Source organism: Aquarana catesbeiana, linkage group LG03 (genome assembly GCF_042186555.1).
Source record: "Aquarana catesbeiana isolate 2022-GZ linkage group LG03, ASM4218655v1, whole genome shotgun sequence".
Taxonomy (NCBI): domain Eukaryota; kingdom Metazoa; phylum Chordata; class Amphibia; order Anura; family Ranidae; genus Aquarana; species Aquarana catesbeiana.
In genome coordinates, this window is record NC_133326.1 from 380,825,032 (window position 1) to 380,969,210 (window position 144,179).

Consider the following 144,179-nt stretch of genomic DNA (forward strand, 5'->3'; position numbering starts at 1 on the left):
CCTGTGGCATTTCCCATGCATCAGAGGGGGGCAGGGTCACCGGGTGGCCCCCCCGTTATTTAAGAACCGTCAGAAAAGGAGAAGCGTCAAACAGCGGGAGCCTCCCTCCATGCCATCATGGATGCGGAGCGGCCCGAAAAGAAGATGAAGAGAAGAAGATGAAGATGAAGATGAGAAGAAGATGAAGATGAAGATGAAGATGAGAAGAAGATGAAGAAGATGAAGATGATGAAGAGAAGAAGATGAAGAGAAGAAGATGAAGAGAAGAAGATGAAGATGATGAAGAGAAGAAGATGAAGATGAAGAGAAGAAGATGAAGAGAAGAAGATGAAGAGAAGAAGATGAAGAGAAGAAGATGAAGAGAGAAGCGTCACACAGCGGGAGCCTCCCTCCATGCCATCATGGATGCGGATCGGCCCTAGGAGAAGAAGCTAAGAAGACGCTGTGGAGGAAGATGCTGAACGAGAACACCGGAGGAAGAACCAGAAGAAGAAGAAGATGGAGGAAGAAACCGAAGGAAGATAGAAGAAAGAAGATAGAAGAAAGAAGAAGCATTTAAATAAAGGAATTGTCAAAAACTGTCTCTTGTCATTTTTAACAGTTTTTGTGTGAAATGGTAGGGGTACTTATGTACCCCCTTACCATTTCACACAGGGGGGAGGGCCGGGATCTGGGGGTCCCCTTGTTAAAGGGGGCTTCCAGATTCCGATAAGCCCCCTGCCCGCAGACCCCCACAACCACCAGGCAAGGGTTGAGGGGATGAGGCCCTTGTCCCCATCAACATGGGGACAGGTGTTTTGGGGGGCTACCCCAAAGCACTCTCCCAATGTTGAGGGCATGTGGCCTGGTAAGGTTCAGGACGGGGGGGCGCTCTCTCGTCCCCCCCTCTTTTCCTGTGGCCTGCCAGGTTGCGTGCTCGGATAAGGGTATGGTATGGATTTTTGGGGGGACCCATTCTGTTTTTTTAAATTTTGGCACAGGGTTCCCCTTAAAATCCATACCAGACCTGTAGGGTCTGGTATAGATTTTGAGGGGGACCCCACACCATTTTTTTTTTTTCCCCTGTGGGGAATTCCCATGCCGTTTTTATTAATGAACTTTTATGTGTATTGTCGGACCGACAATTCATTAATAGCCGTGAGTAGTTTTAAATGACTTTTTTTCCTTTTGAAATGTCATTTTGCTGTCAGACTGTTCTAAACACGGGAAACATGCCTCCCTTTACATGCATACTATAGACACCCCCCAGGTACGAAATTTAAAGGGATATTACATGTTTATTGTTTCACTTTAAGCATTATTAAAATCACTGCTCCTGAAAAAACGGCCATTTAAAAAAAATTTTTTTGCATTGATCCATGTCCCCTGGGGCAGGACCCAGGTCACCAAACACTTTTTATGACAATACCATGCATATAAGCCTTTAAAATTAGCACTTTTGATTTCTCCCATAGACTTTTAAAGGGTGTTCCACGGCATTCGAATTTGCCACGAACATCCCAAATTGTTCGCTGTTCGGCATGAGTTCGACTCGAACTCGAAGCTCATCCCTACTCTGCAGCACGGAGGCATCACATGTTCTCCAGGCGGCCTACAGTTATTGCTGTAGCCTGAGCAATAGCTGGTCTACTTGTGAGTGTTTGTAGAAACTCTTCAAGGGAGTCCTTGACTATGGTATTAAATATGTATGTCTTACTAACTGCTGTACCAAAAACCCCACCTTTTCAATAGTAACCATACCACACAAGATTGGAGTTAAAGTTATTGTAAAAGATCTTTTTTTTTTTATTTAAATAACAAACATCTCATACTTACCTCCACTGTGCAGCTCGTTTTGCACAGAGTGGCCCCCGAACATCCTCTTCTGGGGTCCCCCGGCGGCTCTCGCGGCTCCCCCCCGCATCAGATAACCTATTAGGAGAAGCACTCTCCCGGGGAGGTTACCTTGAGGGTGTGCTCCCGAGTCCAGCATTTGCGTCCATAGACATGAATGCCGGACTCGGCCCCGCCCCCAGCACCCACCTCATTGGATTTGATTGACAGCAGCGGGAGCCAATGGCTGCTATCAATCTAGGCAATCAGGACACGAGACACCGGCTAGAGCTGGTGTGGTCGTCCCCGGCACAAGAAAAAGAGGGTTAAGTAAGGTAAGTAAAACAGGGGCACTGAGGGGCTGCTGCACTGCAAGAGGTTATTCACCTCAATGCATAGAATGCATTGAGGTGAAAAACCACAAATGTTTACAACTCCTTTAAATTGGCCATAGCAGCCTTTTTATTGTATTAATCAAAATATAAATAACCAATAATTAACAGATCAGTAACATAAAACCAGACCAGTTTATTAAAGAAGGAGCCACAAGGTCCTAATAGGCATAAAAACAGGACAGTACCTGCTTGTCACTTCACAGACCTCCAGCCACAAAAACCACCAACTCAGAGACAACTCGCAGGTACACATCCACCAACTGGGAGCCGCACCTTAGAGGGGTCCCTACACCATACCTTTTTTTTGCCTATGTGAACCTAAAAAAGGACCTTGCACCCTGCCACCACCACACAAACCTGACAACTTAGGTTTGTGCGGACCTCCACACCCTCAGGGCCCTCTGGATACCCTCTTCCAGACCAAAACACCACAGGTCAATGCCAACGGCATTCAAATGAATGCCGCCCCCACGTAAGTATCTCCAGGGTTTTAACTCCAGGTCCCGATGCTGCACCGACAAACCCCCACTCTGCATCAGAAATCGAGCCACCTCCTGATTAACCTTCACCCCAGCCTTATGAATAGCAGAAACTGACCTAGCCACCCGCCAATGTGTACGAGCCACCATATCAGACCAGACGATCAACAAATCTGGATAATCCGAGTACAGCCGTAACAAGTCATACTTAACATCCCTTATAAGCTCCCTCATACTCCTAAGACCCAAATTGTTACCCCCAGCATGTATGGCAAGCACGTCTGGGGCTCTATCAAGTCGAGCATAACGCTCCACTTCCAGAACCACCCTACTCCACAAGAGGCCTGGCACCCCTATCCAATGAATCACTGCCTCATCTCTAGGAATGGCCAATTTACATCTGTCAAGCCGGACATCAGCTCTTCTTGCACCCCAGTGGACGTATGAGTGGCACAAGATCCAAATCAAGCCAGAGTCCCCTCCTGTGAAGAAAAAAATGACAAAAAAACACCACACACCTAGAGGCTAGAACTAGAATGCATCCCCCCTTCCCCCCAAAAGGGAGAACAAACAATACAGTAAACAGACACCACACACCCCACATGAAGCAGCCCAGACAGCTACAACAAGTGAGGATGGACATACAGTACAGGCCATAACGCCGAGATTTCCACTGACCAATGCGTTGCAAGACCCCTTCACTCAACCCCCAACACGCAGCCTCTGTGGCAGCCCCAATATGGAAAGAATGAGATGCAAAGTCGGACGGACAAAGACCCAATGAAGACCCAGATTGTCTCCTGTATCCTGCCTGCACCCTCTTATCGTCTCCTGTATCCTGTCCACAGCCTCTGATCATCTCCTGTATCCTGTCCGCAGCCTCTGATTATCTCCTGTGTGACAGACTCACCCAGGACAGAGGCTTTTGGAGGGGACTGAATGCTAGCCTCTTGCCTACCGACTATGGGCCCTGGCATTTGAGGGAGCTACAAGCATTTAGGAAGATATTCTTTTATGCAATGCAAAAGGACATTATCAAGGAGGCCACGATTGTCTCTGCCAGTGTGGGACTCCTATAGCAGATGTATGTGAAAGGAATGCTGATTAATGAGCTCTGGAAAGCCATGGGTCTCCTGCTGTCTACTAGTGTGGCTTCTAAGAGTCTTTCACCCATTGTTGTTTGTGCTAATTAACCCTACTATTGTATGAAGGAGTTCTGTGTTGATATTTATGATAATGTGTATTGTATAGTCGGTGAGCTAGGAGACGTCAAGGCTGCCCTAAAAAGTCACATCCTTGAGTCACCTGGTCTGGGTAAATGATTATTAAACTATCTCATATTAATTAGGTTTCAGGTTACAGTTTGTAATGTTATCCTGCTGTATATATTTGTGTGTCATCTCAAATAAAACAGTCCATGTTCAGAAACCAAATAAGTATTGCCTTGTTTGTTGTTGTTAGCGGTTGGAATATCTGATATCTATATTCAGACTGGGAGGAAGCGGTATATGACGAAAGCAATATAAGAAAAAAAGTTGCGCTACATACTAATGGTCAAAAAGTGTGACCTAAAGAATATTCATCTAACAAAATAGATATGAGCAACTCCTTGTGTCGCACTAATAGATGAATATTTAAATGCAATCACAAGTGAAATGTGCAAAATAAACATAAAAATGAATATAATGAATACAAAAAAAAGTATATATATATATATATATATATATATATATATATATATATATATATTTTTGTATTCATTATATTCATTTTTATGTTTATTTTGCACATTTCACTTGTGATTGCATTTAAATATTTATCTATTAGTGCGACACAAGGAGTTGCTCATATCTATTTTGTTAGATGAATATTCTTTAGGTCACACTTTTTGATCATTAGTATGTAGCGCAGCTTTTTTTCTTATATTGTATTTAATGTGTGTGTCTCACATCATAGTTGCTGCTTTTTTTCATTATTTATGATTTATTTGGATAGCGCAGTAAAATTACCCTTTTCTTTCTTTTCTTTTTTTTTCAATATGACGAAAGCACTCAAGCGGAGTGTGGGACGTTTTCTTACATTCTGTATCCTGTCCGCAGCCTTTGATCTTCTCCTGTATCCTGTCCGCAGCCTCTGATCATCTACTGTATCCTGTCCGCAGCCTCTGATCATCTCCTGTATCCTGTCCGCAGTCTCTGAACATTTCCTCTAGGATAGAACCCAGAGCCGCAAAGCTGGAGCCATCTGACTGAGCCCTGCACATTGCACCTGAGAGGAGCTCAGTGACGGCGCTGCCAGGCCAGTCTGAGGGGAGGTCACTGATGTAAGGGAGGAGTGAATACAATAATGTAATGGGGCACTGATATAAAGGTTCCCCCCACCTATATTAGTAACCCTGCCTTACCTTAGTGTATTCACTCTACGGAGGGTGGTTTCTGGTCACCAGAGTGACCCCCAAATCAGAGTTCCTGGCCTTCCTCTTTACATCAGAGTCTGCAGAATTCCCCCTTACAGTGCAAGGGAAAACTCAGTCTTCGGACCCTGATGTAAAGGGAACACTGTGGACTCGGATATAAGGTGGTCTCTGGTCACCAGAGCCCCCCTCTACATCAGAGTTCCACCTTAGATCATGCTTTGCAGCGTTCCCCTTTACATAAGAGTTCCCTTTCACTGTAAGGGGGAATCCTGCAGACTCTGATGTAAGGGGGAACTTTGTGCTGGCTGGGTTATAGTAACCTGACCTTTATGTCAACTCAGAAATATGTTTTTTTACTTTTGTTTAACTTAAACTTATTGATGATTGCACTGTTTAGCACTGAAAACGGTAATTTTAGGTACTTTTTTGCAGTGGCAGTAAAAAATGAGGCGCTGTCAGTAAATGTCATGATTTTCGCCAGTAAAAAAAAAAAAAAAAAAAAAAATGGTGCCGTTTGTAAAATTTTGCATCCTGCCAGTAAATTTTGTTTCGGAGGGTTGGCAACTCTGATAGCAAGTCCCAGGAGGCTTCATCACGCCAGGCATCCCTCTCAATTTCCTCCATGATCTTCTTTTTTGCATATGGATAATCAAATCCATACTCCATGGCCACCTTCTTCTGAATGAGTTGTTGAAAATGGGAGAACCTGGGGAGTTTCTGCCTGTCTGCTCTCCCAGGTAGGGCATACGCGGTCTCCACTTTGGTGATCAGCTTCTTGTATGAGTCATACTGTGCCCGGGCTTGAGCATAGGTGTGGAGTGGAGATAGGTCTGGGACCCTTGTGGCGTAGGCCTCACAGAACCCCAAATTCCTCGCACACCCCATTTGAATGGCTGCTGCCTCTGTCTCTTTACTGAGTGAACTGGGACTTGGGGAGCTTCTTCCCTCAGTCTCCCAATCCCACTCAGTCTCTGCCTCTGATCCCCATTCACGATTCCCTCTTCCAGGGGCCCAAATCAGTACTCAAACCGAGGTGACCCCACATCAATGATCCCTGCCTCCTCCTCGCTGGACGAATTGGAGGACTTCAGCTTCTGGATCTATTAAAGCCTCTCTAACTCTTTAAGAGCTGGACTTTTGGTTGCTGCAACTGTCACTGATGCATCCATGTCCCCATTGCTGCACATCGCCAGACTTCCTTTTGGCATCAATCAGACTCCTGTATCCCACAGGGTCGGATTCTGCATCTCAGTCCGCTCTGCAGGTTCTCCGCCAACACATGCGATAGCATCCGCGCTCGGCTCACTCCAGTATCCGTCATCTTGCTACTCCTGGCACGTGTCTCCTCTGCAGCTACACCCAAAGGGACGTCACAGCTCTCTTCCTCCACTCGGATTGGTGGCCCACAAGCAGCAACTCCACCCACGGCCCTAGACTAGCTGACTCTCTGGCAGTGGCTCCTCCTGCTGGTGTCAGAAACCATGAATCAGACTTAGACAGGAGTACAGTTAAATCACACTTGTTTAATAATAATAAAAAAGGTAAGACTCAAAACATAGCCAGAGTTCAGGAACCGGAACGGATAGTCAGACAAGCCAAAACGTCAGGGAGCCAGAGAACAGTGTAGTAAAACAGCAAGCAGGATCTGGAGCCAGAAGGAATGTCAGCCAAGCAAGTCTTTAACAGGAACACAGGAGAGCGTCTCTAGAGATGTGACCAAGGCGAAGGCAGAGATCATCTGGACTGGACGGCTTAAGTAGGCAGGACTGACGAGCAGGATAATCAACAGATGAGTTACTGCGGAGAGATAGGAGCTGGCAATTAGCCGACAGCTGAGCAGCCAGCTGGGCACACACACACACACACATATATATATATATATATATATATATATATATATATATATATATATATATATATATATATATATATATATATATATACTGTGTATATATATATATATATATATATATATATATACTGTGTATATATATATATATATATATATATATAAAACCATTTTCCGAAATTCGAATTTCGTATACAATTGGAATGGAATAGAACAGATTAGAAAAACAATGGAACAGAATAGAATAAAATATGATATATATTATATTTTATTCTATTCTGTTCTATTGTTTTTCTATTTTATTCTTTTCTATTCTTTTCTACTCTAATTCGAATTTATTCTATACAAAAATAGAATTTCAGAATTTCTGATATTTCTAAAAGTTGAATAGAAAAGATTAAAATAGAATAGGAAATAGTAGAAAAGAATAGCATAGAAAAACAATAGAACGAAATAGAAAAAATATAATATGTATTATATTTTATTATATGCTGTTCTATTGTTTTTCTATGCTTTTACGATTGTTCTACTCTATCATTTTCTATTCTAATTCAAAATAATTCTATATGAAATCTGAATTTCGGAAGCCATCTTCCGAAATTCGAATTTCGTATAGAATGAATTTGCATTCGACTAGAAAACAGAATAAAATAGAAAATAATAGAACAGCATAGAAAAAATATTATATATATATATATATATATATATATATATATATATATATATATATATACAGTCAGGTCCATAAATATTGGGACATCGACACAATTCTAATGTTTTTGGCTCTATACACCACCATCACAATGGATTTGAAATAAAAAGATCAAGATGTGCTTTAACTGTAGACTTTCAGCTTTATTTTGAGGGTATTTACATCCAAATCAGGTGAACGGTGTAGGAATTACAACAGTTTGTATATGTGCCTCCCACTTTTTGAGGGACCAAAATTAATTGGATAGATTAACAATCATCCATTAAACTTTCACTTTTTAATACTTGGTTGCAAATCCTTTGCAGTCAATTACAGCCTGAAGTCTGGAATGCATAGATATCACCAGACGCTGGGTTTCATCCCTGGTGATGCTCTGCCAGGCCTCTACTGCAACTATCTTCAGTTCCTGCTTGTTCTTGGGGAATTTTCCCTTCAGTTTTGTCTTCAGCAAGTGAAATGCATGCTCAATCGGAGTCAGGTCAGGTGATTGACTTGGCCATTGCATAACATTCCACTTCTTTCCCTTAAAAAACTCTTTGGTTGCTTTCGCAGTATGCTTCGGGTCATTGTCCATCTGCACTGTGAAGCACCCTCCAATGAGTTCTGAAGCATTTTGCTGAATATGAGCAGATAATATTGCCCGAAACACTGCAGAATTCATCCTGCTGCTTTTGTCAGCAGTCACATCATCAATAAATACAAGAGAACCAGTTCCATTGGCAGCCATACATGCCCATGCCATGACACTACCACCACCATGCTTCACTGATGAGGTGGTAAGCTTTGGATCATGAGCAGTTCTTTTCCTTCTCCATACTCTTCTCTTCCCATCACTCTGGTACAAGTTGATCTTGGTCTCATCTGTCCATAGGATGTTGTTCCAGAACTGTGAAGTCTTTTTTAGATGTTGTTTGGCAAACTATAATCTGGCATTCCTGTTTTTGCAATGGTTTACATCTTGTGGTCAACCCTCTGTATTCACTCTGGTGAAGTCTTCTCTCTAATGTGGACTTTGACACACATACACCTACCTCCTGGAGAGTGTTCTTGATCTGGCCAACTGTTGTGAAGGGTGTTTTCTTCACCAGGGAAAGAATTCTGTGGTCATCCACCACAGTTGTTTTCCGTGGTCTTCCGGGTCTTTTGGTGTTGCTGAGCTCACCGGTGCGTTCTTTTTAAGGATGTTCCAAACAGTTGATTTGGCCACACCTAATGTTTTTGCTATCTCTCCGATGGGTTTGTTTTGTTTTTTCAGCCTAATGATGGCTTGCCTCACTGATAGTGACAGCTCATTTGATCTCATATTGAGAGTTCACGGCAACAGATTCCAAATGCAAATAGCACACTTGAAATTAACTCTGGACCTTTTACCTGCTCCTTGTAAATGGGATAATGAGGGAATAACACACACCTGGCCATGGAACAGCTGAGCAGCCAATTGTCCCACTACTTTTGGTCCCTTAAAAAGTGGGAGGCACATTTACAAACTGTTGTAATTCCTACACCGTTCACCTGATTTGGATGTAAACACCATCAAATTAAAGCTGAAAGTCTGCAGTTAAAGCACATCTTGTTCGTTTCATTTCAAATCCATTGTGGTGGTGTATAGCGCCAAAAAGATTAGAATTGTGTCAATGTTCCAATATTTATGGACCTGACTGTATATAACCATCTTCTGAAATTGGAATTTTGTATAGAATGAATTTGAATAGAAAATATTAGAAAAGAATGGAAAATAATAGCATAGAAAAATAATTGAGCAGAACGGAAAAAATATATATATATATATATATATATATATATATATATATATATATATATATATATATATATATATATATATATATATATATATAAACAGTATCTCACAAAAGTGGGTACACCCCTCACATTTTTGTAAATATGTTATTATAGCTTTTCATGTGACAACACTGAAGAAATTACACTTTGCTACAATATAAAGTAGTGAGTGTACAGCTTGTATAACAGTGTAAATTTGCTGTCCCCTCAAAATAACTCAACACACAGCCATTAATATCTAAACCTCTGGCAACAAAAGTGAGTACACCCCTAAGTGAAAATGTCCAAATTGGGTCCCATTAGCCATTTTCCCTCCCCGGTGTCATGTAACTTGTTAGTGTTACAAGGTCTCAGGTGTGAATGGGGAGCAAGTGTGTTAAATTTGGTGTTATCGCTCTCACTCTCTCATACTGGTCACTAGAAGTTCAACATGCCACCTCATGACAAGAAACTCTCTGAAGATCTAAAAAAAAAGAATTGATGCTCTACATAAAGATGGCCTAGGCTATAAGAAGATTGCCAAGACCCTGAAACTGAGCTACAGCATGGTGGCCAAGACCATACTGCGGTTTAACAGGACATTTTCCACTCAGAACAGGTCTAGCCATAGTCCACCAAAGAAGTTGTGTGCATGTGCTCAGTGTCATATCCAGAGGTTGTCTTTGGGAAATAGATGAACGAGTGCTGCCAGCTTTGCTACAGAGGTTGAAGGGGTAGGGGGGTCAGCCTGTCAGTTCTCAGACCATACGCCACACACTGCCTCAAATTGGTCTGCATGACTGTCGTCCCAGAAGGAAGCCTCTTCTAGAGATGATGCACAAGAAAGCCTGCAAAGAGTTTGCTGAAGACAAGCAGACTAAGGACATAGCTTACTGGAACCATGTCCTGTGGTCTAATGAAACCAAGATAAACTTATTTGGTTCAGATGGTGTCATGCGTGTGTGGCGGCAACCAGGTGAGGAGTACAAAGACAAGTGTGTCTTGCCTACAGTCAAGCATGATGGTGGGAGTGTCATGGTCTGGGGCTGCATGAATGCTTTTGGCACTGGGGAGCTACAGTTTATTGAGGGAACCATGAACGCCAACATGTACTGTGACATACTGAAGAAGAACATAATCCCCTCCCTTCGGAGACTGGGCCGCAGGGCAGTATTCCAACATGGTAACGACCCCAAACACACCTCCAAGACGACCACTGCCTTGCTAAAAAAGTTGAGGGTAAAGGTGATAGACTGGCCAAGCGTGTCTCCAGACCTAAACCCTATTGAGCATCTGTGGGGTATCCTCAAATGGTAGGTGGAGGAGCACAAGGTCTCTTACATCCACTAGCTCTGTGATGTCATCATGGAGGAGTGGAAGAGGACTCCAGTGGCAACCTGTGAATCTCTGGTGAACTCCATGCCCAAGAGGGTTAAGGCAGTCCTGAAAAATAATGATGACCACACAAAATATTGACACTTTGGGCCCAATTTGGACATTTTCACTTAGGGGTGTACTCACTTTTGTTGCTAGCAGTTTAGACATTAATGGCTGTGTGTTGAGTTATTTTGAGGGGATAGCAAATTTACACTGTTATACAAGCTGTACATTCACTACTTTACATTGTAGCAAAGTGTAATTTCTTTACACTTTGCTACAACTTCTTTAGTCGACCATGGTGAGGCCTGTTCTGAGTGGAACCTGTCCTGTTAAACCGCTGTATGGTCTTGGCCACCATGCTGTAGCTCAGTTTCAGGGTCTTGGCAATCTTCTTATAGCCTAAGCCATCTTTATAAAGAGCAACAATACTTTTTTTCAGATCCTCAGAGAGTTCTTTGCCATGAGGTGGCATGTTGAACTTCCTGTGACCAGTATGAGAGAGTGAGAGCGATAACACCAAATTTAATACACTTGCTCCCCATTCACCTGAGATCTTGTAACACTAATTAGTTACATGACACCGGGGAGGGAAAATGGCTAATGGGGCCCAATTTGGACATTTTCACTTAGAGGTGTAGTCACTTTTGTTGCCAGCGGTTTAGACATTAACGGCTGTGTGTTGAGTTATTTTGAGGGGACAGCAAATTTACACTGTTATACAAGCTGTACACTCACTACTTTATATTGTAGCAAAGTGTAATTTCTTCAGTGTTGTCACATGAAAAGATATAATAAAATATTTACAAAAATGTGAGAGGTGTACTCACTTTTGTGAGATACTATATATATATATATATATATATATATATATATATATATATATATATATATATATATATATATATATATATATAAAATAAATTATTATTATTATTATATTATTATATATTATAGATTTTTCTATTCTGTTCTATTGTTTTTCTAGTCTATTCTTTTCTATTCAAATCTTTTCTACTCGAATTCAAATTCACTCTATACGAAATTCGAACTTCAGAAGGCATCTTCCGAAATTAAATTTTTGTATAGAATGAATTCGAATTTGAATAGAAAAGATTAGAATAGAAAATAGAAAAGAATAGCATAGAAAAACAATAGAACAGAATAAAAAAAAATTTATATATAATATTTTTTTTTTTAGTCTGTTCTATTGTTTTCTTTTCTATTCTACTGTAATCTTTTCTATTCAAATTCATTCTATATGAAATTCGAATTTCGGAAGATGGCTTCAGAAGTTTGACTTTCGTATAGAATGAATTTGAATGCGAATAGAAAAGATTTGAATAGAAAATAATAGAAAAGAATAGACTAGAACAACAACAGAACAAAATAGAATAAAATATAATATATATTATATTTTATTCTATTCTGTTCTATTGTTTTTCTAGTTTATTCTTTTCTATTATTTTCTATTCTATTCTAATCTTTTCTATTCTAATTCGATTTCATTCTATACGAAATTTGAATATTGGAAAATGGTTATATATAGTTTACTTTTTCGAATTCGGTCAAAATATTTTCGAATTCGAAACTAATCTATTCTAATCTAATCTAATCATATCCAAAAAAAAATATAAAGAAACTAATTTATTCATCAGTTTAGGCCAATATGTATTCTTCTACATATTTATGGTAAAAATCGTAATAGGGGTATATTGATTGGTTTGCGCAAAAGTTATCGCATCTACAAACTCTGGGATAGATCTAGGAACTTTAATTTATTTTTTTTATTGTTTTTACTGGTAATGGCGGCGATCTGTGATTTTTAGCAGGACTGCAACATTGAGGCGGACACATCTGACGTCAAATGACACTTTTTGGGGACCAGTGACATTATTACATTGATCAGTGCTATAAAAATGCACTGATCAATGTATAAATGACACTGGCAGGGAAGGGGTTAACACTAAGGGGCGATCAAGGGGTTAAATGTGTTCCCTCAGCGTGTTCTAACTCTAGGGGGATGGGCTGCCTGGGACATGACAGAGATAGCTGTTCCCAATCACTGGGAACAGCTATCTCTGAGATATCCCCTGTCAGTACTGGGATCTGCCTTGTTTACAACAACAGATCCCCATTCTACCTCTGTATACAGCGATCGCGGGTGGTTGGCGGACAGGTACGTTGGTTCGCGCAGGAGAGCCGACCTGCCATGGTATAAGTACGATGGCTGGTCGGCAAGTGGTTAACCAAACATTCATTGCATATGTTTCAAAATGGCAGTGATTGATTTACCACCAGTATATGTTTGGTGAAAGTCCTGTTCACTGTTAAACAAAGATGTTCCTGTTCTTTAGTACATATAATGTGAGTATTGTACCTTACAAAAATGTATTTCTTTTCATTGTAGCTATAGCAACACTAATCCATTCTAATCAAGAGTTTCACAGATCTTTACTTCTGTAATAGGCTCACTAGCTGTATTTGATATCTACAGAGAGCTTCAGATCAAATTGTAGGAAGCCTTTTGCATAGAATATGATAACCTTAGCAAATCCATTATAGTATAACTAATGGATTTTTTCCCATTTTTGATACAGTGGAGAGGGATTACAACCCCTATCAGGTTTGTATTGGTGTCTGTCCCCTGCCTGTGGTAAATGAAAATCCCATATTTTGGGTTGTCCTCAGAACAGTAATAGAGGGGAAATCTTCCAATGGGGACACTAGTTCTGGTGATCCTAGTAACAACCAGAGATCCCCTCATTTTTTTGGAAGGATTTCTCCTCATTTTCTGTTTTTGGCTATGGGAAAGGAAGTTAGGGAACATCTCTCCAATGGGACACAGATGGCAAAAAACTAAATGAAAAAGAAAAGCTTTGACTTTAGTTCTAAATTTCTGTATGTTTACTGCACTTGAAGTTCATCTGTGGCCTATAATCTGCACACCTAAAGGAATGCAGGAATCTAATGTTTTTTTTCTGATTACGTTTTGGGAATTAATAAATTAATACATTTAGATCATGACATGATTGTAACAACAATTTCATATATGAGAATTTACCAGTAGATCTACTTGTACATCCCATATCATTCCAAGGTTTGGAACATTGAAAATCAACACGTAAAGATTCTTATGTTTTATTTATTTGCATCTGTTATAAGACAGTTATTTTGCATAAAATATAAATAAAGATAAATATTATAAATAATAAATATATGTATATAATAAAACTTAATTAATAAATGTGCAATATGACAAAACTGTTTTGTTCAGCTGTAAACAGATAACATTAATGGTTACGGTCATGATGCTCCTCACAAGACCAATGGTCATAAAGAGACCAAATAGCGACTTGCACTGTGTTGAACGAATCCGTACCATTTTTACATGGCTCCTGTTGGTAATTAAAATAACAGATTAGGTCTCATACTTGAAACTAGGCTGTAAAAGTTATAAGTATATAATAGTTTAGCTAATTATTTCTATCCAGTTATAATGAAAAAAATTTGTTGCCTGAAAACCTATCTGTAATACTTATTTTACATGCATTTTGCTACAATTGGATATAGCTGATTGTACATTTTCCAAAAATTAAGTGTTAACACTGGAAATAAGTCATGCAAGCACAATGTGGCACCCAAAATGAGGATGTGAAAGTGTGCTTTCCCAGCCCCCAAGCTCTTTGATTTGGTACTACAAAAAAAGAAAATTGAATGGTAAATAAAAAAGATAAGACAAGCAAATTCAACCTCAACCACCGCAACATCTCCAAGATACGCTCTTCCTGACCAATGCCACCACAAAGCTCCTAATCCACTCCCAGGTCATCTCTCGCCTCGACTACTGCAACTCCCTCCTCATTGGCTATCCCCACTTCAGTCCTTTATGAATGCTGCTGCCAGGCTCATCCACCTTACAAACTGCTCAGTGTCTGTTATACCCCTCTGCCAATCCCTTCGTTGGCTGCCACTCAAACAACGAATTAGATTCAAGATAGTGACAATAACTTACAAAGCCATCCACAACCTGGCCCCCAGCTATACTGTTGGCGCTATATAAATCCTGTATAATAATAATACATAATTATTGTAAAATCCATAGCTTTTATTAAAATAATACCTGACTATCTTATACTGAAGGTTTTTGTTCAGCCACTTTTTATCCCTGTTTCCCAATCGCTCTTTTTTGCATTGTCATTCTGTCACATGTACAGTCCTGCTGGGGCTATGCAGGAGATCAGCAGCACTGAGATGCATATATTTTAATCAATAAGTGTTTTATTTTTTTTCAACATGGTACAGGAAACATACTCACGATAAAATATCAACCGGTATTCATACCTGCCAAGCCACCTATCACACTTTCTAAATTTAAAACTATTTTTGGGCCCAACCCTTAACAGGAGCATTACAAAATAGAAGGAATTGTGATCATATTGGTCTACAGACTGGATTCATGATATGACCATATTCTCTGCTGCAATGGCCAGGAAAAGATATGAGAAAATAATGCACTTTATGCATTTCAGTGGCAATAACCTCTGTCATTCCTAGGGTGACCCTTTCTATGATCATCTTCACAAAATTCAGCCCCTCATAAATTACCTGTCCCAGAAATTTTCAGATGTGTATATGCCCCAACAGAACATCTGCATAGTAGCCTTCCAAAGGTGCTTGCCAACCCCTAATTGGCTTCCCTCATATTCAGCAGCACCTGTTATCCCCCTATTCACAGCCCAGCCTGGGGTTCAGGTGGAGACAGCACACTTAACAACGCACCTTGCCTTTTTTTTTTTTTTTAAGCTGTTTTTCACCGAAGACCTCTATAATTTGATTGTGGACCAATGTAATGTTTATGCCTAACAGTACATTGCCACCAATCCAAATATTGGTCCACAGACCTGATTCGTCTTATTAACAATAATGTGGTTTTATCCAGTGACAATACCGTCTGTCGTCCTTGAGGTGAGCCTGACTATGAAAAATTCCTCCCCTCATAAATTATCTGTTCCAGAAATTTGCAGACATGTATATACTCCAAGGAAACCTCTGCATAGACAAGTCCCTTGTACATTTTTCTGGCAGGCTGGCAATCAAGCAATATCTCCCCTGCAAGCATGCCAGATATGAGGTCAAAATGTATAAGCTTTGGGAGAGGGCCAAGGCTATATATAGCGCTTTAGAATTTATGAGGGAAAAGACAGTCAAGTGGAGCCCCTTGGATACCCAGACTACATGGGGAGAAGTGGTAAGGTAGTGTGTGGGACTTGTTATCCTTGTTCCATAAGGGGTACCATTTGTACGTGGAAAACGTTTATGTAAGTGTGCCACTTTTTAGATATTTGTTCCTTTAAAAAAATGGCTGCTGTGCCACCATGAAGCCTAATCGCAGCAGCTTCTCCCAAGTGCTCCTTAACACCCCACTTAGAAACTGGGAGAAAGCTGACTTGCGAATGAAGAACTACCAACAGTAAAATGGAAGGACAAACGTAATGTATTTTTACTGTCTTCCATTCACCCAGACACAACGATCCAAATTCATGCAGAGTCTGGTGTAGTTGAAAAGCCTCTCTGCGTCCACAACTATAATCTAAATATGGGAGGTGTAGACTCCAAGGACCAAATGATGAAGTCATATTTAGCCTCCCGCAGAGCTAGACACTGGTGCAAAAAATTGTCTATATATTTATTTCAATTGGCTCTATGCAATTTGTTAGTTATTTACAAAGCTACTGGAAGAACTGATTCCTTCCTAAAATTTCAAAAAAATGATCATCTCAGCCCTTGTATTCAGAAGTTGCTGTGGCCCAAAGCCCAAATTCAGATGCAGTTAGCTGGCTACATGAGAGGCATTTTCCAGGTGTCCTCCAACCTACCCCAACACAAAGGTCACCCCAAAAAAGTTGTGTCTGTGGTAAATGCGGAATAAAGCATGACACTTGTGGTTTTTTTTGTTCCTCCTGTCCTGACTAACCTGGCCTCTGCATCAAAATCTGCTTCCATTGCTACCACACCGTACTTGTGAACTATTAGTGCAGGGTACTCATGGCACAGTATAGAGGTCCCACACAATTCTGCACAAGAAGGGTCTCTAAAAATGTTAGGTAGTTGGGAAACTGTCCATCACGTTGTGAGAGACTCTAAAATCAAAGGCTGGAAAGGTTATGGTTCTGAAAAGTTAAGTTACAAAAAAAGTAAAAAAAGGGGAAAGGTTGTTGTTTTGAGTTAGTGTTATCTTGTTACTGCGTGCTATTGTTAATTGTTGTTTGCTTTGCAGGAACACCAATCAGCTGCAGCACTGATCTGTGTATTCTGAGAGTAGTAGGGTGCTGCTCTCAGAATACATACGTCAGTGCCTGTAGTGTTGCAGTTAAGAAAAAAAAAAAAAGAACGTGTATGCCCAGTTTTAGGAGTGTGCTCCTATGCTCGGCATATACTTTTTTCTAGCAGAGATTTCTTCATCCAAATTGATCAAAGTGAATGGAGGAATCTGAATCACAGGCTGAACAAAAAAGAACATTACATGTATGCCCAACATTAGAGGTGCAGGGTGGATGTGTAGCAGAACCTTCTAACGTTGGGCAAATTATTTTTCTTTGGCAGATATTTCTTCATCCATATTGATTGAATGATTGAATGAATGCTGTAAATGAAGCAATCTGTTAGGTTCTTTTTTTTTCAGACCACAGTCTGAACAAAAAAAACATTACATGTATGCCCAACCTTAGGAGTGTGGTAGAAATGCCTAGTGCTGGCCATACATGTTTTTTGAGGGCCTAAAATGCCAGGACAGTTCAAGCACCTTTTTTGGAAAGAGGACACCCAAGGTATTTGCTGAGAGGCACACTGAGTCCATGGAAGATTTTATTTTTTGCCACAAGTTTTTAGAAAATGACAAAATATTTTAATTTTTTTTCTACAATGTTGTCACTTTAATGAGACATTTCTTACATATGCCATGGGTATATGTAGAATTACACCCCAAAACACATTGAGCTACTTCTCCCGAGTATGGGGATATCACATGTGTGAGACTTTTTGGCAGTCTAGCCACATACTGGGCTCACAATCCAATGAGCACCTTCAGGCTTTTAAAGGGAATAACTTGTATATTTGGTTTCCTGAATACCTATTACAGTTACATAGTAGGTGAGATTGAAAAAAGAAACAAGTCCATCAAGTCCAACCTATGTGTGTGATTATATGTCAGTATTACCTTGTATATCCCTGTATGTTGTGGTCGTTCATGTGCGTATCTAATAGTTTCTTGAAACTATCGATGCTCCCCGCTGAGACCACCGCCTGTGGAAGGGAATTCCACATCCTTGCCGCTCTTACAGTAAAGTACCCTCTACGTAGTTTAAGGTTAAACCTCTTTTCTTCTAATTTTAATAAGTGGCCATGAGTCTTGTTAAACTCCCTTCCGCAAAAAAGTTTTATCTCTATTATGGGGTCACCAGTACGGTATTTGTAAATTGAAATCATATCCCCTCTCAAGCGTTTCTTCTCCAGAGAGAATAAGTTCAGTGCTCGCAACCTTTCCTTATAACTAATATCCTCCAGACCCTTTATTAGCTTTGTTGCCCTTCTTTGTACTCGCTCCATTTCCAGTACATCCTTCCTGAGTCTTGTAGAGCGGGAGAATTATCGTTTTATCTCTGGAATTAATCCCCTTTTTAATGCATGCCAATATTCTTTTTGCTTTGTTAGCAGCAGCTTGGCATTGCATGCTATTGCTGAGCCTATCATCTACTAGGACCCCCAGGTCCTTTTCCGTCCTAGATTACCCCAGAGGTTCTCCCTCCAGTGTATAGATTGCATTCATATTTTTGCCACCCAAATGCATTATTTTACATTTTTCTACATTGAACCTCATTTGCCATGTAGTTGCCCACCCCATTAATTTGTTCAGATCTTTTTTGCAAGGTTTAACCCATCTCCCAGGTTGTTTATAAACAAATTAAACAGGATTGGTCCCAGCAAAGAACCTTGGGGGACCCCACTACCCACCCCTGACCATTCCGAGTACTCCCCATTTATCACCACCCTCTGAACTCGCCCTTGTAGCCAGTTTTCAATCCATGTACTCACCCTATGGTCCATGCCAACGGACCTTATTTTGTACAGTAAACATTTATGGGGAACTGTGTCAAATGCTTTTGCAAAATCCAGATACACCACGTCTACGGGCCTTCCTTTATCTAGATGGCAACTCACCTCCTCATAGAAGGTTAATAGATTGGTTTGGCAAGAACGATTCTTCATGAATCCATGCTGATTACTGCTAATGATACAGTTCTCATTACTAAAACCTTGTATATAGTCCCTTATCATCCCCTCCAAGAGTTTACATACTATTGATGTTAGGCTAACTGGTCTGTAATTCACAGGGATGTATTTTGGGCCCTTTTTAAATATTGGTGCTACATTGGCTTTTCCCCAATCAGCTGGTACCATTCCAGTCAGTAGACTGTCAGTAAAAATTAGAAACAATGGTCTGGAAATTACTTGACTGAGTTCCCTAAGTACTCTCGTGTGCAAGCCATCTGGTCCCGGTGATTTATTAATGTTAAGTTTCCCAAGTCTAATTTTAATTTTGTCCTCTGTTAACCATGGAGGTGCTTCCTGTGATGTGTCATAAGGATAAACACTGCAGTTTTGGTTACTGAAGCCCCCCCGATTCCCTCGTGAAGACCGAGGAGAAGAATAAATTTAATACCTTCGCCATCTCCCCATCCTTTGTAACCAGATGTCCTTCCTCATTCTTTATGGGGCCAATATGGTCTGTCCTCCCTTTTTTACTGTTTACATACTTAAAGAATTTCTTGGGATTTTTTTTGCTCTCCTCCGCTATGTGTCTTTCATGTTCTATCTTAGACGTCCTTATTGCACTCTTACATTTCTTGTTACATTCTTTATAAAATCTGCATGCTAAGGATGACCCCTCAATCTTGTATTTTTTGAAGGCCTTCTCCTTTGCTTTTATATGCATTTTTACGTTGGAGTTAACCCATCCAGGACTTTTGTTCGCTCTATTAAATTTATTACGCAATGGGATGCATTGGCTAATGCCCTTATTTAATATGCTCTTAAAGCAAACCCATCTCTCCTCCGTGTTCTTTGTTCCTAAGATTTTATCCCAATTTATGCCTTCCAGCAAGGTTCGTAGTTTAGGGAAGTTGGCTCTTTTGAAATTCAGTGTCTTTGTATTCTATGTAGTTCTGGAGGTCCTAAAATGTCAGGGTAGTACAAACAACCCCCAAATGATCCCTTTTTGGAAAGTAGACACTACAAAGTATTTGCTAAGAGACATGGTGAGTATTTTGCAGATCTCATTTGTTGCCACACGGTTTTGGAAAATCAAGAAGAGAAACAAAAATGTATATTTTATATTCTTTTTTCATTTTTTCAAAACCTTGTAATAAAAAAATGAGATCTGCAAAATGCTCACCATGCCTCTTATCAAATACCTTGGTGTGTCTACTTTTCAAAAAAGGGGCCCTTGAGGGGGAGGGGTGTTTGTACGATCCTGGATTTTAACACAAGCAAAAAATTGAAAAACTGGCTCCGGCAACAAAAGGGTAAAACAAATTTCCATTAGTGTGTTTAATGTTTTCCTATCTGTGGGGTCCTCAAAGAAAATATGGGAGACAGATGAACTGATCTGTTTTAACCCCACCATTTTCTTCATGTAATTACTACAAAATTCAACATCCCCAAAGAAAATGGCATTGGATGTTTTGAGCTTGTTTATTTATACCTACCATATTTTGGAGCAGGTAGAGTGAACATTGCAGTTTTTTTAGGTTTTCCATTGTAGATTTAGAAAGTTGTGCAAGATTGGATTCAGTTAAAATGGGAGAGAGAAACTTTAAGGCTTGGCAGGCATCTTCTTTTTTTGACTGTAGAGATGAATAGATACATTATATTTATTATTATTAATAATAATATTATATACAGTGGGTATAGAAAATAATCACCCCCCCTCCTTAAAACAATCACATTTTGTTGCTTTGCAGTCTGAAATGAAGAAAGACATCTTTTTTTTATCCATCTTTGTTTACTAGTGCAACTTATAACATCCAACTACAAGATATAACACCAACATGTCAGAAAAAAGTTAATAAATTCAAAAACAGAATCACAACATGGTCGGAAAAAGGACCATCCCCCTTATGTAAGTATTTTGTTGGACCACATTTTTGCTTTAATTACAGCCTTTAGTCTCTACTAACTTTGCACATCTAAACTTTGCAATATCTGCCCACTCTTCTTTGCAGAACTGCTCATCTTCAGTTAAATTTGATGGTGACGGCTTGTGGACTGCAATCTTCAAGTCATTCCACAGATTTTCAATGGGGTTTAAGTCTGGGCTCTGACTAAGCCATGCAAGGACATTCACCTTTTTCTCCTTCAACCACTGTATGGCCTTTTTGCTCTGTGATATGGGTCATTGTCAAGTTGGAAGGTAAACCTTCTTCCCATTGACAACTTTCTGGCAGAGGGCAGCAGATTTTCCTCAAGAATTTGATGGTATTTTTCCCCGTCCATTTTTCTTCTATCCTGAGAAATTCTCCAGTCCCTGCTGCAGAGAAACACACCCCCATTACAGAATATTACCACCTTCATGCTTTACTGTAGGAATGATGTTATTTGGATGGTGAGCTGTATTGAATTTTCACCAGACATTACAGAATATTACCACATCCATGCTTTACTGTAAGAATGATGTTATTTGGATGGTGAGCTGTACTGAATTTCCGCCAGACATATCGTTTGATGTTGAGGCTAAATAATTCAATTTTAGTCTCATCTGACCACCTTAAACGCATCTTGAAGATTCTGAGGCCACATTGCAAAAGGTGTTATGGATGATGAGAATAAAATAGAATTATTTGGTCTCAACACCAAACGATATGTCTGACGGAAATCCAATGCAACTCACCATCCAAATTATAACCTAATAATCTAATTTTTTTCCAAACACTTTCATTTCTATCCCTAATCTTTTAGACACCTTGTCAAAATTTGCTAACGTATCTGGCTTAAGATTTAATGTCTCCAAGTCATTAGCACTACCAATTCATTTCTCTACTTCAGAACTAGAATACCTTAAAAATAACTTTTCTTTTACTTGGTCCCACACCACAATTCCATACTTAGGTATTTTTCTCTCTGACAAATACCACACTTTATTTTTATATACCTATTCCCCTTTGGAGAACAAAATCTGTCAAACATTTAAAATCTGGTCCTCATTTCATTTATCCTTTTTAGGCAGAATCACAGCCATTAAAATGAACATTTTACCCAAATTATTATCCCTTTAGAGCCCTTTCAATTTCATTATCCAAATCATACATCAGTAAACTCCATACGGTTATTAACAAATTAATCTGGAATAATAAACCCCCTAGATACAAACCCTACAATCCCTTGGATAACATTTGAAACTATATCTATCTTGCCCTACTACCTCCCAAGACTTCTTCCCAGTTCCAATGCAATTTTTGCGCTCTATCTCATCCTGTATTACAATTGTATTTCATTCCTTAAAATTATGGAATAAATGTAAAAAAGACAGGGCAAATGGAAATTTGTTCCTCTTACGGGACTTTAAAGGGAAAAAGCTACTCTGGGGTAATAACGAGTGTAAGTATTGTAATGAGTATGAATTTTATTTGTCAAAGGGGTGTAGATAGAACAAGTCTACAGTGCAAAAAAGTGGATGTACAAAGGAATACAGGATGCGTAACACAACAAACATGCAATACAATATATGGAATTCACAATTCACAATCATAGGACTCCGGTACATATGGAACACACATGAAGGGAGTACCCAAAAAAGTACACAAAAAATGTAAAACCAAACCAAAAAATGTAAACCAAAAAATGTAAAAAAGACTGGACTCTATGGTCTCTCATATCTAACCCTTCACCAGGTACATCATTCTTAGAAGACCCTAGACTTAAATCGGCCTTCTCTTCCCTTAAAAACTTTTAAAAGTGGATAGACAATAATATGACCAAATTATCAGACTGATAAAAAAGACTCTATTATCTAATTTAATTCAATTCAAGACATCAAAGCAGCTCCCATCTCAGAACAGAACTACATACAAATACAAGTTTTTTTATAACACCCACTACCCCAAACCTTTAAGCTCATTGTTAACTATATATATGAACACATATGTCTTTACAAACCCAAGGGGGAAGGGTCTTATTTCTTTTTTTTTGCTACTTCAACGAGTACATTTGAGAGGTTTAAATCACCATAATAGCTCATTTTTATCCCATCTCATTATCGTCACATCATGGTAGCATAGCCTTTACTTTTAGTAATTAACAATTTTAAAATTCTTTATTTAACCTTTACAAAAATACAAGCCGAACATCCTATGACTAACCCATTATATGTTACTTGAAATCCCACCCCCAATACCCCCCCCTTCCTGCAGTGACGCCGCCAATGAGGGCCAACGTTCTCACAAAAGCAACTCAGCAAATCTCCCTGTTTTTTTAAATAGTATCCACTTCGCCCACTTATCTCCGTCATAATCAGCTTAATCCCCTGGCCCGATATCTTCTACCTCGCCCACCTCTAAGATATAAGTTTAATTGACCCTTATTAGCCAATCGCGGATGTTTGGGCCCACGACCTCTTGCCATTTTTTTGGGATTAGACTTTTTGCCGAGTTTAATAATACCGGAGTTAAAGATGCATTATACTTTCTATTTAGACCTTCTGTCCCATGGAACATACACACCCAGGGGTCCACCCTAATCGCGTTTCCCCTTATCTCTTCTATAATTTTTAGCACTTCCTGCCAGAATGTTTTAATAATTGGGCATTCCCACCAGAGGTGAGCCATCGTTCCTCTGTCGGCACACCCCCTCCAGCAATTTGTAGGTTTCTCCGGTTGGAACTTATTTATTTTATCTGGCGTCACATACCATCTAGATAGGCATTTATAATTTGTTTCTATCATTCTCATGTCCACAGCTGATTTGTGTGTTGCATTGAAGATGGCCTCCCAAGTCACTCCGTTAGTTACAGGTCCCAGTTCGGGTTCCCATTTTTTGATAAATATCGGCTTCACTCCCTCTCCCTCATCCATCAATATTTTATATAATTCTGTTGTTTTCCTAATTACTTTATCCCTCGCGAACAGTTTCTCCAAGGGCCTAAGATTTTTCTTATCTCTGATAGGACCTGGGAGACTATTGATGAAGTGCGCAAGCTGATTATATCGCCACACATCAATTTTCATTAAGTCCTTGAGCAGGGCTAATTCCTGAAAAGTGACAATTTTACCATTCTTTGTGATATCCTTCAATTGTGCATCATTTTTTATAATCAAATTCCCTCCCACCTCCCCCATCCCTGGCTGAAAAAACTCATTGTCTTTTAAATAAATGAATGGCGAATTAAACTCCCATGCATATTGTTTGTGTAGCTGATCCCATATCTTAAAAGTGTAACGTGTTATAGTGTGTGCATTGGGACCTAACTTCCTAAAGTGAGGGGGATTCCATATTAATTGATTTAGTTTTGCATTGCTCAAATCGTTTTTAAGTTTACCCATCTTTTATCTGTCAAATCCTTTCCCCAATCTATCACCCGTGATAATACTATCGCCCTGTGATATTTTTTAAAGTCTGGCAGTGCCAGACCGGCCTGTGCCTTACCCCTGCTCAGGACCTTGTAAGCGATTCGTGATTTCTTATTTTTCCATATAAATCTAGTGATAATGTTGATTAATGCCCTAAAATAGGTCTGTGGAAGAGGAATTGGGAGCAGCTGCATTTTATACAGGATCTTCGGGGCCAGAGTCATTTTAACAGTGTTTATTCGTCCGATCCACGAGATCGGAAGGTGCATGCTTTTTTTAATTTGCTGCTTCTCATCTAGAAGTGGGATAAAGTTTAAGAGATACATTTTCCTTAAAGTGTTTGCTAATGTAACTCCGAGGTAGCTGATTTTTTTGCACCACGGGAAATGGAATGTTTCCTTGAGTTTGGTTACTTCTTGTCTATTGATGTTAATATTTAAAACTTCTGACTTACTAAGGTTGACCTTATAGTTGGATAACTCTCCGTATCTCCGCAGCGTATCGAGTAGGTTAGGGATCGAGATTCTCGGTTTAACAATGTAAAACAGTACATCATCGGCAAAGGCTGATAATTTGTGTTCTTTTCTCCCCACCACACAACCGCTTATATCCGGATTTTTTTGGATCTAGGCCAGTAAGGGCTCCAAAGTCAAAACAAACAAAAGGGGGGACAGGGGGCAACCCTGCCTGGTCCCGTTTTCCATTTTGAACTCTGCCGATGGTGTACCGTTCACTCTAACAAAAGCCGAAGGAGATTTGTATAATGCTCGAATCCAGTTCAGCATAGTACTGCCCAGGCCGATTGCTTTCATCATCCTAATCATGAATCCCCAGTCTACTCTGTCGAAAGCTTTCTCTGCATCAATCGACAGAAGTAGTCCTGGGGTCCTGTTCGCTTTCAGAGCCTCTACGACAAGGAGCGACCTAACGCCATTGTCCCTCCCCTCTCTCCCAGGTATAAAACCTGTCTGATCTGGGTGAATCCAATATGTCATTTTATCTTTTAGTCTTCTGGCTAGGACTTTGGCGAATAATTTGATATCTGTATTTAGCAGTGCTATCGGCCTGTAGCTTGAACACAGCGAGCTATCTTTGCCTTCCTTCCAAATAAGTGTCACTGACGCTGTCAGTGCCCCCTCACATAACTCCTCCTGACCCCCCAACCCGTTCCAAATCTGACAAAGCTTTGGGATCAGGGACTCTTTAAATTTTTTGTAGAAATAGGTTGTAAAGCCATCTGGTCCTGGGCTCTTTCCTGAGGGAGATGACTTCAAGGCCCTCCCCATCTCTTCTGCTGTGATCGGTCCGTCTAATTCCTTTATATCACTTTCCGGGAGGCTTGGTAATCCTGCCCTCCTTAGAAACTCTTCCATCCTTTGCTCTCTTTGCTGGAAAGCCATCCCGCTTTGCCTGACTGAATAAAGGGTTGTATAATAACTCCGAAATTCTTCAGCTATGTCTCTGGATGTATATTTTAGTTCCCCCTTTTTATTTTGAATCTTATCTATAAAGTTGACCCCTCTTTTCTTCTTCAGAACTGTTGCCAGATGCCTTACTCCTTCTAAATCTCTCTTTTTGATGTTTATTTAGAATACGGTTAGATTCTATCGCCATTAAATCTTTTAGTTCTTCTCTTTTTATTATTAATTGTTGTGGGATAGTGTTAGGGCTCCCCCTATCGGCCTTGTGGGATTGTTTGAGGTGATGGATCTCTTTTATAAGGTCTGCTTTTCTTTTTAAGCTTTCTTTTTTCTCATTAGCCCCTATTGAGATCAAAATTCCCCTCATATAGGCTTTTAGTGCCTCCCACAGAACTGAACCAAAAATCTCTCCAGTGTTATTTGTTAAGAAAAACCCCTCAATTTCCTCCTGTAGTTTACTACTGATATTAGGGTTTTCAATGAGTTTTTTGTCCAAGTGCCATGAGAATGGAGGCCTCCGGAATCCCGGGATCTCCATCCTCATCAGAATAGGGGCGTGGTCTGACAACGTGGTTATTTCAATCTTCGTATCCTTTACGTATTCTAATAACCTATGGTCTACCATAAAATAGTCCAACCTAGAGTAGGACCCATGGACCGAGGAAAAAAGGTATAGTCCCTGGCCTTCGCATGCTGTACTCTCCATACATCAATCATTTGGCAGTTGTGGAATTTATACCCTATGTTTTTTAGAAGTTTCCTACTTACTCCCTGAACTTTAGTTGTACTGTCCAGCGCTGGATCTAAACAAAAATTACAATCTCCTGCCAGTATCACCTCTCCTGCCCCGAAATCCATTAACTTGTTCAGGACTTGCAACAAAAACTCAATTGCGTTTTTATTTGGGCAATATACGTTTGCTAAAGTGAAAATCCTTTCGCCGATCCTCACCTTCAAGAAGAGATAACGGCCATCCAAATCTGCGCTCCTCTCTAGGAGAACGAACTTGGTCCATTTTGAGAGCCCTATTGCCACCCCTTTGGCCCTCTTTATAGGGGAATCACTATAAAACCAGTTTGGGAAGCAATTGGAAAACAACTTAATATGTGTTTCCTGTGAAAGGTGAGTTTACTGAAGAAACACAACATCTGCCTTGTAATGCTCTATCTCTCTTAACACCTTGTGTCTCTTAGAAGGGGAATTCAACCCTTTGACATTGTATGTTAAGCAAGTGATCTCTGACATCTCGCTTTGATTTTATGATAGGGCCACACCGCAATGCCGCGTGCTTCCTTTAGACCCCCTTTGCGGAGCCCCTGCAGGACCAAATCCCATCCCCCTCCCCCCACATCCCAGACCCCCCTCCCCCCTCCCTCCCCCACCATCCACCTCCCACCCCACCCACCCTCAACCCTCCCCCCTGCCAGCCAACACCTGGCTCCAGGTCCGCAGCAGAGGGATACCATTGTTCACTGCCTGCGTCCAGCCACAGCATTGGGGTGTGACTCCGACAGCGGGTCACCGCGGTCACCCTGCTCCCCCCCATTACAAGGGGGGGCAGGGTGAGCGGGCAGCCAGATGACCATCCACTCCTCCTTCTAAGGCCAACACCCCTCCCCCCCGCCCCTCCCTCACCCTGACCCCCCCATTCCTCAACCTCCGTTTCAAGAATATTGATCTAGAACGTCCAAGCTACACCATTAGTGACTCAACTATGTTCACGATCTGTTTCAGCCTAATTGGGCATAACTGGGATAGGAATGTCCAACTCTCTACAGAAGTCCTGCAGGTTCTCTATATATTTCAATCTGACTGTTCTACCTGCTTTCACTACATTCAGCGATGTAGGAAACCCCCAGCTATATTTTAGGTTAGCCTTCCTCAGTACTTCCAGCAGGGGTCTTAACTGTCGCCTCCTGGCTAGGGTCCCCGCTGAAATATCGGCAAAGATCTGGATCACTGCCCCATCAAATTTTACAGGCTGAACTCTTTTGAGATTGCTCCAGATCCTTGCTTTATCTTCATAATAGTGGAATCTGATAATGACATCTCTTGGTGTATCTTTACTGACGCTTGGAGGTTTCCTTATCCTATGAACCCAATCTATCTTCAGTTCTTCATCTGGACCTCTGTCTAGGATTGGGTTGAAGATAGCTTTTATTTTGGTGGGCAGGTCTTCACCATGTTGTTCCGGTATTGCACGCACTCTTAAGCTTTTTGACTTGGTTTTCTTGCTCTTCAATTTTATAGAGTGTGTCCCTTTGGGTCAATTGTAGGTTCCTTATTTGGTGTTTCAATTCAATTATTTCTTGATTCTGTTTCTCTGTAACTTCCTCCACTACTTCCACTCGCTTCAGCAGGTGGCCCATATCAGTTCTGACATTGAGAATCTCTGATTTGATTACAATTTCCAACTTCGCAAACATTTCTAGCATTTCAGTTTTTGCTGGTAATGGTTCTATGGTGCTTTCTTCCACCAGGCTACTATCTTTCCCTACCTCGCCGTGTGTTCCGCTGTAAGCGCCTTTATTCTTTCTGGATCTTTCTTCTCTCCCTGCTGTTTGCTTTCTTGAGCTGGGCTCTTTGGGCTTCCCGGGTTTGCCTCCTTCAGATATTTTTGGATGGAGCTTGAGTTAAGACTTTCTCTTGGCTTCTTTGCTTCTGCCCCTCTTTGAGGGCGCCCTCGCATGATCACCACCACTCGCCAACCTTTCCTCTCTCTCCGGTACTACTGAGCTTATTCTCTACTTTTCCTCCTATCCCCCCACGCTCCGCGCACCGCACTCCGTACCTCCCTCCTCTCCTTGGTGCGCACGTGTCGCAGCACCGTGGGATTCTCAGCGATCGATATTTCACTCTTGGTACCTTGGTAAAAATAAGTACTAAATAGTTCAGGTCTAGCCGCTTTTACATACTCCTTGTTGGATAACAATAACTCCAGAGAAGTCCAGGCAATCCGGCAACTATAATATTTTGTAGCTCTTTTTTTTTTCTTTTCTCCTTACAGAAGAAATCTTATCGCATACTTTAGGGCAGCAACCCCCATGAGCCCATTTAACGTTAAGACGCAATGAAATCACCAGGCAATTCACATATATTTATACAGCCCTCTACATCCAGTACATGTCATATTATAGTCCTGCTTGAGGCTGCTACAGAACTCTACATGTTACCTTGAGATGCAGGTCTTCTCTCCCATTGGGGCCTTCCAGGGATTCACTTACTGTTGCAGTGCCGGCCGGCTTCTCGGGATAGACTTCACTGGAAATCTCCAGCCACCCTCTGCCCCTAGCACAGCCTGGCTGTATTAGGAGGGCAGGGGAAGTGGCTTCCAGCAGACCACTGCCACTCGCTGTTTTTTAGGGATACAGTGAGGCTGATGATATGGTTATGGTGACAGCACCACCGGCCGGAAAAATGAGACTAGGGGAGGGCGGAGGTACGTCCGGGCGGCCCGGGGACGGTTCCGGGAGGTGCTCACCATCAGAACAGGTCCAGGATGACAGAGGAGGGGGTGGGAGGGAGAGCGCACTCTCCCCGCACGAGAGTCTCGGGGCTGCCCGAGATCCTCCACTGAGCCGGCCACCTTACTTACAGCTCCGGCACGGCTCCCCACTTCTCGTGCAGCTGATGTTTTTCCCATCGCGAGCGGATCCGCCGCTCACTTCCACAGCGCCGCCGTCAGGCCCCTCCCCCACCTCTTGTGCGTCACATTCCGCACACCATGCCACTCTCGGAAGGGTCTTATTTCAACACTGTACAATGACCTCAACACATTTGCACTCACGGATAAACTACCTTATATGCTTAAATGGGAATTCGAAATAAGGTTCACAACTTTCCACTAAAGAATGGAACCCTATGTGGATTAACCTACATAAATGTATAAAATCAATAACAACAAGAGAAATTGCAGTAAAACTGTTCACCAGATGGTATTGCACACCCTCCCATTTAAACATCATCTACTCAGATGTGTATCCCTGTCTAGACATTTTTTGGGAATATGAATGACTATTACCTACATGTAAAGAAGTCTTTGCCTTAATTAATTTATTAGTTGATAAAGAAAATATTCTAACTTACTACAACTGTTTACTATTCCAAAATATCCTTGATATATCCCCTCCTCTAACACTTTTGATTCACACTATTTGTGTTGCAACACACTGGGCAATAACCCTCCATTGGAAAACTACAGTAGTTCCCTTTCCTCAAATTGGGGCAAGTGTAGATGAGATTAGGATTTATGTAAAATATATTCCACACACTTAATAATACCAAGAACATTTTTTATCTCAAATGGGACCCCTGGTTTCTTTATAAAACTATAAATAATGTTTAGATTACATAGATGAATAATGTACCATTGCATTTTAGGTATTCTTCATTATTTCCCCTTTTTTATTCCTCCTTTTCCTGTACAGAATTATGAGGGGAAAGAAAATAATTAATGAGAAGAATACTACTGTATGTGAAGTATTTACTCAATGTATAATATATTGTACCTTTTATTTGTGTACCCAATTTTTGCATTTTTATTTTTTCACAATCGAGAAGTAGCAAATATATATGTGTACATATAATTCACATATTTTGCACAATCGTAATTGTTATATATAAACATATACAGTGCCTTGAAAAAGTATTCATACCCCTTGAAATTTTCCACATTTTGTCGTGTTACAACCAAAAATTTTAAATGTATTTCACTGGGATTTTATGTGATAGACCAACACAAAGTGGCACATAATTGTGAAGTGCAAGGAAAATGATAAATGGTTTTCAATGTTTTTTTACAAGTATTGGTAGGTTTGCAATGCCATACTCTTTCCATTTTCGGAAAGTGGATTGAACAGTGCTCCATGAGATGTTCAAAGCTTGGGATTTTTTTAATAAATTAACCCTGTTTTAAACTTCTCTGCGACTTTGTCCCTGACCTGTCTGGTGTGTTCCTTGGCCTTCATGATGCTGTTTCTTCACTAAGGTTCTCTAACAAGGTTCTTTGAGGGCTAAAAAGAACAACTATATTTTATACTGATATTAAATTACACACAGGTGGACTTTATTTACTAATTAGTTGACATTTGAAGTCAATTGGTTCCACAAGATTGTAGTTAGGGGTATCAGAGTAAAGGGGGCTGAATACAAATGCACCCCACACTTTTCAGATATTTATTTGTTAAAAAAAGTCTTTAACCACTTAAGGATCGCCTCACGCCGATTTACGTCGGCAAGGTGGCACGGACAGGCAGAATCACGTACATATACGTGATCTGCCTTCCGCTGGTGGGGGGTCTGATCGGACCCCCCCCCGGTGCCCGAGGCGGTTCGCTTCTGACCAGCGGCGATCAGAGATGAGGGGGAGACCATCCGTTCGTGGCCCCCCCCTCGCGATCGCCGCCGGCTAATCAAATCATTCCTTTGCTGCTGTATGCTAAACAGCAGCAAAGGAAATGATGTCATCTCTCCTCGGCTCGGTATTTTCCGTTCCGGCGCCGAGGAGAGAGGACTGCAATGTGAGTGTAAAACACACAGTAGAACATGCCAGACACACAAAACATCCCCCTTTACCCCCCGATCACCCCCTAATCCCCCCCCCCCGTCACACTGACACCAAGCAGTTTTTTATTTTTATTTTATTTTTTTTCTGATTACTGCATGGTGTCAGTTTGTGACAGTTACTGTGTTAGGGCAGTTAGTGTTAGCCCCCTTTAGGTTTAGGGTACCCCCCTAGCCCCCCCTAATAAAGTTTTAACCCCTTGATCACCCCCCGTCGCCAGTGTCGCTAAGCGATCATTTTTCTGATCGCTGTATTAGTGTCGCTGGTGACGCTAGTTAGGGAGGTAAATATTTAGGTTCACCGTCAGCGTTTTATAGCGACAGGGACCCCCATATACTACCTAATAAATGTTTTAACCCCTTGATTGCCCCCTAGTTAACCCTTTCACCACTGATCACCGTATAACTGTTACGGGTGACGCTGGTTAGTTCGTTTATTTTTTATAGTGTCAGGGCACCCGCCGTTTATTACCGAATAAAGGTTTAGCCCCCTGATCGCCCGGCGGTGAAATGCGTCGCCCCAGACAGCGTCAGATTAGCGCCACTACCGCTAACACCCACGCAGGCAGCATACGCCTCCCTTAGTGGTATAGTATCTGAACGGATCAATATCTGATCCGATCAGATCTATACTAGCGTCCCCAGCAGTTTAGGGTTCCCAAAAAAGCAGTGTTAGCGGGATCAGCCCAGATACCTGCTAGCACCTGCGTTTTGCCCCTCCGCCCAGCCCAGCCCACCCAAGTGTAGTATCGATCGATCACTGTCACTTACAAAACACTAAACGCATAACTGCAGCGTTCGCAGAGTCAGGCCTGATCCCTGCGATCGCTAACAGTGTTTTTGGTAGCATTTTGGTGAACTGGCAAGCACCAGCCTAAGGCGGCGTCAGGTTAGCACCAGTACCGCTAACACCCACGCACACACCGTACACCTCCCTTAGTGGTATAGTATCTGAACGGATCAATATATGATCCGATCAGATCTATACTAGCGTCCCCAGCAGTTTAGGGTTCCCAAAAACGCAGTGTTAGTGGGATCAGCCCAGATACCTGCTAGCACCTGTGTTTTGCCCCTCCGCCCAGCCCACCCAAGTGCAGTATCGATCGATCACTCTCACTTACAAAACACTAAACACATAACTGCAGCGTTCGCAGAGTCAGGTCTGATCCCTGCGATCGCTAACAGTTTTTTTGGTAGCGTTTTGGTGAACTGGCAAGCACCAGCCCCATGCAGCGTCAGGTTAGCGCCAGTACCGCTAACACCCACACACGCAGCATACGCCTCCCTTAGTGGTATAGTATCTGAACGGATCAATATCTGATCCAATCAGATCTATACTAGCGTCCCCAGCAGTTTAGGGTTCCCAAAAACGCAGTGTTAGCGGGATCAGCCCAGATACCTGCTAGCACCTGCGTTTTGCCCCTCCGCCCAACCCAGCCCAGCCCACCCAAGTGCAGTATCGATCGATCATTGTCACTTACAAAACACTAAACGCATAACTGCAGCCTGATCCCTGCGATCGCTAACAGTTTTTTTGGTATCGTTTTGGTGAACTGGCAAGCACCAGTGGCCTAGTACACCCCGGTCATAGTCAAACCAGCACTGCAGTAACACTTGGTGACGTGGCGAGTCCCATAAGTGCAGTTCAAGCTGGTGAGGTGGCAAGCACAAGTAGTGTCCCGCTGCCACCAAGAAGAAGACAAACACAGGCCCGTCGTGCCCATAGTGCCCTACGTGCTGCATTCGCCAATCCTAATTGGGAACCCACCGCTTCTGCAGCGCCGGTACTTCCCCCATTCACATCCCCAACCAAATGCAGTCAGCTGCATGAGAGGCATTTTCTTTATGTCCTCCCGAGTACCCCTACCCAGCGAACCCCCCCCAAAAAAGATGTCGTGTCTGCAGCAAGCGCGGATATAGACGTGACACCCGCTATTATTGTCCCTCCTGTCCTGACAATCCTGGTCTTTGCATTGGTGAATGTTTTGAATGCTACCATTCACTAGTTGAGTATTAGCGTAGGGTACAGCATTGCACAGACTAGGCACACTTTCACAGGGTCTCCCAAGATGCCATCGCATTTTGAGAGACCCGAACCTGGAACCGGTTACAGTTATAAAAGTTAGTTACAAAAAAAAGTGTAAAAAAAAATAAATATATAAAATAAAAAAAAATAGTTGTTTTATTGTTCTCTCTCTCTCTCTATTCTCTCTCTATTGTTCTGCTCTTTTTTTACTGTATTCTATTCTGCAATTTTTTATTGTTATTATGTTTTATCATGTTTGCTTTTCAGGTATGCAATTTTTTATACTTTACCGTTTACTGTGTTTTATTGTTAACCATTTTTTTGTCTTCAGGTACGCCATTCACGACTTTGAGTGGTTATACCAGAATGATGCCTGCAGGTTTAGGTATCATCTTGGTATCATTCTTTTCAGCCTGCGGTCAGCTTTCATGTAAAAGCAATCCTAGCGGCTAATTAGCCTCTAGACTGCTTTTACAAGCAGTTGGAGGGAATGCCCCCCCACCGTCTTCCGTGATTTTCTCTGGCTCTCCTGTCTCAACAGGGAACCTGAGAATGCAGCCGGTGATTCAGCTGAGAGCCAGAGTGGCTCCAAACAGCTCTATGGCCTAAGAAACCGGAAGCTACGAGCATTTCATGACCTCGCCGGATGTAAACAGCGCCATTGGGAAATTGGGAAAGCATTTTATCACACCGATCTTGGTGTGGTCAGATGCTTTGAGGGCAGAGGAGAGATCTAGGGTCTAATAGAAACCAATTTTTTCAAAAAAGAGTACCTGTCACTACCTATTGCTATCATAGGGGATATTTACATTCCCTGAGATAACAATAAAAATGATTAAAAAAAAAATATGAAAGGAACAGTTTAAAAATAAGATAAAAAAGCAAAAAAATAAAAAAAAAATTTAAAAAAAAGCAGCCCAGCCCCCACCCCCACCCCCCCCTGCTCTCGCGCTAAGGCGAGCGCAAGCGTCGGTCTGGCGTCAAATGTAAACAGCAATTGCACCATGCATGTGAGGTGTCACCGCGAACGTCAGATCGAGGGCAGTAATTTTAGCAGTAGATCTCCTCTGTAAATCTAAAGTGGTAACCTGTAAAGGCTTTTAAAGGCTTTTAAAAATGTATTTAGTTTGTTGCCACTGCACGTTTGTGCGCAATTTTAAAGCATGTCATGTTTGGTATCCATGTACTCGGCCTAAGATCATCTTTTTTATTTCATCAAACATTTGGGCAATATAGTGTGTTTTAGTGCATTAAAATTTTAAAAAGTGTGTTTTTTCCCCAAAAAATGCGTTTGAAAAATCGCTGCGCAAATACTGTGTGAAAAAAAAAATGAAACACCCACCATTTTAATCTGTAGGGCATTTGCTTTAAAAAAATATATAATGTTTGGGGATTCAAAGTTATTTTCTTGCAAAAAAAAAATAATTTTTTTCATGTAAACAAAAAGTGTCAGAAAGGGCTTTGTCTTCAAGTGGTTAGAAGAGTGGGTGATGTGTGACATAAGCTTCTAAATGTTGTGCATAAAATGCCAGGACAGTTCAACCCCCCCCCCCCCAAATGACCCCAATTTGGAAAGTAGACACCCCAAGCTATTTTCTGAAAGTCATGTCGAGTCCATGGAATATTTTATATGTGACACAAGTTGCGGGAAAGAGACAATTTTTTTTTTTTTTTGCACAAAGTTGTCACTAAATGATATATTGCTCAAACATGCCATGGGAATATGTGAAATTACACCCCAAAATACATTCTTTTGCTTCTCCTGAGTACGGGGATACCACATGTGTGAGACTTTTTGGGAGCCTAGCCGCGTACGGGATCCCGAAAACCAAGCACCGCCTTCAGGCTTTCTAAGGGCGTAAATTTTTGATTTCACTCTTCACTGCCTATCACAGTTTCGGAGGCCATGGAATGCCCAGGTGGCACAAAACCCCCCCCAAATGACCCCATTTTGGAAAGTAGACACCCCAAGCTATTTGCTGAGAGGTATAGTGAGTATTTTGCAGACCTCACTTTTTGTCACAAAGTTTTGAAAATTGAAAAAATAAAAATAAAACGTTTTTTCTTGTCTTTCTTCATTTTCAAAAACAAATGAGAGCTGCAAAATACTCACCATGCCTCTCAGCAAATAGCTTGGGGTGTCTACTTTCCAAAATGGGGTCATTTGGGGGGGGGGGGTTGTGCTACCTGGGCATTCCATGGCCTCCGAAACTGTGATAGGCAGTGAAGAGTGAAATCAAAAATTTACACCCTTAGAAATCCTGAAGGCGGTGATTGGTTTTCGGGGCCCCGTACGCGGCTAGGCTCCCAAAAAGTCCCACACATGTGGTATCCCCATACTCAGGAGAACCAGCTAAATGTATTTTGGGGTGCAATTCCACATATGCCCATGAAAAATATTCAATGGGTTCAACATGCCTCTCAGCAATTTCCTTGAGGTGTCTACTTTCCAAAATGGGGTCATTTGGGGGGGTTTTGTACTGCCCTGCCATTTTAGCACCTCAAGAAATGATATAGGCAGTCATAAACTATAAGCTGTGTAAATTCCAGAAAATATACCCTAGTTTGTAGACGTATAACTTTTGCGCAAACCAATAAATATACGCTTATTGACATTTTTTTTACCAAAGACATGTGGCCGAATACATGTTGGCCTAAATGTGTGACTAAAATTGAGTTTATTGGATTTTTTTTATAACAAAAATTAGAAAATATCATTTTTTTTCAAAATTTTCATTTTTTTTCCGTTTATAGCGCAAAAAATAAAAAGGGCAGAGGTGATCAAATACCATCAAAAGAAAGCTCTATTTGTGGGAAGAAAAGGACGCAAATTTCGTTTGGGTACAGCATTGCATGACCGCGCAATTAGCAGTTAAAGTGACGCAGTGCCAAATTGGAAAAAGTCCTCTGGTCCTTAGGCAGCATAATGGTCCGGGGCTAAAGTGGTTAAACCATTTATCATCTTCCTTCCACTTCACAATTATGTGCCACTTTGTGTTGGTCTATCACATAAAATCCCAATAAAATACATTTTCGGTTTTGGTTGTAACATGGCAAAGTGTGGAAAATTTGATAATGTGTTACAAGAGTGTGAATAAAATTATATCTGGATTTCATACTTTATACTTTTGGTGCTTTCCTCCTTGCACATCCAGTCCTTGTGTTTTGTCTTAGACGTTACATTTATCGCTTAAACGGATACTGTATATTTGGAGTGAATAAAGTATACATAGATATGCAGAAAACAAATACATCTCAAATTAGTAAAATTTACTTTACCCCATCATATAGTTGTGTTTGTACCAGGGGTAGGCTTTCCAACTACAAAAGAAAAAAAAAATTACATTAGATCTTAGAAACCCTGTAGAAATATTTAACTTAGGAAATATTTTTATGTATGCAAGAAAAACAACAAATATAAAAAATTTAAAATAAAAGTTACTTAAATTTGATAATGAAAATTCCTATTTTAGCTTACTTCAGGGTTGTTCTTCAAATTGAACAGTGTTTCGCAAATGTAACCCAGATTGAATTTGTATGGCATTGTTGTATATGCAGAAATGATACAGAACAGGCTGAGAATCTTCAAAAAATTGCACATGATGCTGGAGATGCTTGGGGTCTAGTTGAGTAAAGTTTACATACTTTGTCTCTTCAATTTAGTCTGTGTTTTATACTTGAGCTATAAATGACAACGGGAAGTGGCAGTTTCTACAGAAATATTCTTTGCATTTCTCTGTGGTACTTATCAAATGGTAATCTCTGAAAAAAAAATCCCTACGTGTGTATCATGCCCAGATTGAAGAAAACACCCAATGTATGTCTATAGATGCATGATGTATACCATATAAGGTCAAGAAGGACTGGGGATATTTTTCCATGTTTCACAGGAAAATTTAAGTTTTTTGACTCAATTCATCTTCCAGTAAATCATATACCTTCATACCTTGAGATACCTGTAAGCGTTTACAGTGGAAAATCTAAAAATGGATTAAATGCTTATCTTATGACTTACAGTATGTGTATCAGTGGCATAGCATCATGGGTCACAATTGCGACTTGGTGGGTCTGTGTGGCCTCCCTGTCACATTAGGTTTTGCTGGCGGGGGGGCAATTATAGGATCCTGCAGCAACTAAAAGACAGCTTCTCCTCCTCTCCCTCCTGCTGCTTTCAGCTACTGCCTACAGGAGATCGGTTCCTCTAATTGCCCAGCCCCCCACACAGATCACCCTCTCTGTGCTCTCTGAACTGATTGTGTGTCTGTGTCATGTACCCCCCCCCCCCCCGCACTTCTGCTGGCTTCCTCCCTCCCCTCTCCCACCAGCTGCTTCTTAATGAGCGCAGTGAGTGATCGGTACTGTTCACTCACTGTATTTATAAACACTCTTTACTATGCTGCAGTTTATGCATGTAAAAATTCTTTTTTTAATAATAAAAATGTTTAAATTAATAAAGAATTAAGGACTCATTCACACAGGTTCTCTGGCCCGATTGAGCACTTTGTGCATCAGAAGACCTGTTAGTCTATGGAGACACATACATGTCCGAATTTGACAGGTGTGAAAGTGCGGGTGAGCGGCCCTGAATGCACACTCTCTGTGCTTAGGGCTGGACACATCACCCACAAGCCTGTCAAATTAGGACCTGCAGCAGTGGTGGAACTACCAGGGTCAGAAAGGTCACACTGCGCAAAGCCCGGAACAAATAGAGTACAGACAAGTAGACCAAGATGATAATGTCGATATGAACTCTATGAATGTTGTTAATCTGTCTGATGTCCTACTTACACCTCCAGAAGTGTCTCTTTTGTCCAAAGGTCTTTCTTATGCTCCAACAGCACATTTTGACGTTTTTTTTCTACACTTTTAGATGTAAACAAATTTGTCCATCTTGCTGACATTTTTCAACACTTACTAGTGCAGATATGCCCTCTCCCCACCCCCGATGGAACAAGGCAACATGGACTCTTTTGATACATTGATTTTCAAGATCTTTTTGCTCTTTAGAGAGTCTACAGTCTGAATTCATGGGGGGGGGGATGTATGTAGTGGAAAGTTATTTAACATATACTAGTAGCAGGTTCTTTTACCCTGTCCAATCCAGAAGCAGTATAATTGATACTTTCCAAAATCTGAGAGAAAAAGCTTTTATCTTTAAAAGAAAATATTGGTTCCACTCCAGCTTCCGCTCATAGCAACTTTAGCAAAGCAGAGAATCAAGCTGTGATTAAACTTAAAGCCGGAAAGACATTATAATATGGGGAGTGGATAAAGGGGGGGTGGTAATATTGCTCAATGAAAGAGATTATAAATCTGAAGCTCGGAGGCAGCTCAGGGATCCTCTTACCGCACACTTGGTTTCCGACCCTGCTCCAGCTTTCAAGAAAAAGCTAAAAAATCTGCTGGATACGGTACGAGAACTGGGAGTCTTAACAAATAAAGTAGCTGAACATCTTTTGGTGGATAGCCAAATCATTCTGGCATTCCACCACCTACCCAAAATTCATAAGGGGGATATTCCACCTAAGGAGCACCCCATAGTGGCAGTTATAGGGTCCCTTTTTGAGAGACTGGGGGAGTGGGTGGATCAATTTCTACAACCGTTATGCCGCGTACACACGAGCGGACTTTACGGCTGACTTTGCTTGGCGGACTTTTCGCCGGACTTAAAAACGGACGGACTTGGCCACACACGATCACTGCAAAAGTCCGCTGGTTTTGAACGCGGTGACGTATAGCACGTAAGACGGGACTATAAAAAGGAAGTTCAAGCCCCACTACGGCACCCTTTGGGCTCCTTCTGCTAATCTCGTGTTTATCTCGTGTTAGTAGAAGTTTGGTTAGAGACGATTCGCACTTTTCACACTTCAGCTTATTTCGATTGTTTTCTGCGGTTCAGTTTGCTTGTGATGTTTGTATCTGCTTTTCAGTGCGTGTTGGTCAGTTCGTAACCTGCCTTCTGGTCCGCTCGTTCCTGATTTTCAGGTTGTTCTTCATAGGCCTTGTTGTTCTTCAGTGCGTTTGTTATAAGTTTGTTTGTTTGACCAGCCGACCGTTTTGAAGCCATGTCGCGTGGACGTACTCGTTCTCGAGTTCGTGCTGCGTGGGGACTTGGTGTTGGGGTTAATACTTTGACCAGAGTCCAGTCCATGAACAAGGCGAGGAGGAGTTCATGGATGAAGAATTGGTTGCGCCAGCGTGACCAATTCTCTCATATGCCTTTGCTCTGTGAGCTCCGTGAGAATAATCCTGAGAATTTCAGGAATTATCTCCGGATGACGGACCCCGTCTTTGAGCGTCTGCTGGCTATGCTGACCCCCTATATCAGCGGGCAGGATACCTGCATGAGGCAAGCCATCAGTGCGGAGCAGAGGCTAGTTGCCACGTTACGTTACTTGGCGACAGGGAGAAGTCTTCAGGACTTGAAGTTCTCGACAGGCATCTCCCCCCAGGCTCTGGGGATAATAATCCCAGAGACTTGTTTTGCCATCATTCAGGTCCTGCAGAAGGACTATATGAAGGTAAGTTTTATCCTTTAACATTACATGATATGTATTAAATGTTTTTTAATGTATTGTATAAATGTCCTCCTTACCTAATTGCCATGCTTTCAATATGCTGTGAATGTCCCCTTTATCTTCTGTTGTGGAAAATTTTATATTAATGTGTTGTCATAAGTCTCCCAGTGTGTGTTCAACCACAGCCCGCTCTAAAGAGCTGACTGGGGCAGATTGACGCTGGCTGAGACCTGTTAGGTAGTGGGAAACTTCCTGGTGTTTGGAGAGAGGTGTTTGCGGAGAGAAGACATGTCCGCCAGCAAAAGGGCCCCTGTGCAATGCACAGAACGATCGTCTGGTGGGGATGCGTTCACTCTGCAAAGACATTATCGGTTTAGAGGTGTTTTGCTCTTGTCGCCCCTGGTATGCCTGATCCACATGTTTGGGGTGCCATGACGTGCACCTGCAGATAATCTCCCATGCACAAGGAACTTTAGTCATCGTCATTTAGTATATTGTATCATGTCCTGTAGTCATTGTTCATTGGTTGTTTTGTGTTCTGTTGTTAAATCCTTATATGGTCACTTACATCCTGTGAGGTCATATCCTGTGAGGTCACAAGCTTTGTAAGAGGTGTGTTTGGCTGTTGGAGGCGGAACCCTCGAGCTTTTGAGACCTCCTATTGATATGCTAATAAAGTGGCTCACGCAGACAGCTGGGGCTGGCTGCAGTGTGTTTTTGGAACCGGAAGCAGGAGGATGTGATTCTATTTGTGAGCATGAGACACACACACACACACACCAGAGGATGAGCTACACCAGAGGAGAGACATATGATCAAAAGGTGAGATGGTATTATATCATTAGACGAAATTGTTATTATGATTAGAAACAGGAGATTTGGCTGTGTGCTTTGCGTACAACCAAATTTCGCTGACAGCATGGCAAGCCAGAACGTAGGAGTGAACAGAACCTCCTTCAGAATCGGATCATTAAGATGTGCTGGGGAGGGTCTGCTTCGCAAAAAGAACAAATTTTTCGTCTTTTGAAATAATGCTGGAAGTTTGATCGTATGCCTGTGTGTGTGTGTGTGCCTGCGTGTGTGTGTGTGTGTGATTTGTATCTCGAATCTTTGTGTAAGGAGACTGTGTGTGCGTGTAAGTGACTGATGCTGTGAAACAAGTTTGTAATGCATGTGAGAAATGGATGAATTGTAATTATTACTTATGTATGGGACAAGTATATTACATGAGTTTTGTAAAGTGTTTGATTGACTCAAGACACAGATGGTTAGTGGACTTTGATGGTTATGAAAAGAACATGAAGGCATCACTGTCTGTACCTCTCAATGTTTTGTTCCTGTGAAAGCTGATGCGAACTGAGTTTGAGGGTATGTTACAGCTGTGTAATTATGGGTTATGTGGCTTGGTTGTTTCATTGGATAGCATGTGTTCCTAAGTTGTGTTTTTTGTAACTTTAACACTTTTAAATGTTTGTCTAAGGGTTCATTTAGTATCTCAAATGTGTAAGTTTTTGGGGAGACATTTTTGGCTTTGGCAGGAAAATGGTTTTTGTCTGCTACTTCCTTTTGTTCTCTTGTTGTTGTTGTTGTCTACCATGTGACTACGGTCGGCCATTTTCTTTTCCTTTGTGTGTGAACTTTAAAATGTTTATCTATCTTGGTCAGTTTTGGTGGGAAAATGTGCCATTTTGTTGGGGTCTGGCCTTTGTTGTGGTCACCATGTGCATCGGCGGCCATTTTGAAGACCTGTGAGTCTGCTGCATTGTGTATTCCTTTGTGTGTGCAAAGCCATGTGCTTTAAGCTACAATCTGGCTTCTAGGCACCATTTTGTGAATTCTATTTTTGTACTGTTTACATACTTTTTAAGGAAACTATTGCTTTTTCTATATTGAATATTGGTTTAAAGTTGAAATGCCTGTCGCATATCCAAGTGCCCATGCATTGTTGGGACATCACAATAGGAGCTGTTTACACCCTGTGGGGGTCTCAGGTTTATAGGTAATAGCATGGGGGAGTTCTAACTCTCAAAGTCAAATAGAGTGTATTGTTTAAGAAATCCTGGTTTGTCTTGTCATTTGTTAATGTCGGCCATTTTTCTGTAGTCCGGGTTTCATTCACCATTTTGCCGTGGACTGATTTTCGATTGCTGCAACTGCCTTTTTGTTTATGCTGATTTTAGTCTCCAGCGAAATATCTCTGGTTTTGTACTGAATTCCATTTCCAGTAGAATCATTTAGGGTTTTATTCCAGTTGTTTTAAAAAAAGTTTGTTTCTAGTGAAGATTTCTAATGTCTTGATAGACAAAATATAAAGCTATTTGAGGCTTCCCCTCCCCCTCCCTCTTCCTAATCAGGTGTGCAACAGGAAGTTGGTGGGAGGGGCTTGGGGTCTTTTGACTTGTGTTTCGAAGGACAAAATCATTTTTATTTTTAAATTATATTAAGGTTTATACTGTAATACAGTTTTGGGTAGAGAGCAAACAGGAGGCATCCAAGTTATTGTTGTAATATCTAGGTACAGAGAGAAGCCATAAGATTGTTTTGAATAGCGGAGGATTTCATGGTGCTTTGTAGTTTGTCTGACAACACATTTATAGGGCTGCCGATAACCGGTTGTAGAGCATGTAAATGTGAGGATTAGTACGCTAGCACACCGGGAGGCCATGTAAAATAATCGGAGAACGCCGGGTGCCAGTACTGTAAAAATAGTCACTAAGCAGTACTGATCCGAAAACTAGTGCAAGGGTGCCCTGGACGCAGGGACCGTCATAAGCGATTCGAGTCGTCATGGGTAATGTGCCATCCATGCGTTGGAGGAAAAAAATGAGGCTCCACACCAGTCAGACAGCTGCACTTCACATGAGATCTGTGTCTGGGGCTCCGGACATGAGACCCCTTAAAGATTGACATAGGTGGTCCAAGGATACTATTTTGGGTATCCCTCTGGAGTTGATGTTGCGCGACTGAGGTTTCAGAAATCTGTAATGTTGAGTGAATTGAGGGATGCGTAGTACACATTTGTGTGATTAAAAATACACAGGCCTGTTTTTGAACTTTGTGTGGCTGGTCCATGCAAAGATTTCGAAATGCTCTCGTGCCTTTCAAATTGTATTCTTTTCTATCGCTAAAAGAGTGAAGGCAGCATTCCATCTGGTCGTTTTTATTTTTCATTTTCGTTTTTGGGAACTATGAAATATCTCCCCCACATTTGTATCTAAATGTTTTTCTTTGTTTCAATGTTTGTATGTGGTAACAAGATGTTTGAACCTCCCGCGACAGCCCTCTTGCGTGTCGCGGCTGTTGTATTTTAGAAAAAAAAAAACAAAAACAAAAAAAAACGTGAAAGTAAGATTTACAGAGGGTTTAGTTATTATCGGTTCTGTGGAATGTCAGTGACAATTTACCAATGTACATGAATATTGTATTGTTTACCATTCTTTGAAGGATAGAGTAATAACTTTTGTTTATAAGTATCTTTTCATGTCCAAAGAGTTTCTGGAAGTGTGTGTATAGGTGTATAAGAAGGTAAAAGTATCATAGACTATTTCACTGTTTTATTCTGCACCATTCTAAACCCTGCATGTCTTCCTCCAGTTTGTAATGAGGAGGGAAGAAAAGGGGGGATGATAGTGGTGAGAATGACACATTTTCAAACCAATAATACTAACCGCTCTAATTCTAACCAAGTTTGTGCCAAGACTGTCTTTCTTTGATGGAATTTGAATCTGCAAGCAGCAGTCTGGTGAAAGAGGCTCCCATCCCAGATGCTAAGAACCTTTTTGTCACTGGTTCCAGATATTACACCCCGGATGGTAAGCCACGTACAGGTTATGCAGTGACCACAGTCCCGATGTCTGGGTTATTGTCATATGAGGTTTGTTTGAAGGTCAACCAAAAACAGAATTGTACTTTCCTCATTAGCTGTCACCTACATTCTCAGCTGATGGGGCGGGTGCAATCACTGTAACATGAACTTCAAAAGGTCCACCACAGGGTTCACAAGTCCCTCCTGGACCCTGACACAATAACCAGTTTACATTCTTTCCAACCAAGTGACTGGGTCATTGTAAAGAAGCTTGAGGGATGAGACCACGCCAGCCACTGCAAGAAGCGGATCAACCACAAAGAGTAGAGGAGTATCTTTGTTCATTTATATTTTTTGTTTAATACATTTTGGCAAGGGTAACGATGAAAAGCATCCCAACTAGCCAAGAAAGAGAACAGGACACATGGTCGGGTATTAGTGCCCCAGCGATGACGGCGGTACATGCTATATGTGACGTTCATATTGGTGTGAGGAGTTTTGATAGACTAGTAAAATCCAAACAGACACCTGTCAAAAGAACTTAACAAAACATTTATAGAGAGTAAAATTAATTATAATTTTAACAATAGCTCTGGATCTTGCCAGCTTTGGTATCGGGATAACTAGGTAGTCCACAAGTGTGCTTCAACTGTAGTTTGGTATTAATGCGGATCTACAGCTTATAAGGTAATTTCCCGTAAGGCAAGAGGTTCATGTGTGCTGGTGAAACTCGTCCCAGCATCATATGTCGCGGACGATCGTGAGGATCTGATGGCGCGAGAAAAGGTAAGAATGGCAGGGACAGCTGGAAGGGAATTGCTTGTACACGGTGGGGGCTTGAGCTTATGAAACGCTTGAACAATTTCTCATCCATTGAGGATGGGATGTTTCATGTAACTGTTGAAGCTACAAGGAAGTTCCCACAGTCCAAGGGTTTCTGGGAATTCATAAGTAAAGATTGTTATATCTGGATCGGGGATAGTAATGACAAAGTTCAGGCCCATATGGATAAGGTTTAGATCCCTGCAAGGCAAAGCCAGAGCTATAGATAGTGAAGGTTGGAATCCTTTTTAAGGGTTTGGGAATCGTTGGAGATTTAATTTTTATCTTGCAGCGGATCATAGTGAAGGAAGTAGGGGTATATATACTCATGTTGTTTTTGTTTCTATTCCTTCTATATGCCATGATGAGGTGCTCCTGTTGCCTGATTGGACGCGTGACCAGAGCCTGAGCAGATGACCACATCTTTCCTGATGAGATGCCCCGAAGCCCGACCCACGTACAAGACACAGAGGATCCCAGACTGACCGGCGACTACTACAGCTCACCACGTCATCTCCAACAGAGTCTACATGTCAAGCCGTGTTTTACTTTTTATGGACTAAGAAGAAGATCAGGATTCATCGAGGGACACATGGGATCATATGACAAGAGGAGGGACTGTTGTGGAAAATTTTATATTAATGTGTTATCATAAGTCTCCCAGTGTGTGTTCAACCACAGCCCGCTCTAAAGAGCTGACTGGGGCAGATCGACGCTGGCTGAGACCTGTTAGGTAGTGGGAAACTTCCTGGTGTTTGGAGAGAGGTGTTTGCGGAGAGAAGACATGTCCGCCAGCAAAAGGGCCCCTGTGCAATGCACAGAACGATCGTCTGGTGGGGATGCGTTCACTCTGCAAAGACATTATCGGTTTAGAGGTGTTTTGCTCTTGTCGCCCCTGGTATGCCTGATCAACATGTTTGGGGTGCCATGACGTGCACCTGCAGATAATCTCCCATGCACAAGGAACTTTAGTCATCATCATTTAGTATATTGTATCATGTCCTGTAGCCATTGTTCATTGGTTGTTTTGTGTTCTGTTGTTAAATCCTTATATGGTCACTTACATCCTGTGAGGTCATATCCTGTGAGGTCACAAGCTTTGTAAGAGGTGTGTTTGGCTGTTGGAGGCGGAACCCTCGAGCTTTTGAGACCTCCTATTGATATGCTAATAAAGTGGCTCACGCAGACAGCTGGGGCTGGCTGCAGTGTGTTTTTGGAACCGGAAGCAGGAGGATGTGATTCTATTTGTGAGCATGAGACACACACACACACCAGAGGATGAGCTACACCAGAGGAGAGACATATGATCAAAAGGTGCGATGGTATTATATCATTAGACGAAATTGTTATTATGATTAGAAACAGGAGATTTGGCTGTGTGCTTTGCGTACAACCAAATTTCGCTGACACTTCATGCATGCCTGTTTTTGGACATTAATCATTTATTGCCCTACATGCATATTTACCTTCAATAACCTCCCCACCATGCAATCCTGGGTCCATTTATATCTCTAGCCTATAGTCCCTTGAACAATGTATATTGTCTGCTCCATTGTCTTATTTGACCCTCCCCCACCCCACAAATGTTTAAAACAGTCAGGTGTGTTTGTTAACCTAATTAGAACCCCTCCCCCACCCCACAAATGTTTTAAACAGTCAGGTGTGTTTTGTGCCCTAATTAGAACCCCTCCCCCACCCCACAAATGTTTAAAACAGTCAGGTGTGTTTTGGGCTCTAATTAGAACACCTCCCCCCACATTCAAATGGATCAATGGGCCATCAGAGGGGATGATTAATCTTATAAGTGGGCCTTTTGTTTTTTACCATTTCAATTACAAATACACATATTAATAATGTTTGACTGCTGTTGTTCACTAATGTTTTTGTGTAATCTGATATACAAGTTAGGTTTCAAAGTCCTTATCTTAATTTTTTTTTTCTTTTCACTCCACAGTTTCCTTCAAGTACACAGGAATGGCAGACTGTGGCCTCCCAGTTCACTGACCGTTGGGACCTTCCCAACTGTGTCGGGGCGATTGACGGGAAGCATGTCCGGATTGTGCCACTACCGCATTCGTGGTCTTATTTCTATAACTACAAGGGGTTCCATAGCGTAGTTTTGATGGCAATGGTCTCGGCACATTTGGACTTTCTGTTTGTGGATGTGGGGAAGAACGGCCGGATGTCTGATGGAGGAGTCTTTGCACAGACCGAGCTGTGCCAGCATCTCCAGACCGGTGGCCTGGGATTGCCACCTGATGACCAGAATGTTGATGGACTCCCCTCAGTTTTTATCGCTGATGAAGCGTTTGCTCTCGGTGAGCACTTGATGAGGCCGTTCCCCCAAAGGACACTCACCCCTGAGAGGAGGGTATTTAATTACCGGCTGGCCAGAGCAAGAAGAGTTGTGGAGAATGCCTTTGGGATTCTGGACAGCCGGTTCCGTTTATTCCTTTCTGCAATTAATCTGGCGGACTATAAACTAAATTACATCATACTTGCTTGCTGCATCTTGCATAACTTTTTAAGGAGACATTCAGCAACATATATATCTTCTGTTGGGCCTGAGGCCGGACTGGAACAGGATACCACAATGACAGGCCTAGAAATTGGTCGTATTGGCTTGGCCCTCCGAACCGCACGTCAAGTGCGTGACCGCTATGTTAATTATTTTAATGGTCGGGGGGCCATTGCTATTCAGCAACAGCTGTAATTTTACCAAAAAATAAAAATAATTGATCAAAAATATCTTGTTTTTATTCTTGTTTGCATTTAGTTATGTCTGTCTCCTAGTGCACATGTAGTAGTGGCAAGTGTATTTACCTTTATTTAATCAGGCCCCAAAAAAAAAAAAAAATATTTGTCTGAAATAATCAGCTACACACATTGTATTATTATAAAATTTTTACTTTGTGCACATTGAAAGGTGCATTTTTGAATATTTTTTTGGTTTTTATTTTTTTTAAAGATTTTTATTGGTGTAAAAATATATCTTTTTTAAACATTATTAAAGGCATAAAATGTGAAAAGGTGTATTTACAGGCCCAAAAATACACCACTCAGCGCCAGGGACCCTAGCAGTTCCAAAGCAGTAATAAATAAATGAAAAAAAGAGAACATATATAAATATATATAAATAAATAAAGATGACACCGATTTGTTAAAAAAAGGGACAAAAGTCTCAAATAAGACTAAACAGAAAAGCAGCCATTTAAAATTGCAGAGAAATCATCATAAATAGTGGCATAACATAATCAGCAAAATGATCATTATAACACACTAAAAACAGTGCTAGTGTTGAGCTAAACGGATAATGTGGCCAACTTCACATGCAAAAAAAGTCCTTAGAGAGAGAAGAGCAGTAAGCACAATGGTTCAGACAGTGTTCATAGGTGATCAGAGTATAGAAGTTCAGCGTGCACCTTCCACCGATCCGTCCACTTCCACCCTGTGAGAACACACTCCCCTCAGGGGGTTAAACTCACCAAAGCCTAATAATCATAAGCATCCAAGAAAGGAGAAATCCAAGCCACCAGCCTTTTTTTTTTCTAATCTGCTTAGCACTTCCTGGTTTTCCTCCCATGGGAGTAGGCGTGTTTCTAGCTTCTCCAGGAGGAGAAGGGGGGTGACCTTTCAGTGTGACTTCTCGTAAGCCACATCGGTGGACTACTGCCCCCTCCTCCTGGTTACGGTGTCGGTGGAGTTGTGTTGGGACCCTCTGAGGGATTACGCTATGTGCGCTTTTCTTTTGTTGTCTGGTGATTTATGAGCCCTGACCGTCTTGGATTCCTCCGGAGGGTTGCTGACAGTGGCTGGTGGCTTGGATTTCTCCTTTCTTGGATGCTTATGATTATTAGGCTTTGGTGAGTTTAACCCCCTGAGGGGAGTGTGTTCTCACAGGGTGGAAGTGGACGGATCGGTGGAAGGTGCACGCTGAACTTCTATACTCTGATCACCTATGAACACTGTCTGAACCATTGTGCTTACTGCTCTTCTCTCTCTAGGGACTTTTTTTGCATGTGAAGTTGGCCACATTATCCGTTTAGCTCAACACTAGCGCTGTTTTTAGTGTGTTATAATGATCATTTTGCTGATTATGTTATGCCACTATTTATGATGATTATTAAAGGCATATTTTCGCAAAAATAGACCTTTTGAAAAATATTTACATTCACAGCAGTGTTTTTATAAACATAACAAAATATTAAAGAACTTACAAAGTTCAACATTTAAAGAATGGTGCATGTGATGTCACCCTTGGAAATCGTTCCTTTTGAATATGCACAAAATTGAGATTTACAAAAGGGTCAAGTCAACATGTGCTATCTCCCATCATGGGTGAGCAATGTACGTGTTTTGTGTGTGCAATCCCTTTTTTGGTTCCTATCACCACAAAATAATTTTGAGGATGAAGGGGTTGCAAACACAAAACAAGTACATTGATAACCCATGATGGAAGATAGCACATGATGACACACCGTGTGCATCATAATGTAAATTGGGGTATCACAAATAAATTCTAAAAACACTTAGTAGAAAAAACAAACTTCACAAGGAAATGAAGAACATGATTGATGTTTTTAGGCCAAACGTTATTATATTCTGCCCAAAACATCAATCATGTTCTTCATTTCCTGTTGCATGAAGTCCAGGCGAAGTTGCATGCTGTGAATTTGGTCACGCATTTTATCTAGTTGGCCATTCCACAGCATTATCTGGCCAATCAGTCTTTGGGCACTGTCTGTGGTGAATGGCTCTGCCGCTTGGCCTTCCACAACCAGAAACTCACCTAAAATGAGTGAATAAAAACAAGGGTTACAATATGCACGCCAAAATACATTACCTTAAGCTGGGGTATCAGTCACTCACTTGGTGGGCTTGAAACCTCGCACACTTCCTCCACCTCTCCTTCCTCCAGGTCGTCGGGTGGGCGTGGTCTTGGGCTGGGGCTTGGGGTATCTTCTGCCTCAGGCTGGTGACTTGGGGGGGTCCTGGGATCCTTGGACTGTTGTCTGAGTCTTTTCTCCCCTATGAGAATTGAACAAAAGGTATAGTTAAAACACATGGATATTTTAGATTCTAGTAAATAATCTTAAACGTTGGTTAGGAGTTGTGGCCAATTGCCTTTTTTGATCATCAAAAATTTAGAAGACAGGATGAACATTCCCTCTGAACAACAATTATAAACAATGCACATTTTCAGGCAAGTTTCACAAATGCAGACACCTCAATTATCTCCTATGTGTATTACCCCTCTAAAATTTATTTATGGTCACATAGTACACTATAGTGCTCGTGAGTCCAGATGTGGAAACAGATGCTGTGTCCTGTCCTTACATTACACTGAATCATTTTTGAAGAAGCATTATATTTTCCAACACATCTACACCACATCAACAAATTGTGGGAATTTGACAAATTATCAAGACATAAATGTATGTCCAACCCTGTACAATCGTATTTGGCGAAAAAATAACGTCATTTTCTAAAGTATCATATGTATTTTACAAAGAACGGTCTTTACGAACGATGCTGTATAAAGTCCAAAAATAAGGATCAGCATGCAAGTTAAGTATCTCAATAGGAAAACACAACAAGTACTTACATTTTTAAGCAGCTTCTTTATTCGCCAATATTGTTCTGGCTCCCGACTTTTGATGTCAGACCACCGCTTCCTCAATTGTTCTTTCGACCGTTTTGTGCCAAATTTTGCTTCTAGAGCGGTGACAACTGAGGACATTATTTTGTCCTTACGCATATTCGGTCGTGTGTACAGGCCTTTTTTGCCATCGTAGTCCTCCCTTCTCAATATGGACACCATCTCCACCATCTCTTCAAAAGCCATGTTGGTGGCCTTATATCTCCTCCGGGATGTGGATGTTTGGAGCTCCGGTCTTTCCTCCGCGCTACTTCCACTGATTCTCTCCGCCATCTTTAGCTATCTACTCCCACTGCGCAACGAAGAGTGAAGGGGCGGGGACAAATCGTACTAAAGAATGTCAGGGGCGGGCGACGCAGGCGGAGCATGACACATGCGCAGTGTATATAAAGCTATTACGATGGCCTACTTATGTCCGTGCGGACGTAGCGAGAGTCAGAAACGAAGGTAAGATTAAAGTGGGGGTGTGTGTGTGTGTGTGTGTGTGTGTATGTATGTATGTGTCCCCTAGATTACAAACAAAAATAATCCTGTGATTTGTGACTGACATTAGTTTGGATCTTGTGTCTTGTCTTTCAGAAAAAATGAATCCCTTTAAAGAGGAAGAATTTTTGTGCCAATTTATTGAGCTCTATCAGGAAAAGAAAAACCTGTGGGAGGTCAAACACCCACTATATTATAATAGGGATGTAAGGAAGGCAACACTGGGCACACTTTTAGAGTTTGTGAAGACTCGAGTCCCCCAGGCAGACCTCAAGTTTGTGGACAAGAAAATTGGTATCTTGCGAAACATGTATAAGCGGGAACACAATAAAATCCAGGAGTCGCTCAGATCCGGTGCAGCAGCTAGTATATGTACCCTAGTTGTGCTACTACAACAAAATGCGATTCCTGGATGACCAGACCGAAGCCAGGCAATCACTTTCCACCCTTCCCCCCCACCCTTCCCTCCAGCCTTCCCTCCACTCTTCCCTCCAGCCTTCCATCCACCTCCACCCCAGCTGAGGAGTCCCAGGATGAACTGGGCCTTTTCATCATTGATGAAGTTGATGCGCCCAGCTTCAGCCAGGTATCCTTTTTTGTGTAATTTGTGATTGTGTAAATGTTATTAATGATGTTAACGTGTTAATTTTTAAAGTGCTTCATAAAAAATGACTTCTGCACAAATATTAATATGTAGACATATCACTAGACAGTAGTGGCCAAAAATATACTCCTGCATAGGTGTGTGCAGCCTCTTGCATTAGGGTGTGCACCTCAAAGCTCAAATACATATGCATGTTTATATGTACTGATGGTGTCAGTAGGGCAGTGGGCAGTGTAATTTAGTTAATTTTCTTTTCCCCAAATTTTTGGCCTTGTGTAACATTTTTTTGGGGGGATGAAATATCAGTGGTCAAAACAGGGAGGAATATGCAGCACACAAGGCAATTAGGGTGTGCCCAGGCACAACTGGCATGCCTATGTACTTCAGATATTGTTGATCAGCTGAAATAATGATGGTGTCAAATAGATAGCCTTTACTATTTTGTGTAAATTATATTTGAAAGTCATGAGCTGAAAATTGTGTGTGATTGCATAACACAAAATTACAACTATGTCCCTTTTTTTGACACAGGATGACCTCAGCCAGGAGGAGGCCTTGCCCAGTGGGAGAGAGGAGGAGGCCTTGCCCAGTGGGAGAGAGGAGGAGGCTGTGGCTGGGCCAAGTCGAAGCCGCACGGAGTGTCAGGTGCCTCCCCTCCGCATTCTCCACAAAAGGCCCAGGAGAATGACACAAACTGAGCAGGAATCCCTAGACCTCATACGGGAAGCAAGCCAGATCCTGAGCAAACCACCCAATGCAGAGGAGGAGTATGGCACCTATATAGCCAGCAGATTGCTGGAGTTGGAAAAGGGCCAACGCCTCCTCTGTGAGGGTCTAATTTTTAAGGCATTTGAGAAGGGCTTGAGAGGGGAGCTTACTGCTACCACATATCTGGCAGATGAAGCCACTCCTCCTCCTCCTCCTCCTGCCCCAAGTACACCACCAGAGGCACAACCTCCGAAGAAGGCTGCAGAGAAGCGTGGAGGGAAGGCTGCAGAGAAGCGTGCAGGGAAGGCTCCACAGAAGAGTCGAAAGTGATTGCCTGGTTTCTGTCTGGTCTAACTGTGCTCCCTGTGCTCCCTAGTCGCAAGATACCAATTTTCTTGTCCTCAAACTTGATGTGTGTCCTGGGGGATGAAAGGCTTCCCAGATTCGAAAAGCGTCTCCAGTGTTGCCTTCCTAATTTTTTTTTAACAAAAATAAAATTATTTTTTGGTTACCTTACATTATTGCCTATGTGTTTTGATTCAAAAACGCCATTTTGTTTGGGAGTAGGCAGGTACAGGTCAAAAAGACTATGGGGTTGATTTAAGAAAAGCAAATAGACTGTGCACTTTGCAGAGGGCAGTTGCCCTCTGCAAGTGCAATTGCTCCAGAGCATCAGAAATGAGTTAAGAGCTTGACTTTGCAAAGAGTACCCAATCCTGTGCAAGGAAAATTCTAAAAACAGCATTTTTGCTTGCACATGATTGGATGATGGAAGTCAGCAGAGCTTCTGCTCATTTACTAAGCTCTGGAGCAACTGCTCTTGCAGAGGGCAACTGCACTTTACAAAGTGCACAGTCTTTTTCCCTTTAGTAAATCAACCCCTATGTGTGTTTTTGACAAAAGGCTAAATCATTTCGAATATCAAGTGAAAAGTACTAGTGAAAAGTTCATTTTAGAAATTGCACAGCAAGTGCACTTGTTGGAAGTGCAGTCGCTGTAAATCTGAGGAGAAGAGCTGAAATTAGGGGAAGCTCTGCTGATTTTAACATAAAATCATGTGCAATAAAAAGTTTTTGTTTTTTTGGGGGGTTCCTTGCATGTGCCCCTCGGATCCACAGCAAAGGCACTTCAAAATGCTCTTTCTGTGCAATTCCAAGTAGAATTAGCACTTGTAGTGAAAAATGAATTTGCCTTTGTTAAATACACCCCCCTATGTCTAATGAACAAGGGACAACAACCTCATTAAGGTTCATTAAAACAACACAAAATATTAAGGTTATTGTGGTAACTTGAAAATCCACACAAAAAACAACAAAAAAATGTTGGTATAATTTAGCACACATTGTAAAATAGATAAGTGTTGAAATCAATAAAAAAAATAAAGATGAGTCCAAAATCTAATTTAATTTTTTTTATTTATGGAGATCTGGCTTTTTACAAATATCATATTAGTCATGGCATGAGGATAAATCATGAAGAAAGTAGTTTGTGAGAACTCTGTGTGAGTATAAAGCAGAAAAACAACTTCATTCCTCTCGCATTATCAATCCTACAAAAAGCGCTGTATTAAAAGATCACAGAAGAGGAATGTGCTAGCTTCAAGACGAAGGCTAGTTTTACCAGACCGTGCGCTTCCGTCTTGTAATTGCTTCAGAGCATGCGTCAGTTTGAGTTCGTCGGACTAGCACACAGACGACCGGTTTGTCTGCTAGAAAGAAGAGTCCGTCGGATAGATTTAAAACATGTTTCAAATCTAAGTCCGTCCAACTTTTGAGCAAACAAAGTCCACTGGAGCCCACACACGATCGAATTGTCTGACGAAATCCAGTCCGCCGGGCAAAGTCTGCCGTAAAGTCCGCTCGTGTGTACGCGGCATTAGTGATTAGATCACCAGGATATATTAAAGATACAACTGCAGTCCTGAAACACATTAGTATCATTCACTGGCAGGACTCCTTTCCCTGGGTCATTCTGGATGTCAGGGCATTATATTACAGCATCCCACACTCCCTGGCATTTAAGGCACTCGATTTTCATTTATCAAAATATAGTACATATGACCCTCCATTAAGAGAGTTCATTTCTTTATCGGTGGCATTTTTGCTGGAACAAAATTACTTCATTTTCGATGGGATATACTATCTGCAGTGCTGTGGGGCTTTGATGGGTGCTAAGTTTTCCCCATTGTTGGCCAACCTACATAGTAGGTGAGGTTGAAAAAAGACACAAGTCCATCAAGTCCAACCTATGTGTGTGATTATGTGTCAGTATTACATTACATATCCCTGTATATTGCGGTCATTCAGGTGATTATCTAATAGTTTCTTGAAGCTATCAATGCTCCCCGCTGAGACCACCGCCTGTGGAAGGGAATTCCACATCCTTGCCGCTCTTACAGTAAAGAACCCTCTACGTAGTTTAAGGTTAAACCTCTTTTCTTCTAATTGTAATGAGTGGCCACGAGTCTTATTAAACTCTCTTCTGCGAAAAAGTTTTATCCCTATTGTGGGGTCATCAGTACAGTATTTGTAAATTGAAATCATATTCCCTCTCAAGCGTCTCTTCTCCAGAGAGAATAAGTTCAGTGCTCGCAACCTTTCCTCATAACTAAGATCCTCCAGACCCTTTATTAGCTTTGTTGCCCTTCTTTGTACTCGCTCCATTTCCAGTACGTCCCTCCTGAGGACTGGTGCCCAGAACTGGACAGCATACTCCAGGTGCGGCCGGACCAGAGTCTTGTAGAGCGGGAGAATTATTGTTTTATCTCTGCAGTTGATCCCCCTTTTAATGCATGCCAATATTCTGTTTGCTTTATTAGCAGCAGCTTGGCATTGCATGCCATTGCTGAGCCTATCATCTACTAGGACCCCCAAGTCCTTTTCCATCCTAGATTCCCCCAGAGGTTCTCCCCCCAGTGTATAGATTGCATTCATATTTTTGCCACCCAAATGCATTATTTTACATTTTTCTACATTGAACCTCATTTGCCATGTAGTCGCCCACCCCATTAATTTGTTCAGGTCTTTTTGCAAGATTTCCACATCCTGCGGAGAAGTTATTGCCCTGCTTAGCTTAGTATCGTCTGCAAATACAGAGATGGAACTGTTTATCCCATCCTCCAGGTCGTTTATGAACAAATTAAATAGGATTGGTCCCAGCACAGAACCCTGGGGGACCCCACTACCCACCCCTGACCATTCTGAGTACTCCCCATTTATCACCACCCTCTGAACACGCCCTTGTAGCCAGTTTTCAATCCATGTACTCACCCTATGGTCCATGCCAACGCACCTTATTTTGTACAGTAAACGTTTATGGGGAACTGTGTCAAATGCTTTTGCAAAATCCAGATACACCACGTCTACGGGCCTTCCTTTATCTAGATGGCAACTCACCTCCTCATAGAAGGTTAATAGATTGGTTTGGCAAGAACGATTCTTCATGAATCCATGCTGATTACTGCTAATGATATCATTCTTATTACTAAAATTTTGTATATAGTCCCTTATCATCCCCTCCAAGAGTTTACATACTATTGATGTTAGGCTAACTGGTCTGTAATTTCCAGGGATGTTTTTTGGGCCCTTTTTAAATATTGGTGCTACATTGGCTTTTCTCCAATCAGCTGGTACCATTCCAGTCAATAGACTGTCTGTAAAAATTAGGAACAACGGTCTGGCAATCACCTGACTGAGTTCCCTAAGTACCCTCGGATGCAAGCCATCTGGTCCCGGTGATTTATTAATGTTAAGTTTCTCAAGTCTAATTTTAATTCCGTCCTCTGTTAACCATGTAGGTGCTTCCTGTGTTGTGTCATGAGGATAAACACTGCAGTTTTGGTTACTGAAGCCCCCCGATTCACTCGTGAAGACTGAGGAGAAGAATAAATTCAATACCTCTGCCATCTCCCCATCCTTTGTAACCAGATGTCCTTCCTCATTCTTTATGGGGCCAATATGGTCTGTCCTCCCTTTTTTACTGTTTACATACTTAAAGAATTTCTTGGGATTTTTTTTGCTCTCCTCCGCTATGTGTCTTTCATGTTCTATCTTAGCCATCCTAATTGCACCCTTACATTTCTTATTGCATTCTTTATAAATTCTGAATGCTGTGGATGATCCCTCAACCTTGTACTTTTTGAAGGCCTTCTCCTTTGCCTTTATATGCATTTTTACATTGGAGTTAAGCCATCCATGATGTTTGTTCGCTCTTTTAAATTTATTACCCAATGGGATACATTGGCTAATGCCCTTATTTAATATGCTCTTAAAGCAAACCCATCTCTCCTCTGTATTCTTTGTTCCTAATATTTTATCCCAATTTATGCCTTTTAGCAAGGTTTGTAGTTTAGGGAAGTTGGCTCTTTTGAAATTCAGTGTCTTTGTGTTCCCTTCATGTCTCCTATTTGTGTGATTTATACTGAAACTAATTGACCTGTGATCGCTGTTACCTAAATTGCCCCGTATTTCCACATCTGTTATCAGGTCTGTATTGTTGGTAATCAGTAGATCTAGTAATGTTTTATTTCTAGTTGGTGCGTCTACCATCTGACCCATAAAATTGTCCTGCAAGACATTAAGGAACTGGCGAGCCTTAAATGAATGCGCGGTTCCCTCCGCCCAGTCTATGTCTGGATAATTAAAATCCCCCATTATGATAACACTTCCCATCCTTGCTGCTAATCCAATTTGTGATAGGAGATCCGTCTCCACTTCCTCCCTCAGGTTAGGGGGCCTATAGCATACTCCCAGTATTATTTTCCCCTTAGCTTCATCCCTTTGGAGCTCTACCCATAAAGATTCCACCTCCTCCCTAGCCCCCTCAGTGATGTCATCTCTCACATTCACTTGTACATTATTCTTGATATATAGGCATACCCCTCCCCCTTTTTTACCCTCTCTATCCTTGCGGTATAGGGTATACCCTTGAATGTTTGCCAGCCAATCATGAGGGCTGTTGAACCAGGTCTCTGAAATTCCCACAAAATCCAAATCCTCCTTGTACAACAGTATCTCTAGTTCACCCATCTTGTCCGCCAGGCTCCTGGCATTGGTGAACATGCCACATAGTTTAGACCGGTCGCATATTGTCCTCGTATTGGGTGTTTCAAGATTGCAACTTGGACTTGCTACTATACTCACCTTGTGTTTTTGTGCTTTGGTTAACCTACCACTAATGCCCCCAATACTACCCTCTGGAATATCTTCCGCGCTGGCTATCGCTGTCTCTGGACCCTCCCCCCCATCGCCTAGTTTAAAAACCCCTCTAACTTTTTGGCCAACCTCTATATGGTCTGGTGGGAGGAGTGCATTCTTTTTTCATGTCGCAATCTATATGTCTCCCATATCTTTTGGTATTGGAGGCATATACAGTAGATGACCTGATCATGATCTGGAACCATACAGATGCTGCTCTATGTTAATTTGTGGCGTATTTGAACGACAACACTCTAAATCATGAATTCACATATGAGCATCGTAAGGACACCATAAACATTTTGGCCATTAAAATTCTAGGCAAACGGGGAGTATTGATACCATAACTTTCCGCAAGCCTAGTGCAGGAAATTCCAGGCTCCTGGCTGTCAGCTGTCACCCCACCCACACTATTCGCTCCATCCCATTTGGGGAATTTATTAGGGCCAAGAGAAACTGCTCCACCTTGGATAGCTTCTATGACGAGTGTCAAAATATTTCTAAACGTCTTAGAATTCGTGGCTACCAACAGTGATATCTAGATCTAGAGTCATTGCATTTGCCTCCAATAGAAATAGAGACGATTTGATCTCCAAGACAATTAAATCCAAGATTAAATATATGGGAGGCAATGGCGATCGCCCTGTAACATTTGTAACTACCTTCTCCAAAGAATATAATAAAATTAAACAAATAATTAATAAATATCTCCCTGTTCCAAATGGAGATGGTGATTTGGAGAAGGTTTTGATCAATGGCTGTAGTTTTTCCTGCCGCCAGGCATGCACCCTGGGCAATTTACTGTCCCCCAGTTTATACAGGTCAGCCTTATCTCCCAAAACCTGGCTCAGTACCACAGGCTCCTACAACTGTGACCAGAACACCTGCAGATACTGCAGTAAACATAATAATCATTAATAACATAATAAGTCCATTACTTCAGATCACAACAGCAAAACATTTCCCAATAAGAATTTTATTAAATGCAGTTCAAAATATGTGATACGGTATATGTAATTGATTGCAGCCTCTGCAGGTTACAGTATGTAGGATGCACTGCAAGGTCTCTGCACACTAGGATAAGTGAGCATTATAATGTTACTGCCTCAAGCAATATAAAAAAGATGTCTAACATATCAAAACATTTTAAAACAATGCATGATGGCAATATGACTGAATTTTCCTTCTGTGCAGTGCAGAAAATGAAACAAGCAGCATGTGGAGGGGAGTCACATAGAAGACTTCTAGATCAGGAAGTTCTTGCCCGTGTGTGTAGGGTGATCATGTATAGTATCCCACTGTGCTTTTAAATCTTTAGAAACATGTCAGGTGATGTATATCTTTTGTCTCAGTCCTTTTTCTGTATTTTGGCATCTTGATATTAACCTCTTAATTGTCCAGTTAATTGCTTCAAGTTACCATGCAAATTGATTTTGGGGTGGAGCTTATATGAATATAAATATCTTGCCATTTTTATGTTTTATTGCTAAAAAGCATCAGCTGTTTTGCTTGTCACTTCATGCAACCAACCATTAAAATTGTTATATGGATTACAGAGTTGCCGGCTCAATCCTTTTACTTGTCAGAAAGGTCACACTTACGACCCAGCCGCGGCATTCCGCCACCTTGGGGAGCCCCCCAAGACAGCAATAGGGGGACTGCTGCCAAACTTGTGAATGGGTGCCACTGCAGGTATCTTAAAAACTGGCCGTCCGACGGTAGTGATGGCTCTGAGATCAGTGGAAGTGCTCCGGGCCCTGGGGGAAGGACCCTGGGCTCAAAGGGGAGTGATCTGGCTGAGAGTTAGGGAGGCCATTTATGGTTTCTTGCACTGAGGCCCTGAAGGTTCTAGTTACGTCTCTGATATGTATAAATTTATGATTATACCGATCAAATCAGTGGACGTATGTGACTGATCTAGAAAACAAAATGCATACCCATACAATGAATGTAGTCTAGAGATTTTATTTTGTGATGGCTGTAATCTACTGTTCACTAGAGATTGTGGTTTATATCATCCGCCCCACAGAAGGTTGATCTTGGTCCCTTTTCAGTTGTTAGGTGGGAGCAGGATAGGCTTCTCTGAAGAGTAGGGTTTTTAGGGATAACCTAATAGTGCACAGAGTAGGAGATAGTCGGACAGATTGGGTTAGGGAGTTCCATAGGATGGGAGAAGTCCTGGAGGTGACCATGGGAGAAGGTGACAAGGGATCTAGAGAAAAATAGGTCTTGGGAGGAAAGCAGAGAAAGATTTGGTTGGTATTTTGAGACTAGGTAGTAAAGTAGCTGGGGGTTGAGTTGTGGATAGCTTTGTAAGTTGTTAGTATTTTGAATTTTATTCATTGGATGAAGCCAGTGGAGGGATTGGCAGAGAGGGGTAGCATTTGGTAAGGTGGATAAGTCTGGCAGATGCATTCACGATGGACTGAAGGGGGGTAGCCTATGTAAAGGTAATCCAACAAGGAGGGAGTTGCAGTAGTTGAGGTGAGAGATAACAAGGGAGTGAATTAGAAGCTTTGTGGTGTCATTGGTTAGGAAGGGACGTATTTTGGAGATGTTGTGTGGGTTGAGGCAGCAAGCTTTGGACAGGGATTGGATGTGGGGGCCAAAAAAAGCTTGGTTTTGGATAGATTAAGTTTGAGGAAGTGGTGTGACATCCAGACTAATGTCTTTTAGGAAATTAGTGATGCATGAGGAGACTAATGGAGTGAACTGAGGGGTAGAGAGATAGATTTGGGTGTCATCAGCTTAGAAATGGTAGTGGAAGCCATAGAAGGCAATCAGCTGACCCAGGGAGGAGGTGTATATCGAGAATAAGAGAGGTCCAAGAACAGAACCTTAGGGGACCCCAACAGAAAAAGGAAAGAGGTGAAGAGGTGAAGGTGCAGTGGGATAGGTAGGATGAGAACCAGCGAAGAGTACAGTCACAGAGACTTATAATTAACATATGTATCTAAAAGTAATTTTTATTATTTTTAAATCAACACCTTTTATTAAAATATTACTTGATGATCCTGTCATGAAGGTTCATGTTAAGCACTTCCTGTTTTAGGGTCATTACTATCAGTATCCTGCATTGTCATTTGGTCACATGTACAGTACTAGGGATGAGCCCGCAGTTCGACTCGAACGTAAGTACAACTCGAACATCGGGTGTTCGCCCGTTCGCGGAATTCCGAACATTATGGGGCGTTCGCTTTAAATTCGAGCGCCGCCGAATCGCCCCATAATGCACTGCGGGATCGCAGTGCATTGACGGCTGCTGATTAACCAAAGCATGCGCCTGACCTGCATGCTTTGGCCAATCATAGCGTGCTCTGCTGTGAGAGCCATGACTGGCCAAAGGCAGGGTGCCTTTGGCCAATCATGGCTCAGGAGGCTAAGTCCACGCCCCACACTATGTAAGGCTGCTTACATAGGGGCTGTACATAGTGTAATGAGAGCAGTAAAATTACATTTCTAATGGAAAAAATTTAATTTAAAACTGCTCGTGGCTGTAATGTATTGGCGGATCGATCCTGGCAATATAGATAAAAATCATTGAAAAAAATGGCGCAAGTTCCCCCCCAGTCCATTACCAGGCCCTTCAGGTCTGGTATTAATATTAAGGGGAACACCACGCCAGAATTGAAAACAAAATGGTGTGGGGGTCCCCCCCAAAATCCATACCAGGCCCTTCAGGTTTGGTATGGATATTAATGGGAACCCCGCGCCAAAATAAAAAAAATGGTGTGGGGCCTGCTGCACTGCGGGGGTACCAATGCTCGTGACCAGCGGTCGCGATGACTGCTGGCCATGCGCGATCATGGGCATGAGAGGCAGGACAGGGTCATGTGTGTGTGTGTAAACACACAAATCCCTGTTCTGTGAGGAGAGGAGATGCAGATTGTGAGTTCCTAATAGCTAGGAATCCCCTCCCCTACAGTTAGCGGACACAGTTAACCCCTTGATCGCCCCCTAGTGTTAACCCCTTCCCTGCTAGTGACATTTATACAGTAATCAGTGCATTTTTTTAGCACTGATCGCTGTATAATTGTCAATCTTCCCAAAAATGTGTCAAAAATGTCCGATGTGTCCGCCATAATGTCGTAGTCTCGATAAAAATTGCAGATCGCCGCCATTACTAGTAAAAAAAAAAATAATAATAATAAAAATGCCATAAATCTATCCCCTATTTTGTAGACGCTATAACTTTTGCGCAAACCAATCAATATACGCTTATTGCGATTTTTATTACCAAAAATATGTAGAAGAATACATATCGGCCTAAACTTTTTTTTTTTTTAAATTGGGATATTTATTATGGCAAAAAGTAAAAAATATTGTGTTTTTATTCAAAATTGTTGCTCTTTTTTTGTTTATAGTGCAAAAAATAAAAACCACAGAGATGATCAAATACCATCAAAAGAAAGCTCTATTTGTAGGAAAAAAAGGACATCAATTTTGTTTGGTTACAGTGTCGCACAATTGTCAGTTAAAGTGACGCAGTGCCAAATTGCAAAGAATGGCCTGGTCATTGAGCAGACAAATCTTCCGGTGCTGAAGTGTTTAAGGGGAACCCCGTGCCAAAATAAAAACAATGGTGTGGGGGTCCCCCCCAAAAGCCATACCAGACCCTTATCTGAGCACGCAACCTGGCAGGCCGCAGGAAAAGGGGGGACAAGAGCGTCCCCCTCATGAACCGTATCAGGCCACATGCCCTCAACATGGGGAGGGTGCTTTGGGTTACCCCCCAAACACCTTGTTCCCATGATGGGGACAAGGGCCTCAGCCCCACAACCCTTGCCCTGTGGTTGTGGAGATCTGCGGATCGGGGGCTTATCAGAATCTGGAAGCCCCCTTTAACAAGGGGGCCCCCCATGTGAATGGGTATCAGGTACATTGTACCTCTACTCATTCACCAAAAAAAGTGTCAAAGTAAAAATGACAGACAGTTTTGGACAATTCCTTTATTAAAAAAAAAAGTGTCCCGCGATTATAAATCCATCTTAAATCACAGTGCTGATGGTCCAGAGAAAAAAAAACAGAAGAACTCTGCCTCTATGGGAGGCGTCCCGCAGACTGCAGCCTTTTTCGCGATGACAGCTCTTAAATAACCAAGGGCGGGGAAGCACAAATTTTTTGCCTGTTCGCATGTTCTGCGAAACGAACCGGGGCGTGTTCTGCTCATCCCTATACAGTACAATCCATTCGGTGAAGATCCTAGATGGCCATATGACACTTATGATGCAGGCATGTTTTGGTATTGTCACCATTAGGAAGCTGGTCCTAAGCAATAATAAATTGTACAATTAGAAAAAATGGAACCGCACTAATGAAACAAACTATACAAATGACATCTGTCCATCATTTAGTGAAAAACCAGGTAAAAGGTATATGAAACATATATATAGTACACATCACCAAACATATGCATTAAATGAACATACAAAAGTGCATATTCCGAGCCCTGGAAGACAGACCTGCCCACAGAATTCAGAGTATTGCAGGGCACCAAACAGCTACAGGGGAGATATTTGACAGCTCTCTCTTCCATTTATGGTTAACCACGTTGCTGAGAGTTTGACGTCCCGCCATTGTGCCATTAATCCATCTGATATCGAGGCCCCTGATGTCCCATCGTAGTGATACTATTTGGTTCCTTGATGGTGGTCTGGAGCAACCAGTTTTAACAGCTTACCCAGACCCTCTGTAGTGGGGGGTCATGGGTCTCTGGTAAGCGGCCAGTATCTTCATTGGTGGTGGTGGATCAAACACTTTATCCTTAGTCATCAGGATTTTAACCACATTTCAATCAACACCTGGGTGATTTAAATAAAATACGGGGATTTCCGCGCTCACAGACTTAGGTGTGCAGCCTCCCCTTACACAACCCTACTAGAGGGTGGCTAATACTGGAGAGTCTTTACAAAAAATAGGGGTAAGTGCCTTTTTTTGGGGTATCTGGTGTGAAAAATAGTGCTAAGTGTGTAATTAAGAGCAAACCGCTCTAAAGAATAGATCCATAAATCAAATGAAATAAAATTATAGATATAATAAAATATACTATTGCATGAATGTGTCCCCACCTATTTGTGAAAAAGGGGAATCTAATCTACAGAAGTCCCCTTTAAGGATATGTGTATCAAACCAGTTGGTTGATCATACGTGAACTAATATAAAACATGTATTTAATACCCTCCATCCATCCAAGGACCTAATAGGTAATCGATGAGAGGAGTATTAAATAATAAGTCAACAAACCAAATATTAAAAGTAATTAGTGATACCATAAAGCATAAAAAGTCCTTATGAACTTAAGAGTCCAATCCCACATGTGAGGGAAAAAAGTGTAGATTGTATGTAAATATTCCAGTGAAAAAAAAAAAAAAAAAAAAAAAAAAAACTTTAACAGTCCCAACGTGACATTATATTAAGAAAATGTTCCAACAGAGAAGTGTATCTATAATGTGTTCCAGCAGTGTTCCAACAGTATTCTTTATAATTTGTGACTTTTGTGCAAATATTCAGCTATCATCCAGTGACTTTCGGTGCTCCCCCTCAAGGGTCCCCACTCACCAGCTCCCTATACCCCTGCAGGGGTAATAGGCATGTAGTGTTACACTCTGGTATGGTATCCTAGACTCCAATGAGGTTGTTCCTGGGTCCTCCCGCTTCAGCCACAGGCCCGTCCGTAGCAAGGTAATCCACATAGGAAAGGAAACAGGGCTCCCGTAGTGTAATACGTTTAAAAAATGTACTTTATTAAAAGTTAAACATAACGGGATAAATAAAATAAAATAAACTAAAACAAAAACCAAGCCAAGCTCTCACACTGCGTTTAGTGGTGTCCACAAAGAGAGCTAGTGGATTCCAGGCCGTCAGCTGAGCGGCGTGCGCCTCAGCTGCGTTCCACACTCTCTTCCACTTCCGCGTGTGACGTAATCGCGTAGCTCCGCCTTACGCGTTTCGTCATCGACGTTGTCAAAGGCGTAGCTAGCGTCCATCATACTAGGCTATATGTAGGCAAGCGGGGATATCCGGTTCCACCAATGCTCTGAATATCTCAAGGAAACCCCTATATAGAATGAAGCAGCCCGGTAGGATAGGATTCGTGGGTCACCTAATTAATTTCCGCCTATGGGAGGAGCATTGGTGGAACTGGATATCCCCGCTTGCCTACATATAGCCTAGTATGATGGACGCTAGCTACGCCTTTGACAACGTCGATGACGAAATGCGTAAGGCGGAGCTACGCGATTACGTCACACGCGGAAGTGGAAGAGAGTGTGGAACGCAGCTGAGGCGCACGCCGCTCAGCTGACGGCCTGGAATCCACTAGCTCTCTTTGTGGACACCACTAAACGCAGTGTGAGAGCTTGGCTTGGTTTTTGTTTTAGTTTATTTTATTTTATTTATCCCGTTATGTTTAACTTTTAATAAAGTACATTTTTTAAACGTATTACACTACGGGAGCCCTGTTTCCTTTCCTATGTGGATTACCTTGCTACGGACGAGCCTGTGGCTGAAGCGGGAGGACCCAGGAACAACCTCATTGGAGTCTAGGATACCATACCAGAGTGTAACACTACATGCCTATTACCCCTGCAGGGGTATAGGGAGCTGGTGAGTGGGGACCCTTGAGGGGGAGCACCGCAAGTCACTGGATGATAGCTGAATATTTGCACAAAAGTCACAAATTATGAAGAATACTGTTGGAACACTGCTGGAACACATTATAGATACACTTCTCTGTTGGAACATTTTTTTAATATAATGTCACGTTGGGACTGTTAAAGTTTTTTTTTTTTTTTTTTTTTTTTTTTTTTTCACTGGAATATTTACATACAATCTACACTTTTTTCCCTCACATGTGGGATTGGACTCTTAAGTTCATAAGGACTTTTTATGCTTTATGGTATCACTAATTACTTTTAATATTTGGTTTGTTGACTTATTATTTAATACTCCTCTCATCGATTACCTATTAGGTCCTTGGATGGATGGAGGGTATTAAATACATGTTTTATATTAGTTCACGTATGATCAACCAACTGGTTTGATACACATATCCTTAAAGGGGACTTCTGTAGATTAGATTCCCCTTTTTCACAAATAGGTGGGGACACATTCATGCAATAGTATATTTTATTATATCTATAATTTTATTTCATTTGATTTATGGATCTATTCTTTAGAGCGGTTTGCTCTTAATTACACACTTAGCACTATTTTTCACACCAGATACCCCAAAAAAGGTAGCGCCACTTACACCTGGGTGATTTATCCCATTTACTTATATGGACTTTATTCAATTAATTTGCAATTTTCACTATTGCACATGGAATATGCACTTTTGTATGTTCATTTAATGCATATGTTTGGTGATGTGTACTATATATATGTTTCATATACCTTTTACCTGGTTTTTCACTAAATGATGGACAGATGTCATTTGTATAGTTTGTTTCATTAGAGCGGTTCCATTTTTTCTAATTGTTCACTTTATGTCTGTGTTATACATAGGAACTTGCAGCTTTGTTTTATTTTTTGTTTACACATTTTTCACCTATGCGCAGTTTCAACCTACTTTTTTTCTGAATAATAAATTGTAGCCACTGTTGGATCACACGCAGGATGTCAGCAGCAGTGAGATGCAGCAGTGAGATGCAAAAAAAAGGAACTTTAAAAGCGTTAAAATAGTTTTTTCTTTTAGAAAATACTAACTTGCCAATTATTTAATGATATATAATGATACAAAGCATCCAGTCATTCATTTAAGTTTACATCTACGTTAAGCATACAGCAGTATAGGATAATATAATTTTTTTATTTTTTGCTTTAAGTGTTAACTAGCATTGAATGCAATATGCGCTCATATTAAAGTGGCCCCGTCACTACAGGGCCCAAAGTAAAACAGCCCCAGCCTGCACCAATGTAAGAACCTTTGTCCATGTTATAAAGACTTCTCCTCTATTTCCGACTTTTTGGAGGGAAGTGAGAGATACCACTGACACTGGAAATAGATCCATTAATTATGATATTGAGTGTTACAGATAACATAGAGGGTGGCCACCACCTATTATTATTTTTTTTCTACAAGGCTGTCTATGCTAGACAAAAGGTTTAGGTGAAATGAAAAATCTCCACTCCACCTATAGTACAGACATGGCAGGCCGCAATTAACAGTTTTGCCATTATACAAACTCCAGATAAAATTGTCCACAAAATTTGACAAAATATGGGCTAATTGAATTGACACAGGGGCGGGTCATAGTCTGGCTGTCAGAAACGTGCTGGCCATAGCTCAGCTGAAGTTCCAAGGTGAATACAAATAAGCAGGTGCGGTCCTGCTGGTGTCCATCTTGCTGGGCACAGGCACACGAAGATGCACAAGTGCACAAAGATGCTCATGCGTGATCGCATTTGCCATTGACATTGGCGCCAAATGGCCTATATAAGTGCAGCAGCTGCACTAGTCCATTGCTTTCTGATCTGCAGCTGCACCCATGTTCCTGTATCTGATCCTGCTGACTTATGTGCTTGACCCAGTTTGTGCCTGACTTCGATTGAATGCTACCTGCCCTGACCTTGGCTTGTCTCTGAACTTCGCTCTGCCTTCTGCCCATCTGCCTGATCTCATATTACCAACCTCTGCCTGTACCCTGACTATTCTTTGCCTGCCGTCTATGCCTGTATCTGAGAGTCTGTTGTTGACCTGGCTTGTCTGACCACACATCCAGTTGTGCATCTGCCCTACTTGCACCTGCATAGCTCCCGCTGGAGCTTCCTCTACTGTGAGCCACTAGTCTTCCTGCACCTGCTGTCTACCAGCCTGCTGTTCCAGTTATCCGGTCCTGGTGACGCACATGCTACGCATCACTACTTCCAGCGGAAGACTACACCGACACTCATACCTCAGCGCGCTCTCACGGCCACTGTCGCAACCTCAGTGGTCTCTGAGACCACTGAGCAACCAACTAAAAGCAAACAAACCCCCCCAAAAAAGGGGATAGCTCTCAAAATACACCAACAACCACCCAAGTGCAAACAAAACACCATTATCCAGATATGCACATCTTTCTCATAAAGCAAATGTATGCAACAATAGTAAAACTATACAAGATGAAGAGAAGACAAACAGTCTTCTACCCTTGCTGCATATCATGTGAGTGTGCTAATTTTTTTAGTAAACGTATCTGAGCTTTCAACCAGCAGAGAGCACTTAGCTTGTGTTTGTTCTCACATATTCTTTTGGGCTGCGTGAAACTACTGGATTGCTGGCGATCCATCCATTTCCCTCCTGTGGAGACAAGCGTGATTCACTTCCTGGTCATTCAGGGGTCCACTTATTTTGGTAAGCGAGCATTTCATTTGTTGGTGGAGGGACTGTCACTCAGTGGCTAGTGGATTGGATTCATTTCTCATGCAGTCTTCTGTTTCCCTTTTCTGGGATTTGTGATTCAACAGTGGACTTTTTATTTACAGGATTTTTTTATTGGACTTTAAGAATATTGCGTGGCACTTTTTCTATTTACATGTATCTGAGGCGATGTGATTAACCTTTAGTGTTGTCAGGGCTGGGCTCAGCCCTTCCTTCTCAGAGCTGGCCGCTCAGCTGTCGGCTAATTGCCAGCTCCTATTTCTCTATAGTTACTCAGCTGTTGATGATATCCTGCTCGTCAGTCCTGCCTACTTAAGCCGTCCAGTCCAGAGGTTCTCTGCCTTCGCCTTGGTCAACATCACAGAGACTATTTCCTGTGTTCCTGGTTAAAGATTTGCTTTGCTGACATGCCTTCTGGCTCCAGATCCTGCTTGCTGTTCCACTACATCGATCCCTGACTTCTGCCTTGGCTGTTCATCTGTTCCAGTTACTGAACTTTGGCTGTGTTTTGACTACGTTTGTTGTTTTTACTTTTATTATTAAACAAGTGTGATTTAACTGTACTTCTCTCTCTGCCTGATTTCATGGTTTCTGACAGTAGGCGAAGGCCATGAATTCAGAAAATGCAGTCACTCCACTTGTTGGTAATATTTTTTCCAGATTGGATGAACTGGATCACCGCATGGATCAGTTTGCCATGACGTTACAAACGTCCCTGAGTCACATGGCTCACCTGGAATCTCCCACTGTTACTGCTCCAGTCTCTGTGCAGGTACAAGCCTCGAGTATTATCTCTATAAGAGGAATGTCTGGTTCCGCTCTGCTTCCCAAGCGATTTGGGGGTGATCCAGTCCAATGCAGAGGGTTTCTCAACCTGGTTGAGATATACTTTGAGATGCTGCCCTAGGTGTTTTCCACTGACAGAAGCAAAAGTAGGTTTTGTGATATCTTTGCTTTCTGAGAGAGCCTTGGCCTGGCAAACCCTATGGGAGACACAAAAACCTGTTGTCTTGAGCTACCCTGAGTTTGTGGCTTCGTTTAAAAGGGTATTTGACGTTCCCACACACTCCGCTTCTGCTGCCAAGTGCCAAGTGCCTCATGTCCATCGAACAGAGTATGAGAACTGTTGCCGACTATGCCATTGAATTCCATACTCTGGCAGCAGAGGTTGCTTTGAACAATGAGGTCCTCGTGGCTGCTGTTTCTTATGGTCTCTTGGTTACCATTATGGATGAGAAAGCAGCCAGAGATATACCCACTGAGCTGGAGAAGTTGCCATGCTCATTGACTCCAGACTCAGAGAAAGACTCTTTTAAGGAGCGCTTGTGGAAGCCTCCTGTACCTTTGTCTCCGAGCTTTGCAGTCCCACCCATGCCTCCCTCACCTCCCATGCCTCCTGGTACCGAGTCGGTCAGTGAAGGTGAACCCATGCACTTGGGTTTCACGCGTCTCTGTGGATGAGAGAACCTTTAGGAGGAGGGAGAGATTGTGCCTTTATTGTGGCCAGGCAGGTCACTTTTTGAAGTGTTGTCCAGGGAACAATCTTGAGGTCCTGTCACGGACAGACCTTAGTTGGCATTGTTTCATCCCCAGTTATCCAGAAGGTTAGGCCCCTGGTCTCAGTCACCCTTTCTTGGGCTGAGTCATCCTTCGAGATACAGGCTCTAATTGACCCTGGGGCTGTAGGCCTGTTAATTGATGCTGCCTTTGTATCGAAGCACTCGATTCCTCTGCAGCTGCGCCCGGCAGTTTTCCAGGTATTTATAAACGATGTCCTCCGAGATTTGTTGTAGTTATGTGTGGTGGTTTATCTCGATGATATCCTCATATTTTCCAAGTCCCTGAAGAGCCACTACACATGTCTGTCGTCTGCTTTAGAAACTAAGAGAGAACCATCTCTATTGTAAACTGGAGAAGTGCGAGTTTCATGATGAACAGGTTAAATTCCTGGGTTATGTCATTTCCACTGCTGGTTTTTCGATGGACCCAGAGAAACTTTCGGCAGTTCTACAGTGGCCCTGACCCGTGGGTTTACGTTCTCTGCAGCGTTTCCTGGGCTTTGCCAACTATTATCGGAAGTTTATTAGTAACTTCTCGTCTCGTTATCACCTCGGTGCCACGTCCTCACCCTGTACAGGTTGAGACCCATGAGGAGTATGAAGTACAGTCCATTGTTGACTCCCGTAGGTGTATAGAGTACCTGGTGCATTGGAAAGGGTACGATCCAGAGGAACCCTCTTGGGTCTCATCCTCAGATGTACATTCCCCTGTCCTCCTCCATGGTTTTGATAAACGTTTTCCCCTCAAGCCTGGTGGTCCTCTGAAGGGAAGGGGTCGTGGAGGAGGGGGTACTGTCAGGGTTGGCCTCAGCCCTTCCTTCTCAGAGCCGGCCGCTCAGCTGTCGGCTAATTGCCAGCTCCTATCTCTCCACAGTTACTCAGCTGTTGATGATATCCTACTCGTCAGTCCTGCCTACTTAAGCCGTCCAGTCCAGATGTTCTCTGCCTTCGCCTTGTCAACATCACAAAAACTACTTCCTGCGTTCCTGTTTAAAGACTTGTTTTGCTGACATCCCTTCTGGCTCAAGATGCTGCTTGCTGTTCCACTACATTGATCCCTGACTTCTGCCTTGTCTGTTCATCTGTTCCGGTTACTGAACTTTGGCTAGGTTTTGACTATGTTTGTTGTTTTTACTTTTATTATTAAACAAGTGTGATTTAACTGTACATCTGTCTTGGCCTGATTTTATAGTTTCTGACAAGTGTTCAGCTTGCAATTCAGTATTTAACATTTTTGTACAGTTTCGCTGATTGTTCTAATTTTTACAAGTCTTCTACCCAAGACAATCATACAGATCCTAGAACAAAAGATAAAATCAAAGTGTATTAAAAGTGAAGCCAATTTATAACAAACACAAGACCAACACCGCATCCCAAAAACAAAAGGTTAGATGTCTCCCATAAAGCCCAGATTATATATTCTAACCTATATTCTCAAGGGGTCCTGCCGACATGAAAATTCCTAATATTAACAGGCTGGAAATGGCATGTTGCACACCACGCAGCATGCCAACCCACTCGCTCTTTCCCCACAATCTGCCTACATCCCAGGCAAGCGTGTGCAGGTGACCTGGTGACATGCTGATGCCACACTTTCGGTACAAAAAAACTAAAGTAATGCCGCCCACACCACAGCAAACCCTGCCCCCTCTGCCCATCCTCAGGCCACTTTGGAGATGGATTCTAAGTGCCCATTAACAACCTTATAGAAAGGGGGCAAAACCTAATTGTTCATTTAAATCAGGTTTACAAATATTAAATTCCTTTTCGTCCATTACGGGGTTGAAAGTTAACTGGACTAAATCATTGTTATTTTCAATCGATATTGAAGCTCGAAATACAGCCCCTTCTGGCATTCCATTACAGTGGGTAGAGAATTTTAAGTACCTAGGAGTAACGATATCTTGGCAGGCCTCAGAATTTATCGCTTTGAATTTGACCCCGGTCTTGAGGGACATGTGGCCGAAGTTGAAGGCATGGGAATCTTTACCGTTATCCTTATTGGGAAGAGGGATGAGCTTTATGTTCGGGTCGAAGAAGAGTTCGAGTCGAGCATTGGCTGTTCGAACGTTCATCAAAACACGAAAATTATGGGGCGTTCGCGCCAAATTCGAGCAGCGCGTCACACCCCATAATGCACTGCCTCACCGCAGTGCATTGCTATCTGATGATTGTCCAAGCATGCACTATGACCCGCATGCTTTGGCCAATCACAGCGCCGTCAGCAAAGAGAGCCATAATTGGCCAAAGGCAGGGTGTCTTTGGCCAATTATGGCTCAGGGGGTTAAGTCCACGACCTACACTATATAAGGCCGCCTGCACGTCGGCCCTGTGTAGTGTGTTGCTGGCGTTGACAGAGAGAGTGTCATTTCAGTTAGATTGAGCAGGCAGGCGATTCAGGTAGATGCAGTGTATTTAGTATATATATACATCCAGGCTTGTACAATATATATATATATATATATATATATATATATATACACACACACACACTGTATCCAGTTTAGCTAGCTCTGACTGCAGTCCGTTCCTGGTGTACTGTTTCTAATATACTTCAGGCAGGCAGGTGATTCAGTTAGCTGCTGTGTAATATATATATATATATATATATATATATATATATATATATATATATATATCCACTGTATCCAGTTTAGCTATATCTCACTGCAGGCCGTTCCTGTTGTATATACACTCTAATATAAGCAGGCTCTGTGTCTACAGCCAACAGTGCTGGTCGTGGACACGGTGCATCCTCAGCACGTGGCCGTGGGGCACGCTGGTCCTTTTTTTCGGCAGCTGGCTGTGTTGATCCACAACATGGTCCCCAAACACTTTTTAGGACAATAACTTGCATATCAGCAAAATTCGCACTTTTGATTTTTCACGTTCGGGTCCCATAGACTTTAACGGTGTTCGAATGTTCGCGCAAACTTTCGGTCAGTTCGCAAACCGGGGGGATGTTCGGCTCATCCCTAATTGGGACGCATTATTCTTTTGAAAATGAAAATTTTTACAAAATTTACATACTTCTTTAGACATTCTCCTTAGTGGATCCCTAGATCTTTTTTTGTAAGGCTTAGGCCAGGTTCACACTGAGGTGCGGGAATGAAGCCGTGCAAGTTCAGCCGAACTCGGACGATTTCACTCTCGTATGTCAGTTCCAATTTCGGCCGCAATTTCAGAGACATCGGTGCAGGTTTCTGCACCGATGTCAATGTAAATCACAGCCTGAAATTGCAAAAAGTAGTACAGAAACTACTTTTTCTAATCGGTGTGGCCGCGAAAGCAGCATCGCACCAATTAAGATGGTGCCATTGCAATTGCCACCAATTTGACATGTCAAGTCGTACCAATGTGAGCAAGGGCACAATCAATTATTTTCCTCTTTTTTTATAGGGCCCAAAAAATCCTAGATATAAGTTGACCACCCTGATGCGTCCCTGTAATCAGGACTGTCTAGCAGATGTCCAGATCTATCTAACCCTTCCATTCGGTTGGAAGCTGCGGTGACATAATCTACAGTAGCTTTTACGTTTATTTTATTCAGAGGCCCTCATGCCCCCTATCATCTGACCCTTTCAATGCTTACTACTATTCAAGCTTGGTGGGCTGGCCTTAGATGTGAGCACTACCCTAGAGCAGCAATTTCTCCAAATGCCCCTCTCTGGTTGAATCCTACTTTACTCCAGTTTTATAAATCAGAACCCATTGTATGGACTAAATATAATGTCAAGTTGGTTTCTCTGGTTGTTATTAATCAGAAGTTATCCCCCTTCTCTTTACTTACCTTAAACTTTAATCTGCCCAGTTCCCATCTGTTTAGATATTATCAGCTTTCCCATGCCTTCAATGCCCAGTTCCCACAAGCTAGTCCAATAATTGAACAATCTATTTTGGAAACGGTACTTCGGTCCGACTGTTTGGAGAAACCTACTTCCAGACTGTATTCTCACTTTATTACAGTGTCTCTCCCAGTGTTAGAGGGCCTTATGGCTAGATGGCTGCGGGACATTCCTGATTTAGGCAATGACGATTGGGATGATGTGTGGGATTCTCCTTTTCGATCTTTGGTCTCATTGAGAGACCGTTTGATTCAATTCAAATTGGTGCATGGAGCTTATTTTACGCCATACTGACTTTATAAGGTAAATCCTATGCGCTCTTCCGACTGTTGGCCGTATGATGTGGCTCTGGGAGATTTCTCACACATCTTCTGGACTAGTCCATATATTGTAGGTTTTTGGGTGGAGGTGGTGGCTTTGTTAACCACTTACGGAACGCCCACCGTCGTTATACATTGGTACTTTGAAGAGGAGTATCGTTGTTATGTTGGCAGCTAGCTGCAATAACCTTGGTATCCTCTTCTTCAGCGGGCAGTCCACTTTCAGATAAAAGTCGTCTCTGCAGCGGATTCGCCACGATATCACTTTTATCAGCGGTGGGAGAGGGCCCCCCCATACCGCCACGCTCTGGTGCCCTCTGCCGCTTACCGGAGCCACCGGCAGCATTTATTGCATTTTTTTATTGGTCTTTTTGACCCCAGATCTCATATTTAAGAGGTCCTGAGGTCCAAGAGGTCCATGCTTTTTTTCTATTACAAGGGATGTTTACATTCCTTGTAATAGGAATAAAAGTGACAGAACTTTTTTTTTAAGAACAGTGTAAAAATAAAAAAATAAAAAGGTAAAATAAAAAAAAATTAAAAAGTAAACGCTCCCCTTCCCACCAAGCTTGTGTGCAGAAGCTAACACATACGTGAGTAGCGCCCCCAAAACGGTGGTCAAACCCCACAGTGAGATATCACCGTGAGAGCAATAATGCAAGCCCTATATCTCCTCTGTAACTTAAAACATGCAACCTGTAGAATCTTTTAAACATCGCATATGGAGATTTTTAAGTGTAAAAGTTTGTCGCCATTAAACGAGCAGGAGCAATTTTGAAGCGTGACATGTTGGGTATCAATTTACTTGGCGTAACATCATCTATCACAATACTTTTAAAAAATGGGCTTTACTGTTGTATTATTTTTTAATTAAAAAAGGGTATTTTTTCCCCCCAAAAATTGTGCAAATACGGTGTGACAGAAAGTATTGCAACAACGGCCTTTTTATTCTCTAGGGTGTTAGAACCCCCAAATAAATTTTCTAAGTAATTTTCTAGCAAAAAAAAAAGATTTTTACTTGTAAACAACAAGTTTGAAAAATATGCCGGTCTTAAAGTGGTTAAATTCCATTTTATACGCCCCTATGCCAGTCATTCGCTAATATTACTTTGTTTTATGCTAGAAAAGCTATTGCCCTGTATAGGAGGAAACATTTCTGGACCACCCTTTTATACTGGAAACAACTGGTTAATAACAGTTTACCACTACATACAGATACTTATGTGAACAGAGGTTGTCCACACAAATACGAAAAAATTGGGCTAAGTGGTTGGAGGAGCCTTGCACGGCATCCGCCAACAATATTAAATTTTTAATCTCTAATATAAATTTTTGATATGATACTGATACATATATTGTCATATACTGTAGATTATATTGCTATTTAGACTATAAGGATTATTGATGATGTGATTTATTAAAGATATATATGAGTTGGCGGATATTGTGGTGACTGAAAGATCCTATGCTTTAGTGACTATTTTTTTTTCTTTAAATCACTAATCTATCTACTTGATTGGAAATTAGTAATGCGATCCTATGGGGATATGAAAAATGAATACATACTTTGATCAACGTGTATTGTGTTTTATAATGTGTACTGTATCTGTCTTAATTCTGTTGATTTAAAAAAAAAATACAACAAAGAGATTTCTAAAAAAAAAAAAAAAAAATCGGGTTTGCTGCATGCTTTTAAATTATAGATCCACCAGCGCTCTTTTCTCAAAATCAACACATTCAAATCTAATGTTGCAGCTCAATCTATTGAGAAAGCCCCAACAGAGGGCGATATGCATGTAGCGGGGAGGAGCTGAGCTTGTGAGGTCATGCAGCAACAGTGGTGAGCACTGAGCAGGACTATACAGAGCTGGTTTTAACTGAATATATTGTAGGTGTTTTTTAATTGACCAGAGCACTTTTTACAATTTGCAACTGCGCTGCTTTAACTGGTAATTGCGCGGTCATGCAATGCTGTACCCAAACAAAATTTGTGTCCCTTTTGTCCCACAAATAGAGATTTCTTTTGATGGTATTTGATTGCCTCTGCAATTTTTATTTTTTGCGATATAAACGGAAAAAGACTGAAAATGTAAAAGAAAATTATATTTTCTAATTTTTGTTATAAAAAAAATTCAATAAACTCAATTTTAGTCATACATTTAGGCCAAAATGTATTTAGCCACATGTCTTTGCTAAAACAAATGTCAATAAGCGTATATTTATTGCTTTGCGCAAAAGTTATAGCGTCTACAAACTAGGGTACATTTTCTAAAATTTACGCAGCCTTTAGTTTATGACTACCTATCTCATTTCTTGAGGTGCTAAAATGGCAGGGCAGTACAAGAAAATGACCCCATTATGGAAAGTAGACACCCCAAGGAAATTGCTGAGAGGCATGTTGAGCCCATTGAATATTTAATTTTTTTGTCACAAGTGATTGAAAAATGACAAAAAAATTACACAAAGTTGTCACCAAATGGTATATTGCTCACACTTGCCATGGTTATATGTGGAATTACACCCCAAAATACATTTTGCTGCTTCTCCTGAGTATGGGGATACCTCATGTGTGAGACTTTTTGGGAGCCTAGCCGCGTACAGGACCCTGAAAACCTTCAGGATTTCTAAGGGTGTACATTTTTTATTTCACTCCTCACTACCTATAACAGTTTCGAAAGCCATAAAATAAGCTAGATAGCACAAAACCCCCCCAAATGACCCCATTTTGGAAAGTAGACATCCCAATCTATTTGATGAGAGGCATGTTGAGTCCATGGAATATTTTATATTTTGCCACAAGTTGCGGGAAATTTTTATTTATTTTTTTGCACAAAGTTGTCACTAAATGATATTTTGCGATATAATTGTGAAATTACACCCCAAAATTCATTCTGCTGCTTCTCCTGAGTACGAGGATACCACATATGTGAGACTTTTTGGGAGCCTATCCGTGTACAGGACCCCGAAAACCAATCACCGCCTTCAGGCTTTCTAATGCCGCGTACACACGGTCGGATTTTCCAATGGGAGCTTGTTGTCGGAAATTCTGACTGTGTGTAGGCTCCATCGGACATTTTCCATCAGAATTTCCGACACACAAAATTTGAGATCTGGATCTTAAATTTTCCGACGAAAAAATTTGTTCTCGTAAATTCCGATTGTGTGTACACAATTCCAACGCACAAAGTTCCATGCATGCTCAGAATCAAGTGCGAGACGGAAGCGCTCGCTCTGGTAAAACTAGCGTTCGTAATGGAGATAGCACATTCGTCACACTGGAATTTTTAAAATCTTTTAATGCATTCTCTTCTTCTTTAGAATGCTAGAATAATAAAGTTGTTTTGCTGATGATATTCACACAGAGTTCTGACAAACTGATTTCTTTAGTATTTTTTGTGATCTCATGAATATTTTTTTTTTTTTTTCGTCAGATCTCCATAATAATGTTTAGAATTTTTGTTTATATATATATATATATATATATATATATATATATATATATATTTTTTTTTTTGTGTAGATCTCCTATTTTTATTTAGTTTTTTTTATAGTGATCTCCATCATTTTTTCTTTCGTTTTGTGTCAAGTTACCACAACACCATTATTATCTTGTATTTTTTAACCTCAAGGAGGTTTGTGTTGGTGTCCCTTGTTAATCTGACATTGTATTTTTGAAATGTACCTGCCTAATCACAAACAAATTGTCCTTTTTGAAGTAAAACATAGGCAAGTATTTGTGAAAAATAAATAGCCATTTATTATGGATCATAACAAAATAAAGAGGAAGGCAACGCTGGAGAAACTGGTGAAATTTGCGAAGCCTTTGTACCCCAGGGCACACATCAATTATTTTACCGTCAAAATTGGTGGCCCGAGGAGTCCTTATAATAGTGATCAAAATCTGGTCTGGGACTACAAGAGATCAGGAACAGCAGCAGATGACATATCTGTCCCCAGGCTGTGGTCTTACCACAGCTTGTGTCTTTTGTCAGATCAGACTGAACCCAGGCCATCACTCTCTTGTCTTCCTTCCACGCTTGCGTCCAGGCTGTGGCTCTGATGTTGTAGTTGTGGCAGGAGGTGGAGGATGAGGAGGAGGACCAACTCACAAACCTGGCTTTGGCTTGTGAGTTCGCCCCTCAACCCCTTAATTAGGGCTTGTAAGAAAACTTCCTCACATAAGAGGCGTAGGCCCTCCTCCATTTCCTGCATTTTGCAGGCTGCCATGTAGGCACAGTCCTCTTGAATATTGGGGGGGTTCTGAGGGCCACAGTAGCCTTTCAAAATAGGCCAAGTGCTGCCTCCTCCAGGTTTCTCCTCTTCCTGGGACTTTTTTTTGGAAGGCAGAAGGGAGGAACCTGGGATTCGGGCAGGTTACTGGGCACGGCCACCTCCTGGCTGCCACTTACCCCCGCCACCTCCTGGTTGCCACTTTCCACAGCCTCCCACTGGCTGAGACTTTCCTGTGTATGAAAAAGGGACATAGTTTTAGTTTTTGGTTCATCAATCACACACAATTTTCAGCTCATGACTGTTGCAAATTGAATGTTAATAAATAGAAAAGACCCAGCATTTTTCATTCTTGTCCCAATCATTTGTGGCCACTACTGTCTATTGATATGTAAAACACTATGTAAAATCAGAAATTGATCAGAAACAGATCAATAATAACATCTAGTTAACATCATTAATTATTTGACTAGAAATATGTTGAACAATGCTATACCTGGCTCAAGCTGGGCTCCTCCACTTCTTCCTGGCTGGAAGGCCCAGGTTGGACGTTGGAAGCCTCAGCTGAGGTGGAAGGAAGCCTTGAAGGAAGACTGGAGAGTGCTGGCCTGGGTTCAGTCTGGCCTGCCAGAAAATGCAGTCTGTCATAGTACCATAGCCTGGGTACATAAATGTCATCTGCTGCAGCTCCTGATCTCAGGGAATCCTGGACCTTCTTGCGCTCCCTATTATAAGTGCTCCTTATGCCACCAATTAGGGCCATCAAATAGGGGATGACTGCCGTGGGGATCACCGGCTTCACAAATTACAGCAATTGATCCAGCACTGCCTTCCTCTTTATTTGATTGTTAGAAAAGGGGTGGTTTACCTGCCACAGACAGCTCCCCATACATATCAATGAATATGGGGATAAAGTCCTGATCATTCAATAGATTCATTTTCTCTGCAAGACACAACACAAGACAAACCCTAATGTCAGGCTAAACTCTCCTAATCTTGTCCCAATATAGGCCTCAATCTATAAGCAGTATAGGCCACTGATGCACCAAGTTAAATTGTACCTTCATTCAAACGATCGGCGCTTCCAATACACCTTCTTCCTCCCACAGATCGTATGTACGACTCACACGTGTTACGCTTTATATACACTGCGCATGCGTGAAACTCCGCCCGCCCCTGACGTTCTTTCTAGTCTATTCCCCACCCCTTCTCTTTAGGCGCAGTGGGAAAGCACATGGCGGAGAAAGAACAAGTGCATGCAGAGGAGAGCAGCAACAACGAAAGCCCGGAGCCACGAACGTCCCAATCCCGGAGGAGATTTCAGGCCTCAAATATGTCCTTTATAGAGATGGTGGACATCTTGAAGAGGGCCGACTATGATGGGAAGCATGGACCTTACCCAAACCCAAATGTCCGAAAGGCCAAGATCATGACTAAAGTTATGAAAAGTCTGCACAGGAATTTTGGGGTATGACGATCCAAGGATCAATTGAGGAAACGCTGGTCAGACCTGTAATTGAGGGAGCAGGATCAGTACAGAAAGATCAAGAGAGTTCTTCAAAAAAGTAAGTAGTTGTTGTGTGTAGGGATGAGCCGAACACCACCCGGTTCGGTTCGAGGCCAGAACATGCGAACAGACCAAAAATTTGTGCGAACACGCGAACCCCGTTAAAGTCTATGGGACTCGAACGTGAAGAATCAAAAGTGCTAATTTTAAAGGCTAATATGCAAGTTAGTGTCATAAAAAGTGTTTGGAGTCCTGCCCCGGGGGACATGTATCAATGCAAAAAAAAGTTTTCAAAACTGACATTTTTTCGGGAGCAGTGATTTTAATAATGCTTAAAGTAAAACGATAAAAGTGTAATATTCCTTTAAATATCATGCCTGGGGGGTGTCTATAGTGTGCCTGTAAAGTGGCGCATTTTTCCCATGTTTAGAACAGTCCCTGCACAAAATGACATTTCTAAAGGAAAAAAGTCATTTAAAACTGTTTGCGGCTGTAATGTAATGTTACCCCCCCCAGCCCATTACCAGGCCCTTTGGGTCTGGTAAGGATATTAAGGTGAACCCCACACCCAAATTAAAGGAAAAAAAAAGACGTGGGGCCCCCAGGCCCTATATACTCTGAACAGCAGCAGTATAAAGGCGGTCCCAAGGTTACAAACAAGATAGGGACTGTAGGTTTGTCCTTAAGTTGAATCTGTTTGTAATTTGGAACAGGTAGATTTTGTAAGTGTAGCTCCAGCCAAAAAAAATCTATTTTTAAGCTTTTTGGATAACATAGGGAAGGGTTATCATCACCCCTGTAATATTTGTTTTGCTGTCTGTGCCCCTGTTCAGAAGATTTCACCTCACTTTCTGTCCCAATGACAATTGGATTTAGAAAATTTTGGGTTATTAGGGAAACTAGGATTGGTGATAAAGCATCAGTGGGGAGACACCTTTTTCCCATATTAACTCTTACAGGAGAGAATTTCCCTTCCTAGGGGTAGATTTCCTCTCACTTCCTGTTGTCTCCCTCCGTTGCTAAGTAGGAGTCGTTTGTAAGTCAGATGTTTGAAAATAGGGGACCGCCTGTATATACTATACAGCCTGCCCATACATTCTGTGGAAAATTGGGCCTTAGGTGTTGGTGGTACCAGAACACTGTAAGTCCTTAAAATGTTACTCTTGGTGGGCGCTGGAAAGGGCCCTGCTGTGAAATAATATATCAAGAATTGTAATTATATGCCCCTGTTAAACAGGGGCAGAAAAATTGGGCCTTAGGCGGTGGTGGTGGCACAACACTGTAAAGCCTCACAGATACTTTTGTTGAGTGCAGGAACAGGCCCTGCTGTGAAATATTAGATCAAAAATTGTAATTACGTGCCCCTGTTAAACAGGAGCAGAAAAATTGGGCCTTAGGAGGTGGTGGTGGCACAACACTGTAAAGCCTCACAGATACTTTTGTTGAGCACAGGAACAGGCCTTGCTGTGAAATATTTGATCAAAAATTGTAATTCCACGCCCCTGTTACACAGGGGCAGAAAAATTGGGCCTTAGGCGGTGGTGGTGGTGGTGGCACAACACTGTAAAGCCTCACAGATACTTTTGCTGAGTGCAGGAACAGGCCCTGCTGTGAAATATTAGATCAAAAATTGTAATTACGCACCCCTCTTAAACAGGGGCAGAAAAATTGGGCCTTAGGCAGTGGTGGTGGTGCCACAACACTGCAACCCCTCACAGATACTCTTGTTGAGCGCAGGAACGAGCCCTGCTGTGAAATATTAGATCAAAAATTGTACTTACACGCCCTGTTAAACAGGGGAAGAAAAATTGGGCCTTAGGTAGTGGTGGTGCCCTGAACCAAAAATATTCTTAGAAGCTATCATCATGAAAATTGAGGAGGAATAGGATAGTCACTCAGCATAATAGGATAGGCACTCAGTATATGCAGTCTTCAAGGGATCCCACATCCATAGAAAAATCATTTAGTTTCATCAGCATCAGGTGCTTAGTAGCTAGTGATCCAAGACTGATTCATTTTTATGAATGTGAGCCAATCAACAAAGTCTGTGGACAGATGCACTCTGTGTTTGGTTACAAAGCCTCCAGCAGCACTGAATGTGCATTCAGAAAGAACGCTGGATGCAGGACAGGCCAGTAGCTCAATTGCATATCGAGCAAGCTCTGGCCAGTAGTCCATCCTCAAGACCCAGTAACCCAGTGGATGTTCTGGTGGAAAGGTCTCCAAGTCTGATCTTGCCCCTAGATATTCCTGCACCATGTAATTCAGATGCTGGCGATGGTTGCTGGAACCGATCAGACCTGGGTGCTGAGGACTGAAGAATTGCCTGAAGGCATCGGTCAGCCGGCCACCTTCTCCACCGCTCTTTCTGTGACTGAACGAAGCCTCAGCAACACGTTGTCCAGCACTAGGAAATTGTAACCTCCCAGGCTCTGGAAACGCATTGCACAAACCTTTCTGCAAGGCCTCCCGAAGATGTTTCATCCTCTGCTCCCTCTGCGAAGGCTGGATAAGTTCTGCAACCTTACCTTTGTAACGTGGATCAAGAAGGGTTGCCAGCCAGTAATGATCCCTCTCCTTAATACCACGAATCCTAGGGTCCTTTCGCAGGCTTTGCAGGATCAGGGAGGCCATGCAGCGTAGGTTTGCAGAGGCATTCGATCCTGAGTCCTCTGGGTCACTAAGGATCACATTATCCTCAACCACCTCCTCCCAACCACGTACAACTCCATGGGTTTCTGGGGACTTCAAACGATCCCTTAAAGACTGCTGCTGATGCTGAGTGTTATCCTCCACCTCCAAGCTGACACAATCCTCCTCCTCTTCTTCCTGTGTGAACGGCGGGCCTGCAGGAATACTAGTATCTGGATAAAGGGGGCCTTGAGAGGTAAGGAAGTCCTCCTCTTCCTCCTGTTCTGCCTCAAGTGCCCTGTCCATTATTCCACGAAGCATGTGCTCCAACAGGAAGACAAGAGGGACAGTATTACTGATGCATGCACTGCCACTGCTCACCATCCTTGTGGCCTCCTCAAATGGTGACAGGACAGTGCATGCATCCTTGATCAGTAGCCACTTGCGTGGCGAAAAAAAGCCAAGCTCCCCTGACCCTGCCCTGGTGCCATACTCACACAGGTACTCATTGATGGCCCTCTGCTGCATGTGCAGCCACTGCAGCATTGCCAACGTTGAGTTCCACCTGGTGGGCATGTCACAAATGAGGCGGTTCTTGGGCAGGTTGCATTCTCTTTGAATGTCAGCCAGCCGAGCACTGGTATTATATGACCGGCGGAAATTACCACAGACTTCCCTGGCCTGCCTCAGGAGATACTGTAAGCCTGGGTTCCTGCTCAAAAACTACTGCACCACCAAATTCAGGACGTGAGCCAAACAGGGAACATGAGTGTCCCTGTCGGAGGGCGGAGAGGAGGTTGGTGTCATTGTCGCATACAACCATTCCTGGCTGAAGCTGGCATGGCGCCAACCGCCTCTGAGCCTGCCCCTGCAGAGCTGACAGAATCTATGCCCCAGTGTGGCTCCTGTCCCCTAAGCAGACCAACTCAAGCACTGCATGACATCTTTTTGCCTGAGTGCTTGCCTAGCCCCTTGAACGCCTATGGAGCACCGCTGGTTCAGAGGAGAAATCTGCAGAGCAAGAGGCCATAGAGGAAGAAGAAGAGGAAGGGGTGGAGAAAAGAACTGTGGCAGAAACACTACTAGCATTTTGAAGGCGTTACATATATAGTTACATAGTAGGTGAGGTTGAAAAAAGACACAAGTCCATCAAGTCCAACCTATGTGTGTGATTATGTGTCAGTATTACATTACATATCCCTATATATTGCGGTCATTCAGGTGATTATCTAATAGTTTCTTGAAGCTATCAATGCTCCCCGCTGAGACCACCGCCTGTGGAAGGGAATTCCACATCCTTGCCGCTCTTACAGTAAAGAACCCTCTACGTAGTTTAAGGTTAAACCTCTTTTCTTCTAATTGTAATGAGTGGCCACGAGTCTTATTAAACTCTCTTCTGCGAAAAAGTTTTATCCCTATTGTGGGGTCACCAGTACAGTATTTGTAAATTGAAATCATATCCCCTCTCAAGCGTCTCTTCTCCAGAGAGAATAAGTTCAGTGCTCGCAACCTTTCCTCATAACTAAGATCCTCCAGACCCTTTATTAGCTTTGTTGCCCTTCTTTGTACTCGCTCCATTTCCAGTACGTCCCTCCTGAGGACTGGTGCCCAGAACTGGACAGCATACTCCAGGTGCGGGCGGACCAGAGTCTTGCAGAGCGGGAGAATTAAAGGCGTGTTGGCGGAACAAGCTCCAACAATACTAAACCCTGTCCTGCATCCTTCCCAGCTGCCAGCAGAGTTACCCAGTGCGCCTAGAAGAAAGGTAATGTCCCTGTCCATGCCTGCTGGACCACGAGTCAGCAGTAATATGCACCTTACTGCTGACTGCCCTGTCCAACAAGGCCAAGACATTGCACCTTCCACATGCTGGTAGAGAGCCGGAATGGCCTTCTGTAAAAAGAAATGATATTTGGGAAGCTGCCACTGAGGTACCGCACATTCAACAAATTCACGAAAGAGGGCAGAGTCTACCAGCTGAAAAGGCAGCAGTTGCAGTGCTAACAATTTGGCCAAGCTAGCATTCAGACACTGAGCATGTGGATAGCTGGGACCGAATTACTTTTTTTTTTAAATCAAAAAGGTTTTTATTTTGCATAAGAAATAAAATTATACAGCATACAGGTTAGAGTACTGAATGCATACACATCTTAGAGTTCTAACACAATCTGTTATAGATACAGTTATCAACATTTTAAGATTGCCAAAAGGAGGTTCTATTTACATTCTAACAGGGGTATAGACTATTGCACTATTATCCTTTAACAATAAATTTAGCGTGTAATATGACTCGTAGAGAGTATGTATCTAGATGTCAGATAATATAATCAGATTCCGACTGCAATAGTGTCTCCCTTATACAGAAAGAACTCCAATGTTATATTATATCCTTAGGCTATAAAAAGGGGAGACAAAATGATCTTCTAGCAGAATCAGTGGGATCAATCTCAGTGCATTATAACTCTATTATCCTTGCCTATATTCATTATATTTAGTGCAATATAATATTCTCTGGTAAAGAGAAAAAGAAGAAAACATTAATCAATAAAAAGAAAGAAGAAAGAAAAGAGAAAAAGAGAGAAACCGTAGCAAAACAAAGCAAATTCCTGCCATACATTGCAACATTACACACTCTGCCTTATACCTCACAGGGAATGTATTGCCCTATATATCCCTTTCCTTTACATACGATTATTTTCCGTATAATAGTCATGTCTACATCAACCCAGAAGTAGCCTATCTTTAATTAATTGGTGTGGGGCTAGACCGGGAACATCCAACCACGCTTGCCATATCGATAGGAACTTTTGTGGGACTTTTCTATGTTGGTAAGCAATGTTTTCTCTTATTAAAAGCCTTTTAACACTGTCTATCCATTGCTTCTTGGTGGGTACTCGCGGAGTAATCCACCACTGAGCAATTAATTTCCTTGCCATGTATAATAGGCGAAAAGGCGCTATACGAGTGGGTGGGGGTATCGACTCATCATCTATTCCTCCCAATATACATGTTACTGGTGTTCTCTCAAGAGGTATCATATATATTTCTGTTATTGTGTCTAGTACATCCTTCCAGTATCTAAATAATTTGGGGCACTTCCAAACCATATGGAGCAAGTCCCCATGATCACGTTCACATTTTGGGCACAGGGGAGAGTCTCTAATTCCCCACTTATATAGTTGAAGGGGAGTTCTGTATGCTCTATGTAGTAAGTATAGGTGTGAGATTTTCTGGGATGCAGATAATGAAACCAAGGGGGCATTCACCAGGCATATATCCCAACTATCTCCGTCTATTGCCCCTATGTCCTCCTCCCAGCGCTGTCTACATGGTAGTCTAGAGGAATCTTGTATTCGCGTAAGAAGAGTGTTATAGCAGCGAGATATCATCCCCTTTTTAGTTTCTTCCATAAAAACTTCCTGAACAATCGGATGTTCTGTGTGGTGGATCCTGACAGTTCTGCTCTGGGTTTGTATAGCATGTCTCAATTGGAGATACTTATAAAAATTGTTATGTGGGATCTCAAACTCTATTTGAATCTGCTGGAATGATTTGAGGGTATTATCTTGGTATAGTTGTGAAATATATTTGATGCCTGCATCCTCCCAGTTCTTAAAACCTTTTAATTTTTGTATTTCCTTAAGTTGTCTGTTTTTCCAAAGAGGTGTGCAGGACAAAAAACCTGCAACGCCCAATAATTTCTTAACAAAAGACCATAGCATAATCAACAATTTAACCGTAGGGGCCTCAGGGTCCAAATGTAAGAACCCCGCCTCCAAGCTTGCCAGTGCTGAATAATTATTTTCATCACATGTTGTAAGCATCCGGATCGGGTCTTTGGGATCCAATAGGCCCCATCCTCCTAGCTGTTGTAGTTGGGATGCTAAGTAGTACATTCTGGGATGAGGAACAGCAAGTCCCCCCTCCTCCTTACCATGTTGTAACGTGGATAATTTTATCCTTGCTATTTTTTTCCTCCAAATAAGCTCCCTAAATTGGGTTTCTATCCTATCGAACCATCTCTTAGGTATCCATACTGGGGAATTATTAAAAATATATAGCAGTTGCGGCGCCCAAACCATTTTAATAAGGTTAACTCTACCAGCCACAGACAAGGGTAACTTACACCAAGCTCTGCATTTTTCTCGGAATTTAATTAAGAGGGGTGCCAGGTTCTGATCAATATAGGTGGCCGGGTTCGATGTCACCTGAATCCCCAGGTAGCGGAATGAGCTCACCTGTTGTATCATTTCTGCACCCAGGGGCAGTGGAGTAGTCAGGGGGTCAAGTGGCATCAACACCGACTTGTCCCAATTAATGGAAAAGCCTGATAGTTCTCCAAAATCCTTAATGAGGGACATGACCATTTGTAATGTATCTTTTGTGTCTCCTAAATACAGCAAGGTATCGTCTGCATACATGGATACCACATCTATTCCTTCCTCTCTGAAAACCTACTATTCTTGTGTCCCCTCTAATTTTTGCCCCCAAGGGCTCTAAGGCCAGGGCAAACAGCAGGGGCGACAATGGGCACCCCTGTCTGGTGCCCCTAAATAAAGGAAAAGGTTCCGAAATCTCCCCATTAATCCGTATCCTGGCAGTGGGCGTGGCATACAGAAGCTTTATCCAGCGGATAAAGGTGTCCCCTAGTCCCATGTTCCGTAGTGTCTTCCACAGATAAGGCCATTCGACACTGTCGAAGGCCTTAGCTGCATCTAGTGAGAAAATTGCCCTATTGCCTGTGTTGTCCACTGGGAGTTGTAAGTTCAGGAATAGCCATCTTATATTTTGGGCCGTGGATCTCGTGGGGATGAACCCAGATTGGTCTCTATGCACTATTTTATGAATTACTTTGGCTAACCTGTTTGCTAACATCCGAGCCAGCAACCTAATATCGGATGTAAGCAATGATATGGGCCTATAAGAGCCAGGGGAGTTCGCATCTTTACCCGGTTTTAATAGGACAACAATGATCGCCTCGTTCATCGAGTTTGGTAGGGAGCCCTCTTCTAGTGCCTCATTATAAACTTTCAGTAATGTGGGAAGCATAGAGTCAGCATAGCGTTTATATATCTCTGACGGGAGGCCATCCAAGCCTGGTGATTTGTTATTTTTAGTTTGGGATAAGGCAAGGTCTAGTTCTTCTGCCGTTAAAGGGGCATTAAGCATGGTCCTATCTTCTATTGGGAGATTGGGGAGCTCGCAACTTCCTAAAAAATCTTCTATTGCACTGTCAGTGGGTGCCACTTTGGAGGTATAAAGATCAGCATAAAAATCGCTAAAGACTTTTAGGATATCAGAGGTAGAGGTTTTCAGAGACCCCTGCCCATCGCAAATGGCGGGAATAAGAGAGGATGATTGCTGAGACCTTGCCATTACTGCGAGCATATGTCCAGTTGTCTCCCCCTCCTCAAAGTGTGACTGTTGCAGGAAAAAGCGTTTATTTTCCGCTAACTGCAGTGCTAGTTGGCCAGACATTGTCTGCGCGCTTAACCGTGCTCTTCTAGTATCTTCTGTGGGGTCATTAGTATAAGTGTTCTCTGTCTCGGTGACCATATTCCGTACCAACAATTCCCAAGCCTTGGTGTCAGTCTTGATCTGTGAGATTGTTTTAATAAGCTGTCCTCTCAAAAAGGCCTTCGCTGCATCCCAGACCACTCTTAATTTAGCAGTGCCAATATTGTCCTGTAAAAACAGCCTAAGTGCTGTATGTATAAGGTCAGGTTCAGTAAACAGCGAAAGCCAGAAAGGATTAAGCTTCCAGATTGGGCGCCTGATCCTATCTGGCAATTAAATGGTCACCCAGAAGGCAGAATGATCAGAAATATTCCTATCTGCATATCCTGATTCCAAAACTAGTTGTAGCATCTTATCATTCCCCAAACCCAAAACTATTCTAGACAATCCGACATGAGAGGCAGAGTAACAGGAGTATTTTTTGTCACCAGGATGTTTACACCTTCACACATCTATCAGTCCTATTTCTTCAAGCATTTTAGCAAAAGAGGTATTACCCTGTATTTGACATGTACTAGCAGCAGGTACAGGTAACTTATCCTTAATAGTGTTTAAAAAATTGTTATAGTCTCCCATTGCCAGCAAGGGTACTTCTGGGTATTGGGCCATGAAACTTGCCAGGTGTTTAACAATCTCGGAGGTATACGGTGGGGGAATGTAAATACTAGCGAGAATACATCTTAGGTTTGAGATTGTGCAGAGAAGAAATATATATCTGCCATCTGCGTCTTTGCGTTTTTGTATACAGTTGAATTGAACATCCCTCCTGATCAAGATACTTGCTCCTCTAGAATAGGTGGAGTGGGTTGCATGAAACTGGGCCACATACAATCGTGGGCTGAAGCTGGGGGTAGGATCCGCAGAGAAGTGAGTCTCCTGCAGGCAGACCACCCCCGCATTCAACGACTTGAGATGCCTGAGGACCGCCATCCATTTTATTGGACTACCCAGCCCTCTGACATTCCAAGTCACAACTGTCAGTTTAGTCATCCCCATCCCACTCCAGAGACATTAGTCAGTCTAGTATATCCCTTATTAGCCCCCACAAGTTGTATATCAGCATGACACCAATGTAATAAAAGAAAAACCATATTATTCTTAATTTCTACCTTCTGGAGACAATTAGGTATCTGTAGACATGGAATCAGAATGCAAAGCAAAGAAAAATACTTTAGTATGTTAGGGTACAAGCACAGAAAAAAATAAATTTTAAGCTTAATGTATATTGCTCTGTATGGCATAACTCTAAAGGTTGGTAGTTCACACAACCGCAACAGTTGCATTGTTAACTTTTCCTCCACACAACAGGTGTGGGGGGGGGGGTAAGAGCCTTGAAAACTCCCGGTTAACCAACAGGTTAGTTTTTGCAGGGGTTTTACAGTAACGGCAGGCACGTAATCCTTCTTTACTTGTATTCCAAAAGGGATAAAAAATGAAAAAATGGGGAGGGGGGGGGAAAGAGCAAGAAGGGGGGGTTGAAATAAACAGAGCTCCTCGTCCGCCTAAGCAACGGATATGGGTGCAGGGACTGTCCACATCTATCAGCAAATTCAGGTCTTGAGGCCCGCGCCCGGCTCAGGCGCCCGCCCCAAAAATGAAAGAGGAGGCTGGATCCCATCAGTCCAACACCAACACAAGGCACATCACTTAAGGGGGGACATCTCTTTACGGTCTAGCAGCTTTAAGGGCTCTGTCTTCCCGATCTAGCCACTGAGCCGCCATGTCCGGCCGATCAAAAAAGCGGGTTTACCCGAGTGCGACCACCCATAGGCGGGCAGGATACAACATTGCATAGGGTAAATTCAGATCTCTCAATCTTCGTTTAACATCCATGAACTTTGCTCGCTGTTTATGGAGTTCAGCCAAGAAATCCGGGAATAGGGATATCTTGGAGTTCTCCACAACTAGTTTACCTCCCATGGTTCTGGCCTTGGCAAGGATGGCATCTCTATCTTTGTAGTTAAGAAGTTTAAAGAGAAAGGCGCGAGGATGATTGCCAGGTGGTAGTGGGCGAGATGGCACTCTGTGCGCTCTCTCAACCGCAAATAGTGGAGAGAAAGCTTCCTTTCCAAATGTGTTGAGAAGCCATTGCTCAATGAAGGTGACCGGGTCTTTACCCTCTATTCTTTCCGGGAATCCCAGAGCGCGTACATTGTTGCGACGCATGCGATTTTCTAAATCATCCAAACGAGCTGCGTGCTGGTCTGTTAAATGGCAGTTATACTTTAAATCTCTCTGCATGGGTACAAGATCGTCTTCAATCACACTGACCCTGCTCTCTATTGCAGCTGTGCGCTCTCTCAGTTTTTGCATGTCCTGTCTCACATAGGATATCTCAGCTTTGACTCCTTTAACTTCATCTGTCAGATTTGATATGGATTTGTTACATGTAGTCACTGCTGAGAGTATGTCTCTGAGAGTGGGTTCAGTATTATCCACGGGCATGCTTGGTATCTGGGTGCCCTGATATGAGTGTGATGCTGTACTTACTGCGGCCCAGTCTGCAGGAGATCCAGTGCCATCCTCCAGCGGAATAGTGTTGTCCAACTCCAGCTGGCCTCCCTCCTCTTCACTAAGATCGGATGTGGGTGAGGGTGGCTCTTTGGAGGTTTTATTGCCAAACAGGAGTCTCTGAGCGGCATCCTTGTATTTCTCCTTCTGTGATCTCTGTGGCAAAGCGCCATCTTGGGCCTGTGTCACGGGCGGGCCGGCGCCTTCCTTGCCCCGTTTTGGCATGTTAATCAGCCGCAGATCAAACGGCGATATGGACCGGGCGAGTCACCAACAGTGTGCGGTTCCGATCGGGGGTGTTATCGGGTCGGATGGGTAATCCGCAGGATTAATTACAGGATTCTCAGCGGAGCGGAGGAGAGGTGAGTCCTGCTACATGCGCTGCCTGGCCACGCCCCCGGACCGAATTCCCTTTGACGGTTTAGCAACTGGGGTAGAGAAATTTGCCTGCTAAATTCCGATGTTGGTGTACCGCTAGCAGATTGGCTGCAAGTACTTGGGACACCTATTTCTATACCTTCATTCCTCTAAGTGCAGGTTTCTGAAAGGACTGGAGGTATAGTGGGGTTGAAGAACCCAGCTGATGAGGAGCAAGGAGAGGTCCGCCTTGTTCTTTTGATTTGGGTCTTTTAAGTACTGTTGACAATGGACTGCATGGGAGGTCATCATATGTCTGGTCAAGCATGTGGTGCCCAAGCGACTGCTGTTTTGGCCACGCTTGATACACTTCAGACATATGTTGCAAACAGCAACGGTGCGATCTGTTGTCAAAAAAGGCCCACACCAAAGAACTTTTCAAAATATGCGGGGAGTCAGCAGCGCCCTGCAACTGCTTAGCTCTGCGGTGTGAGGCAATAGGGTGGCTGCCCTTAAACTGCCCCCTGGAGGGCATCCTGCCTCGTTGGTGATGTGCCTCCCCCTCTCTTCTATCAGGCACCCAAGTTGAGTCAGTGACCTCATCATCCCCTCCCTCCTCGTCACTGGAGCAAACTTGGCAGTATGCTGCAGCTGGGGGAACATGACTGCCAGTTTCTTGACCTTCTTGGGCACCCCCTCTCTCTAGGCTGATGTTTCTCCCTTCCTCAACCTCGGTACCATCATCGGAGCCCTCAAATTGCTGCGCATCCTCCTGCAGCATGTACCCGACACAGTGGTCGAATAGTTCTGGGGACTCCTCCATGCATGATGGTGGGGCTAGGGAAGGAGTGACTGTTGACATGGAGCCGATGGAGTAGGCTGCTTTGGTAGCTGCATTGGCAGGCAAACTACTCTGAGCCTGGGTGACAAAGAATGAGGAGGATGAGGAGGATGAGAATGGCTTTGTTATCCATTCCACCAACCCTTCTGCATGTTGTGGCTCAATAACACGGCCAGCTGGAGGAAAAAAGGACGTGCCCCACGGTCACATGCTGAGGATGCACTGTGTCCACGACCAGCACTGTCGACTGTAGACACAGAGCCTGCTTGCCCTCTTTTAGTGGCCTGTTAGCGTCTGCCTCTCCTTGGTGGCCTTCCGGACACGCTGTAAATTTTGTTTAGAAAAAAAAAACACTACACTGTATTGTGTACTGTGCACACCACCAGGAAAGTAGTAGCAACTGCACTAGGGGTGCATGGTACTGTGTACACCAACAGGAGTGTAATAACAACTATGGGTGCACTGTATGTATTGTGGACACCACCAGGAAAGTAGTAGCAACTGCACTATGGGTGCACAGTACTGTGTACACCAACAGAAGTTTAATAACTATGGGTGCATTGTATGTATTGTGTACACCACCAGGAAAGTAGTAGCAACTGCACTAGGGGTGCATGGTACTGTGTACATCAACAGAAGTGTAATAACAACTATGGGTGCACTGTATGTATTGTGTACACCACCAGGAAAGTAGTAGCAACTGCACTAGGGGTGCACGGTACTGCGTACACCAACAGAAGTGTAATAACAACTATGGGTGCACTGTATGTATTGTGTACACCACCAGGAAAGTAGTAGCAACTGCACTATGGGTGCATGGTACTGTGTACACCAACAGAAGTAGAATAACAACTATGGGTACACTGTATGTATTGTGTACACCACCAGGAAAGTAGTAGCAACTGCACTAGGGGTGCACAGTACTGTGTACACCAAGATGTTTAATAACAACTATGGGAGTACTGTATTGACCACCAGAAAAGTATGAGCAACTGCACTATGGGTGCACAGCACTGTATTTTGTGTACACCATCTGAAGTATATTAGAAACAGTACACCAGGAATGGCCTGCAGTCAGATATAGCTAAACTGGATACAGTGGATATATATATATATATATATATATATATATATATATATATATATATATATATATATATATATATATATATATATATATATATACACATATATACACAAGAGTTGTATATATATATATATATATATATATATATATATATATATATACAGTATATATTAAATACACTGCAGCTAACTGAATCACCTGCCTGCCTGAAGAATATTAGAAACAGTACACCAGGAACGGCCTGCAGTGAGATATAGGAAACTGGATAGAGTGGATATATATATATATATATATATATATATACGAAACTGACTGTATATTTATATATTAGATACACTGCAGCTAACTGAATCACCTGCCTGCCTATTAGAAACAGTACACAAGGAATGGACTACAGTCAGATCTAGCTAAACTAGATACAGTAGATATATATATATTTATATATCCACTATATCCAGTTTCCTATATCTCACTGCAGGCCGTTCCTGGTGTACTGTTTCTAATATTCTTCAGGCAGACAGATGATTCAGTTAGCTGCAGTGTATTTAATATCTATCTATCTATCTATATATATATAGATATATATATATATATATATATATATATATATATATATATATATCTATATATATATAGATATATATATATATATATATATATATATATATCCACTGTATCCAGTTTAGCTATATCTGACTGCAGGCCATTCCTGGTGTACTGTTTCTAATATACTTCAGATGGTGTACACAATATACAGTGCTGTGCACCCATAGTGCAGTTGCTCATACTTTTCTGGTGGTCAATACAGTACTCCCATAGTTGTTATTAAACTTCTTGGTGTACACAGTACTGTGCACCCCTAGTGCAGTTGCTACTACTTTCCTGGTGGTGTACACAATACATACAGTGTACCAAGAGTTGTTATTCTACTTCTGTTGGTGTACACAGTACCTGCACCCCTAGTGCAGTTGCTACTACTTTCCTGGTGGTGTACAAAATACATACAGTGTTTCAGTGTTATATATATATTAAATACACTGCAGCTAATTGAATAATCTGCCTGCTCAATCTAAATGACACTTTCTCTCCGTCCATGCCAATGACACACTACACGAGGCCGACGTGCAGGTGGCCTTATATAGCGTGGGGCGTGGACTTAGTCCCCCTGAGCCATGATTGACAAAAGGCACCCTGCCTTTGGCCAATTATGGCTCTCTTAGCTGAGGGCGCTGTGATTGGCCAAAGCATGCAGGTCATGGTGCATGCTTTGGCCAATAATCATACAGCAATGCACTGCAATGCACTGCACTCCCGCAGTGCATTATGGGCCGTTACGCGCCACGTCGCGAACGGCCCATAATGTTCAGTTTTCGACGAACGGGCGAACAGCCAATGTTCGAGTCAAACTCATGAGTTCGACCCAAACAGAAAGCTCATCCCTAGTCGTGTGTTCCTATTATTACTTGCATGCTGCTCCATGTGCTTTTTCTTTACTGTTGTACAGTTTAAAATGGCAACTTTCAGGTTCCTAGGCACAGTAATCGTTCGTAGTAAACATCGTTCGTTCGCCCACTAATACGATGTTTTTGGCAGATACAGGTTACCTTCATTTGTTCAGGCCTATTTGTAGTAAAATAATTTTAGTACATTGTTGTCTTGATGGGTTTGTACTTGAATGAAATGCAAACTTGATTCAGTGTAAGGAGAGGACATTCAGCAGCTGTTTACACATCTGGACGCAGGAGCACTAGTGTGGGACACCAGAACAAACTTTTTAGGGTGTCCCACACAAGTGCTCCAGTGGATACTAGGGGTGTCTCCATGTGTGACACACAAAAAAGGTAAGTATTGTACAAAAAAGGTAAGTATTCCAGCTTTATAAAGGGAAAAAAATAATGTCTTCAGCTTGGAACTCTGCCTAAGAAGACAATTGTACGACACTTCCAAGCAATGTTTAATATTACTAGTTCTGGCCTCAAATATCTGTGTGCTAAGTATACCTTTTTTTTATTCACATAGGGGAGAAAAGACTCCGGACATCTGAGGACACCAGGGACCCCCCACCTCCGAAAGAAAAGCAAATCCCCACACTACAACCTGAGGATGTGGAGGAAGGAGAGTTTTATGAAGTGGGTGAAATAGTGACCACAACAGGTGAGTGTCTGAGACCACAGCTTCAGGTAATAGATGGATGCCTGCATATTTATAACACATGGTGTGTTTTTTTATTTTAGTTAATGTGGATGTTGTGGAAGAAGATTCACATTTAACAAGTGCAAGTACACACGTCCTCATCGGGGAGATCATGGTATGCAATCGTGATTTACAAAAGATCTAGGAAGACATCAATGATATTGAAAAAAGACTCAAAAACATCATTGATGTTTTAGGCCAAATCTAAAAAACACCTAAAGTGTTCATTTTTTGCTATTTTTCACCAATTTTTTAAGTATCTTGAAAGCCAAATTTTGAAGATGCATACAGTGTGTCAACATGTGCTATCTGCCATCATGGGATATCAATGCACCCGTTTGGTGGATGCAACCCCTTCCTCGCAACTAAAGTAGCTGAGAGGAAGGGGTTGCACCCCCGAAACACGTTCATTGAGCCCCCATAATGGGAGCTAGCACATGTTGACATTAGACATACGATCAGGAGGGAAATCCCCATTTTGACTCTCAATTTGTGTGCATCTTCAAAATTTGGCTTTCACAGGGGTGACATCACCCCATCTGATGAATACAAGATCAACACAGTTTGGACATACTAATGTCTGATCTTGCCTTCATTTTTTCAAAGTTGAACTTTGTAAGTTCCTGAGTTGGGTATAGTTTTATGGTTTTAAACATGCCTATTTAACACAAAAAAGGCTATTTGTAGTGTCTAAACCAAAAATGTTATTCCTAAAATATGTTGGTTTGTTCAAAAACCCTTTCCTAATGCACATGTGAATGTGCACAGAGTAAAAATGTTAAGACTCAACAATGTGTGGCTTCTTCTTTCAATGCTCAATAGCAGTTTTTGGAGTAAGTTGTTGTTTACAGTGACATTGGGGGTTATTTCCTAAAGGCAAATTCACTTTGCAGTTTCAAGTGCACTTTTGCAGTGCACTTGTAGTGCAAAGTGGATTTTCCTTTATTAAATAACTCCCACAGTGCTTTAGAATTTGCCACAATCATGCCATTTTTGTGACTCTGCAAAATTCAATCATGGTGCTGAAAATTATTTTTAACTGTAATGCATTACATACATTAACAACAAAAACAAGGTGTGTGTGTGTAGCAGACTCACAACATAATAATAGTTCACTGAAGAAGAGATTGTCACCTCATGTATCAAATAAATTACGTTTGCACTGTTGAAGAAAGTGTCAAAAAATAAAAGCCCATTGGAGAACCTAGGAGACAGTTAAAAGAAACACAAGCAGTAAATCAAAGGAAATATTATTTCAGTTTAAATAAAATAAATATTTTTAAAAATGTTTATTAAACATTTTCTGGCATATCAATGGCCCTCCTACCCGAAAAGTACTCCATATATTTTATACGGACCTCGCGTGCACTTTGGGGGGGCAAGCACTGAAAACCAAATACGAACCCACAAGCACAAACTGAAGAGCAGTAACGATCGGAAAAGCACATGCCATGTTTGAACAATATATCATCTAGTGACAACTTTGTGTAAAAAAAAAAAAAATGTAATATTCCCGAAACATGTGGCAAAATATCAAATATTCCATGGACACAACATACCTCTCAGCAAAAAGCTTGAAGTGTCTTCATTCCAAAATGCGGTCATTTTTGGGGGTTTTGTGCTATCTTCACATTTCAAAGCCTCCGAAACTGTGATAGGTAGTGAGGAAGTGAAATGACCATTTTACGCCCTGAGAAAGCCTGAAGGCAGTGATTGGTTTTCAGGGTCCTGTACACGGCTAGGCTCCCAAAAAGTCTCACACATGTGGTATCCCCACAAAAAGTTTAATTTTCCCGAAACTTGTGGCAAAATATAAAATATTCCATGAACTCAACATGCCTATCAGCAAATAGCTCGGGGTGTCTACTTTCCAAAAAGGGGTCATGGGGGGGGGGTTGAACTGTCCTGGTATTTTATGCACAACATTTAGAAGCTTATGTCACACATCACCCACTCTTCTAACCACTTGAAGACAAAGCCCTTTCTGACACTTTTTGTTTACATGAAAAAATATTTTTTTTTGCAAGAAATTTGCTTTGAATCCCCAAACATTATATTTTTTTTAAAGCAAAGACCCTACAGATTAAAATGGTGGGTGTTGCAATTTTTTTTCCCGCAGTATTTGCTCGGCGATTTTTTTCAAACGCATTTTCTTGGGAAAAAACACACTTTTTCAAAGTTTTAATGCACTAAAACACACTCTATTGTCCAAATGTTTGATGAGATAAAAAAGATGATCATATGCAGAGTACATGGATGTACAAACATTTTATTGGATCTGCTTGTTAATGTCAGCAATTTACAATCTGATCACTAGATGGCGTCCCCTTTACCTAATTATATCATTACTAAGTACTGGTTATTCCCCTTATCACCACTAGATGGTAGCCTATAAAAGGCCATTATGTTCCTGCATTCTTTAGCTTGACAAAGGAGTGCGCCTGTCCCTTCCATCAACTGTGCGCAGGCTCAGAAACGTTGCATCACCTCCGGTGACGTCAGACGCCGCTGTGGGCCACAGGTGTTCCAGCCCTCTTCCCTGGATTCATCTCCATGCACAAAGCCAGTGGACAGCTCCTACAGGGACCACGAGTGGCTTAGTCTGCTGAAACCAGATTGCACAGTGACACACCGCTGCAGGACTTATCTTCCTCATGCTGACACGTTTTTACCTCAATGTGACACCCCAAGGTATTTGTTGAGAGTCATGTTGAGTTCATGGAAGATTTTATTTTTTGCCATAAGTTTTTTTTTTACACAAAGTTGTTAATATAATGAGATACTGTATGTCTCACACATGCCATGGGTATACATGGAATTACATTCCAAAACACATTCTGCTACTCTTCCTGAGTATGGGGATACCACATGTGTGAGACTTTTTGGCAGGCTAGCCATGTACAGGGGCCCAGAATCCAATGATCACCTTTAGGCTTTTAAGGGGCATAAAGTACGCATTAGATTTCCTGACTACCTATCCCATTTTTGGAGGTGCTAAAATACCAGGACAGTATAAACACCCCCAAATGACCCCTTTTTGGAAAGTGGACACAACAAGGTATTTGCTGAGAGGCATGTTGAGTCTTTGGAAGATTTTATTTTTTGCCACAAGTTTTTTGGAAAATACCCAAAACTTTTATTGAGATATTTCTCACACACGTCATGGGTATACATAGCATTACACCCTAACCACATTCTGCTACTTCTCCTGAGTATGGGGAACCCTATGTGTGAAGCGTTTTGGGAGCCTAGCTGCATATGGGGACCTTCAGGCTTTCAAAGGGTGTACCTTTCGCATTTCCTGACTAATATCATAAAGTACTCGGACAATATAGTGCTCAAATCACTAGCAGCCCTGTGAAAAACATATAAGTAATTAAACAAAAAAATGTGAAAAAAAAAGTCCACTTTCCTCTGGGTCAGGGTACTAGACAGGGGTGTCCCCTCTCCCGCTTTCTATTCGCTTTGGCGATTGAACCGTTAGCCCGTTCCATTTCCTCCAACCCAAATATTAAAGCATACGTTAAAAATGGTCAAAAATTTAAATTAAGCTTGTATGCGAACGATGTCCTCTTCTTTATTACGGACCCCCTAATTATCCTCCCCAACCTTCTCACTACCTTAGGCACCTTAGACACCTTTTACCATCTACCTTAATCTAGATTAGGAATGAATCTGTCAAAATATATAGCTACCTATCAACCTCCTTCAGCCCTTGTTGAATACCGTCAAAATAAAATTTGAATTCACTTGGAGCTCGGGCACCCTACATTACTTGGGGATCCGACTAGCCCCCTCCCACAAACTGATAAACTATTATTTTACTTTAGATCTTTACCAATTTATGTCCCCCGCTCCACGATAATGGCAATGCAATCCGAACTGTTTAAATTTGTCTGGCAAAATAAGAAGCCTCACATGAGCTGCCTGTTGATGTATAGAGCGCAGTCTAGAGGCGGTCTAGGCTGCCCAGACCTATGGAAATATTTCTTAGCCTCACGCCTAATACAATTAGCATAATGGCATACCTTCCCATCCTCTGTTCCATGGTTGCAGTTTGAAAGGCTCCCCGTGGTCCCGTTTTACCTCCCGGGTCTCCTCTGGTCAGGCTCCGTTTCTCCTAAAGATGTTGCACCACTAAATAGTATTGTGGGTCGGTCACTTTATCTCTGGTCTCTCTATAAGGTGAAATTCAAATTGCTCTCCAATCCTCCACGCCTTGCCTCTTTCTTAGATGACCCTCAATTCCCCCCAGCTTTCAATACAGGCCAAGAGTTTGCCAGTTGGACCTCACAAGGCCTAGTAACTCTAGACTCTCTGCTGCAGGGTTCCTCCTAATGCACATTTGAGCATCTACAACACAATTATGCCCTTCACCGCTCTGAATTCTACAAATACTTACAAATACGACATTTTTTTCTCTAGTGTAGTTACCCAGAATGCTAATTCAGTCAAATCAGCATTCGAGAACCTCTGCGGTGAGGCATCCAGAGACAGGGAGACTATCTTGATCCTATATAAATACCTCAATGATCAAGAGACTACAGCCAAATCTATAGCTATGTTGGGATGGGAGGTGGACCAGGAGATCTTGGTGGAGGACTGGTATGACATGGTCTCAAATATGCACAAATGCACACGCTCTATCACTATTAAAGAGACCGTAGACAAATTACATACCCGTTGGTATTACACCCCCTCCAGGCTGCACAGAATTTACCCACTTGTTCCCGACACATGTTTCAGGGGATGTCGGGACAGGGGCACTTTCCTACATATGTTCTGGAGCTATACGGTTCAGAAATCTTTACGGCAACGAACCTCCTCACTTGTGCTCCAAATAACAGGGGTACCTGTGACCTTGACCTATCAGATGTGCATCTTATTTGCCAAGCTCCCGGCGGTCTCTCCCCCCCATCAAAAGTTGGCACATACACTTTTTAGTGCCATGCAATGGGCAATTGTCCTAAATTGGAAATGTCCTTCTGTTCAGGTGCTCCTTTGCATGGAATCCATTAGACTAATGGAAAGAGTACATTACACTCTCATGGGCTCCATGCACATATTCGAGCACAAATGGGTGAACTGGTCAGCCTGCCAGGCATAATCGATTAATGGGGGTTTCCCCTCCCCAATCTATAATGATTGAATTGGATTGATGGTTTTAGCAATAACCTAACCAGCACAGCTGTTTCTACTACATAATTTTTCTTAAATTAAACATACCTCATATGCAATCATTTATTTGTCATCTCACAGAAGCAAGAATGTTTCTTCTATTATATTTTCTTTATTTTGTATTCCGTTATTTTATAATTTTCCTATGCTATAACCTCAACGAGAGCTGTATACCGGTACAATCACACTTTGATTCATGAATGTACTTTTTGTTCTCACTGTGCATTTCGATTGTATACAAAATGACATTAATAAAAACGTTTGTAAACAAAAAAAATTAGGTCCAATGTACTCAAAGTGAAAAACATGTTTTTAAACAAAGCATAAGTATCAGGTCGCCTGCGGAAGCAAGTCACTAGGAGCGCACTGCAGAGGTTGTGGACCCAACAGCTGACTGCTGAGGGTTGATGATTCTGAGAAGTAGCTACACGGGGTCACAGCCATGGTCCTGGACAGGGAGTTAGAGCATAAGATTCTCCACGGAATGGAGTCTAATGCCCCATACACACGGTCGGATTTTCCCACGGAAAATGTTTGATGGGAGCTTGTTGTCGGAAATTCTGACCGTGTGTAGGCTCCATCGGACATTTTCCATTGGAATTTCCGTCACATAAAATTTGAGATCTGGATCTCAAATTTTCCGACAACAAAATCCGTTGTCGTAAATTCCGATCGTGTGTACACAATTCCAACGCACAAAGTTCCACGCATGCTCGGAATCAAGTAGAAGAGCCGCACTGGCTATTGAACTTCCTTTTTCTAGTCCCGTCGTACGTGTTGTACGTCACCGTGCTCTTGACATTCGAACAAGATTTGTGTGACCGTGTGTATGCAAGATTTTGTTGTCAGAATGTCCAATCGTGTATACGGGGTATAAGGGCCAGCAGGTTTTCACCAGGGCCTTTGATGGTGAGGATGGATTTGGCTTCAACTGACTCAGGGTCATGGCCCCCAGGGTCTACCAGCTCAAGCTCACGGCTGGCTCTGGTGGATGGAGAAGAAGCAGCAGTGCAGGGCAACAAGGAATAGTCAGGAGGACAAGCCAAAGGTCGGGACAACAAGCAGACAGGGATGGTCAGAAGACGAGCCGAAGGTCAGGGCCACAAGCAGACAGGGATGGTCAGGAAACCAAGCCAAAGTTGGTACACTGGAACCAAACGTAGAGCACACATCAAGAAACACACAGGGAAGCCTTTACACAATTGTTGCTCAGGCAAGGCCGGCTTGCAGTGCGCGGGGTTAAATAGTGTTTCCTGTTAGAGACTGGGGTGGAGCCATGCCGAGAGAAGATTACTTAAACACACAGGTGTGAGAGCATGGCCCCTAAAGTTGATACACAGACCAGAGAGGTAAGCAGACAGTCAGGGCACGAAACATTACTGCAGATTCATGACAATAAGAGTCCAGTGCATTCAGTCACAAGAAACTTTGAAGTAATTTTATAAATACAAAGTCCACTTCTGTGTCTTCTTTCTACTTTAAACATATATCAACAATGGTGCCTTCAGTGACCATCACCAATAACCCCAGTCCAGTGTAACTCACCAGATCATAAACCTTCTCATATTTCAGACAGGCAAAAGTGCTTTAGAACAGCATCAAGACCAGTTTTGCTTCTCCTCAACAAAAACCTCTCATTCTGTACTCCACTTTCAGTGTGATAATAGACTCATAACATGTAAGGAAAAAAAATGCTTACAATAGTTTAATATGATCCAAAACTCTATATTTTATCCCATATAAAATGATGCTCACCAGATAAATTCTTGAAACTTAGCACATCTCATATGACATAATTCACATGACTGCTCTATGTACAGTAAATCAGTAAACTCCCTGTTCACGCCCATCCACATTCCGACATCACACATTGGGGGGGGGGGGGGGGGGAGACCCTTTTATGGTAATGGGTGGGGTAGAGCAGGTTTTAATTTCCCTATTCAGAATAGATTTGAACATTTGAAATTTAGGGGAGCTGATGGAATGGTGTATGATGATCAGTGCCCCTCTATTTCTACTGCCCCTTCATCTTCCTCTTTTTATGGACCTCGAGGGAAAGTTGTTCCATGGGGGTAAATCCCAGGGAGGGAGAAATGAATTATCAGGGAATTTGGGGAAATGGATGAAATCAAGACGGTGCAGGGCAAAGAAGAGAATTCAACAACAAAAAAGGAGGGAATGGTAAATCAGGGTATGTTTATTTATCTTCTGTACAACAAACTAAGAAAGAAGAAAATATTTTACATTTGGGTTTGAAATGTGTGCCTAAGACCCCTTTCACACTGGAGCATTTTGCAGGCACTATAGCGTTAAAAATAGCACCTGCAAACAGCCCTAAAACAGCTGCTCCATTCACTCCAGTGTGAAAGCCCGAGGGCTTTCACACTGGAGCGGTGCCCTTTGCGGGGCGTCAGAAAAAGTCCTGCCAGCAGCTTCTTTGGAGCCGTGAAAGAGCAGTGAACTCACCACTCCTCCACCGCTGCTCCCCATTGAAATCAATGGGGCAGCGCTGTGATACCGCCGGCAAAACGCCGCTCCGACAATGTTTTGCGGGCGGATTTAACACCTTTTTCGTCCGCTAGCGGGGGGGTTAAAACCAACCGGCTCAAACATATTAGAACCTTGAACTTGAAATAATATTTTTTAGGTAATCCGCTTGACTGGAGTGTAGAAGTCACTGTGAAGGAAGGTGTGAATAATGGTTTGAAAAATAGATAATTGTTTAATCCCCTTTTGAGTAACAGCCACTATACTGAGGTGTTAAAGAAATTGGTTCTTAAAGATGTGGACCAAATACAACGTAAATGTAATGTGAAACCTAAGAATATTAATAATGGCATAGACGCAGGAATCCTCAAACTACGGCCCTCCAGCTGTTGCGGAACTACACATCCCATGAGGCCTTGTAAAACTCTGACATTCACTGACATGGCTAGGCATGATGGGAATTGTAGTTCTTGAACAACTGGAGGGCCATAGTTTGAAGACCCTTGGCATACAGGATTTGGAGAGGAGGAATTATGTTGTAGTATGCCCTGCTGACAAAGGGGGGAGGGGGTTGGACATGGTCTTGCTGGATAAGGCGGATAAGGAGAAGTATAGGGCAGAGGTGTACAGATTATTTTCAGATACACAAATTTACCCTAAACTTAAAGTGGATGTAAACCCACTCTCATCAATTATAAACTAATGACATAGTGCTGAACTATATGGATATACATGCCTCCTGTATCCTTACCTTTCAAATATCTCCCTCTTCTCTATTTGGAGTCCCGAAAAAAAGATTCAGTGGGCGGGTCTGTTGTGTGGTGCTCAGTGGGCGGAGTCGTGACATCAGCAGACTCCCCACCCACATCTACATTCCCCTTGGCCAGAGCGCGCACAGGAGAGGCAGAGAGTGTTCTGGGCAAAAGCAGAGCGCGCTCACAGCTCGCTGCCAGTCCTGCTCACATACATGGCTGTCCAGTGACTGTCGGGATGATCGGTGTAGCGGGAGACAGCTGTGAACACCGATCCCCCTGCATGGCTTTTCAGCTGACAGCCGTGGGAGGGAGAGAAGGAGAAGCAGCTGATGAAAAGCAGGGGGATCGTTGCTCACAGCTGTCCCCCGCTGCACGGAGCATCCCCAACTGTCCTCTGTGTCTTCCTCCTCCTCCAGCGCTTGTGTTCTCCTCCAACAGCCCCCCTTCATCTCTGGCCCCCCCAATGTCCTCCTCATCCGCCTGCCTTGTCTCTGTGTCCTCTTCCTCCACCCCCCCTCGTCCAACGCAGCTGGCTTCCCTTCTCTCCTCTCCCACTGGCTGGGGGGGGGGGGATCTGTCAGGATGGAGAGCGGAGGAAGGTCCCCTCCTTTTATGAATGGGACATAGAGAGCGTTCTGGGATAACTGAGCAGAGTAAAGTGTGTATTACTTTGCTTCAGTTTATGAATGGAGAGGAGCCACTGTCTCCTCTCCATTCATCTTCAGTGGTGAGAAAAGAACTGGGGAATCTGTGTCCTCTGTCCCTTTCTCTGTCTCAATGGGGAGATGTCAGGGGACTGTTTAGACCCCTGACATCTCACCAAAGCCCCCCAACAGGGCTGATAAAAAAAAAATATTACAAAATAAAATTGTAAAAAAAAAAAAAAAAAGATAAAAAAAATTGTAAAAATAAAATATAAAACTACTGACACCACAACCGCCATACCCCCCACCGACATGGTCCAGAGTCACAATCCCCCAGTCCGCTGTACCCGTCCCCAAAAAAGATTGTGAAAAACAATTAAGAACAAATTAAAATGTTAAAAAAATACATAGAAATAAAAAAAAATACTGACACTGCCCACTGCCCCACCGACACCGTCCTCTGCCCCACTGACACCGTCCACTACACCACTGACACTGTCTACTGCCCCACTGACACCGGCCACTGCCATACTGACACTGACGACTGACACCGACACCAACCACTGCCCCTAACACCATCCCCCCACCCCCTTCCCAAAAGCACTGTGAAAAAATATATTTAAAAAATAAAACCCCAACCCCTATCATTGTGAAAAAAATAGTTGTAAAAAATAATTACAAAATAAAATTGTAAAAAATAATAAAAATAAAAAAATTCTGACACTGTGCATTGCTCTACTGACACCATCCACTGGTCCCCAAAAAACAAAATAAAAAAAATAATTCTAAAAAAATAAAGAACTACTGACACTGTCCACTGTCCTACTGACCCCATCCTGCACATACTACCCACCTCCATACACTCTCCCCCTTCATATACTACCCACCACTGTACACTCTGCACTCCTCTCCTGCACATAATACCCACCTCCATACATTCCATACGCTTGTGAAGGGCATTTGCTTTAGGCCTGGCTGAGTCAGTGTCAGGACCACAGTGCTAGCTAGTCTAGAGAACGAAAGAGAGGAAGCGATGTACAAGAAGAGTATGGAGCGATACTCAGAAGATAGGAAGCGATATGCAGGAGGAGTATGGAGCGATACTCAGAAGAGAGGAAGCAATGTGCAGGAGGAGTATGGAGCGATACTCAGAAAAGAGGAAGCGATGTACAGGAGGAGTATGGAGGGATACTCAGAACATAGGAAGCAATGTGCAGGAGGAGTATGGAGCGATACTCAGAAAAGAGGAAGCGATGTACAGGAGGAGTATGGAGGGATACTCAGAACATAGGAAGCAATGTGCAGGAGGAGTATGGAGCGATACTCAGAAGTTAGGAAGCGATGTGCAGGAGGAGTATGGAGCGATATTCAGAAGATAGGAAGCGATGTGCAGGAGGAGTATGGAGGGATACTCAGAAGAGAGGAAGCGATGTACAGGAGGAGAAATGGAGTATATACAGGATGTACATAGAATCCCATGTTCCAATGTTTGACCACCTGGACATCTCATGAGTCCCAATCCCTATCCAAGTTTAATATCACCTCAATAAAGCAAGATGCAAGAACTGCTTTTTTGTCTGAAGAGTGAAAAAGTGTGTGCCTGGCAGGGCAGGGTGACAGACGGACCATTGTACTCAGCAGCCTTTACAGGGGTAACACTAACACAATTTAAGCCACGCCCACATTTTGCAGATGCTGTATCATTTCCGCACACTCTCTGACCAACTCCTGTATAATATCTGCATACTCGCTGATCAACTCCTGCATCATGTCAGCGCACTCTCTGATCAACTCCCAATACATGTTCGCACACTCTCTGACCAACTCCTGTATAATGTCTGCAAACTCTCTGATCAACTCCTGTATAATGTCTGCACACTCTCTGATCAACTCCTATATAATGTCTGCACACTCTCTGATCAACTCCTATATAATGTCTGCACACTCTCTGATCAACTCCTGCATCATGTCCGCACATTCTCTGACCAACTCCCGCATCATGTCCGCACACTCTCTGACCAACTCCTGTATAATGTCTGCACACTCTCTGACCAACTCCTGTATAATGTCTGCACACTCTCTGATCAACTTCCACATCATGTCCGCACACTCTCTGACCAACTCCTGTATAATGTCTGTACACTCTCTGATCAACTTCCACATCAGGTCCGCACACTCTCTGACCAACTCCTGTATCATGTCCACACACTCAGAAAAACTCCTGCATCATGTCCACACATTCTCTGACCAACTCCCGCATCATATCCGCACACTCTCTGATCAACTCCTGTATAATGTCTGCACACTCTCTGATCAACTCCCACATCATGTCCGCACACTCTCTGACCAACTCCTGTATAATGTCTGTACACTCTCTGATCAACTTCCACGTCAGGTCCGCACACTCTCTGACCAACTCCTGTATAATGTCTGCACACTCTCTGATCAACTTCCACATCATGTCCGCACACTCTCTGACCAACTCCTGTATAATGTCTGTACACTCTCTGATCAACTTCCACATCAGGTCCGCACACTCTCTGACCAACTCCTGTATCATGTCCACACACTCAGAAAAACTCCTGCATCATGTCCACACATTCTCTGACCAACTCCCGCATCATATCCGCACACTCTCTGATCAACTCCTGTATAATGTCTGCACACTCTCTGATCAACTCCCACATCATGTCCGCACACTCTCTGACCAACTCCTGTATCATGTCCACACACTCTGATCAACTCCTGCATCATGTCCGCACACTCTCTGACCAATTCTTGTATCATGTCCATACACTCTCTGCTCAACTCCCGTATCATGTCTGCACACTCTCTGACCAACTCCCTTATCATGTCTGCACACTCTGACCAACTCCTGTATCATGTCCATACACTCTCTGACTAACTCCTGTATAATGTCTGTTCACTCTCTGATCAACTCCCTTATCATGTCCGCACACTCTCTGACCAACTCCTGTATCATGTCCGCTCACTCTCTGATCAACTCCTGCATCAGGTCCGCACACTCTCTGACCAACTCCTGTATCATGTCCGCTCACTCTCTGATCAACTCCTGCATCAGGTCCGCACACTCTCTGACCAACTCCTGCATCATGTCCACACACTCTCTGACCAACTCCTGTATAATGTCCACACACTCTCTGATCAATTCCGTATCATGTCCGCACAGTTTCTGATCAACTCCTGTATAATGTCCGTACAGTCTCTGATCAACCCCTGTATCATGTCCACACACTCTCTGACCAACTCCTGTGTCATGTGGATGGATATGGGATATGACAGGATGGATGGATATGACAGGATGGAGATGTTTGGGTCATGATTAGACAGCTATGATTTGGGTAAAAGGTGGGGATGGGAAAAGACATTGTAGTGCAGGCTGGAGAGGATGACTTCTTTATTCAGCGTGATGTTTGTACAAGAAGATATAGCAGTCAGGTGACATGAGTAGGGACTTGGTATGAGCAGTCAGGTCACACGAGTAGGGATTTGGTGGGAGCAGTCAGGTGTCACGGGTAGGGATTTGGTCAGAGCAGTCAGGTTACACGAGTAGGGGTTTGGTGGGAGCAGTCAGGTGACTCGTGTAGGGACTTGGTTGGAGCAGTTAGGTGACTCATGTAGAGACTTGGTGGGAGCAGTCAGGTGACTCGTGTAGGGACTTGGTGGGAGCAGTCAGGTGACTCGTGTAGGGACTTGGTGGGAACAGTCAGGTCAGTCGTGTAGGGATTTGGGGAGAGCAGTCAGGGGACATGAGTAGGGACTTGGTGGGAGCAGTCAGGTGACACGAGCAGGGACTTGGTGGGAGCAGTCAGGAGACACAAGCAGGGACTTGCTGGGAGCAGTCACGTGACACGAGCAGGGGCTTTGTGGGAGCAGTCAGGTGACATGAGCAGGGACTTGATGGGAGCAGTCAGCTGACTCATGTAGGGACTTGGTGGGGGCAGTCAGGTGACACAGCTAGGGACTTGGTAGGAGCAGTCAAGTGACATGGGTAGGGACTTGGTGGGAGCAGTCAGGCGACACGAGTAGGGACTTGGTGGGGGCAGTCAGGCGACACGAGTAGGGACTTGGTGGGAACAGTCAGGTGACTCGTGTAGGGACTTGGTGGGAGCAGTCAGGTCACATGAGTAGGGACTTGGTGGGAGCAGTCAGGTGACACGGATGGGGACTTGGTGGGAGCAGTCAGGTGACACGGGTAGGGACTTGGTGGGAGCAGTCAGGTGACACGGGTAGGAACTTGATGGGAGCAGTCAGGTGACTCATGTAGGGACTTTGTGGGAGCAGTCAGGTGACTTGTGTAGGAACTTGGTGGGAGCAGTCAGGTGACATGAGTATGGACTTCGTGGGAGCAGTCAGGTTACACGTGTGGGGAATTGGTGGGAGCAGTCAGGTGACACGAGTAGGGGACTTGGTGGGAGCAGTCAGGTGACACGTGTAGGGAATTGGTGGGAGCAGTCAGGTGACTCATGTAGGGACTTGGCAGGAGCAGTCAGGTGACTCATGTAGGGACTTGGTGGGAGCAGTCAGGTGACATAGGTAGGCTGTAATATTTGAGCTCATTCAGCCTACCTGGGTGTAATTATGAAAAGTGAGACATCTACCCCTCCCCCATATAACACATCCTGGTGATCAAAAGGAATGTTGCAACTGTGATCAGGTGACCTCAGACACACACACACACACACACACTGCACCATAACAATCATCAGATCACTGGAGCTTCTCCTCTGCCCAGCTCTGACTACAGTAGATACATCTTCCCTAAATCAAATCACTTGTCTGTGTATCTTCTGTTGGCCTTCCTGTGAGTTCACTGGACTTCCTCCTCTCACACTGATCTGTGGACCACACCCCATGTTGAGAAACATCCCATCAAAACCAAGGAAAGGCAGCCAAATCTGGGAGATCTGGAGAAGAAAGAGGGGAGGGGAGGGAGAGGGGGATGTGAATTGTGAAGTACACAGAATGTCTCTCTCAGGCTCCTGCATGAGATATGTAAATCACCTGTCACTCATAGCAAGGGGGACAAATGGACTGGTATTTCTCTGTCTGTCCATTTTTATCTCACTGAAAAAAGATAAGAAGATTGCTCAGAGCTGGATTAACTCTTCGTGGCAAGACTGGGCACAGATGACATGAAATCCTATAATGTAAAAGTTACAAGCCTTAATTAAAATTTTTTTTTTTCGGGTTTACATCCACTTTAACCACTTGCCGACCAGCTGCCGCAGTTGAATGGCATGGGCAGGCAAATCGCCGTTATGTTACGTCGCTCCTTCTGGTTCGCCACTAGGGGCCCGCAGCTGGTGCCGGAGCCATTGTGAGTGCCGGGCTCCCGCGATCGCTCGTAACACGGCGAGAACCGGGATCTCTGTGTGTAAACACAGAGATCCCAGTTCTCTGAGGGGAGAAGTGACAGATCGTCTGTTCATACAAAGTATGAACAGCGATCTGTCATCTCCTCTAGTCAGTCCCCCCCCTCCTTCATTTATAACACACATTAGGGAACACAATTAACCCCTTGATTGCCCCCTATTGTTAACCCCTTCACTGCCAGTGACATTTTTACAGTAATCAATGCATTTTTATAGTACTGATCGCTGTATTCATGCCAATGGTCCCAAAAAATGTGTCAAAATTGTCCGATGTGTCCGCCATAATGTCACAGTCAAGATAAAAATTGCAGATCGCCGCCATTACTAGTAAAAAAAAAAAAATTATAATAAAAATGCTATATATCTATCCCCCATTTTGAAGACGCTATAACTTTTGCGCAAACCAATCAACGTACGCTTATTGCGATTTTTATTACCAAAAGTGGTTAAAAAAATGTTTTTTTCATATTTTTTCTTACATCCAGTGCAGTACTGCATCATCATATAACTGGTGTGGCAGTGATCAGGGACACTGACAGGTCCCTTCATAAAATAGCTTGTGCGAATTATAGAAGTGTTTTTAAATATATTGCAAAAAATGTTTTTTTAAAATGCTAAGAGGTATCTTAAAGAGTTAGATACCGCTTTGTGAATGGGGCAAATAGTTTTTTTTTTCAAAATGTTCGTTTTTTTCTTTTATATAACAAAAAAATAAAAAAATCCAGTGGTGATCAAAAACCACCAAAAGAAAGCTCTACTTCTGTGAAAAAAATTATATAAATTTCATTTGTGTACAGTGTTGCATGACTAAGCAATTGTGAGGTTAATGTAGCATTCACACCTATGCATGTTGCTTTTGAGCGTTTTTGGAGTTTTTTTTTTCATGCTTGCCACGTTTTTGAGCAGCGTTTTTGTAGCATTTTTGCAGCGTTTTTGCGGCGTTTTTGCCGCGTTTTGCGTTTTTTTTTTTTGTTTTTTTTTTTTACAGTTTTTTTTACAGTCTAAAAAAAAATTAAAAAAAAAAAAAAAAACCGCAAAAACGCATCAAAAACGCATCAAAAACGCTGCAAAAACGCTGCAAAAAACGGTGCACTTGCGTTTTTGATGCTTGTCCATTGAATTCTATTACATGCAAAATGCTGCATTTTGCATGAAAAAAAGTCCTTGACCCTTTCCAAAAACGCAGAGATACAAAAAGGCATTGATGTGAACATGTTCCATAGGAACCCATGTTAAACAATTTGCATGCATTTCTGCAAAATGCAAAATGCATCAAAAAACGCGCTAGTGTGAATGGAGCCTAAGACCAAAGTTCAGTGGCATATCATAAACATTACACATGTGATAAACACATAAGTACAATTACAAATTGGCACAATAGATCAATGCGTTTCACAAATCTAGTGTCATTCTCAGGATCCACACCAGTATTCAAAAGGTGATATGGCTATACAGAAACAACAATCCATATTAAATAACAAACAATTACTAACAAAAACAAACTAATCACATTTCCCATGGTATACAGCATAACCCCCACTCTTATGCCCCATACACACGGTCGGACTTTGTTCGGACATTCCGACAACAAAATCCATGGATTTTTTCAGACGGATGTTGGCTCAAACTTGTCTTGCATACACACGGTCACACAAAGTTGTCGGAAAATCCGATCGTTCTGAATGCGGTGACGTAAAACACGTACGTCGGGACTATAAACAGGGCAGTGGCCAATAGCTTTCATCTCTTTATTTATTCTGAGCATGCGTGGCACTTTGTCTGTCGGATTTGTGTACACACGATCATCCCATTCATCCAACAACCAACCACCCTCCCCCCTGTCTAAACCCCCCCCCCATAATCACCCACTCAACCCAAGGGAATACCAGGTAGAGCTATGGGAAGACAAAAATAAAGTGGATCTGTGTATTACAGAACCCACCCAGTGCATAAACAGGTACACCTCCATATCACTTACCACAAATTGAAAAATGTTAACCACTTCAGCCCCGGAAGATTCTGTGTTCAATGACCAAGCCATTTTTTGCTATACTGCGTCACTTTAACTGACAATTGCGTGGTCGTGTGAAGCTGTACCCAAACAAAATGAACATCCTTTTTTCCCACAAATAGAGCTTTCTTTTGGTGGTATTTGATCACCTCTGCGGTTTTTATTTTTTGCGCTATAAATAAAAGAAGAGCGACAATTTTGAAAAAAACACAATATCTTTTACTTTTTGCTATAATAAGTATCTCAAATATTAAAAAACAAAAACAAATCTTTTCCTCAGTTTAGGCCGATATGTATTCTTCTACATATTTTTGGTAAAAAAAAAATCGCAATATGCGTATATTGATTGGTTTGCGCAAAAGTTATAGCGTCTACAAAATAGGGGATAGATTTATGGCATTTTTATTATTATTTTTTTTTACTAGTAATGGCGGCGATCTGCGATTTTTATCAGGCCTGCGATATTGCGGCGGACACATCGGACACTTTTGACACATTTTTGGGACCAGTGACAATTATACAGTGATCAGTGCTATAAAAATGCACTGATTACTGTATAAATGTCACTGGCAGGGAAGGGGTTAACACTAGGGGGCGATCAAGGGGTTAACTGTGTTCCCTAGTGTGTGTTTCAACTGTGGGGGGGATGGGACTGACTAGGAGGAGAGAGAGATCGGTGTTCATACTTAGTATGACCACACGATCTGTCTCCTCTCCCCTGAGAGAACCGGGATCTGTGTGTATACCCACACAGATCCTGGTTCTCGTTCTGTCACGAGCGATCACGGGTGCCCGGCGGTCATCACACCCGCTGGGCACTCGCATCGGCTCCGGCGGTGAGGCGCGCACGTGCCTCCTAGTGGTCAAAAGACGAAGCAAAGTAAGGTAATGTCGTTTCGCCCAGGGGAGCCAACCTGCCGCAGTACAACTGCGGCGGCTGGTTGGGAAGGGGGTAAACAGCAGTTGAAATATATGGGTAAGTATGACTTTAAGGGCTCCCATACAAAGTCACCGGATATAAGGGATGTCTCTATAAAAAATATAAGTATTAGAAAAAACCTATACAAGTATAAATACTAAAATTCTTAATCTCAGGTTTGGTAAAAGCCAACCATAACTAGAAGCATACCTTATCACCAAATATCCGAGATTCTCAAAGCCTCCCACAGTGAAAACCACGACTAATAAAATCTAGGAAAGCAGCCAAAACCCAGATGTACCACTGTATACTGTTTACTCATGGTATCTCTACAAATAAGCAAACCTAGACAACACCATATACTGTAATATCATTTACAAATAATCCCTCACTAAGAGTGATTCGAACCAAAGCCCAACAAACATTGTAATAACACCCAACATAATATATTCACCTGTCCAAATGAGAATTCACTCAGACCCTCTCACTACTCTGTGCCAAGCCACAGGCTTACAAAGGACCCACCATAGGTGTGCACTGTTTAAATATGTGCCTAAAAGGAAGCCACACCCAGGGTCACCATCCCCCATGCCCCGACACACCAACATGTAAGAAAACGCAGGTGTATCAGCGGGACGCTCCATCTGGCAAACACACTTATGGCAACAATATAAGAAGTGACATCATCCCAGACGTGCTGTACCTTCCCCTGGACTGAAAGTGCAGCAGGCACCCAGGAAAAAACCCACCACATCCACCAAGTGTCGGGACCTCCGTCCATTAATACATACACAGTGCTACCGAATGTAACTTAAAGTAACCCACAGCATATTCGCAAAAAACATTAGCAAATGGCCCATAGAAAGCCAAGAGGCCAACGTATTTTGGAATCCATGGCCATCTAATAGATCCACATATGTGTTGTATAAAAATATCCAAACCAAAAGAGTAAAAGTAATAATGGAAAAGAGCGCTGGATGGAGGACACCCCCCTTCCTCCTCATATAACCATACATAATCACTCGCAAATACATACAGTACATCAATACAAAAAAAAAAAAAGGAATCACATCTTATCTCCTATTCTCCCACTGTAATAGTATGGCCTACAGTATACAAATCGGGACTGCGATATTGTGGCAGACACATCGGACACTTTTGACACATTTTTGGGACCAGTGACAATTATACAGCTATCAGTGATATAAAATGCACTGATTACTGTGTAAATAACACTGGCAGGGAAGGGGTTAAACACTAGGGGCGATGAAGGGGTTAAGTGTGTCCTAGGGAATGATTCTCACTGTGGGGGGGGAGGAGCTACCTAGGATATGACAGCGATCACTGCTCTCGATCACAGGGAGCAGTGATCTCTGTCATTACACAAGGCAGAACGGGGAAATGCCTTGTTTACAAAGGCGTCTCCTCGTTCTACCTCTCCACACCGTATTCGCGGGCCGCCAGGACCCACAGGCACGCCCCCATCAGTGGGCATGCCCAAAAGGTGGCAAGTTTTAAAGGGATGTACCTGTACGCCCAATTGCCTGCCTGTGCCATCCTACTGACGTACATCTGTGTGCGGCAGTCGGCAAGCGGTTAATGAAACAGTTTTTTTCCAAAAAATAAATAAATTTCATAAATTGCTGTGCAAATACATGTGACATAAAAAGTTGCAATGACCACCATTTTATTCCTTAGGGTGTCTGCTAAAAAAAAAATATATATATATATACATATATATATATATACATATATACATATATATGTGTCAGACTTGCCTGGGCGGCAAGTGGTTAATTGCCATAAGTAAGTAATATACAAAATAATTATTATATATTGTTTTTTAGGGCCAGTTCATTCCACAAAAATGCACTCAGTATACGTTCTCGATCAGTTTTTTGCTTACAGATCACACCAGCGCACGTTTTTGATACAATTTGCTATGTTCCAGTACAGTTCTGTGCAGTTCTGTGCAGAAAAAATGCAGCACGCTCTACTTTTTTTTTTGTACCAGAAACTGACCCGAAACTGACTGGAACTGACTGCACTGGGTGTAAAACTAGAACCATTAGAATACATGGAAAACATTGTGCAGAAAAAAAAAAAACATTTTTAGTGCAGAAAAAAGCGCACGGAACTGCATCTGGTGTGAACTAGCACTTAAGGTAATTTACTATAGTTTCAAAAAACTGTACTCAAGCAGGTGGCTTAACAGACAAATTACTGAAGTTTGAAGTTTATAACTTCAAAACCAGTAAATAGATAAATAATAAATTATTATGTTATAACATATAGCATAATAATATATTATTTAGCTTGATTAAAAAAGTACTTTAGTAGCTTTGTAGTGAGCATTTGTCTCTTTGAGCAACCCCTCCTTCCCCCTCCCTCAAGTAGAAGGGATTAGACACAAATTCTTCCTATATTAAATAGAGAGCATGGGAAGTTTAGACCAGTTTTGCTCTGATGAAGGGGGGACCAGCCCCTGAAATGCATCAGCTGATTTTTTTGATATCCATTTGAACCAGAGTAGTTCCATTGCATGATACACCCTACAGTTCCTTGGTTTAAGTACACCACTGTTACACATTTGGCCTTGTGAGTATGTACTATTTTATCTTTTAATAAAGTGATGTTCATAATGCACTAGGCGTTTGTGCTCTTAGTTTCACTTTGCCTGTATAATTACAAGATTCCCTGGTCTGAAGAGGGCTGCATCGTCTACACCATCCAGTTTTGATTGTGCAGTGACAGTGACTGCTTGCAGCAGTCTGTTCAGTTTCTCTGAAATTCTTTAGTGCTACGGTGTCAAGCTAACATACTTTTGTGCAAAAGTATTTTGCATTGCCCTCACCTAAGTGTTTCCTCAGGCCAGTGGAAGAAGATATTTTTAGGTTGGGTTCTGATAGTTTGTAGCTTGATTATTTTGTTTCACACCATCTACATTTTTCCTGTGCTTCTTGCTCATTTCCTCTTTTTTTCTTTTTTTCAATTATTTATTTGGATAAGACATACAGTAATACAGAAACCTCAACATTGGTGAACATACAGTTGATCACTTCCACGAACAAGACCATATGCACAAACAGCACATTTTAGTAAATGATAAACAAATAATTGAAAACCATATAGTGGACTTCAAGGTCTAGGAAGTCTCTGCATCCCACACAGTATTTTGACAGTATACACCATTTAATTCCAAGTGGAGAAAGAGCAGATATGATCCAAAGGACTGAGCAGTAAGGGAGAACAAAAGAAAACGTAAAGAAAGAGGAGGAAGGGAGGGGGGACCCCCAGCCAATCTCTCCATCTATGCCCGGGGAGCCTTCCCATTTATCTCCACTCCCAGGGGAGTTAAGTCACCATGCCAATAAAACCATTTTTTGAGGAACTTCTCACGGGGGCCCCAAGTCCTCCATTGCATTCGTTTTGGCTATTTTTTTCAACAAAACGGCCACCGACGGGAGGCAGTGTCTGCCTCCAAAACAGTGGGATGCAGCTCTTCGCAGCTGTGAGCAAGAGAGGTAAAATGGATCTCCTATAGATCTTACTTGGAATCTCATGGTGGTGCAGGAGGAAGAATGAGGGGGTCCATGTTAACTCCTGATCAGTAAACTTCTGGACAATGCGGTGGACCTCAGTCCAATAGGAATGTATAAGGCGACAAGACCAGAAGATGTGGAGGAGAGAACCCAGTTCCTCCCCACACCTCCAGCACAGATTACGTGCTCCGAGGGAACATCTTATGGATCCTCACTGGTGTATAATACCACCGGGTCAGCACTTTAAATCCAGCCTCCTGGTGATTAGTGCAAATAGAAGTTTTACAGGAGAAGAGAAGAAGTCTGTCCACTTGCTTCTCCATGAATTTTAGTCTCAGTTCTTGCTCCCACTTGGATATATAGGAAGGTTTAAAGTTCGGGGGCAGAGATATTAGCAGTTGGTAAGTCTGGGAGACTGCATGACGCATGCAGGGGACTGTTCCAGACACAATAGTTCAATAGTTCGAAGGTAGTAAGTCGCCTCTGGAAGGGCTTTGGGGGGGGGGGGGGGGTTGAAGAGCCAATGAAATGAGCCAACTGTAATCTTTGCCAGAAAGAAAGATTCACAAGGGCCGGGTCCTCCATAATTCATTGCCTGGTCATCCACTGTCCTTTGGTGAGGAAGTGACGCACCTGGGATCTCTCGACCCCTTTTAGTTCCTGAAATCTAGGATCACTGAGTCCGGGACTGAAGTCTGAATTCCCGATGACAGGGGTGAGCGGTGAAGGAATTGGCACGACGGAGAAATCACTGAAGGGTTAAAATGTCTTCAACCTTACTTGGCAAATGGATGCCCAGGTATTTGATGTGTGAGGTTGCCCATTTGAAAGGGAAATCCGCCTGAAATAGTGTGGCTAGGTAGACTGGCATGGAGATGTTCAGCGCCTCCGATTTCTGGTAGTTGATTTGGAAAAACCCTATATGTCTTCAATTCCAATAGCAGGTTTGGTTTGGATCCAAGGGGTTGGTCACGAAGAACAATAGGTCGTCTGTAAACGCCAGAATTTTTGGGGACTGCGTGTCATTCAAGCGAAGGCCTGCAATATTGGAATTATCCCTAATGGATCGGAGAAACGGTTCTAGCGTCAGGATAATTATCAAGGGACAGAGGGCACCCTTGTCTCGTTCATTTGCTCTTTTTATATTTTTACTTCTGTGATTTTTTATAATGGATCATGCTGAGAAAAAAAAAAAAAAATGCTGCACAAGTTATTTTTTAAGGGGTCTGTAGGGAATACACATGTGGGAGCATGCATTTGTAAACAGACTTTGATAGTGGTCTTTATCAGTCTTTTGTAATGTCTCTTCAATTTCTGAATGTCTCTTAAAGCATATCCTTCGTCTACAGGGACCCCTATAACATGTTAGTAACCTCTGACCATCTCCTGCAGCATGTCTGTATTTTTTGAACAGATCCCATAGTCTGTCTTGTAAACAAAAGAATATTTACATGGTCAATTGGTCATATGTATTTGCTGTATATAGGACGGTGTATTATGAAAGTGCTATATAAATAAGAAACAGTGACATCAGTCTGGCATTTTCTGCCTGCAACATATTTACCAGTCATTTTCTCATTTGATTTAATTTTAAGTTGATAACTAAATTTTGTCTTATCATTTTCTTGTTGTTCATATTGTAAGAAGATACTGAAGAGGTTACTGAAATGTCCCTGACCTGATTAGAATTTTCAGTCCTGCCAGCTCACAGCAGCTTGGCAGAAAATGAATGCATATCTGACTTTTTTACATACAGTATCTGAATTGTACATCAAACGCACTTAGAGTAGAACTTCAATTTTTTGGGGGGGGAATGGGGAGCGAGTACCGATTTTTCTTTATCAGTACTTGCTCCCACTTTCTCAATCCTTGCCAAGGCAAGGAGGGCATTCCTTGCCCTGCCCCCTACCCTCCTCTCCCACAGCCTCCTGGAACATGTCACTTGTCCCTGGAGGCTGCAGGACCATTCACAAAGCACTTTGTGAGCATGTGCATGCCCAGTGGGAAGATGGCTGTGGTTCCTCAGGAAGCCACAGCCCAATCCCATATTCAAGTTGGTGGTGCCAGTGACCTGCAGCAGTGGAAGAACCGCTGTGGGAAGACAATGCTGGACCCCAGGCACTAAGTACCTGATTTTAAAGTCTGCAGCTACAGTATTTGTAGCTAACGTAAAAAAAAAAATCAAGCTGAGGTTCCTGTTTAAAGTGGTTGTAAATTCTAAACATTTGGGGCAAGTGGTGTTCACTAGCTATCAGTAATAGAGTTTCTTTAAGATGGCTGTCAAGCTATAACTCTAGTGCGGCAGCCCCCATTGATAAGTTATGTCCCCATAGGAAATGTAGTGTGCAGTCCTTTCTCCCATTTTTTTTACTCCCGGTTCTTGTTATTTATTATTCTCTGTTTATTATTTTCTGTTTTTTATTTTTTCTTCTTTCCGGAGTTTGGTACCAAGTGGAGATGACGCACTTTCCAACCTCCAGTACTGGGGGCAGGGCCCGCTTGCGTTCGAGACAGTGGCTGCAAGCGCTCCAACACACTTCAGAGTGGGCAGAGTGGCTGCCCTGGGAGTCAAGTACTGTAATCGAAGCGCACATATATACCAAGCAGGGGCACATACAAAGGGTTTTCTTTGCATATATTAAGTGCTATAAAAACCTCTGCAGGTTTTTTTGGGGGGAAGGGGGAGTGAGTTACGATTTTTTTTTTATCAGTACTTGCTCCCACTTCCTCAATCCTCACCAAGGTGAGGAAGACATTCCTTGCCCTGCCCCCTCCCCTCCTCTCTCACAGCCTCCTGAAACACATTACATGTTCCAGAAGGCTGCAGGACCATTCACAAAGAGCTTCATGAGCATGTGCATGTGCAGTGGGAAGACGGCTGTGGTTCCTCAGGAAGCCACAGCCCAATCACATATTCAAGATGGTGGTGCCAGTCTTTTGTAATGTCTCTTCAATTTCTGAATGTCTCTTAAAGCATATCCTTGGTCTACAACGACCACTATAACATGTTAGTAACCTCTGACCATCTCCTGCAGCACGTCTGCATTTTTTGAACAGATCCTTTAGTCTGTCTTGTAAACAAAAGTATATTTACACGGTCATATGTATTTGCTGTATATAGGACGGTGTATTATGTCAGTGCTATATAAATAAGAAACAGTGACATCAGTCTGCCTGCAACATATTTACCAGTCATTTTCTCACTAGATTTAATTTTAAGTTGATATTTAACTAATTTTTGTTTTATCATTTTCTTCTTGTTCATATTGTAAGAAGATACTGAAGAGGTTACTGAAAATGTCCCTGACCTGATCAGAATTTTCAGTCCTGCCAGCTGCCTTTACAACCACTTTAAAGTCAAAGGAAACAGTAGCTGTTACTGAATGTACTGTAGTCCTCAAAAAACACATTTTAACAAATGCTGTGCTATGCCAAAGTGCCAAACCACATAAAACAGCTTTCAGTTTCCCACGTGCCTCACTCACTGTGCTGAAAAATTGGCTTTATAAGTGTGCATTGCTTGACTTCAGCAGCAAGTTTTTTTTTTTATTTGTGTAATAAAAGGTAGAAACAATATGGTGATTTTATCAGTTGGTTTGAAAGATTCTGTTACTATGTATTTAAAAATTGTGAGCTGACATCTTACGAGTGGTGATAGTCCTGTGCAGCAGGAAGAGTTATGCCTCATACACACGATCGAACTTTCCGCAAACAAAACCGTGGAATTTGTCCGAAGGGTGTTGGCTCAAACTTGTCTTGCATACACACGGTCACACAAATGTTGGCCAACAATTACGAACGTAGTGACGTCGTAGAAGTACTACGTGGTTTTTCAGCTCTTTAGCACCACCCTTTGGGCTCCTTCTGCTAATTCTTCGTGTTAGTAGAAGTTTGATGAGTGTTGTTTTACGCTTTTCTTTTCGCGTTTTTCATTTAGCGCTTTTCAGTTCATATCTGAACGGCCGTTCGTTAACCAGACATGTTGCGAAATTGGAGGCGATAACATGTTATTTATTATTGGCCTTGGAATTATTGCTTTGACATTATTTTTTTGATAGAATAATGATTTGATTTGGTATATTTTCTATATTTTTGGAGGCATAGAATGCACTTTGGTTAAGTCCTATTGGCAGATAGCGTCTAATTTTTTTTTAATGCACAATAAAAACATTGTGGAGAATAATACTTGGCTATGTGTTTTACTTCAAATGATATTTTGGGAGTAGGCAGTTACATTTTAAAAAATACAATGTAAAATTGATAAGGGACACCAACATAGTTGTATCTTTGTTCTTAAAAACTATGGGATAATGGTGTAATAATATTATTCTTGATATCACTAGAAAAAAAAAGCCTTTGAAAATTCGTTTGCAATAACTCCATCAGTATTACCAGCAAAGCAGCTTCATTATTATCACATTAAAGAAGAAGAGAATGTGTGCTGCATTTGGTGATTTCATAATTTGCCATGTCATGAATGTTAATTCTCCGTTACAAACGCTAGTTTACAAGACCGACTGCTTCTGTTTCCGAGCATGCGTGTTTGTACTTTGGACTACACATACTTACCTACACAGTCTTGTTGCTTGCAACCTTCTTGCCCTTCAGACACCTACACTACTAGGAATGTACACACTGTAACTACTCTGTAATCTTGGCCCTGGTGCCTGGGTCTACAAAACTTGGGTACCTAGCAACACTGCCAGCTCCTTCTACCTTTTCCTTTTCCATGCTAATGTTAAGGCACTACAAACATTGCTAATGTGTGGAGTGGGTGTTTCTTTTGGACAGCTAAACATTTGACATTTGAAGACAGATTTCAAAAATACTTACTTGCGCAAACAAGAGGCTCACAAATATTTTCTTCCACTTCTGGGTCTCTTTGGCCCTCTGTTTGACTTACGTCAGGGGATGTTACATCCACAATGGGAAGGTCTGTGCTGGGTCCAGATGTCATATCCCATGCCTCCAAACCAACATCCTGGTTCAGCTGAACGCACTCACTTTCCTCTAAAAATAAATAATACAACTTTCATTAATCCCCCCCAGTCACACATGTTTCTAGCATCCATTTTGCTGCATTAGTTGACCAACCTTGCACTGGGGACAATGTTTGCTCATGAGTAGTGGACTACACCATGCTGTGTTTTTTTTACCCTTAAAAATGGATCAAAAGGGGAAGGTGATGTCATTTTACAGAGGGGAAACACTGGACAAGTGCCAACATTGAAAAACTCATGCAGTTGCCCCCCATCCCTCTTGTCTCCTTTGGGATAGCAGGTGTGACTGTGTGACTGTGATCCCCCGGGGCCTCTCCTCTACCCGTGTCTACCCTGGCAAGGCTGCATTAATGGGCACTGATGAGCCAGGCAGCAACCAGAAAGTGTTTTTTACCCCTTAAATGCAGCCCTAAGCCCAGGGCCTTTGGCCCACCTAGAATCACCTTTGTCAGTGGCTAGATGAGTGTGTTTGAAGTTGTCACTTACAATTTTGGGGGAAGATGGCCTTAAAGTCTCCCCTGTTGGAGCCCGGGCGACAGTAGCCTCCCTTTGTCCCCTCTGGTGGCTTGTCTGTAGCCTCCTTTTTTTGTGCTTCCCTGTTGAAAGAAGAGTAAAAAAATATTTTTAGCACAAAAATGGCAAAAAAAACCCAAGCTTAGAGAAAACATTATCTAGAATTTTAAAAACCTACTTGGAGAAAGCACATATACTGACTTTTTTTTTTTTTTTAAAGCCTATGGCGTGCAAACACACCCAAAAACTTCACCCGGTGCCAAAAAAATGTGCACACACATAAAGAGTGAAACACAAAAAAGTGCAACGGGTACACAAGCCCTCTAAAATCAGAGGGCCTTGCCCTGAATCCCCCAAGGCATTAGGCTCCATAGGGGGACAAGGGTACTTACACTTGGTCCATCGGGCCGAAACCAGGCGGACCCCATTCTCTGGCCTGCCGAAACAGACCCACCCAAGTACTAGGTGGGGCTACCCCCGAAGGGAGACCCCATGAGAGAGGGCGAACCAAGCCAAAAGGCCATGTCCACCCCCTCCCAAGACTTTCAGGGCAGGCCCGAGGACCTGCAACCCTACTCATCACACAGTGCAACAAACCGTGTACAACACAAAAATACAAAAAGTGACAAACATAGGCTAATAAATAAAATAAAGTGGGGAAGGAATAAGTGGAGAGGAGAGTGAAAAGGTGGCCATTGTGTAAAACAATGACCAGGCCCTCCGGCCAGGAATAAAAAGTTCCTCTGGTCCTAGCCAAAAGGCCCGGCCCAAGGTGCTAAAAAGCGTGTCATATGGTGCAGTGATCATGGTGCCTCAAATCAAAGTGACCCTCACTCACAGTGATTTTTTGGCACCCCTGGACTGCCGCTCCAGGGGCACGTACTCCATAGGCTTTCAGGACCAACCCTGATCAACGACCCAGACCACAGCAGCCCCTACTCCAGGCAGAAATGCATGAAGTTCAGGGAGCTTGGTGAGAGCCCTTTATCATCAGGCCCCACCACCGCTCCGATCACTCCTTCCTAATTACATTCGGGAAATACTAACCGCTCCTCCCCCCCATCAAAAGAGGAGCTGGTGTTCTCTCCCAAAAAACTGTCCGTAGCTAGAGCTACCACAATCTAGACCAGAAGGTCAGGGACCCGACCCTTTGGTCAGACCCAGATGCAGCACCCATCCTCACCAGGAGCACCCTTCCGGACGGCTCAGACTTAACCATCGGCCAGCCCCCAGTATCTGTCGGGCAGCTTGGCATAGTCCCTGCTGAAACCGCCTTTCCAGGCACTATAACACTATTGGATTTGCTGGGTCTCCCCTTTGAGAGTAGCACAGTGCCTCCTCTGGAAACTGATAAGAACAGATACTACACTTGATCTTAGCCAAAAGGCAGAGAAGCGAGTCAGTGCCACATATCTGTGCCAAGTATCAGTGCCCATAAGTGCCAGATATCAGTGCCACAAATCAGTGGCCATCAGTCAGTGCCACCTATCAGTTGTGCATATCAGTGCCAGCCATTAGTGCTGCAAATCAGTGCCCATCAGTCAGTTCCACCTATTAGTGCTGGAAATCAGTGCCCATCAGTCAGTGCCACCTATCAATGCTCATCAGCGCTGCTGCATATTAGGGCCTCCTCATCAGTGCCACTGCCACCCCATCAATGCCCTTCATTGCTGCCTCATCCGTGCCACCTAATCCTATCAGTGCCCATCAGTGCTGCATTAAGTGCCTCCTCATCAGTGCCACCCCATCAGTGCTCTTCAGTGCTGCCTCATCAGTGCTCCATTAGTGCAGCCTCATTAGCGCACATCAGTGAAGGAGAAAAAGTACTTATTTACAAAATTTTCTGAGAGAAACTAAGAAAAACTTTTTTTTTTTTGTGGTAAAAAAATCAAACCCAGCGGTGTTTAAATAATGACCACCAAAAGAAGCTCTATTTGTGTGAAAAACGAATGATACATTTTTTCTATTTGGGTAGTGGCATGACTGCGCAGTGCACAATTGTCATTCAAAGTGTGACAGCGCTGAAAGCTGAAAATTGACACGGGTAGGATGGGGTGAAAGTGCCTGGTATTGAAGTAGCAGTGGACAGACACTTTGCGCTTGTAATTTTTTATTTCCCATTTGTATTGCCCCAAGGTCGAGCAAATTATCAGAGCCTGTCAGTGCACACTGCAGAGACACCAGCAGAATGTCAGCGGTGCTTGCAGACTGCAAGCTTTGTTCTACAAAATTATCTAGAGGAGGTACAAAATCAGTTCCTACAATACCAGTAATCTGATAAAGCATTTGAAATTAAAACATAAAAGTGAGCAAGGAGAATTTACCACTATCGCTAGCAGTAGCACTCAGCAGCCAACTCCGCAGCAAACTTTTGCCAGAAGAGAAAAGCTGTCAAGAGACAACCCCAGTGCTGTAAAAATAACAGAGGCGCTCATCCAATTTATTATTCTGGATGATCAACCTCTTTAAATTGTGGTGGCAAGTTTTTTGTTATCCAGCAACGCACCAACACCTTTGCAGCCATTGTGCTATTTGCTGGGTGTTTGGTGTGTCCTGTACCTTTAAGAAGGGGTGGGCTTCCCTTCAGTCCACCTGCCCTCATTTATCCATCAGAATGCATGTACCTCCACTGTGGGGACACTCATATTTTAGTGTTAGGACCACAGATACCAGGGTGCCGTGACGCGGCTCTGTGGTTCACGCATGCGTTTGCAAATGTGTGCGGACTAAACCCCTGTTTTTAACGCATACTGTTAGGCAGGTTTATTTGGTTGTCTGCGAGCTGGTGGTAAGTAGGCTTTGTTTTTTTCCTGGGCATTCACCAGGCTTTTGTTGTTTCAATTGTAGATAACATGGGTTTTCGACGATTTCCTAATGTGTTGGAGCCAAAGTATGACATTCCCAGTCGCCTCTACATAACAGACGTCTTCTTACCACAGATCCACGACACGGTTAAAAAGCACATTGCTATCATGTTGCAAGAGGACGTAAAAGCAATTACCTTCACCACTGACATCTGGAGCAGTAGTGTGAGTCCACTGTCTTTCATCAGCTTAAATGCGCAGTGGATAGATGACGAATTCTCTCTGCATCAGGTCATGCTCCACGCTATGAAATTTGAAGGATCCCACACCGGTCAAGCAATAGCGAACATTTTTGAGTAAATGCTTCAGACTTGGGCGATTCCCAAAAGTTCTGTTCATGTTGTGGTTCGGGACAATGCCAAAAACATGATAAAAAGTATGGAAGATGCTGGACTTCCCAGTATTTCATGTGTGGCACATACACTGCAGCTGGCTGTCTCAGAGGGACTGTTATCACAGTGCAGCATTGCAGATGCTGTGGGAGTCAGGCGCAGAACAATTGGTCACTTCAAACATTCTAACCTGGCATACTCTCGGCTGCAGGACATCCAGATATAGCTTGGTCAGCCAGTAAGAAGGCTTCAAGAAGACATGCAGACTCGTTGGAACAGCACATTTTACATGCTGAAGTCTCTGATTGAGCAGAAACGGGCCCTTGGAATGTATGTGTCTGAACATGAGCTCCCTGCCATCATTACTGCAAACCAGTGGAATCTGATGGAGAAGATGATCAATATCTTGGCTCCCTTTGAAGAGATGACTCGCCAAGTGTGTTGTTCAGATGCGTTTGCCTCTGATGTAATTCCTGCCATCACAGTGCTACAGAAAGTTTTATCAAAAGTTGATGAGGAGTCGCACCATGGTATCAAAACAATGAAGAGCACTTTGCTTGCTGCTTTGCAGAAGTGCTTCTCTGGTACTGAGCGAAACCCACTTTACTGTATCGCAACTTTACTCGGTCCAAGGTAATTCATTTTTCTGCTATTCAATTAACTATAAAAAAATAAGTTTAAATTTGAAATGACTAATGAAATAAAAAATGATAAAATGTTGTTTAACATTTTAAAAATGTAAGAAACTAGAGTAATTTTATTTTAGTTATTTTTGAGTTTTTGGTGTAATACTCTATTTTTTTACTAATTCACAGAAAAAATATGCTGCATTCATCCATTGTTTATTTTTAATTCTAGGTATAAAAATCTATTTTTCTGTAATGCAGACACTTCCAGGGAGGCAAAAGAAATACTGGAACTGCAAAACATTTCTGAAGAGGCAATTGTATCTGAGGAGGCGGCAGCACATGAAGAACCAGCTTCCAAAAGGCCTCATCGTGACCAGACAGGTACCAGTCTGGACAGTGTCTTTGCAGAAATTGCTGGTGAATGTTCAGCTACATCTGAGAGCAGTGCTCCAAAAGCTGTTTCTATTCAGCTGGAAGCTTACTTGAGATCACTGTACCTCATTCAGAGAAACCCCAGAAGTGCTGGGCAGTTAATAAACTGAGATTTCCAACTATGGTTAAAATAGTCCAAAAATATCTTTCTGCCCCATGCAGTAGTGTTGAAAGTGAAATATTGTTCATCTAATGTCCTTACTGATAGCAGAAACAGGCTTATGGCTGAACATGCAGAGATGCTTCTGTTCCTTAAAAAGAACTTGCCACTAAATTTAGAGAAATAATCATTATCATTTGAATTGCTAGATTACCTGTTAACCTAGCCCATACTGCTGTTCCCCATGATTAAACAATGCACTGTTATATTTTTTTACTGTTTTGCAATTTGAACTTTTGGTTGTTTGTGTGATTTTACATTTGTTATTTATTGTTGTTGTTTTTATCAATATATTTTATTGTTGTAAAATATATCTTGTTATTTATAAACATGTTCTGTGAAAATTCTTTGAGTTTTTTACAAGTTTGTGACAAGCAAATAAAACTGTTTTATTCTTTTATAATCTCTTGAGTTACAGTTTTTCATAATTATAAAGAAGATATCGTTAGTCTGTATTGTGCTTTGAAAACTGTCACTTGACATTAAAAAGTGTATCAGTAATTGGTATCGGCGAGTACTTGAAAAAAAGTATCAGTACTTGTACTCGGTCTTAAAAATGTGATATCGGTGCAACCCTAAACTTGACCAAAGTTCACTATGTAGGGCCTCAGCCACTTGACCATCATTCCCTTAATACTTTTTTCTCTTCTTACAAGGACACGAACTTCCAAGATGCACAATTGGCCGTATGAGTGCAGATATGATGTAGGCTTTGATTGAGCTAGAGAAAATAAAGGAGGCTGTCACTGCTTTACAAAGAAGAATATGTGATTATGTCGACATGCTTGCCAAATTTTTAGTTCATCTGGCCTTTCTTCCACTTGTTGGCTCCTGTTTGCAGTTTTAAGATTTCCCATGGCTTTATTACTTTTCAGCCCTGGTTTACATTGATGCTACTTAGAAATACAATCTTACTTGAAGTAGCACGGTTTCGAATTAGCAAAGTCAGTGCAATTTCAGGTGCAACTTGATAGACATTTGTGTGGCTTCATGCGCAGATGTCTATTGAAGTCACACCAGAAATTGGAAAAAGTAGTGCAGGAATTACTTTTGCAAATTGTTGTGGCACCACTAAATCAGTGTCGCACCGATTGGAACAGTGCCATTGCCTCAAATAGGCTGCGACTTGTCATGCGATTTGATCTATCAAATCGCATGACAAATTGCTCTAATGTGAACCTAGGCTTTATAGTGTCTGAGGTCAGTGTTTAGCCACTCCACTTCTCTAGGTGCACCACCAGGTCCTGTTTTCTTTATTTTCCACAGCCTAAAAACGACTGTATGAATTACTAACCTCAAAAATGACATCACCTGTGCCAAAAACGAAACATATAGAAAACATGACTTAGAAATGCATCTGGAGACGGAGCGTTGTGAAACACTGCCCTAAGTAATGTTTTAATTGTAATCTTCATGTGTTTTTGATGCCGCGTACACACGAGTGGACTTTACGGCATACTTGGTCCGGCAGACCGGAGTCCGGCGGACAATTCGATCGTGTGTGGGCTCCAGCAGACTTTTTTTCCCCAAAAATTCAACGGACCTAGAAATATAACATGTTTCAAATCTTTCCGACGGACTCGAGTCCGGTCGAAAAGTCCGCTCGTCTGTATGCTAGTCCGACGAACAAAAACCGACGCTAGGGCAGCTATTGGCTACTGGCTATGAACTTCCTTGTTTTAGTCCGGTCGTACGTCATCATGTACGAATCCATCGGACTTTGGTTGATCGTTTGTAGGCAAGTCAGTTGATTCGGAAAGTCCATCAAAAAGTCCGCCAGACAAAGTCTGCCGTAAAGTCCGCTCGTGTGTACGCGGCATTAGAATTGCAAAACCAAAAATTGAAGATGCACACAAATTGGGCCACAAAATTCGGAATTCCCTCATGATCACATGCCTAAAATGTGTGTCTTTCCCTACATCTAGTTTGCTAAAGCCCCAAAACAAACAGTGTGTCAACATGCGCTAGCTCCCATCATGGCGGATCAATGGACATGTTTCGGGGGTGCAACCCCTTCCTCTCACCTAATTTAGTTTTGAGGAAGGGGTTGCACCCCCAAAACGCGTACATTGTTATCCCATGATGGGAGATAGCACATGTTGACACACTGGGGGTGATTTACTAAGAACAATGCGCTGCGCCGGTTCCTACCTCATTTGGTGCGCCGGATAAATAATTGATTGAGCGTGTGGAAGGGCGCACGCAGAAGCGCAACATGATAATAACTATGCAAATGCAACTGGTGTTTTCTCATTGATAATAGCGCACGCCCATCTCATTGGATGTGTCTTGTTAGGCAATTAGTAGTTGTTCTCACTTAATTAACCCTTTTGATGCTAATCTCATTCCTATTACTTCTAATATATCTTTGAATTTTTTTTTTTTTTTTTTTGATTTTCACACAAATATTTCAATACATTACAAAAAACAGAAAAGTGTTTCTAAACCCAATAAATTAATATTTTCAGATCTTGATCTTTAAAGGTGACCATACACTGCCTGTTTGATTTCCTATAATTTGAATTAATTGTTCAAGTGCGTCTACCTATTTTTCCAAAATATCGAGTTGTGCAGAGATTGGCCAATCAGATTGCATAGTGCATGACCATTCTTAAGTGCCAAATTTGGAATGTAGAGACAGGACCTACTTGTATTTTCACAAGTGGACACAAGAACCTACATCTATAGTTACATATTTGTGCAGCACAGTGGTGTAGTGGTTAGCACTTTCACCTAGCAGCAAAAAGGGTCGCTGGTTCAAATCCTGCCTAAGACACCATCTGCCTGGAGTTTGCATGTTCTCCCTGTGCCTGCGTGAGTTTTCTCCCAAAATCTAAAAACATACTGTAAATTGGCCCTAATATGTGTGTTAGGGACCTACACAAACACTACCCCATATTAAAAAATATATATTTTTTTTCTTAATTTGCAAATAAGGATCATCTCTTCCTCATAGAACTTAGCAGCAGTACAAGCAACTTCCTGTAGGGGTGTGATGTAATTTCTATGTGCTGGCCACCACTTTCTGAGAACCACATATGCGCATACCTGTGTGCACACAGCAGTTTCACATCTAACTGCAGAAACCCATTTTTTATGGAAATTAATAGTAAAGCAGATGCAGATTTCCAGGACTGGACTAACAAATATTTCTAGTGAAAAGCAACTGGTGTTTTCTATTAAACACGGTCTAAATGGGCCATTGACATGCATCACAATTGTACTTAGGAACGTGTCTTTGCAAATTTCAACTAAATTAAATCCTTTGTTATTTTTGCTTGGGGATAGAGTGCAGAGGGATTAGAAGTCTGGTCAGTTTTTGGGGATGTCTGCACTCCTGATAGGGTGAAGACACCTCCCAAATGTTGCCACTTTCTCCTTCAAATTTATTCACTTCCTGTCACATAGTCAAACAGGAAGTGAGGGTAAAACCCTACCAACGTCTTTCCTAGGGGACACACAGGTCAATCTAAATAGCTTCCCCATTAGGTAAATTGCACTCTAGCATTTTGCTGTGTACACCCCAAATTATTAGGTATCTTGGACTTTGGGGTTTATTTACTAAAGGCAAATCCACTTTGCACTACAAGTGCACTTGCTGGAGATCCGAGGGAGACATGCAAGGAAAAGAAAAAAAACACCATCTTTGCTTCCACATGATTGGATGTTAAAATCACCAGTGCTTCCTCTCAGATTCAGCGACTACACTTGTACTGCAGAGTGGATTTTCCTTTACTAAACCCCAAACTGCCTAATCATTTGGGGTGTACACAACAAAGTGCTAGAGTGCAATTTGCTTAATGGGGACACTAGTTTGATCTGTGTGTATGCGAGAAAAGACATTGGACCCTCACTTCCTGTTTAGTTATGTGACAGGAAGTGAAGCCAGTTTTAAGAAAAGGGACACAAAGCCCAACCTAAAAAAAAGCAGGGGTTCTAACACTCACTTAGTTTCCCTCAAATGCCCACAATTAAAATAGGATTGCCTTGAGCTAGAGTTTAGCGCAGTGCTCTAAATCAGTGCTTATCAAGCCTGTCCTCAAGTACCCCCAATAGGCCATGTTTGCAGGTTTTCCTTCATCTTGCACAGATGCTTTAAATCATAGTCAATGGCTTGGTATTCTGGACAGCTATTCTACAGAAGATAAATTCACAAAACGTGTCCTGTCGGGGCTACTTGAGGACTGAGGCAGAGAACCACTGCAGTAAAAAGGAAAATTGAATACTTACCGCTCTGTAATTTTCCTTTCCTGGTGCTTATCCATGGCAGCATACACACAATCCATGCATATGCTACCATGAAGGCACCAGAAAAGTAACTTAGACAAATCACACCTGTTTTGTTTTGACATGCCAATCAGCCTAGTTAAGCTGCAGCTGTGAAATCTGTTGCATGAAAAACAAAAAAACAAACATCTAAATTTGCATCAAATTTTATTGGTCAACAAAACAGGAAAAGAGCAAGGACAGCAAAAAAAACCAAAAACAAAAAAAAAAAAAACCCATGCAACACATGTATGTTAATTTGGGACACTAACAGAAAATGGTTTTTGAGGTCTACTCATTTTGCATTGGAAGTTAACAGCAGATAAAAGGACATCTATTAATGATTTAAAAATTAGTCATAACATCTGGAGAATGATTTAGCAAAATAATTCAGCACACACAATTAAATCAAAGTGAACAACATAAAAATGACACATATTAACATCAAAAATATCCCCCACCCAAAAAAAACACACCGAAGTAAAAACACATGTGTTTTGCAAAGACATAACGACACACACGCCTCTCTTTTCAGGGCAAGGTAAAGAATGCTATCTGCAAGCTTCATATAACATAGGTTTGTGTGCTAATGAGGCAATTGAAAACACATGGACAGTCCATGAAACCTACAAAATGCAAGTTCTCCCAATGTAGAGACAGAACTTCAAAGTGGATACACCTGTTAAGGATGTCCTTAAATTACTAACCCAAAAAACACACTCTCTGAGCATGCCCAGAAACATCCAAGAAAGACACAAAAAGCACCCAAAAAAAAACAAAGTCCCTGAGCATGCCCAGACCAACCCAAATGCATTTCACACACCAAAAGGCACAGGAAAAAAAATCAAAGTCCATGAGCATGCCCAGACCAACCCAAATGCAGCTAGCACAAAATAAGCCACCCCCCTGTCCAAAATGAACCACATAATCCAGCATGCTACAGAATTAGAGATGGGAGATGGGACAAACACCCCCCGGTCCGGGGGGGGGGGGGAGAGCCTAACATGTACAAAAGTTATACAACAAATCAACAAATACCATTGCAGTCTATGGGAACTGACTTGTTAATTTTGCTAGTCCCCACTTGACTGGCTTATCTTTTAGTTATTGGCCTTAAAATGGGTATTGGGGCCCAGGTCCCACCCTAAGGGACATATATCAATTGTCAAGAATTTGGAGAACCCCAAAAACATAGCAAGGAGAAATGCCTTTAAGTATTAAAAATAGCTTAAGGGACAGTTCACACCACATGCAGTCCAGTGCGTTTTTTTTGCATCAAAAATGCATGGAAAGTAGGTTATATGTTTTTCAATGCCATAGTTCACACCAGTGCTTGCAGTTCCAGTGCGTTCCAGTTCCAGAAAATAAAGTAGAACGTGCTGCATTTTTCATGCACTGGACTGTACTGGAACGCTGTAAAAAGCAAAAAAAAAGCATCAGAAACGCACAGGAACGCATCACAAATGCGCATACATAAAAGCATCTGGACTGCGTTTCTATAGAGTGAACTTGCCCTAAAGCTATTAACTGGGGGGGGTTACTCTGCCTGTAAAGTGGTGCATATGTAGCGTGTATCCAAAATGCTGAAATGCTGCGGATGGATTGGTGAAGGCAGCTCACAGCCTTTGGAGTATGGAGTGGAGTGTAGCGTTCCCCTTTAAAGGCAAAAACTAGACCAAATAAAACATATGCATTAGAAGTGGAGACAAGAGCATTGGAGTGTAGCGTTCCCTTTAAAAGCAAAAACTAGCCCAAATAAAACATATGCATTAGAAGTGGAGACAAGAGCATTGGAGTGTAGAGTTCCCCTTTAAAAGCAAAAACTAGCCCAAATAAAACATATGCATTAGAAGTGGAGACAAGAGCCTTGGAGTGTAGAGTTCCCCTTTAAAAGCAAAAGCTAGCCCAAATAAAACATATGCATTAGAAGTGGAGACAAGAGCATTGGAGTGTAGAGTTCCCCTTTAAAGGCAAAAGCTAGCCCAAAGAAATCATATATGCATTAGAGGGGGAAGGTTAAATGCCCTTTTAGGAGGAGAGTCTTTTTACCTAATTTTAACAAGGGACATGTCACATGCTGGCAACGTAACACGCTAACATGGCCTGTGTGCAAATATCCTTAAAAAAACACATAAAAGTGAACCAGTGTAAAAAAAAAAAAAGTTTAGAGGTGTGCCCGTTCAACCCATGCAAATGCATTTACGTTGCTTGACATTTACTAAGATTTTGCCGGTGCACTGAACCAATGTATTTGAACGTGCGCAAATGCCGCTCGCGCATGCACAGTGCATAAACGTGCTTGCAGGTGCAGCAGGCTTGTTTAGAAAAAGTTACTTTCTCATTCTATTTTGGGAATATTTGTTACTTGGGCAGTATTACTATACTTCCTTACATCACCCCACATCACCCCCATAATATTGGCACTTCCAGCTTCTTTTAATTTTGAGGTGAAGATGCTGACCGCCAGGTCCATAGTGGCACACTGATTGCCTCCTCCCGTGCGCTGAGAATGCTTTAGTAAATGGAGAATAGTGCTGTGTTACCGGCGCAAATGTTTTGTAAATAACCCCCACTGTGTGTTTTGGGGCTTTAGGAAATAAACTGTTTGTACCTACAGACATTTTAGACAGGGGATCATAAGGGATATTTAACAGTTATGCCTCTACATGCACGTGGCTTCAAATTTTGGCTTTTAGAGGGGTGAGATCACCCCATCTGAGGTAGGCAACATCAACACAGTTTTGGGATATTAATGTCTCATGTGGCCTTCACTTTAGCAAAGTCGAACTTTGTAAGTTCCTGAGTTGGGGAAGTGTATGTTATGTTTTTTAAACATGCCTGGTTATCCCCAAAAAAGGCAAAATAATGTCAAACATACATGTTATACACCAAGATGTTGGTTTGCTCAAAAACCTTTTAAAACGCACATGTGAATGTACTGTCTGAGAGTAAAATGTTTTATACTAAACAATGTGTGGCTTCTTATTTCATTGCTCAAGTGTATTTGTTAAGTTGGTGTAGTTACTGTAACAATGTGCTCTAAAATGTGGCAAACTCAGCCAAATTTAGGGCCTCAAAGAAATTAATTAAAGCAGTTGAAAAGGCTGAATATTTTTATCATTAATGCATTAGATACATTAATAACAATAACACTGTGTGTAGCAGACCCACAGCACAACATAATAGTAAGCTGAAGAAGAGATTGTCACCTTATGGAGCAAATAAGTTACGTTTGCACTATTGTAGAAAATGGCCAAAATTAAGGCCATTTGAGAACCTAGGAGACAGATAAGAAACACAAACAGTAATTCAAATGAAATAGGAGTTTGGTATCAAATCAAAAATGTATTCAGGATCAGCAACATTTTGCTGCAAAGCCACTGCCCATCTACCCACAAAGTAGTCCATATACTGTTGCCGGACATCTCGGACAGTTTGGGAGGGCAACCCAGCATGCCCACTTTCCAGAGCCATCATGACAGCAGGATCAGCTGGGCCTAACACAGAAAAGTCAACCTCGCTTGGAAGTGGGGCAAGGTAGCTGCTTGCATTCCTACGTAAGTAATTGTGCAGGATGCAGCAGCACACTACAACATGGTTTAGCTCAGTGTTTCTCAACTCCAGTCCTCAAGGCGCCCCAACAGGTCATGTTTTCAGGATTTCCCTCAGATGAAACAGCTGTGGTAATAACCAAGGAAGTGAAACTGATCAAATCACCTGTGCAAAATAATGGAAATCCTGAAAACATGACCTGTTGGGGCGCCTTGAGGACTGGAGTTGAGAAACACTGGTTTAGCTCATATTCGGCCAGGTTAATCCATGTTAGAAACAGCCTGAACCAACTAGATAGTATTCCAAATGCGTTCTCTACAACCCTTCGGGCACGAGACAGCCTGTAGTTGTAGATCCTCTCCTCTGGGGTGAGGTTCTTCATAGGAAAGATCCTCATAAAATGTTCCCCTAGAGCAAAGGCCTCATCTGCAACAAATACAAAATTGAGGCCCTCGACATTCTTCTCAGGAGGTGGCAAATGTAAGGTGCCATTCTGTAGCCGACGGTAGAATTCGGTCTGTGCAATCACTCCTCCGTCCTAGTTGCGGCCATTCTTCCCAATGTCCAGGTACAGGAACTTATAATTATAATAATAAGAGCCCGAGTTGGGTGGTGGGACAATGCGGATATGCTTCCCATCAATCGCCCCACCACAGTTGGGAAAATGCCACTGATGGTGGAATTGGGCTGCAACAGCCTGCCATTCCTATGGGTTGGAAGGAAACTGTGTAGTCAAACAAGAAAAAAAAATACTACTTTTGCACATAACATTGCAAGCAGATTTGACACAAACATTCTTGGCCAACATCAGTATAACATTTATTTTAATTAGTATTTAAAGACAAAAGTATAAGGTCAACTTATCAGATTCCTCACTCCCTCTGGTGGCCCATTATAAAAATGTTATGGTGGGGGGATTGGTAGATGTTTTGGACAGGTAACCCTCTCCACTTCCATGAGAGTTGAATGCATAATGTGTGATTCTTTGGCCAGCCCCTCCTTACTTACACTATTGGCAACCCACTGGACAGGTAAGAAGTGTCATAATCCAAAAATATGGATACACACTGTCCAAATTGAAGCACATTTTTACATTCATAAATTACCTATCAAGATAATAGGAGAAAAAACTTTCAACAGTACCATTTGAAGGTATTCAAGCAGGCCCTTGCACTACATGATTTGGTGAATTCATCCAGAAATATGACCACAAAAGAGGTATAGTGTGTATGAGTTTTGCAAAGTCAGCAGATTAGAGTATTGGTATCAGTTTACTTAGCATTTTGGGGGGTTCCAAATGAGTTTGGGCCCAAAATAAATGGTCTTGCACTCTGCCTGAATTTGAGGACAACAATAACATATGTACACATTTTAGGGGGTGTTTAGGGTAGGCACAAAAATGAAGATGACAAAATACATTGTTAAGGTACAAGGCTAGGTGTATATGGGCCCAGGATAGCATGCTGGGGAGGTTAGTGACAGCAAATATGCATGAAGGACAAAAAAGGAGCATTAAAAGCTTACAGCATGCATGAGGACAAAGAGGACATTCACAGCATATTACAATAATGGTAATTATGGAATGAAGAAATTATTACAATACATTAGCAAACATTAAATACATAGAATGTGATGTTAAAGGCTAAAACTTACCTGAATATAGTCCTTCTGCAGGATTTGGCTGATGGCAGAACAGGTCTCTGAAATAATGATTCCCAGAGCCTGAGGGGAGATCCCAGTTGTGAACTTCAGATCCTGGAGACTTCTCCCCATCGCAAAGTACCGCAAGGTGGCGACGAGCCTTTGCTCGGGAGTAATGGCTTGCCGCATGCATGTGTCCTGCTTACTAATATAGGGGGTAAGCAATGCCAATAGACGGTGAAAGCAGGGGTCTGTCATCCAAAGATAATTCCTGAAATCATCAGGATTTTTCTCCTGGAGCTCCCTCAGCAAAGGCATATGACATAATTGGTCACGATTAAGCAACCGATTCTTGGTCCAAGAACTCCTCCTCCCCTGTTCCTTGACTGGACTTGGGTCAAAGCAATAACTCCAAGCCCAATAATAGCACAATCTCTCAGACGAGAACGCCACAAGGCTAGTAGACGAACGGCCGTTCAGAAACAAACTGACAAGCACGCACTGAAAATCAGAAAGGACCTGACAGGCATGACCTGAAAATCAGAAACGAACTGACAAGCAGGCACTGAAAATCAGAAGCGAACTGAAAAGAACGCACTGAAAAACAGAAACAATCTGACAAGCACACACTGAAAAACAGAAAGGAACTGAGAAGCACGACCTGAAAATCAGAAACGAACTGACAAGCGCGAGCTGAAAAGAGCAAATCAACACTCACCAAACTTCTACTAACATGAGATTGGCAGGAGCCCAAAGGGTGGCGCATGACTATTGAACTTCCTTTTTATTGGCTCGTAGTACGTCTAGTAAGTCACTATGTTCGTAATTGTTGGCCAACAATTGTGTGGCCGTCTGTATGCAAGACAAGTTTGGGCCAATGGCCTTCGGACAAAAGTCCACAGTTTCGTTGGAGAACAATCCGATCGTGTGTCCTGCCGCTGTTAAAAGCATGTTTTGTTATTTTGAAATTCCAAGGCTCCAGGAACAGTGATCACTTAAAGTTGTACATTGTGATTAGCTGCGTTTACTTGCGTTTACATGCGTCTGCATTTAGCTGCATTGGAACATTCTTGCCATTTCTGATGTGCTTCCTGTTTTTCTTTATTTGTTGCCGCTGCTATCCGCAGGTGAAATTGTACACTGTGGTTACCTGCAGTTATGTGCAGATAGCTGCAATAATCCGGTTCTGGATGCAGTCAAATTTTATTTTTTCTAACAAAACCCCATGTAATGAAACCGTTGCTAAATGCAGAGTGTGAATGGGGCCATAGGAGAGCATTGTCTGAGTTTAGCTGCAGTAGATAACTTGGTCTATCCGCACGCAGCTAAAAGCTGAATTCTATCCGCCCGTGTGAAAGGGGCCTTAGGATGCTGATCAGTGAGCTCATAGTTCATTGAGAACTACAAGCCATCTGCCACAGATTGCTGTGAATGAATGACATGACTGTGTGGGTGGAGCACCACAAAACTGAGGAGATTTTAAAATGTGACAGTGGCTCCAGGGGAGTGGAACCCCTGCCTACATGTTCTGAAGGTGAACATGTCCTTTAATGTAAACTGATCACTATATGATTATAACAAGCCACAGCAATGTACATACCATCACATATTTCAAGCACTCATGATATGCAATTCCTCACCCTGCACCATGTGTGTTATACACTCCTAACCTCTGCACTCTGTGCTTTACTTACTCCTGACCACTGTACTCTGTTGCTTTGCAAACTACTGACCTTTGCACTCTGTGTGTTGCTTATTCCTGACCCTTGAACTCTGTACATTATGTAATCCTGGCCACTCTACTTTGTATGTTACTTGCTTCTGCACTCTATGGGTTAAATACTCCTGGTCCAATTTGTTTCTTACCTAACAGGTAAGCCTTCACTCGGGGCTTTACTCATAACCCCTGCATTCTGTGTGTTACTTATGCCTGACTCCTGCATGCTGCATAATTTATGCCTATTTTTTGCAGTCTGTGCATTAAGTATTCTTGTTTGTTACATACTCCTGATCCCTACACTCTGTGTATTACGAACTCCTGATCCACGCACTCTACGTGTTACATACTCTTGCTCTCTGTGTTCTATATATTATTTACTTTACCCTGCATTTTATGCATTATGTACTCCTGACCTATAGGAGTCAGTGTGTTCTTACTTATAAGCCTTGCACTCTGGATACCTGTTCAATTAATAATTAGACTCTTCTGTAGCTGAATTCTTGTTAATTAGGATTTTGTTGTCTAAAATGTATCCTTTTTTTACTATCATTATTATTATACAAGATTTATATACCGCCAACAGTTTACGCAGCGCTGTACAACTTGAGGGTAGACAGTACAAATACAATACACTTTAAAACATTAGGAATCAGACAGCCCTGCTCTTTAGAGCTTACAATCTAAGAGGGAGGGTCAAGAGATACAGGAGGTAATAACTATGGGGAGATATGCTTATGGAGAAAATAAATACAGTTTTAGGTAGGGGCCAGATAGGCTTCTCTAAAGAGTTGGCTTTTTCAGGGATCATCTGAAAGTGGACAAAGTAGGAGATAGACAGATTGGGGTACAGCATTCCAGAGGATGGGAGAGGCTCAGGAGTAGTCCTGGAGACAAGCATGGGATAAGGTGATAAGTAAGCTAGAGAGCAGGAGGTCTTGGGAGGAATGAAGAGAACAATGTGGTTGGTATTTTGAGACCAGGTTGGTGATGTAGCTGGGGGCCAAGTTTTGGATGGCTTTGTAAGTTGGATGCTGAAGCTGAGTGGTTTGTAAGGTGGATGATCCTGACAGCAGCGTTCATGATGGATTGAAGAGGGATAGCCTATTTAAAGGTAAGCCAATGAGGAAGGAGTTGCAGTAGTCGAGACGAGAGATGACCAGGGAGTGGATTAGAAGCTTTGTGCTGTAGTTGGTTAGGAAGGGGCGTATCTTGGAAATGTTGCAGAGGATGAGGTGGCAAGCTTTGTACAGCGACTGGATGTGGGGCCGAAAAGATAGTTCAGAGTCCAGGATTTCACCTAGGACCTTGGCAAGGGGGGACAGATTGACAGTTGAGCCGTTGATTTTGACAGAGAAATCAGGTAATTTCACGCGCAACGTAACACGCAACATAAGGATAAGGGAATGACGACACATGTATCCGGCGCGACATGAACAGCGTGAGATGATAACAGATGTATTCTGCAAGACATTGAGCGTGGCGCAAACACATCACGTATGGCGCAAAGAGATGACATCAAGGTGACTGCATCATATCCTGTCACCACCAGGATATACACATTCAGGGATAAGGACAGCGGCCATATTGGAAACTAAAACCGCCGACACAGAGTCTCCACAATCTAGGAGAGGGTGCAGAAAACACTCAGTCCAAAGATTCAGGAGATAAGTTATGGCCCCAAATATGTAAATAAAGGGGCCTGAGTGTGCCGGGTATGTAGGTGAAGGCCTGCGGACCAAGATCCTCATATTGAGAAGTATTGCTCTCACCATCACAGGTAATGTGAAACGCAAGGAAAAATATACAATGAAGAAGCCAAAAGAGCATTAAAAAATGCCAATCAGCAAAATTATACAATATATATCCAGAGATAAAACTATAATTCTCCCGCTCTACAAGACTCTGGTCCGGCCGCACCTAGAGTATGCTGTCCAGTTCTGGGCACCAGTCCTCAGAAAGGATGTACTGGAAATGGAGTGAGTACTAGGAAGGGTAACGAAGCTAATAAAGGGTCTGGAGGATATTAGTTATGAGGAAAGGTTGCGAACACTGAACTTATTCTCTCTGGAGAAGAGACGCTTGAGAGGGGATGATTTCAATATACAAATACCATACTGGTGACCTCACAATAGGCATAAAACTTTTTTGCGGAAGGGAGTTTAACAAGACTTGTAGCCACTCATTAAAATTAGATGAAAAGAGGTTTAACCTTATACTACGTAGAGGGTTCTTTATTGTAATGCCGTGTACAGACGATCGGACATTCCGACAACAAAATGCTGGATTTATTGTGTGTATGCGGCATTAGAGCGGCAAGGTTGTGGAATTCCCTTCCACAGGCGGTGGTCTCAGCGGGGGGCATCAATAGTTTCAAGAAACTGTAAGATAAGCACCTGAACGACCACAACATACAGGTATGTATAATGTAATACTGACATATAATCACACACATAGGTTGGACTTGATGGACTTGTGTCTTTTTTCAACCTCACCTACTATGTAACTATATAATATATCAAATAAATAATCAATTGAAGAAAACCCCAAAGATGTACCATCCCAATCCATAACAAAGGACGTAGGCGTGCGAAACACAACCCCTTGAGGAAAAAGCTTCCCGCGAGAGCCTACATCCAGGAGCAACATCAACTGCCAATATATAACACCAAAATTATTGAGAATAATGCTGTACGAAAAAATCTTTAGATAAGTAAAAAGGAAGGAAAAATCAATCAAACCTTACCCAGATGTTATTAAAAGAAAAGGTTTATTAAAAGATTGCCACTAGGCAAATTAATCAGTTTTGCCTGAGCTGAATCCTTCCAGAAAGGGTCTGAAGCTTTCAGCCTTGTTTTAACCTGGGGGGTGGCATTAAGATATCTTATCCAGCGCATTTCACGCTGGAGTAGAGTCTTGTTCCGGTCCCCCCCCCCCTAATTGGAATATGTACTCGATCCAAAACCGTAAAGTTGACCTTAGGCATTTATCCATGCCTCTTGGCTACATGTCTGCTACAGGTTGCCAATTTGCATACTATGCAAATGCTTGCTAATCTGTTATCCAAGTTTCTGCCGTGTCTTGCCTATATAGAAGGCTCCACATTGACATTGCAGAAGATAGACCAAATAAAAATAAAATTACTGCGCTGTCCTCAAAAAAAAAAAGTGAATTGGTGAATGGATGAAAAATAATCGTGCTATTATTTAGAAGGCCAAACCACAACTTCCTGTGAGATACACACAAAGTAAACAATTTTCTTAATAAGTCGTACTAAACCTTTATATATATATATATATATATATATATATATATATATATATATATATATATATAAATTTGTACAACAAACGCCTATAGCGCTAAACTTTGATATATAAAGTGACTCCATGCAAAGACCAAAAAAAATCGCAAATTGATTATCATATTATGTCATATAAATAAATAGTCCAATATGTTGAAAAATTTTCCAGATATGAGACTGGCATGCGATACACCCAAAAGTCGTGATTTGAGAAAGATGAGACCTCCACCTGCCACACACTGCCGCTTACCGACTCCAAATGATCTCCTATTACAGGAGATCACATGCACTTGTGGCTTAATACCTAGCACAGGCTTTTAGGGAATGCAGTGATAATTCTAGCATCTTCCAAGGTGTTGTCCTTCAAAGGCACGTTTTGCCAATTGATCCCCATAAAAAGATGAAAGCTTCCATAGTGTAAAATCTTATGAGAGTTAATAGGCTGAGGGGTTTGCCTGAGCTGAATTCTTCCAGAAAGGGTCTGAAGCTTTCAGTCTCATTTAAACCTGGGGGGTGGCAGCATTAAGATATCTTATCCAGCGCATTTCGCGCTGGAGTAGAATCTTGTTCCAGTCCCCCCCCTCTAATTGGAATATGTACTCGATCCAAAACCGTAAAGTTGACCTTAGACATTCTGTATCCATGCCTCTTGGCTACATATCTGCCAAGAGGCAGATACAGGTTGCCAATTCACATACTAAAAAAAAAAATGGGAAAAGGTCCCCCGAGCGGGGTTTTTAGGCAGCTAACCATAGATATGAACAAGGCATTAAATAAAATATTAAAATGCTTTATTGAAGGGTAATGAATGAATGTAACAACATATAAATATAAATTGGGAGCTCCAGTGGGAAAATACCCATACCAAATACATATAATAGCAAACATAGGTTATACACAGCATATGATAAGGCTATTGCATAACAATCCTGACGCGTTTCGACCCATGAATTTTGGGGTCTCTTCAGAGGATGAGTTTGCTACAGAAAAAAGAAAAATTTATAACAGTATGTCCAGCTTATTTAAAAGAATTACAGCATAGGCAAGTTTGTTTAGCAACACTTTGCACATAATTACCACTGAGTTTGGATGTACCCCTCGATCAGAGCCTCCCCACACAGCAGCCAGACCATCCAGTGTGCCCGCACGTAGCAGCACCCCAGGAAGAAGGGGGAACAGGAATCCACTTGATATGGCTTACAAGGAGTCACACGTATAATTGCCCCCCCACCAACACACCACTGGGGGGGGTGGGGCCGGAACCTACGAAAATTGTCAGAGCGTTAGCTCCTGAATATACCCATATAGGTTAGTAATTAGATTTAACTGTTGGGCGGTCAGAAAGTGTTGTAATAATCTATTACAGCTTGAATTGATCATGTGAAGGATAATAAAATGAGTAAAGTGACTATATTGGTATAACTAATATAGAATATGTCAGGGATGACCTTGTCTTTAAATGCTGACAATGGCAGTGATAGGAAGAGAAGTGAAGGATGTGCACAGTGAATAATGACATGTAAAATATGTGTGAAAACAGGAATGTGCATGAAAATGATGCGAGTGAGTGTTTAAAACAGAAAAAAAAAAAAAAAACAAAAAAAAAACAAATGAGTGTATGTGTAATGTGTGGATTTGAGGAAAAAGTGCATGATATTGCCAAGTATCTAAGTCTATGTGAAAAAAAGAATGTGCATGAAAATTATGCGAGTGTTTGAACAGCAGAGAAACAAAAAAATAAATAAATGAATAAAATAAAAACCAACACAAAACAAAAAAGAGTGTATGTGTGATGTGTGAATTTGAGGAAAAAGTGCATGATATTGCCAAGTATCTAAGTCTACGGCATCCAGGGCTGGTGTGCACATAAATCAAAATTAAATATAAGTAAAATATTATTCTATGGGGTCTGACAAAGCATTGATAATCAGATGTATCATAAGTTCTTACTCACTCCTACTGTTGAGGAAAAGAGTCTGGCCGTCCAAGGAGGAAGTGGAGGGATCACACCCAAATCCACCCTCATTAAATAGTGTCCTTAATTAGTACTGAAATTAACAACAGGTATCGTTTCTTCCGCCCCTTAACCCCGGAGTGTAGAGGGAGACTGTGGCCGCCATTGGCAGGCCTCGTGTGGCTCCCTCGGCATCCATCAAGGCGAAGCCCCGACATCTGTCGTCACCTTCGCCGTAAAATACGTGACATCATGAGGCCGCACGCACATGCAACCCGCACATGCGCGCACACCGCACGCAATGTCCGAAGGTGATGAGGGATGCCGCCGGCAGGGTAATCACACCCGTGGGCGGCCGACCCGGGAGTCCGGCCATCCAAGGGGAGAGACAAGGGGAGCGCAGGTGACTGAGCTCCCCACCCTGCCGGGAAGACACATCAGGGAACATGATCCCCGACCCAGGGAGCATGCGACAGTGCAGGCATCACAGGGGCCCCGATGGCGCAAGCTGCAAGCGGGGAGGCGCCGATCGAGAGGCACACAAACGAGCTCACATATGCGATTTGTGAAAAACAACAAATAACAAAAGTTTTCTACATAATTACTTATTGATAATACAAAGTAAACATTAGAAACTGCGCACTGACAATTCTAACAATATTCCCAAAAGTATGTAAGAACCACAACAACCCAGAAATGGCAACATAATTTCAACGTTTAAATAGATTTGTTTGAAAGGACATAACTCTCAAATACACAAAAAAATATCTCCCAGATACACAAAATAGTAAATGTATAACAACCCAGATAAGGAAATTTGCATCGGATCCAGTGGATCCCTCATTGCTCACGGTTGCGATGCGATTTTACTCTATTCGCAACCACGAACAAGGCTATGGATTATAGACTCGATTAAGTATAATAATAATACAGACTCACAATACAAGAGCGTAACTGATTTAGTGAGCTCAAGGGAAGAAATATAATTCCAATTTAGTCCTCTTATTGAGAGTCTACTTAAAATCCTAATGTGCGATTTAACATGCGATTTAACACATTTTTGGAAAATATATGGATATAATCTAATGTGGTATCTAGGATTAACACAGAGGGATATATACAGGAGAACAGACAGTGCACAGCTCATGTCTAACTCCCATGTGTCAAATGGGGGAAGGGGTGTTTAACCACCCAAATTTGTATAGCAAAGAGGGAAGACACATTAAGGAGTCAATGCTGCTCACCCCAATATGGACAAGAAAAATGGGAAAAGGTCCCCCGAGCGGGGTTTTTTAGGCAGCTAACCATAGATATGAACAAGGCATTAAATAAAATATTAAAATGCTTTATTGAAGGGTAATGAATGAATGTAACAACATATAAATATAAATTGGGAGCTCCAGTGGGAAAATACCCTTACCAAATACATATAATAGCAAACATAGGTTATACACAGCATATGCCAATATGCAGCCAATTCACATACTATGCAAATGCTTGCTAATCCGTTGTCCAAGTTCCTGCCGTGTCTTTGCCTATATAGAAAGCTAAACATTGACATTGCAGGAGATAGACCACACCCTGCGTCTTACAATTTGCAAAATGTTTGACACTATAAAGCTTTTCCCCATTTAGTAGCGTGAAGAAAGTCCTCCTGCCATTGACCCCACAATGTGAACAGGCTCCACAAAGGAAAGTACACCAGATCTTACATGGGTCCTTCCTTGAGTCTCCTTTGTATTCACTTTGTGTGAGCATTCCACCAATAGATCCTGCCTTTCTAAAGGTAATCTGTGGGTTGGGGGTTACTAAACCCTTGAGAGTTGGATCCTTATTGAGAATCGACCAATGTTTGGAAATAATTTTCCTCACCCTTTCATGTTCGTTAGAATATCGCAGTATAATCCTAGTAACATTATCTTTTTTCTTCTTTTTGGCCTTGAAGAGGAGATCCTGTCTATTTTTATCCTTCACACAGTTAAAAGCCTTTTTAAGGGAAGATTTAGTATAGCCTCTGGCTAGTAATCTCTTATTGAGCTCATCAGCTTCCTGTTGGAAAGCCTCAAAAGTAGTACAATTAAGTTTTAAATGTAAAAATTGACTAAAGGGTATAGACCTTTTTCAGGGATTCAGGGTGAAAACTGTCAACGTGCAACAAAATGTTGCATGTGGACAGTTTCCACCCTTCGTTTTCCTTCCTGAAGAGTCTACTGATTAGTCTACCATCTAGATCCTTGATGATACTAATATCCAAAAAGTTGACCTTATGTTGATCATAAACCATGGTGAAGAACAGATTGAAATCATTGTGATTCATCTGATTAAGACATTCCTTTAAGATCTCTTCTGGACCATCCCATATAAGTAGTATATCGTCTATGTATGTGGCCAATTGATCATTCAACAAAAAAATCCTTTTCCCACTCCCCCAGGTACAGGTTGGCATAAGAGGGGGCGCAACACGTCCCCATAGTCACACCCTGTACCTGGAGGTAGTGGGAACCCTTGTACATGAAAACATTGTGTCTCAAGATAAAATCCAACATCTGCAGTATAAATTTATTGAATTTACACTCCTGTGTTGCTCTCTACTGGAGTATTCGTCCAACAGCAGCAACCCCCAAATCATGGGGAATGCTATTATACAATGATTCAACATCAATTGTTACTAGTTTTGC

General features: G+C 42.2%; 1 long non-coding RNA gene and 1 pseudogene across 1 annotated transcript; both read right to left on the reverse strand.

Moving 5' to 3' along the window:
- Positions 1-14,072: 14,072 nt before the first annotated feature.
- Positions 14,073-103,030, reverse strand: LOC141134569 (uncharacterized). Its single transcript, XR_012243209.1, has 4 exons — positions 102,622-103,030; positions 36,730-36,771; positions 20,587-20,724; positions 14,073-14,217 (listed from the first exon to the last, which is right to left on the reverse strand). It is a non-coding gene; the product is annotated as an uncharacterized lncRNA (long non-coding RNA).
- An 18,914-nt stretch (positions 103,031-121,944) lies between these two features.
- On the reverse strand, positions 121,945-122,049 carry LOC141135820 (U2 spliceosomal RNA; annotated as a pseudogene).
- Positions 122,050-144,179: the final 22,130 nt, after the last annotated feature.